Here is a 144179-nt window from a genome sequence, read left to right on the forward strand (position 1 = left end):
CTTCTTTCGTGTTCTTGCTCTTCCCTGATTCTGTTCTGGTGATACTGTAACATCTGGAGAATTTGGGACGGGGTATTAGCTTGCCATGTACTCTCGACTTTCAATACTCGATTGTTAATTTGTGGCAAAGAATTTTCAACTAGTTTAGTAACAAAAAGATGTGGATACGACTCACTACTTGTTTTCAGACCGCTATTAATAATGAAACATTTCTCAAATCTGGAATAAAAATCACTAGTGTCTTCGTCCTGTTTCTGTTTACAGGCTGAGATGGCGTCCCAGTCTTCCTTTTTCGTGGCTAGTAATCTTGGCAAGACTTGTATTAACAGTTCGGGCAATTCTTTGGCTTTATCCCCAAGACCAGTACCTGGGACTCGTGTGTTATCTTCGTTCTCTAACGCGGTCCAGTCAATCTTTTTCTCTCCCACCTCCCATTCTTTTTCTTTGAGTTTTTCATATATGCCCGCAGGCAACAGGACCTTTAACATTTTGATGATATCAGGATACGTGTATTCTCCCATACGGTGCATGTCCTTTAATTCACGGTGGAACCCTGCTGGATCTTTATCGTGACAGGGCACTAACTTTTTCATTTCTAGTAGCTCTATTTTCGTTATAGGGGTGTAAACAAATACTCGTTCGAGCTCACCCCCCGTTCCCTTAACAGGATGCACTTCTCGCAACGGATTCTGTCTATCTATGTAGAATGGGGGTGAAACAGAAACAAAATGCGGAGTCAGGAACGTTCTGTATTTGTGGCGCTGTTCTAGAATGACGTTAATTAAATCGGTACCTAGACCTTTCCATCTGTTTAGGAGTAACTCGTTCAGTACATTATATAAGGGACCTGGATCACAATGCTGACTCTCGTACACCGTAATGAGGTGTTGGATCATGTACATACCCACCAGTCGCTGCTCGGCTGGCGGTAGTTTCAGAAACATTTGAGCCACTACTTCGTCTGAAAACGTGGTAGAATCACTAGTCCATCGGACTGCTGATCGGGCGAGTTCTTGTTCATGCATGGTACTAAGTTTACTGTAACCAATTCGTAATTTCAGAACTTTATCGGTAGCCTGGAATAATTGTTCAAGAGAACACTGTTCCGGCACGGAAGGAGGAAAAGCTTTCTTGTAGTCTAGGCGAGTGTGTCTATCAGAAGGTCTCGTCCTACCTACATACGCTATTCTAGTGGGATTCTCGTTGTCTACCTCTTCGTCTGAAGAGTCATTCTCTTTCTCGGCTACTCTCATTGCTTCCTCCTTTTGGTGTATACTTATAATTTCTTTACAAATCTTCCTGTACATGGTTTCTATACTATTCTGTGTTCTGTGTTTTCCTTCTGCTATATTGTCACTCCATCTGGTCAGGACTCTCATCTCTTCTGGATTTTTATCAGGATGATCCTGTTCTCTTATTAAACAATTTATTAAAAATTGCAAAATCATGCCTTGAATCTCGACGTTTCTGTGTACCATAGCTTCGTGAATACTTTCTGGTTTCTCCCCTGTTCGGATGAAATGATATATTCTGTCTAGATGTTCTTTCATATTTGATATGGTAACCAAGAAGCATGCAACTCGTCGTAAGCGTATGGAATATATTATCATACTATCTTCACCTGGTACTGGATCATATCTACAATCAGATCCGCACTCATTGAAATACTTTCTGAGGGCTTCGTACGTAGTCACTTTCGGGGTACGTTGTAACGCTGCATCTGTCAGCGTCAGGCGTTTTGTTTGAGGCGGGGTGATAGGAATACCTCCCCCTGCCCCTCCTGAACTGGAATCGTCAATTAATACTGAGTGTGCGGCTACTGGTAACGTGACTGGCAAAGTAGGGGTACGTAATGCGGGTTGGTCCTGGGGTACTGGCACATTAACAGGACCAACGACTGGAGGCACAGTAATTACATTAACCGGAGGCGGAGGTGGAAGTTGAACTGGCGTAGGATTCGTATTAGCATATTCTGGGACAGTGTCATCTAAATAGGAAGAAAAGAAAATTTCAGCCGCGGTCGGTTTATGACGTAGCTTAGTCGGGACCAAGGGTGGCGGTAAATTACAGGATGTTTCCGGGGTTGCTTTAGGCAAGCCCTCGGCGAGAAGAGGATACATACCTTTAATAAGGGCATTTCTCTGTCTGTCTGATTGTTCTGCTCTAACTCGTTCACCTTCTTCTAGTAATTCCCTTTCTTGGGCTTTTTCGGAGGATTCCCTACTTAATTCTGCTTTTCTGAATTCTTTCTCTGTTCATTTATGCGATTCTTTACGCCATAATTCTATGGCATCTTTCTGGGATTGTCTGGCTTTCTTTTTCCATATTGCTTCTTCTACTCTCATGATGCACTCGGCATCCCATGTTCCTGAAACAGGCCATCTATATTTCTCTTCAAGATGTTTGGTGTAGTCCACCCATAAATCTAGATACAGTATGGCATCTAAGCCATGCTTATGATACATGAAATGTCCAGGACTGTCCCTGGGAGGGACAGGAACTGATTCTTCGAGTAACCCTTTTCTGGTTTTTATCTGACGTAACTTCGAAAACAGCGCATATTTGAACCGTACTTGAACTTGAACACAATACACAATGAACACAGTAATGAAATAGTAAAACAATCACTCATACCACGACATCAAAAAACACATTAATAACAGTTCCAACAGATACTACCTAATACATTGAAAACATAATACTTGAATTTCTCGAGAAACGGACTTACTAGAATTTCTGGATGCACTGCTAAAACAGTACAGAACATACCGGTCTCCTAAAGAGACACGTCATACCGTATCCACCTAAGTGAACACGTCCGACCGGATCTGTGTACCCAAACCCGTCGGACCGGGCACAAACTAATGAACCCGTCTAGATACTTTCCAGCAACGGTACTCACCGGGAAGCAAACTGAAGGCCTCGGACTGGACTGGACTGCTACGACGTCTGGTTACTGCTACGCACTACGCATGCGCCTCGGGCTTCGGAAACAGGTGGGCCTCCGGATACCTCGGACCTTGCTCTCTCGGCTTGGGCTCTGGTCGGGACGATCCGCCTTCCTCACCGCCTCGTCTGGATGCCGGACCGCAGTCTCCGTCTCCTCCGTGGGCCTGAGGGAGACTTGAAGCAGAAATATCTGCAGGTGCACAGTAGGGGTCCGTCACGGCTGTAGAAGGGTCAGGGGGCCTGCGTTACATCGCCGGCGCGTGGGGAAGGGGCTGGTCCCTGTTCGGGCGTCATTATGTGGTAAATAAATAATTAATTACCGGTACTATTTTTCTATGCATTAACTGAAACAGATAGCTCAATAAATAAGAGGCAGGATCCGTGGTATCTGAGTCGAATAGGCTTTAATCAGATGGCTCGAGCCAATGGACCATCGGGTTCCATCACCTGCAAAGGTTCAGGAAGGGACAGACACAGGACAAAGGGAAGTAAAAGCCTAATGTCATATTAACATCATACAGTATATATAGTAAAACAGTGCAATTGCATTGAATACAGTAGGCGTAACAAGTGACAAACGAAAGATAAGAACATATGGGCGTGAAAAGAAGGCGTGCACAGAGCGTGCACGAAGACATGTGATGTAAACGTCACAGAAGTGTCATAAATGGGTGGATACATGGAGGGGGCTACCTGGGCAGCTGGAACCTTTAACCTACTGGTGCGCGCAAACGGGCCATGACGTGTAACTGGGGAGAGCTGGGGCTCTGACTTCTGGCACTAGAAGAGGAGACTAAAGTCTGGGATGTCAGGACGACATGTACCTATAGCATATCTGAAATCTTGTGTTTGGAGAACATGTTGCTTGAATCTAAAAGTCATCAGGGCAAAGGCTACTTGACACTAAGGCTAGTGCATGCATATATTCTACATGTTTTGCGTGTGCTATGAATCTTCTATGGATACTAATTCAGTAATTCTCTTGCATGGAGACAGAGAGACTAGACTATAGCTGAAGATGTTTATGCGGTTCGTTAGCTTAGAAATGTGAAGCAGGGGAGCTGAACTGATAACTAGGGCATAACATATTCTTGGCAGACAGGCAGGCAGGCAGGCCAGGCCGGGCACCGCGCTGCTTGGCAGAAAGTAAGTGAAGGGTCAGGGATGCGGGAGGGGCTGCATCGCTCCTCGGAGTGATTCAGAAGACTTGAAGCTTGAATCTGGTGTCCGGGCCCTGTAAGACCTAGAAACGGGGACAACTCGATGATTTAACGTGCACAATGTAAAGACGTTGGCAACATAGGCCTAATACTCGTTGCTTTCGCGAGGATTGGATAACTGGCATACTAACATTGGACACAACTATAATTGCGTGTTTATTCGGTCAAGGGGTAAATATGCATAGCGTACATGCACATATAGCATATAATGGGGGACACGTAGGGACACATGACAGGGCAGGGCACATTGGAAGTCCACAGCGATTCTCTAAAATTAGCAGTGAACTGTCCATAGAGGCCAATTTCCGATTTTACCTCGTTGCACTTCAGTTGGGCAAGTGCAAGCCAGCTGAAGACAGATGAAAGGCAGGTCTTAACAGATGAGATATCCAGATCCGAACCCGGCCAGGTGAATAATAGCTGGGAGTCATACGCATACGATATAATTAAGGCACACAGTTCTTCATCTAAGAAAATCAGGGGTCAGGTAGATGTTAAACAACAGGGGACTTAAAGTAGACCCCTGAGGCACCCCAGGGGAGAGTACCCTGGCCGAGGACGAGTAAGGTGACATCCACACCGGCTGTGTCTGATTGTCCAGGAACGATGTTAGCCACTCTACAGCAGGACCGTGGATGCCGATGGATGACAAACGGGTAAGAAGGAGCCAAAGGGGGACAGTATCGAAGGTGGCAGAGAGGTCCAACAAAATCAGGGCCGCTCTGCCGCCTCCGTCCAGGCACTCCCTGATGGCTTCGGACATTTCAATCAGGGCTGCTTCGGTGCTGTAAGCAGCACAAAGCCCATATTGAGCAGGGTGCAATGCATCAGAAGCCTCGAAAAAGGCATCCAGCTGGTGAAATGCAACGTGCTTGCACACTTTAGCCAACACTGGCAGAAGAGAAATGGGTCAGTAATTAAATGGAACAGAAAGATATAATCCAGCCTTTTTAAGAAGTGGCAAAAGTTTGGCCTGCTTCCAACATGGAGGGACTGTGGCTGTCTGGAAGGAGATATTAATGATCTCCGTGACCTCATGACAGACCACCTCCGCCACCCCTCCTAGTACACGGGCTGGACAGGGATCAGAGGGAGACCCAGTCTTCAAAGATTTCAAAACCGCCAGGATGTCAGCTACTACTGGTGGTGAAAATTCCCTGTACAGGTTGGCAGGGAGGCTAAATGGTGGAGGAGATGCCAAGGAAGCATTCCTCTGATTGGAGAAAGCAGTGCGTAGGCTGTCCTGAATCCCAGCTATTTTATCAACAAAGAAGCCTCACTGCTCAGAGGATGGCAACGTTGATTGCTCAGCACAAGGGGAAAGAAAGTTCTTAACTATAGAAAGAAATTATTTTCTGTTATTATTGGCCATAGCTATCCTGCCAGCATAATAGCTACTTTTAGCCATCCTGATGGCAGCATAGTATTCCCTCTGTGCAGTACGCAATGCCACCTTGGCCAGTGGGTAGTAGGCACGTCTCCAGCAGCCCTCCAGTTTTTTGCAGCCCAACTTCTTTTTTCTCAGAGCATGCGAAAACCAGGGCTTTGAGGGAGAGGGGCGCTTTTTAGTACTGGCATCTGGCTTCATAGAAGAGAGAACCCCACGGTCAATCCAGGAATTAAAATGCTGTACAGCCTCTGCTAGCTCCGAACCCAATGTGGGACGGCCCTGAGAAAGAGCATCAGATAGAGCCGGGAGGCTGATCTTCTGGGGACGTACTCCAAAGGAAGGGGCAAAGGTGCAAGGAGGCTTCTCTGAAGACCAGGAGAACGTAATCAGGTGGGGATCAGACCAGGCAACATATTCAGGGTCCGATAAGGATAGGTCAAAGTTGGAACGGACTAAATACAATAGGTGGCCCCCCAAATGAGTAGGCATCCTAACCTATTGTGTAAGCTGAGCTAGATTAAGGGAGTCAAACAGACGTCTTGAGTCAGGGGCTTCATAGACGTCCATATGGACATTAAAGTCCCCTAATAGTAGGAACATAGGAAACCGTAAGGCACGTGGCACAATAACATCCTCCAAGGCATTGAGGAAAGACCCCGGAGGACCTTGGGGGCGATAGACCAACGTGCCTCCCAGCGTAAAATGGGGAGTAAGAATGAAAGAGAAATGTAAAACCTCCCCCTCGCCCAGTTCTTCCGATACCTCACTGGAGAAGGACCAGATGTTCCTAAACACCACTGCTGATCCCCTGCTTTTCCGAGTTAGACGATCAGCCCGAATGATTTTAAAGCCTCTAGGAATGGCAAGCTCCACCACTGGGGCACATATGTTATTTAACCATGTCTCGGTGATGAATAGAATATCAAGTCGTCCATCCGACAGAAGCTCAAAAATATCAGCGGCATGTTACTTTGGGAGGCGGGAGCATCAGCAGCTTGTTGGAAGCTAAATTTGTAGAAGGGGCACATTCTGGAAGAACTGTCCAAAACTTCCCACTGCAAATCACCTCTGCATTCCACGTTATTGAGTGCCATAATCTCCTCGCGTTTACACCTACTTAGACCTACCATCTGCTCGGAAGAAAAACGGGCAGCATGACTGGCGCTAGGAGTGGACGGTTGCAGACTGGCTTGCCTTTGGCGCGCCGGCGGCGCGACCGATGCGTGCTTACGCTGCACGCCGGGAAGACATGTGCAATTTATATGAGAGCCTCCCTCCCCCAGCTAGAGTGCTGCCACCGGTCCAGCCGGGGTCCAAGACTACTCCCAAGATGGCCGCCTGCCCTCCACTCAATTGGCACAACATACCGCAGTGGAACGGGGCAGGGGAGGCACACCTCAGCACCACAGAGTTAAATACCAAATGGGGTTAGCAGTCAGGAACAAATGATTTAAAAAGAGCGCGAGTGCCTTAGTGCAGGACTCGAGCCCAATGATAATGAACAGTAAAAAGCACAAAGTTTCAAATTAGAAATGATCGAAAGCGTATTCTGCCTCTGCAGAGCAAACAAGTTCGAGTTGGAGCTGCCACCACCTACCTACCCTTAGCCGCCTTTTTAATCATTGTTGCTTGGGTAATCAATTGTCGCCACTTTAGTGGCTGCTGCTATGTTTGCACCATCCTCTTTTACAATTGTTCACACAAGATGCAACATAGTGTTGTAGTGTAGTTCCTATTATCCCAATAGGCTCTGCGCATTGGAATAATACCTTCAATAGTATAGGCCTAGACCAGACGTTAACTAGGTCTACTACTGTCGATATTAGACTTAAAGTTTTGGATTTGCCAGCTAGCTCAGAGTTCACTAGAAACTTTCTCGAATAGGCAAGGAGGAGTTGAACCTCCCTGGATAGACAAGAAGGGATTTAGTTTCTGACAACCATATAACATGACAACTTTGCTCTCCCCTAATCAAGAGTGTATCTCTAGAGTCGTGTGAAAACAAAAGACGACTTATTTTACTCAGTCAGTACGTGCATTCTTAGTCTCACCAGATTGTAGAGAAAAGGAAGAGACGGGCGTGTTCAATAAAAGATGGTATTTATTGATCAGTCTCTTTTCTCATACAAGAGAAATGGATCGATATTATTGCAATACTTATGGTTAAGTAAAGTGCATACATTAAAAGCAGAAGTATAAAATAATACTGTAAAAACATTGATATGGTTTCTAAGCCATATGATGGTTTAAAATGGATAAAATAGATACATACACATATACATTTGACTAATCGTACTCAACTGGTGTTTCTAACTACGCCTACCCCAGATGTACCTGACCTAAGCCTAATACGTGGGCGGGAGTAGAAAGTAGCAGTTTAAGTTAAGTTTGTTTTGCCAAGTGACTGACTAAAGAATTCTCTGCAAGGGGTTATTCAGTTTTGTACCTGGAATCTAGGATGAATGAGGGATGGTATCTCTCGTCTCTGGTCTCGATATTCCAGGCTGCCTGCCGAGATTGACGTAAGGATGGACATAGATACGTCAATAAGGATGTCATACGACCTGGTCGTTAGCACATTCTTTTGCTGAAGTTCTCGGTGAAATCAAAACAATGGCCGCAGGGTTTTTCCCAGGTCTGTCATAGGTTTGATTTGTTTTGAGAACTCTGTATGCCTTATCAGGGGCTGGAGGAATATCGCTTGTCTAATTAGATGGCAAGCTTTATGACCTAATCAGATAACACATTCCTGTGCCGTAGTGTGGCTTAATCAGATAACGGTTTCTGCATCATGGGGGTTTTCTGCATCACGGGATGGCTGCTAGTTAACTTGTTAACCAGAATAGGGTCAGGAATAGGGGGATCGATACAGAACCTATAGGAATACATCACACCCACTCCACGCTAACTATGGACATATTTACGAATCTATGCATAGTAAAACATACTGTAGAGTATTGTGTATACCTTACCACCCCAAAATACATAAAATGCATTTTGAAATTATCAAATATACGGAAAAAACAGTCACATGTAATATATGCACTCAAGCCGTAGAATAATGCTAAAGTAATCACGCATATCTATACATTATCACTAATTTGTATATGAGAATTTACACATGAAATGGCTCTTAATACAGAAAAAAGTTTTGAGACCATTCCATCACAGAATAAAATAATTATGAACATACCAGCGGGCAGCTAATGTCTATAAAGTATCTAAAAATAGAAATTTTAGTTCTCTAAGAATAGTTCTTACTTTAAGCAGAAGATAAGTGTCCCGAAAAATATGTAGAAATATTTTGGGGCTGCTGAAAAAAATTACTGTCCGTGAACTGGAGGGAAAATTGTTCATGGTATTTTGCTATTCTAGCTGAAGGCCAAATTCAGGGAACGCCGAGTGCGAGCTTGCTCAAAAGTCTCTATTTCTGCTCTGGTGAGAACATCATATCATTTAGACTGTCGAAAAAGCTGTCAACAGCTTCCTGGGAGAGTTCCACTAACTCGGAAAAAGGTGTAACCATGCATTTGTGCGCATGATTGTCTCCATTGACGTTTTCATTAGAATTGCTGACAGAAGGTCGTACCTGATCAATGCTGCTTTCATCTTGAACTTCACTACCCCTTAATCGTAGTGGTGAAGCTTCCACGAATGCCGTCATCAGGATTGGTAGCCGTTGAGGGCAGCACAAAGCATGAGCCTTTATTGGACTCAACAATGTTTCTGCATCCATTGGCGCATCTGATTGTAGCGTCAGACAGGTGTCTAACACGCATTCTTCTCCGCATAGCAAGCACCTTAATACAGGTAAAACACATCGTTGCCACATTGGTCGAAATGAAAGAAACCAAGTCATGTTCAGGTCTCTAAGCCGGGATAGTCCCAGGATTTTTGATATCCGGTCCCGGTATCCAATGGCTAGGATTGTTTCTTCCCTTGTCGCAGGTGTTTTGTCTGTGACATGGTTTGCCATAACGAAATATGAGGACTAGGAATAGGATTCCTGCAAATAGTCCCAAAATGAGGGGAAGTCCGCCAAAAATCGAATGGATGAAATCTGGAAAAATACCCAGTATGGCTTTGAATGGTGTTAATGCCATCGAAAATACTGTCTTAAATACTTTTGAGACTCCACTGGTATCAGAAATATTTAAGATTTCATTCAGGATTTCTGCGAAATGTATGGGGGAATTAGTTGATAACAATGAGTGAATCTCTGCAGTCGTCCTTGCGACTAGGAGATCATACGTTTCTTTTGATGACCTAAGCCTGGTCGGCGTCTGAAGAAGCACTGTTTACATTCTGCTTAAAGTATCTATTCGAATAGAAGTAATTTTCAAGTTGGGCCATGCCCTTGCCTCCCTGTCTGGAAGGGAGCTGGGGAACAATAAGCGTCCACAGCACTTGACCTTCACAGTCGTAGTTACGAGATAAGGAGTCCCGGGCATAAGACTACAGCATCTGCGGTCCACAATTAGAACGTAACTCCCATTATAGAGTCTTTGAAAGAATTGTTCTATCTCTGTTGCAGGTGCGCCTAGCTGGTGACATGAAAGGTTATTTGAGTTCCCTTCACAGGCTCCATGCAAACTAATTCCGTTACACAGAAGTGTACCGCTTAGTGACATCGCACAATTATTGCCACTAAGAAACACTTTCTGTCCTTTATTACTGACACATGCATGTGAATAGGGCAAGTTCCATGTTGTTTTAATGTACCTCTTTCCCAATTTTTCGTACATGCCAGCCTGTATATATTTTTGGCAGTATTGAAACCTGAAGGTTGATATTGGAATATTAATTATCCCATGTATTATCCATTCACTGACAGGTCGTTCTGACATTGTCACTGGTAATCTCTCGAGTTTCTCAATGCTCAGGATTGTATAATCAGCACCCTTCTGTGCCATACTGATTTGTTTATCAGTAAGGTTAAAGATATTGAATAGTGACGTTGTGTTGATTAAACGCCAAGGCACATAGCCTGAACGCAGATTTTGTAACGTCCAGCCAAGCTGTACAATAGAACGCAATTGGGACTGACCGTGTTGTAACAACAGTAAGTCTTGCGATAATATGTCGATTGCTGAAGACACAATGCTGTCCAGAGAAAAAATTCTGGAGGACAGAGTCATTAACCCATTGTCCACTACAGAAAGTGATTTTTCCAAATTAATACGGTCGATTTCCCGTATTCTTTCTGCTGTCTCAATTTGAGTCACCTTCCAGGCCTCGTTGTATGCTGCATATACAGAGGCTGCTATGAAACGTTTCTGACGCTGTTTGCGCGGTCCCATAATGAAATCACGCAAGTCAGCACCATCAGTAAGTAAGGTTAGGTGTTGCTTAATTTCTGCCAGTGTGGAAGTTTGTAGCCATTGAAGGCATAATTTGCCCACACTGTAGGTGGTTATTATTCCTGGGTGTTGTCTTTGGGAATATCTAGGGTCTGGCCTGGTCATTTTGAACCCCTGTGTTTTGTTCAGGAATCTGTCTTGACAGTTATTAGTATCTGTGGGCCAGATCAACCACTTTTTCCAATCAGGATGTGTTCTGTTTTGGTTTAATACATAATTTACGTCTATCTCTTCATCTGTAGAGCTATTGCTGTTCATTGTTGTTTTTGGAATAGACGGTTTATTTAAGTCTTTGATTTTGGCTAGGCCGAGACAGGTAGTTTGTTGAACAGTGTCATTTAAAAATATAATTTGTTCTGGGATCATGCAGGCTCTAAACAAATATTCTATACCCTGTACATGCCATTCTTTTGTACCCCAAACACTCTTTACTTCAACGTTTTTGTCCCAATAATCAAAACCAAAAGTATTCATTTGTTCAAAGAATGAGTCTGAATATATCAATTTCGTGTTTGTTATCATGGTCTTTGTCCCTGTCTTATTTGACAATTTGAAATAAAATGTTTCAGCATTACTTGTGTTAAAACCTGAAAAGTATGAATATTCGTCATAAACGGTTCTTGAGCTTCCTTTTGGAGGGGTTGCACAATGTTCCCATTGATTATAATTTAAAACATTTCTAGGTTGTGCAGATCTATGTAGAAAATGGTTACCACAGTGGTTATAACAGTACATACTATCATAATTTGTCGAACCCTGCAAATAATCATGTTTGGTAAATTTAGCAGACATCACTAAGTCAGACATCATATTATTTATACTTTCAAAGTCCCAATCATCAGCAAATGAGCTTGGTTTTACAAAGTCACTCAACAAGATCTTAATTTGGTGTGGATATTTCAGGATTTCAACCGGACCATAAATTTCGTAGTCAGTGTTGTCCCATGCTACCCCACCCGGTATAGGATTGGCTGTGAAGTTGACTGAAGAAAGTTCTCTTTTCACGACGTGTGAAGATGTGTGTGGTTTGAGGATCAAGTTGATTTTCTGACTTGCCGTGTCCATTTTAGCATATTTTCCCTCAATGAAGCGTCCCAAAGTTAGTACCATGATGAGCCAAAGTATGAGGATAAATGCACCAAAACCCACCCAAAATTCAATCCATGGAGAAATCAGATATGTTTCTTTCAGTTGTTTCAAAAGTACTTTAACTTTATCTTTAAAGGTTTTTGTTGATGGCTGTGTTTTTGATTCAGTGAAGCCTTCAGAGGAATCATCGAAGTTTATGAAGTAGCCGGATGCAGTTCTGTCAATTGTTCCAATTGCTTCAGGATTACTGTTTCTTGCATAGTCGTTTGTTACTTCATTATAGATTGGTGTGTCTCTGCTAAATGTTTTTATTTGGGTTTTCAGAGGTCTAAGTTCCATTGCATTGTTGCATAGTCCTTGTTGTAGTTCTGTAGGCGTTTCGAATGTGATTAGCCTCTTAGATTGAACCTCTGTGTTTGTAGCAAATCTTGGTGTTCTACTACTTTTCGGGAGTCCACTTGGCCTACTATTTGTTATCGGCCACATGATTGTGGTTTTACCAGGTCGATGGATACAACTCGGTTCTCCTTTTTACCAGCAAGCGGCGGTAGTACAACTGATCTTGTCCCGTTGATAGACAAGACAGGAACTGCTTTTCTGTAAGAAGGCCCAAATTCCTTCTTTACCGCGATCTTTTCTCTGACTAGATCCCCGACTTTTGGAATCCAGACAGGTCTTGCTGGGACAGGTGGTGGTTCTTCAGTGGTTGTTGGCTGCTGTTTCAACTTTATGTTGCTCAGGTCTTTTCTTGTTTCGTTTAAGTCCTGCAAAATAGCCAAACGATCTTTGATATCAAAGCATTTTTCCTTCACCACTGAAGTCTGACTGTCGAGGTCTAAGACTAACATCCTAGTTCCAAATAATAATTCGTACGGACTGAATCCCTTCAGAGAATTTCTTGGCAGGTTATTTAGACTACGTTGGACACTTATTAGATGTTTGACCCACCCAGCTCCCGAACCTAATATCCTTTCTGTTATAGATAGCTTTATGCCTTGGTTTTTTCTTTACACCATCCCGTATCCCTCAGGAAGGAAGTGAGAAGAGTCCCGCTGTGCTATGCTCATTTGGCCATGTTTCCCCTCAGGCTGGAGGGCTAGAGTGAAAACAATGGTCAAACGTAGCATGCTTCTAGCGTATATGCCATTTAGACTCGCAAATCTTTGTATAACAGTTCAGACGTCAGCCGAGCGCTGGTGATCTACATTATAAGTGGAAACTAGCCGGTATATGTTAATCGGACGCTTTGCTTTTTACTGTTGATCTTTTCTTTGAATGAAACGACACGGTATTACACCGTTTCTCTCACCACTGCGATTTCTTTTACAGTTTGGGCAGTTCTTTACGAACATGGTATGATGCAGGCTCATGCCTGGCCACCAGTACCTTGATTGTAATTCTTCCAGAGAATCTTTTAGTTTGAGGTGTCTGAGACCCTCGCCCATATGTGCGTCTGCTATTAACAAGGTTCTCCTGTCCATGTTTGGAATCACTCTATCCCCCACTCCAGGGATTCGAGCAAAAGGGACAGAGTTTACATCGATTATGTATGTATAATTGAGTGGATAGTTGATCGGTAGCGCTGAGCAGTCGCCTTTTGATGACGTTTTCACCGCCAGCACTGTTTCACCGTCAATATACTTCACTGTACGCTTTTTTCGAGCTACGGAAGCTGATTTAGTTGCTACCGCTGTGGCTGTCTCAGCCAATGAATTCCCTGCAACGTGAACGCCATCACGCTGATGACTCAGTGTATGTATCACGTGAGTCTTTGGTAGTTCTTTTTGTAACAGAACTATTTGTTCCCAAAGCAGTTTTTGCTTTATTGTTGCACCTGTGTCATCTTTGTAACCGTTTTGAATCCATGTCTGCAAATCGTTGTTATATGATTTGACGCAGTAATATGAATCGGACACTATAAGTGTCTGGAATTCGCGATCCGCATTATCTAGCGCCATTTTCAATGCCATTATTTCAGTCTGTTGTTCTGAATTAGTTTCTACTGAGTGTGTTTTTGTTAATAGAGGTCTTAGTTTACCTCCGCGCCACACTTCTTTTGTAATCTCACATGTGGGGTTGTATGCTTGTTCTCCCCAAACGGAGGGTTGAGCCTGTCCGTCTGTATAGATTACACAAGCGTATTGTCGTAAGGGCAGAATGTCGATAGGCAGAGGGAATGTTCTTTCATATTCTAGATTTTTCAATTCCTTTAGTTCTGGATCAAAGTAGTAGTATACTTTGTCCGTTGTAATTGAATTCACCCATTGTATCCATTCCGGATTCAATGTTGTTGTTGGTAAATTACACGGTGTTGTTAATGCCTCAAAGGCTGATTCTGCTGTTCTGACTGTGATGTGTCTACCGTCCGCTTGATCTTTTTCTCTAGCTATTGCGGTTTGAACTGCATGAACAATGTTTTCTTTAATGCTGAATTTCTTTTCAGCTTCTGTGTACAAGTGTGATTTGAATGCAATTGGTACCTTTTCTCCCTCATTAGAGGTCAGGTATGTGAATCCGCATCTTCCTGGGATGACTCGAATCACAAGATTGCGTGTGTTATCACGTGTTTCTAATTTTGTTTTCATTAACATGTCTGTTTGTAAGGATCTCAAAATTTCTGTGTGTATTTGAGTCCAATTGGTTCTTTTAAAATCTGGTTTTATTAGATCATAAAGGGGTTTGACCCTTTCTGCGTAATTTGCAATGTATGTTCTTCCGAAATTTAGGAAGCCTAGAATTGACTGTAGGTTTTTTAGTGTTCTAGGTGCTTGGAGTACGGCACATTTCTCTAGGAAATTGTCAGCCAGGCTTTTGCCTTCACTTGATAATTCATATCCTAAGAACAGGACTGTTAGATGGGCAATTCTCAATTTTTTAAAGTTGAATTTGTAACCCTCTGCTGCGAACCCAAGTATGGTGGTGACAGAATTTCCCTTGTGTCCGTCCCCCCCGTACCCCCCCCCTCAAGCCAGTTTTGCACACCTTGGGGCTGACATTATTCTTCCTGACATGGTAGCACTTTCTTCAGTCATCCCCGCTTCCCTGGTGGGGCTTGGCCGTCCTCGGGGCTAAGTTTACCGGGTCCCGGGTGGCTGTAGTTGGCGGCCATCTTTGGTTGGGCGCTATTGGACGAGCGCTCTAGTCGCTCTACTTAAGGAGGAGCTCTCTTTTGAAACGGGAGATTACCTCACACAGACACTAAAGGCTGCTCCCGAGCGGTCGCGCTTTTTTAAACTTGTAATTCTTTTAATATTGATTGCGGTTGTGACAGAATTTCCCTTGTGTCCGTCCCCCCCCCCCTCAAGCCAGTTTTGCACACCTTGGGGCTGACATTATTCTTCCTGACACGGTAGCACTTTCTTCAGTCATCCCCGCTTCCCTGGTGGGGCTTGGCCGTCCTCGGGGCTAAGTTTACCGGGTCCCGGGTGGCTGTAGTTGGTGGCCATCTTTGGTTGGGCGCTATTGGACGAGCGCTCTAGTCGCTCTACTTAAACAGTCAATCATGCCTCCGCGCAGCGGACGCGGGCAGCGGACGCGCCGGACCTGCGCCGAAGTCGCGCCTGAGTCCAGCTCGTCTGCGCCCGTCCGTGCCCAGACGGGCACAGGGCGTGACACTCTGCCCAATCCTGTACGACACATGGATCCCAGTATCAGGTACTCTAGGGATACTCTGATGTCACTTCATTTCCCTAGATGTTCTGGTTGTAGCTATTGTTGGGTAGAGGGTACTCCCTATCAAAAATGCTCTTTCTGCAGTTCGGCCTGCATCATTAGGGATACATCACAGCTGTCTATGGCGCTGCTTAACTGCAGGTCCTTACCCTGCCATGCCACTGAAATCCACTCCCTGATCTTAGACCATAATTTGGACGTGTTGTTTCTTACAGAAACATGGCTGACCTCTAGCTCTGGCCCTGACATTGTAGAAGCCCTCCCGACGGGATACCTTATATTTCATCAAGACAGGCCAGATGGGAGGGGGGGAGGGGTAGCCATCCTGTATAGAGACAATTTCATGTGCAAGGCTGTAGATTGCGACATTACTAATTCAGAAAGTTGTCAATTTTGTGCTGCGACTATCTCCGACTCTTTCCTTATCAGGCCTCCTCCTTTACCGGCCCCCTGCTATTATGGGAAACTTTGTAGATTCTTTTATTGAAGCGGTGATACCATTAGCCGCTGCATCCTCAAACTTCGTAGTTATTGGAGACCTGAACGTGCATTTTGATGATCCTCACGATGGATTGGCGAAAGACTTACAAGGCATGCTGGCCGCACTCGAGCTTCACCTTGTTAATGTCGGCGCCACCCACGAGAGAGGCCATCAGTTGGATGTTGTTTTCACAAACACAAAAAATCTGTTTGCCCTACACCCTTTGGCTCTCCCTTGGACTGACCACTGTTTGGTTCCTTTTAAGTGGCAGTTGGTGAAGGGGAGAGACCCTGCACCTCAACGGCACACAGTGGATCGTCTTTGGTCGAGGCTGCCAGTGGAAAGTTGGGCAGCCGAGTTGGCAAGAACCTGTCCCCCCCCTGCTACTGACCCTACCATGGCGGACCAGCAGGTGGGCAACTGGCTCACTAATACTTTGGATTCGCTGATCCCGAAAAAAAGGAAGCCGCTCAGTGAAAGAAGAGTTGGCTCCGCTCCATGGTACACGCCCGAACTCAGGGTTCTTAGAACCTCATGCAAAAGATTAGAACGTGCATGGAGAAAAGAGCGGACTGATGAAAATCGGAATGATTATAAGGCAGGGATGAGGAAGTATAAAGTGGCTCTGAAAGAGGCTAAAAATAACTTTTTTAGTGATAAGATTGAGAAGGCAAGCAATTCTCCAGGGGAATCCTTTAAGATCTTTAAAGAGCTGTTGAAGGCTCCGGTTCCCCCAGTGGTTTATGACAACCCGCAGGAGAAATGTGAGGAGTTGGCCGACTTCTTTCACTTGAAAATCGAGAAAATCTTGTCCTCATTACCAGCGATGTCACCAAGCGTGGAAATGGACGTCAGCCCAACAACAAGTTCTGTTGAGCTGCTCTCGTTCGGCCCATTCTCAGAGGAGGAGGTCGAAAAAGTCCTGGAAAGGATGAAGAGTGGGTCTCCAAGTGACCCGGCGCCCATGAAAATTCTTAAACAGGTGGCAAAGGTTCTTTCCACTCCGCTTGCGGATCTTATCAATCTTTCGCTTGCCCAGGGTACAGTGCCCCTAAGGTGGAAATCCGCTGTTGTTAAAGCTTTACTGAAGAAACCGGGACTAGACCCATTAAATCTGGCTAATTTCAGGCCCATTTCACTCTTGCCCGGTTTCTCTAAAGTTGCAGAGAAGCTGGTCAATTGTCAGCTCTATCACCATCTTGAAGCCCACCATCTGCTTGGGGACTCCCAGACTGGTTTTCGCCCTGGTCAGGGGACAGATACAGCCTTACTGGCAGTGGTGGAGGAAGCAAGGAGCATTCTTGATTCAGGGGGGTCAGTGGCAGTGATCCTCCTGGACCTGAGTGCGGCATTTGACACCGTTAATCATCAGGTGCTCCTCCAACGGCTGGCAGAGGTGGGTGTCAAAGGGATGGCCCTGACATGGCTGAAATCTTTCCTCTCAGACCGGTCTTATCAAGTATGGGAAGGGGGAGAGCAATCCACCGTGTACCCTCTTCAATGTGGAGTCCCGCAGGGCTCATCTTTGAGCCCTACTTTATTTAACACCTACATGGCTCACTTGAAAGAGTGGTCTCCCCTTCAGGAGTGAAGATCATCAGTTATGCTGATGATACTCAGCTGGTTGTAGGCCTTACCCAGTTGGTAGAACAACCTGAAGTCCTTCATGACTGTCTCTCGAGCGTTCACCGCTGGATGTCCCAATCCGCCTTAAAGCTCAACGGCGCCAAGACTGAGCTGATGGTGTTGGGCAAGGCCAGTCCCTCTCTTATCACCAGCTGCTGGCCTCGTTCCCTGGGCGATCCGCCTTCCCCCAAGAAGGAAATTAAGAGCTTGGGGGTTTGGTTAGAGGAGGATTTATCCTTCAGGACACATGCTAAGAAAACCGCGGGGGTATGCTTTTGCCTGCTGCGTTCCGCTCGCAAGGTACTACCTCTGCTCCCAAATCCATCTAGGAAGCTCCTGATTCACGGTCTGATTTTGTCGCGGCTCGACTTCGGGAATGTGCTTTTTCTGGGCGCACCAGAAGCGACTTTTAAAGCTCTCCAGCAGGTGCAGAATGCGGCTGCGAGGGTTTTGATGGAAGTGCCGCGAAGACAATCAGCTGCCCCCGCCCTGAAAGCGCTGCACTGGCTCCCTGTTAGGGAGCGGGTGAAATTTAAGGCGCTAAGTACGGCCCATAAAATCTTGCACGGTAAGGGTCCTGCGATTCTGTCCTCTATGGCTCGCCCCTACAAGCCCACACGTCCATTGGGCTCGGATCAAGGACATCTGATGCAGACTACAAGAGTGAAAAGAGCCCGTTCTGGGGGCCGACGATTTACGGTGCAAGTAGCGACACACTGGAATTCTTTGCCCCTTAAGATCCGCGCTGAGCCCAACATCCTGCACTTTAGGAAACTTTTGAAAACACACTTGTTTCCGGTGTAGGACTGAGCGAGAGCCTTTCTTTTCTGTGTTCACAGCGCCGGGATGCCCCTGGGTAACTGTGCGCGTTATAAATTTTATATAATAATAATAATAATAATAATGGTGTTCACTCTCTTCAAGTGAGTATCCAAGTCATCATCTGTTAGGTATATGTCGTCGACATAAGATAATGCTTCGTCATCATATGTTTGTAGTAACTCTGTTACTCTCGCTGAGAATACCCCTGGGCTATTCTTGTACCCCTGGGCTAACCGACAGAATTGTTTTTGAGTGCCATTTATTGAGAACGCAGACAAATATCTGCTCTCTGGTGCTATGTTTTGACAAAAGAATCCATTAGAGATGTCTAATGTTGTTTTGTATTTTTTGCGCACTATGTTATTCATTAGTGCAGCACTATGCGAGTTTTGCACTGCAAAAGTTTTGCAACATGAGTTAAGGTGTCGGTAATCCAAAACTAGACGATATGAATTGTCTGGTTTGGAGACCGGAAACAAAGGGTTGTTCATTTGTGAGGTGCAAGTTTCAATCACCCCCTGGTATTCTAATTGATCTAGGATTTCTTTTACCTGTTTTTTAGCTTCTTGCTTAATTGGGTACTGTCTTTGTGCAGTAGGTTGTGATTTTAACTGGATTTTGTGAGGAGGAGAGTCCTCATCCCATCCTACATGACTTTTATATAAAGCAGGAGCTTGAGCTACTGCCCACTTTCTGGCAAGTGTGTATTTTTTATGAATTGGGATATGATTTGAGAAGGCAGGCATAATTATTTCTTCGCCATGAGGGCACTCCCTGACAAACTCTGGTGGCCAGTCTTTTTCAGCTAGAAGGATGTCATAGCCCTTGGAGAGATTATCCCAAAATAGTCCCCTTATTTTTCTAGTCTTATCCCCTTCCATACGTAAAGTTATTTCATATATTTTGTGAGGTTTGCTAACTCTGGTGTCTGCAGTTTCCACTTGAAGATATTCATTCGTGTCCACTGTCTCCAGAAGATTCATAAGGACTTTGCGAGCTATGCTCACTTCTGCTGCGCTATCTAGCATTGTCTGAGCCCATTCTCCGTTTTTCAGTTGTGTCCTCAGTATTCTCGGCATTGTTTACTACCTTGATACTGGCTACCTTCTTTTTTGGAAATTGTAGTTTCTTTTTTAGATGAGCAGATTCCTTGTCTTTGGACTTGGCGTGCTCTTCTCTTTGTTCTGATCGTCCTCTTCTTTCCGATTTCTGCGAGGAAGTCTGAAAAGATTGAGAGGGACGTGTATCAATGTCTTGATATCTATCAGGCTTCTTTATATTATCCCTATTTCTAAGGTTATATCTTTTCCCAGAGGGGTCACTTTGGGGTGACCTGTGTCTCTGGTTCGGAGATTTTTCTCTCCGCCGAGGAGACCTTCCTCTGGACTGGAATTTCTTTTCTTTAGGATTGGATTGTTTGTTTCCATCCCAGCTCTTTTTTTGTGATGTTGAATTATTATTAAAAAATATTTTTTCAGGACTTTCAATCAGTTGTGGTTTTACTGGTATTCCACCTAAACTATCTCTACCTAGTTCCTCATAGGATTTTTCTATAATTCTGGCAATTTCAGCTGGTTGATCTGCTATATCTGTCTCCTTTAACCTCTGGCGGATCGCCACGTTTGCTGCTTCTCCCTTTATGTTGGCTAATAATATAGCCGAGACCTGCTTGAAGTCTTTCAGTAATTTCATACCAAGAGTTAAAGCGGGTTCTGGACCGTATTCGTCTTGAATTTGTTTTAGCACATCTGGTATTACCGAAATGGATGGAACACCGTGCGCTTTTGTGTAGATGGAAGCAAAGACTGTACCCCAAGTGTCACAGTCCTCCACGTGTGGTGCGATTCCCATTGGAAGACAGATAGTCAGAATCCTGTGTTTTTCTAACTGGGTGGTGTCTGGAAACACCGCCTCTATTTGGGTGATTTTTTGTGCTAACCAGAATGGTATTTGTTCCCGTTTAGCTGGTACTTTACCTAGGCAGGACTGTATGTTCTGTGGTGTAATTTTATTTGTGTTCCCCTGATGAGGGGTCAGCTGTGGAATTTTAATTGCTGGTTGGATTGTTGAAGTCCGCATTACATATTGGACTAATTGTCTATGTATTTTTATTAATTGTTTTATTTGTATTAAAAGGTTTGCTGCAGACATCCCATCGATGTCTGGATGTGGTGTGTATCCGGCTAGAACCGGCCACGTTGCTCCTGGTCTACCTAATGGACCGAGCCTGGTGATGTGATTATTATGTTTTAGGGCGCCATTAAATAAGAGCAGATGCTCTTGAAATTTAAGTGGTACTTCCACCTCCTCGAAAGGAGTGTACTCATTAGGAGGTTCCTCTGTTTTGTAATAGTGGAAGACCTTTGTTACAGCATTTGCTGCTGGAAAATGTATCCATGAATAGAATACCTCTGTCTGCCGATATTCGTGTGCCTCAATTACGAATATGACTGTTCCACCTCTAGGTGTCAGTCCATTTTCTATAAGTTTTAAAGTTATAGATTTTCTTGTGTTGACCGCGATGAGTATTATCTCCGGGTCAGCGTCTTGCAGTGCATTATCAGCTGCTGCGAGTTCAGTTGCTATTCTAACTGCCTCTCTTTCTCCTTCATTGTCTGACATTGTACTGTCCAGAAGGTTATTTTGTTTGTTTGCAGATCAGGTTCTTATGGAAACAAAGATTAGATGCACAATATTTTGGAACAGTGTATCCTTCAACGTTGACTAAACCAAGGACCATACATAGGAGTTTCCTCCTGCGAGGTTTGGCGGATATTACCTTTCACCCACTCCAGACGTCTTTGGAGTATTATGGGAAAAAAGGGGTCTGAGTGAAAAAGCACGACTGAGTTACTCTAAATGTCTTACGTTAGGTTTATCGCCCATCCAAACGCGTTGGGCGCCATGTAGTGTAGTTCCTATTATCCCAATAGGCTCTGCGCATTGGAATAATACCTTCAATAGTATAGGCCTAGACCAGACGTTAACTAGGTCTACTACTGTCGATATTAGACTTAAAGTTTTGGGTTTGCCAGCTAGCTCAGAGTTCACTAGAAACTTTCTCCAATAGGCAAGGAGGAGTTGAACCTCCCTGGATAGACAAGAAGGGATTTAGTTTCTGACAACCATATAACATGACAACTTTGCTCTCCCCTAATCAAGAGTGTATCTCTTAAGTCGTGTGAAAACAAAAGACGACTTATTTTACTCAGTCAGTACGTGCATTCTTAGTCTCACCAGATTGTAGAGAAAAGGAAGAGACGGGCGTGTTCAATAAAAGATGGTATTTATTGATCAGTCTCTTTTCTCATACAAGAGAAATGGATCGATATTATTGCAATACTTATGGTTAAGTAAAGTGCATACATTAAAAGCAGAAGTATAAAATATTACTGTAAAAACATTGATATGGTTTCTAAGCCATATGATGGTTTAAAATGGATAAAATAGATACATACACATATACATTTGACTAATCGTACTCAACTGGTGTTTCTAACTACGCCTACCCCAGATGTACCTGACCTAAGCCTAATACGTGGGCGGGAGTAGAAAGTAGCAGTTTAAGTTAAGTTTGTTTTGCCAAGTGACTGACTAAAGAATTCTCTGCAAGGGGTTATTCAGTTCTGTACCTGGAATCTAGGATGAATGAGGGATGGTATCTCTCGTCTCTAGTCTCGATATTCCAGGCTGCCTGCGAGGGCTACCCGGAAGCGCCGGAGCTGGATTTCTCGGCAGGAGAAAGCAGCGTCTCGTTCTCAGCACGTCAGGAAGGCGGGGCTGCGCCAGCGGGGTCTGCTCTGCTCTGGGCTTCGGCAAGTCTGGCTGCTCCGATCTCGTCACCACCGCGTGTGTTTGCATAGGGCAATATTGGTAATATTTATACCTTTAAGGTGCCGAGATTGACGTAAGGATGGACATAGATACGTCAATAAGGATGTCATACGACCTGGTCGTTAGCACATTCTTTTGCTGAAGTTCTCGGTGAAATCAAAACAATGGCCGCAGGGTTTTTCCCAGGTCTGTCATAGGTTTGATTTGTTTTGAGAACTCCGTATGCCTTATCAGGGGCTGGAGGAATATCGCTTGTCTAATTAGATGGCAAGCGTTATGACCTAATCAGATAACACGTTCCTGTGCCGTAGTGTGGCTTAATCAGATAACGGTTTCTGCATCATGGGGGTTTTCTGCATCACGGGATGGCTGCTAGTTAACTTGTTAACCAGAATAGGGTCAGGAATAGGGGGATCGATACAGAACCTATAGGAATACATCACACCCACTCCACGCTAACTATGGACATATTTACGAATCTATGCATAGTAAAACATACTGTAGAGTATTGTGTATACCTTACCACCCCAAAATACATAAAATGCATTTTGAAATTATCAAATATACGGAAAAAACAGTCACATGTAATATATGCACTCAAGCCGTAGAATAATGCTAAAGTAATCACGCATATCTATACATTATCACTAATTTGTATATGAGAATTTACACATGAAATGGCTCTTAATACAGAAAAAAGTTTTGAGACCATTCCATCACAGAATAAAATAATTATGAACATACCAGCGGGCAGCTAATGTCTATAAAGTATCTAAAAATAGAAATGTTAGTTCTCTAAGAATAGTTCTTACTTTAAGCAGAAGATAAGTGTCCCGAAAAATATGTAGAAATATTTTGGGGCTGCTGAAAAAAATTGCTGTCCGTGAACTGGAGGGAAAATTGTTCATGGTATTTTGCTATTCTAGCTGAAGGCCAAATTCAGGGAACGCCGAGTGCGAGCTTGCTCAAAAGTCTCTATTTCTGCTCTGGTGAGAACATCATATCATTTAGACTGTCGAAAAAGCTGTCAACAGCTTCCTGGGAGAGTTCCACTAACTCGGAAAAAGGTGTAACCATGCATTCGTGCGCATGATTGTCTCCATTGACGTTTTCATTAGAATTGCTGACAGAAGGTCGTACCTGATCAATGCTGCTTTCATCTTGAACTTCACTACCCCTTAATCGTAGTGGTGAAGCTTCCACGAATGCCGTCATCAGGATTGGTAGCCGTTGAGGGCAGCACAAAGCATGAGCCTTTATTGGACTCAACAATGTTTCTGCATCCATTGGCGCATCTGATTGTAGCATCAGACAGGTGTCTAACACGCATTCTTCTCCGCATAGCAAGCACCTTAATACAGGTAAAATACATCGTTGCCACATTGGTCGAAATGAAAGAAACCAAGTCATGTTCAGGTCTCTAAGCCGGGATAGTCCCAGGATTTTTGATATCCGGTCCCGGTATCCAATGGCTAGGATTGTTTCTTCCCTTGTCGCAGGTGTTTTGTCTGTGACATGGTTTGCCATAACGAAATATGAGGACTAGGAATAGGATTCCTGCAAATAGTCCCAAAATGAGGGGAAGTCCGCCAAAAATCGAATGGACGAAATCTGGAAAAATACCCAGTATGGCTTTGAATGGTGTTAATGCCATCGAAAATACTGTCTTAAATACTTTTGAGACTCCACTGGTATCAGAAATATTTAAGATTTCATTCAGGATTTCTGCAAAATGTATGGGGGAATTAGTTGATAACAATGAGTGAATCTCTGCAGTCGTCCTTGCGACTAGGAGATCATACGTTTCTTTTGATGACGTGAGCCTGGTCGGCGTCTGAAGAAGCACTGTTTTCATTCTGCTTAAAGTATCTATTCGAATAGAAGTAATTTTCAAGTTGGGCCATGCCCTTGCCTCCCTGTCTGGAAGGGAGCTGGGGAACAATAAGCGTCCACAGCACTTGACCTTCGCAGTCGTAGTTACGAGATAAGGAGTCCCGGGCATAAGACTACAGCTTCTGCGGTCCACAATTACAACGTAACTCCCATTATAGAGTCTTTGAAAGAATGGTTCTATCTCTGTTGCAGGTGCGCCTAGCTGGTGACATGAAAGGTTATTTGAGTTCCCTTCACAGGCTCCATGCAAACTAATTCCGTTACACAGAAGTGTACCGCTTAGTGACATCGCACAATTATTGCCACTAAGAAACACTTTCTGTCCTTTATTACTGACACATGCATGTGAATAGGGCAAGTTCCATGTTGTTTTAATGTACCTCTTTCCCAATTTTTCGTACATGCCAGCCTGTATATATTTTTGGCAGTATTGAAACCTGAAGGTTGATATTGGAATATTAATTATCCCATGTATTATCCATTCACTGACAGGTCGTTCTGACATTGTCACTGGTAATCTCTCGAGTTTCTCAATGCTCAGGATTGTATAATCAGCACCCTTCTGTGCCATACTGATTTGTTTATCAGTAAGGTTAAAGATATTGAATAGTGACGTTGTGTTGATTAAACGCCAAGGCACATAGCCTGAACGCAGATTTTGTAACGTCCAGCCAAGCTGTACAATAGAACGCAATTGGGACTGACCGCGTTGTAACAACAGTAAGTCTTGCGATAATATGTCGATTGCTGAAGACACAATGCTGTCCAGAGAAAAAATTCTGGAGGACAGAGTCATTAACCCATTGTCCACTACAGAAAGTGATTTTTCCAAATTAATACGGTCAATTTCCCGTATTCTTTCTGCTGTCTCAATTTGAGTCACCTTCCAGGCCTCGTTGTATGCTGCATATACAGAGGCTGCTATGAAACGTTTCTGACGCTGTTTGCGCGGTCCCATAATGAAATCACGCAAGTCAGCACCATCAGTAAGTAAGGTTAGGTGTTGCTTAATTTCTGCCAGTGTGGAAGTTTGTAGCCATTGAAGGCATAATTTGCCCACACTGTAGGTGGTTATTATTCCTGGGTGTTGTCTTTGGGAATATCTAGGGTCTGGCCTGGTCATTTTGAACCCCTGTGTTTTGTTCAGGAATCTGTCTTGACAGTTATTAGTATCTGTGGGCCAGATCAACCACTTTTTCCAATCAGGATGTGTTCTGTTTTGGTTTAATACATAATTTACGTCTATCTCTTCATCTGTAGAGCTATTGCTGTTCATTGTTGGTTTTGGAATAGACGGTTTATTTAAGTCTTTGATTTTGGCTAGGCCGAGACAGGTAGTTTGTTGAACAGTGTCATTTAAAAATATAATTTGTTCTGGGATCATGCAGGCTCTAAACAAAGATTCTATACCCTGTACTTGCCATTCTTTTGTACCCCAAACACTCTTTACTTCAACGTTTTTGTCCCAATAATCAAAACCAAAAGTATTCATTTGTTCAAAGAATGAGTCTGAATATATCAATTTCGTTTTTGTTATCATGGTCTTTGTCCCTGTCTTATTTGACAATTTGAAATAAAATGTTTCAGCATTACTTGTGTTAAAACCTGAAAAGTATGAATATTTGTAATAAACGGTTCTTGAGCTTCCTTTTGGAGGGGTTGCACAATGTTCCCATTGATTATAATTTAAAACATTTCTAGGTTGTGCAGATCTATGTAGAAAATGGTTACCATAGTGGTTATAACAGTACACACTATCATAATTTGTCGAACCCTGCAAATAATCATGTTTGGTAAATTTAGCAGACATCACTAAGTCAGACATCATATTATTTATACTTTCAAAGTCCCAATCATCAGCAAATGAGCTTGGTTTTACAAAGTCACTCAACGAGATCTTAATTTGGTGTGGATATTTCAGGATTTCAACCGGACCATAAATTTCGTAGTCAGTGTTGTCCCATGCTACCCCACCCGGTATAGGATTGGCTGTGAAGTTGACTGAAGAAAGTTCTCTTTTCTCGACGTGTGAAGATGTCTGTGGTTTGAGGATCAAGTTGATTTTCTGACTTGCCGTGTCCATTTTAGCATATTTTCCCTCAATGAAGCGTCCCAAAGTTAGTACCATCATGAGCCAAAGTATGAGGATAAATGCACCAAAACCCACCCAAAATTCAATCCATGGAGAAATCAGATATGTTTCTTTCAGTTGTTTCAAAAGTACTTTAACTTTATCTTTAAAGGTTTTTGTTGATGGCTGTGTTTTTGATTCAGTGAAGCCTTCAGAGGAATCATCGAAGTTTATGAAGTAGCCGGATGCAGTTCTGTCAATTGTTCCAATTGCTTCAGGATTACTGTTTCTTGCATAGTCGTTTGTTACTTCATTATAGATTGGTGTGTCTCTGCTAAATGTTTTTATTTGGGTTTTCAGAGGTCTAAGTTCCATTGCATTGTTGCATAGTCCTTGTTGTAGTTCTGTAGGCGTTTCGAATGTGATTAGCCTCTTAGATTGAACCTCTGTGTTTGTAGCAAATCTTGGTGTTCTACTAATTTTCGGGAGTCCACTTGGCCTACTATTTGTTATCGGCCACATGATTGTGGTTTTACCAGGTCGATGGATACAACTCGGTTCTCCTTTTTACCAGCAAGCGGCGGTAGTACAACTGATCTTGTCCCGTTGATAGACAAGACAGGAACTGCTTTTCTGTAAGAAGGCCCAAATTCCTTCTTTACCGCGATCTTTTCTCTGACTAGATCCCCGACTTTTGGAATCCAGACAGGTCTTGCTGGGACAGGTGGTGGTTCTTCAGTGGTTGTTGGCTGCTGTTTCAACTTTATGTTGCTCAGGTCTTTTCTTGTTTCGTTTAAGTCCTGCAAAATAGCCAAACGATCTTTGATATCAAAGCATTTTTCCTTCACCACTGAAGTCTGACTGTCGAGGTCTAAGACTAACATCCTAGTTCCAAATAATAATTCGTACGGACTGAATCCCTTCAGAGAATTTCTTGGCAGGTTATTTAGACTACGTTGGACACTTATTAGATGTTTGACCCACCCAGCTCCCGAACCTAATATCCTTTCTGTTATGGATAGCTTTATGCCTTGGTTTTTTCTTTACACCATCCCGTATCCCTCAGGAAGGAATTGAGAAGAGTCCCGCTGTGCTATGCTCATTTGGCCATGTTTCCCCTCAGGCTGGAGGGCTAGAGTGAAAACAATGGTCAAACGTAGCATGCTTCTAGCGTATATGCCATTTAGACTCGCAAATCTTTGTATAACAGTCCAGACGTCAGCCGAGCGCTGGTGATCTACATTATAAGTGGAAACTAGCCTGTATATGTTAATCGGACGCTTTGCTTTTTACTGTTGATCTTTTCTTTGAATGAAACGACACAGTATTACACCGTTTCTCTCACCACTGCGATTTCTTTTACAGTTTGGGCAGTTCTTTACGAACATGGTATGATGCAGGCTCATGCCTGGCCACCAGTACCTTGATTGTAATTCTTCCAGAGAATCTTTTAGTTTGAGGTGTCTGAGACCCTCGCCCATATGTGCGTCTGCTATTAACAAGGTTCTCCTGTCCATGTTTGGAATCACTCTATCCCCCACTCCAGGGATTCGAGCAAAAGGGACGGAGTTTGCATCGATTATGTATGTATAATTGAGTGGATAGTTGATCGGTAGCGCTGAGCAGTCGCCTTTTGATGACGTTTTCACCGCCAGCACTGTTTCACCGTCAATATACTTCACTGTACGCTTTTTTCGAGCTACGGAAGCCGATTTAGTTGCTTCCGCTGTGGCTGTCTCAGCCAATGAATTCCCTGCAACGTGAACGCCATCACGCTGATGACTCAGTGTATGTATCACGTGAGTCTTTGGTAGTTCTTTTTGTAACAGAACTATTTGTTCCCAAAGCAGTTTTTGCTTTATTGTTGCACCTGTGTCATCTTTGTAACCGTTTTGAATCCATGTCTGCAAATCGTTGTTATATGATTTGACGCAGTAATATGAATCGGACACTATAAGTGTCGGGAATTCGCGATCCGCATTATCTAGCGCCATTTTCAATGCCATTATTTCAGTCTGTTGTTCTGAATTAGTTTCTACTGAGTGTGTTTTTGTTAATAGAGGTCTTAGTTTACCTCCGCGCCACACTTCTTTTGTAATCTCACATGTGGGGTTGTATGCTTGTTCTCCCCAAACGGAGGGTTGAGCCTGTCCGTCTGTATAGATTACACAAGCGTATTGTCGTAAGGGCAGAATGTCGATAGGCAGAGGGAATGTTCTTTCATATTCTAGATTTTTCAATTCCTTTAGTTCTGGATCAAAGTAGTAGTATACTTTGTCCGTTGTAATTGAATTCACCCATTGTATCCATTCCGGATTCAATGTTGTTGTTGGTAAATTACACGGTGTTGTTAATGCCTCAAAGGCTGATTCTGCTGTTCTGACTGTGATGTGTCTACAGTCCGCTTGATCTTTTTCTCTAGCTATTGCGGTTTGAACTGCATGAACAATGTTTTCTTTAATGCTGAATTTCTTTTCAGCTTCTGTGTACAAGTGTGATTTGAATGCAATTGGTACCTTTTCTCCCTCATTAGAGGTCAGGTATGTGAATCCGCATCTTCCTGGGATGACTCGAATCACAAGATTGCGTGTGTTATCACGTGTTTCTAATTTTGTTTTAATTAACCTGTCTGTTTGTAAGGATCTCAAAATTTCTGTGTGTATTTGAGTCCAATTGGTTCTTTTAAAATCTGGTTTTATTAGATCATAAAGGGGTTTGACCCTTTCTGCGTAATTTGCAATGTATGTTCTTCCGAAATTTAGGAAGCCTAGAATTGACTGTAGGTTTTTTAGTGTTCTAGGTGCTTGGAGTACGGCACATTTCTCTAGGAAATTGTCAGCCAGGCTTTTGCCTTCACTTGATAATTCATATCCTAAGAACAGGACTGTTAGATGGGCAATTCTCGATTTTTTAAAGTTGAATTTGTAACCCTCTGCTGCGAACCCAAGTATTATGGTGTTCACTCTCTTCAAGTGAGTATCCAAGTCATCATCTGTTAGGTATATGTCGTCGACATAAGATAATGCTTCGTCATCATATGTTTGTAGTAACTCTGTTACTCTCGCTGAGAATACCCCTGGGCTATTCTTGTACCCCTGGGCTAACCGACAGAATTGTTTTTGAGTGCCATTTATTGAGAACGCAGACAAATATCTGCTCTCTGGTGCTATGTTTTGACAAAAGAATCCATTAGAGATGTCTAATGTTGTTTTGTATTTTTTGTGCACTATGTTATTCATTAGTGCAGCACTATGCGAGTTTTGCACTGCAAAAGTTTTGCAACATGAGTTAAGGTGTCGGTAATCCAAAACTAGACGATATGAATTGTCTGGTTTGGAGACCGGAAACAAAGGGTTGTTCATTTGTGAGGTGCAAGTTTCAATCACCCCCTGGTATTCTAATTGATCTAGGATTTCTTTTACCTGTTTTTTAGCTTCTTGCTTAATTGGGTACTGTCTTTGTGCAGTAGGTTGTGATTTTAACTGGATTTTGTGAGGAGGAGAGTCCTCATCCCATCCTACATGATTTTTATATAAAGCAGGTGCTTGAGCTACTGCCCACTTTCTGGCAAGTGTGTATTTTTTATGAATTGGGATATGATTTGAGAAGGCAGGCATAATTATTTCTTCGCCATGAGGGCACTCCCTGACAAACTCTGGTGGCCAGTCTTTTTCAGCTAGAAGGATGTCATAGCCCTTGGAGAGATTATCCCAAAATAGTCCCCTTATTTTTCTAGTCTTATCCCCTTCCATACGTAAAGTTATTTCATATATTTTGTGAGGTTTGCTAACTCTGGTGTCTGCAGTTTCCACTTGAAGATATTCATTCGTGTCCACTGTCTCCAGAAGATTCATAAGGACTTTGAGAGCTATGCTCACTTCTGCTGCGCTGTCTAGCATTGTCTGAGCCCATTCTCCGTTTTTCAGTTGTGTCCTCAGTATTCTCGGCATTGTTTACTACCTTGATACTGGCTACCTTCTTTTTTGGAAATTGTAGTTTCTTTTTTAGATGAGCAGATTCCTTGTCTTTGGACTTGGCGTGCTCTTCTCTTTGTTCTGATCGTCCTCTTCTTTCCGATTTCTGCGAGGAAGTCTGAAAAGATTGAGAGGGACGTGTATCAATGTCTTGATATCTATCAGGCTTCTTTATATTATCCCTATTTCTAAGGTTATATCTTTTCCCAGAGGGGTCACTTTGGGGTGACCTGTGTCTCTGGTTCGGAGATTTTTCTCTCCGCCGAGGAGACCTTCCTCTGGACTGGAATTTCTTTTCTTTAGGATTGGATTGTTTGTTTCCATCCCAGCTCTTTTTTTGTGATGTTGAATTATTATTAAAAAATATTTTTTCAGGACTTTCAATCAGTTGTGGTTTTACTGGTATTCCACCTAAACTATCTCTACCTAGTTCCTCATAGGATTTTTCTATAATTCTGACAATTTCAGCTGGTTGGTCTGCTATATCTGTCTCCTTTAACCTCTGGCGGATCGCCACGTTTGCTGCTTCTCCCTTTATGTTGGCTAATAATATAGCCGAGACCTTCTTGAAGTCTTTCAGTAATTTCATACCAAGAGTTAAAGCGGGTTCTGGACCGTATTCGTCTTGAATTTGTTTTAGCACATCTGGTATTACCGAAATGGATGGAACACCGTGCGTTTTTGTGTAGATGGAAGCAAAGACTGTACCCCAAGTGTCACAGTCCTCCACGTGTGGTGCGATTCCCATTGGAAGACAGATAGTCAGAATCCTGTGTTTTTCTAACTGGGTGGTGTCTGGAAACACCGCCTCTATTTGGGTGATTTTTTGTGCTAACCAGAATGGTATTTGTTCCCGTTTAGCTGGTACTTTACCTAGGCAGGAGTGTATGTTCTGTGGTGTAATTTTATTTGTGTTCCCCTGATGAGGGGTCAGCTGTGGAATTTTAATTGCTGGTTGGATTGTTGAAGTCCGCATTACATATTGGACTAATTGTCTATGTATTTTTATTAATTGTTTTATTTGTATTAAAAGGTTTGCTGCAGACATCCCATCGATGTCTGGATGTGGTGTGTATCCGGCTAGAACCGGCCACGTTGCTCCTGGTCTACCTAATGGACCGAGCCTGGTGATGTGATTATTATGTTTTAGGGCGCCATTAAATAAGAGCAGATGCTCTTGAAATTTAAGTGGTACTTCCACCTCCTCGAAAGGAGTGTACTCATTAGGAGGTTCCTCTGTTTTGTAATAGTGGAAGACCTTTGTTACAGCATTTGCTGCTGGAAAATGTATCCATGAATAGAATACCTCTGTCTGCCGATATTCATGTGCCTCAATTACGAATATGACCGTTCCACCTCTAGGTGTCAGTCCATTTTCTATAAGTTTTAAAGTTATAGATTTTCTTGTGTTGACCGCGATGAGTATTATCTCCGGGTCAGCGTCTTGCAGTGCATTATCAGCTGCTGCGAGTTCAGTTGCTATTCTAACTGCCTCTCTTTCTCCTTCATTGTCTGACATTGTACTGTCCAGAAGGTTATTTTGTTTGTTTGCAGATCAGGTTCTTATGGAAACAAAGATTAGATGCACAATATTTTGGAACAGTGTATCCTTCAACGTTGACTAAACCAAGGACCATACATAGGAGTTTCCTCCTGCGAGGTTTGGCGGATATTACCTTTCACCCACTCCAGACGTCTTTGGAGTATTATGGGAAAAAGGGGTCTGAGTGAAAAAGCACGACTGAGTTACTCTAAATGTCTTACGTTAGGTTTATCGCCCATCCAAACGCGTTGGACGCCATGTAGTGTAGTTCCTATTATCCCAATAGGCTCTGCGCATTGGAATAATACCTTCAATAGTATAGGCCTAGACCAGACGTTAACTAGGTCTACTACTGTCGATATTAGACTTAAAGTTTTGGGTTTGCCAGCTAGCTCAGAGTTCACTAGAAACTTTCTCGAATAGGCAAGGAGGAGTTGAACCTCCCTGGATAGACAAGAAGGGATTTAGTTTCTGACAACCATATAACATGACAACTTTGCTCTCACCCAATCAAGAGTGTATCTCTAGAGTCGTGTGAAAACAAAAGACGACTTATTTTACTCAGTCAGTACGTGCATTCTTAGTCTCACCAGATTGTAGAGAAAAGGAAGAGACGGTCGTGTTCAATAAAAGATGGTATTTATTGATCAGTCTCTTTTCTCATACAAGAGAAATGGATCGATATTATTGCAATACTTATGGTTAAGTAAAGTGCATACATTAAAAGCAGAAGTATAAAATAATACTGTAAAAACATTGATATGGTTTCTAAGCCATATGATGGTTTAAAATGGATAAAATAGATACATACACATATACATTTGACTAATCGTACTCAACTGGTGTTTCTAACTACGCCTACCCCAGATGTACCTGACCTAAGCCTAATACGTGGGCGGGAGTAGAAAGTAGCAGTTTAAGTTAAGTTTGTTTTGCCAAGTGACTGACTAAAGAATTCTCTGCAAGGGGTTATTCAGTTCTGTACCTGGAATCTAGGATGAATGAGGGATGGTATCTCTCGTCTCTGGTCTCGATATTCCAGGCTGCCTGCGAGGGCTACCCGGAATCGCCGGAGCTGGATTTCTCGGCAGGAGAAAGCAGCGTCTCATTCTCAGCGTGTCAGGAAGGCGGGGCTGCGCCAGCGGGGTCTGCTCTGCTCTGGGCTTCGGCAAGTCTGGCTGCTCCGATCTCGTCACCACCGCGTGTGTTTGCATAGGGCAATATCGGTAATATTTATACCTTTAAGGTGCCGAGATTGACGTAAGGATGGACATAGATACGTCAATAAGGATGTCATACGACCTGGTCGTTAGCACATTCTTTTGCTGAAGTTCTCGGTGAAATCAAAACAATGGCCGCAGGGTTTTTCCCAGGTCTGTCATAGGTTTGATTTGTTTTGAGAACTCCGTATGCCTTATCAGGGGCTGGAGGAATATCGCTTGTCTAATTAGATGGCAAGCGTTATGACCTAATCAGATAACACGTTCCTGTGCCGTAGTGTGGCTTAATCAGATAACGGTTTCTGAATCATGGGGGTTTTCTGCATCACGGGATGGCTGCTAGTTAACTTGTTAACCAGAATAGGGTCAGGAATAGGGGGATCGATACAGAACCTATAGGAATACATCACACCCACTCCACGCTAACTATGGACATATTTACGAATCTATGCATAGTAAAACATACTGTAGAGTATTGTGTATACCTTACCACCCCAAAATACATAAAATGCATTTTGAAATTATCAAATATACGGAAAAAACAGTCACATGTAATATATGCACTCAAGCCGTAGAATAATGCTAAAGTAATCACGCATATCTATACATTATCACTAATTTGTATATGAGAATTTACACATGAAATGGCTCTTAATACAGAAAAAGGTTTTGAGACCATTCCATCACAGAATAAAATAATTATGAACATACCAGCGGGCAGCTAATGTCTATAAAGTATCTAAAAATAGAAATTTTAGTTCTCTAAGAATAGTTCTTACTTTAATCAGAAGATAAGTGTCCCGAAAAATATGTAGAAATATTTTGGGGCTGCTGAAAAAAATTGCTGTCCGTGAACTGGAGGGAAAATTGTTCATGGTATTTTGCTATTCTAGCTGAAGGCCAAATTCAGGGAACGCCGAGTGCGAGCTTGCTCAAAAGTCTCTATTTCTGCTCTGGTGAGAACATCATATCATTTAGACTGTCGAAAAAGCTGTCAACAGCTTCCTGGGAGAGTTCCACTAACTCGGAAAAAGGTGTAACCATGCATTCGTGCGCATGATTGTCTCCATTGACGTTTTCATTAGAATTGCTGACAGAAGGTCGTACCTGATCAATGCTGCTTTCATCTTGAACTTCACTACCCCTTAATCGTAGTGGTGAAGCTTCCACGAATGCCGTCATCAGGATTGGTAGCCGTTGAGGGCAGCACAAAGCATGAGCCTTTATTGGACTCAACAATGTTTCTGCATCCATTGGCGCATCTGATTGTAGCGTCAGACAGGTGTCTAACACGCATTCTTCTCCGCATAGCAAGCACCTTAATACAGGTAAAACACATCATTGCCACATTGGTCGAAATGAAAGAAACCAAGTCATGTTCAGGTCTCTAAGCCGGGATAGTCCCAGGATTTTTGATATCCGGTTCCGGTATCCAATGGCTAGGATTGTTTCTTCCCTTGTCGCAGGTGTTTTGTCTGTGACATGGTTTGCCATAACGAAATATGAGGACTAGGAATAGGATTCCTGCAAATAGTCCCAAAATGAGGGGAAGTCCGCCAAAAATCGAATGGACGAAATCTGGAAAAATACCCAGTATGGCTTTGAATGGTGTTAATGCCATCGAAAATACTGTCTTAAATACTTTTGAGACTCCACTGGTATCAGAAATATTTAAGATTTCATTCAGGATTTCTGCGAAATATATGGGGGAATTAGTTGATAACAATGAGTGAATCTCTGCAGTCGTCCTTGCGACTAGGAGATCATACGTTTCTTTTGATGACGTGAGCCTGGTCGGCGTCTGAAGAAGCACTGTTTTCATTCTGCTTAAAGTATCTATTCGAATAGAAGTAATTTTCAAGTTGGGCCATGCCCTTGCCTCCCTGTCTGGAAGGGAGCTGGGGAACAATAAGCGTCCACAGCACTTGACCTTCGCAGTCGTAGTTACGAGATAAGGAGTCCCGGGCATAAGACTACAGCATCTGCGGTCCACAATTAGAACGTAACTCCCATTATAGAGTCTTTGAAAGAATGGTTCTATCTCTGTTGCAGGTGCGCCTAGCTGGTGACATGAAAGGTTATTTGAGTTCCCTTCACAGGCTCCATGCAAACTAATTCCGTTACACAGAAGTGTACCGCTTAGTGACATCGCACAATTATTGCCACTAAGAAACACTTTCTGTCATTTATTACTGACACATGCATGTGAATAGGGCAAGTTCCATGTTGTTTTAATGTACCTCTTTCCCAATTTTTCGTACATGCCAGCCTGTATATATTTTTGGCAGTATTGAAACCTGAAGGTTGATATTGGAATATTAATTATCCCATGTATTATCCATTCACTGACAGGTCGTTCTGACATTGTCACTGGTAATCTCTCGAGTTTCTCAATGCTCAGGATTGTATAATCAGCACCCTTCTGTGCCATACTGATTTGTTTATCAGTAAGGTTAAAGATATTGAATAGTGACGTTGTGTTGATTAAACGCCAAGGCACATAGCCTGAACGCAGATTTTGTAACGTCCAGCCAAGCTGTACAATAGAACGCAATTGGGACTGACCGTGTTGTAACAACAGTAAGTCTTGCGATAATATGTCGATTGCTGAAGACACAATGCTGTCCAGAGAAAAAATTCTGGAGGACAGAGTCATTAACCCATTGTCCACTACAGAAAGTGATTTTTCCAAATTAATACGGTCAATTTCCCGTATTCTTTCTGCTGTCTCAATTTGAGTCACCTTCCAGGCCTCGTTGTATGCTGCATATACAGAGGCTGCTATGAAACGTTTCTGACGCTGTTTGCGCGGTCCCATAATGAAATCACGCAAGTCAGCACCATCAGTAAGTAAGGTTAGGTGTTGCTTAATTTCTGCCAGTGTGGAAGTTTGTAGCCATTGAAGGCATAATTTGCCCACACTGTAGGTGGTTATTATTCCTGGGTGTTGTCCTTGGGAATATCTAGGGTCTGGCCTGGTCATTTTGAACCCCTGTGTTTTGTTCAGGAATCTGTCTTGACAGTTATTAGTATCTGTGGGCCAGATCAACCACTTTTTCCAATCAGGATGTGTTCTGTTTTGGTTTAATACATAATTTACGTCTATCACTTCATCTGTAGAGCTATTGCTGTTCATTGTTGGTTTTGGAATAGACGGTTTATTTAAGTCTTTGATTTTGGCTAGGCCGAGACAGGTAGTTTGTTGAACAGTGTCATTTAAAAATATAATTTGTTCTGGGATCATGCAGGCTCTAAACAAAGATTCTATACCCTGTACTTGCCATTCTTTTGTACCCCAAACACTCTTTACTTCAACGTTTTTGTCCCAGTAATCAAAACCAAAAGTATTCATTTGTTCAAAGAATGAGTCTGAATATATCAATTTCGTGTTTGTTATCATGGTCTTTGTCCCTGTCTTATTTGACAATTTGAAATAAAATGTTTCAGCATTACTTGTGTTAAAACCTGAAAAGTATGAATATTTGTCATAAACGGTTCTTGAGCTTCCTTTTGGAGGGGTTGCACAATGTTCCCATTGATTATAATTTAAAACATTTCTAGGTTGTGCAGATCTATGTAGAAAATGGTTACCATAGTGGTTATAACAGTACATACTATCATAATTTGTCGAACCCTGCAAATAATCATGTTTGGTAAATTTAGCAGACATCACTAAGTCAGACATCATATTATTTATACTTTCAAAGTCCCAATCATCAGCAAATGAGCTTGGTTTTACAAAGTCACTCAACGAGATCTTAATTTGGTGTGGATATTTCAGGATTTAAACCGGACCATAAATTTCGTAGTCAGTGTTGTCCCATGCTACCCCACCCGGTATAGGATTGGCTGTGAAGTTGACTGAAGAAAGTTCTCTTTTCTCGACGTGTGAAGATGTGTGTGGTTTGAGGATCAAGTTGATTTTATGACTTGCCGTGTCCATTTTAGCATATTTTCCCTCAATGAAGCGTCCCAAAGTTAGTACCATGATGAGCCAAAGTATGAGGATAAATGCACCAAAACCCACCCAAAATTCAATCCATGGAGAAATCAGATATGTTTCTTTCAGTTGTTTCAAAAGTACTTTAACTTTATCTTTAAAGGTTTTTGTTGATGGCTGTGTTTTTGATTCATTGAAGCCTTCAGAGGAATCATCGAAGTTTATGAAGTAGCCGGATGCAGTTCTGTCAATTGTTCCAATTGCTTCAGGATTACTGTTTCTTGCATAGTCGTTTGTTACTTCATTATAGATTGGTGTGTCTCTCCTAAAAGTTTTTATTTGGGTTTTCAGAGGTCTAAGTTCCATTGCATTGTTGCATAGTCCTTGTTGTAGTTCTGTAGGCGTTTCGAATGTGATTAGCCTCTTAGATTGAACCTCTGTGTTTGTAGCAAATCTTGGTGTTCTACTACTTTTCGGGAGTCCACTTGGCCTACTATTTGTTATCGGCCACATGATTGTGGTTTTACCAGGTCGATGGATACAACTCGGTTCTCCTTTTTACCAGCAAGCGGCGGTAGTACAACTGATCTTGTCCCGTTGATAGACAAGACAGGAACTGCTTTTCTGTAAGAAGGCCCAAATTCCTTCTTTACCGCGATCTTTTCTCTGACTAGATCCCCGACTTTTGGAATCCAGACAGGTCTTGCTGGGACAGGTGGTGGTTCTTCAGTGGTTGTTGGCTGCTGTTTCAACTTTATGTTGCTCAGGTCTTTTCTTGTTTCGTTTAAGTCCTGCAAAATAGCCAAACGATCTTTGATATCAAAGCATTTTTCCTTCACCACTGAAGTCTGACTGTCGAGGTCTAAGACTAACATCCTAGTTCCAAATAATAATTCGTACGGACTGAATCCCTTCAGAGAATTTCTTGGCAGGTTATTTAGACTACGTTGGACACTTATTAGATGTTTGACCCACCCAGCTCCCGAACCTAATATCCTTTCTGTTATAGATAGCTTTATGCCTTGGTTTTTTCTTTACACCATCCCATATTCCTCAGGAAGGAAGTGAGAAGAGTCCCGCTGTGCTATGCTCATTTGGCCATGTTTCCCCTCAGGCTGGAGGGCTAGAGTGAAAACAATGGTCAAACGTAGCATGCTTCTAGCGTACATGCCATTTAGACTCGCAAATCTTTGTATAACAGTCCAGACGTCAGCCGAGCGCTGGTGATCTACATTATAAGTGGAAACTAGCCTGTATATGTTAATCGGACGCTTTGCTTTTTACTGTTGATCTTTTCTTTGAATGAAACGACACGGTATTACACCGTTTCTCTCACCACTGCGATTTCTTTTACAGTTTGGGCAGTTCTTTACGAACATGGTATGATGCAGGCTCATGCCTGGCCACCAGTACCTTGATTGTAATTCTTCCAGAGAATCTTTTAGTTTGAGGTGTCTGAGACCCTCGCCCATATGTGCGTCTGCTATTAACAAGGTTCTCCTGTCCATGTTTGGAATCACTCTATCCCCCACTCCAGGGATTCGAGCAAAAGGGACGGAGTTTGCATCGATTATGTATGTATAATTGAGTGGATAGTTGATCGGTAGCGCTGAGCAGTCGCCTTTTGATGACGTTTTCACCGCCAGCACTGTTTCACCGTCAATATACTTCACTGTACGCTTTTTTCGAGCTACGGAAGCCGATTTAGTTGCTACCGCTGTGGCTGTCTCAGCCAATGAATTCCCTGCAACGTGAACGCCATCACGCTGATGACTCAGTGTATGTATCACGTGAGTCTTTGGTAGTTCTTTTTGTAACAGAACTATTTGTTCCCAAAGCAGTTTTTGCTTTATTGTTGCACCTGTGTCATCTTTGTAACCGTTTTGAATCCATGTCTGCAAATCGTTGTTATATGATTTGACGCAGTAATATGAATCGGACACTATAAGTGTCGGGAATTCGCGATCCGCATTATCTAGCGCCATTTTCAATGCCATTATTTCAGTCTGTTGTTCTGAATTAGTTTCTACTGAGTGTGTTTTTGTTAATAGAGGTCTTAGTTTACCTCCGCGCCACACTTCTTTTGTAATCTCACATGTGGGGTTGTATGCTTGTTCTCCCCAAATGGAGGGTTGAGCCTGTCCGTCTGTATAGATTACACAAGCGTATTGTCGTAAGGGCAGAATGTCGATAGGCAGAGGGAATGTTCTTTCATATTCTAGATTTTTCAATTCCTTTAGTTCTGGATCAAAGTAGTAGTATACTTTGTCCGTTGTAATTGAATTCACCCATTGTATCCATTCCGGATTCAATGTTGTTGTTGGTAAATTACACGGTGTTGGTAATGCCTCAAAGGCTGATTCTGCTGTTCTGACTGTGATGTGTCTACCGTCCGCTTGATCTTTTTCTCTAGCTATTGCGGTTTGAACTGCATGAACAATGTTTTCTTTAATGCTGAATTTCTTTTCAGCTTCTGTGTACAAGTGTGATTTGAATGCAATTGGTACCTTTTCTCCCTCATTAGAGGTCAGGTATGTGAATCCGCATCTTCCTGGGATGACTCGAATCACAAGATTGCGTGTGTTATCACGTGTTTCTAATTTTGTTTTAATTAACATGTCTGTTTGTAAGGATCTCAAAATTTCTGTGTGCATTTGAGTCCAATTGGTTCTTTTAAAATCTGGTTTTATTAGATCATAAAGGGGTTTGACCCTTTCTGCGTAATTTGCAATGTATGTTCTTCCGAAATTTAGGAAGCCTAGAATTGACTGTAGGTTTTTTAGTGTTCTAGGTGCTTGGAGTACGGCACATTTCTCTAGGAAATTGTCAGCCAGGCTTTTGTCTTCACTTGATAATTCATATCCTAAGAACAGGACTGTTAGATGGGCAATTCTCGATTTTTTAAAGTTGAATTTGTAACCCTCTGCTGCGAACCCAAGTATTATGGTGTTCACTCTCTTCAAGTGAGTATCCAAGTCATCATCTGTTAGGTATATGTCGTCGACATAAGATAATGCTTCGTCATCATATGTTTGTAGTAACTCTGTTACTCTCGCTGAGAATACCCCTGGGCTATTCTTGTACCCCTGGGCTAACCGACAGAATTGTTTTTGAGTGCCATTTATTGAGAACGCAGACAAATATCTGCTCTCTGGTGCTATGTTTTGACAAAAGAATCCATTAGAGATGTCTAATGTTGTTTTGTATTTTTTGTTATTCATTAGTGCAGCACTATGCGAGTTTTGCACTGCAAAAGTTTTGCAACATGAGTTAAGGTGTCGGTAATCCAAAACTAGACGATATGAATTGTCTGGTTTGGAGACCGGAAACAAAGGGTTGTTTATTTGTGAGGTGCAAGTTTCAATCACCCCCTGGTATTCTAATTGATCTAGGATTTCTTTTACCTGTTTTTTAGCTTCTTGCTTAATTGGGTACTGTCTTTGTGCAGTAGGTTGTGATTTTAACTGGATTTTGTGAGGAGGAGAGTCCTCATCCCATCCTACATGATTTTTATATAAAGCGGGAGCTTGAGCTACTGCCCACTTTCTGGCAAGTGTGTATTTTTTATGAATTGGGATATGATTTGAGAAGGCGGGCATAATTATTTCTTCGCCATGAGGGCACTCCCTGACAAACTCTGGTGGCCAGTCTTTTTTAGCTAGAAGGATGTCATAGCCCTTGGAGAGATTATCCCAAAATAGTCCCCTTATTTTTCTAGTCTTATCCCCTTCCATACGTAAAGTTATTTCATATATTTTGTGAGGTTTGCTAACTCTGGTGTCTGCAGTTTCCACTTGAAGATATTCATTCGTGTCCACTGTCTCCAGAAGATTCATAAGGACTTTGCGAGCTATGCTCACTTCTGCTGCGCTGTCTAGCATTGTCTGAGCCCATTCTCCGTTTTTCAGTTGTGTCCTCAGTATTCTCGGCATTGTTTACTACCTTGATACTGGCTACCTTCTTTTTTGGAAATTGTAGTTTCTTTTTTAGATGAGCAGATTCCTTGTCTTTGGACTTGGCGTGCTCTTCTCTTTGTTCTGATCGTCCTTTTCTTTCCGATTTCTGCGAGGAAGTCTGAAAAGATTGAGAGGGACGTGTATCAATGTCTTGCTATCTATCAGGCTTCTTTATATTAGCCCTATTTCTAAGGTTATATCTTTTCCCAGAGGGGTCACTTTGGGGTGACCTGTGTCTCTGGTTCGGAGATTTTTCTCTCCGCCGAGGAGACCTTCCTCTGGACTGGAATTTCTTTTCTTTAGGATTGGATTGTTTGTTTCCATCCCAGCTCTTTTTTTGTGATGTTGAATTATTATTAAAAAATATTTTTTCAGGACTTTCAATCAGTTGTGGTTTTACTGGTATTCCACCTAAACTATCTCTACCTAGTTCCTCATAGGATTTTTCTATAATTCTGGCAATTTCAGCTGGTTGGTCTGCTATATCTGTCTCCTTTAACCTCTGGCGGATCGCCACGTTTGCTGCTTCTCCCTTTATGTTGGCTAATAATATAGCCGAGACCTGCTTGAAGTCTTTCAGTAATTTCATACCAAGAGTTAAAGCGGGTTCCGGACCGTATTCGTCTTGAATTTGTTTTAGCACATCTGGTATTACCGAAATGGATGGAACCCCGTGCGTTTTTGTGTAGATGGAAGCAAAGACTGTACCCCAAGTGTCACAGTCCTCCACGTGTGGTGCGATTCCCATTGGAAGACAGATAGTCAGAATCCTGTGTTTTTCTAACTGGGTGGTGTCTGGAAACACCGCCTCTATTTGGGTGATTTTTTGTGCTAACCAGAATAGTATTTGTTCCCGTTTAGCTGGTACTTTACCTAGGCAGGACTGTATGTTCTGTGGTGCAATTTTATTTGTGTTCCCCTGATGAGGGGTCAGCTGTGGAATTTTAATTGCTGGTTGGATTGTTGAAGTCCGCATTACATATTGGACTAATTGTCTATGTATTTTTATTAATTGTTTTATTTGTATTAAAAGGTTTGCTGCAGACATCCCATCGATGTCTGGATGTGGTGTGTATCCGGCTAGAACCGGCCACGTTGCTCCTGGTCTACCTAATGGACCGAGCCTGGTGATGTGATTATTATGTTTTAGGGCGCCATTAAATAAGAGCAGATGCTCTTGAAATTTAAGTGGTACTTCCACCTCCTCGAAAGGAGTGTACTCATTAGGAGGTTCCTCTGTTTTGTAATAGTGGAAGACCTTTGTTACAGCATTTGCTGCTGGAAAATGTATCCATGAATAGAATACCTCTGTCTGCCGATATTCGTGTGCCTCAATTACGAATATGACCGTTCCACCTCTAGGTGTCAGTCCATTTTCTATAAGTTTTAAAGTTATAGATTTTCTTGTGTTGACCGCGATGAGTATTATCTCCGGGTCAGCGTCTTGCAGTGCATTATCAGCTGCTGCGAGTTCAGTTGCTATTCTAACTGCCTCTCTTTCTCCTTCATTGTCTGACATTGTACTGTCCAGAAGGTTATTTTGTTTGTTTGCAGATCAGGTTCTTATGGAAACAAAGATTAGATGCACAATATTTTGGAACAGTGTATCCTTCAACGTTGACTAAACCAAGGACCATACATAGGAGTTTCCTCCTGCGAGGTTTGGCGGATATTACCTTTCACCCACTCCAGACGTCTTTGGAGTATTATGTGAAAAAAGGGGTCTGAGTGAAAAAGCACGACTGAGTTACTCTAAATGTCTTACGTTAGGTTTATCGCCCATCCAAACGCGTTGGGCGCCATGTAGTGTAGTTCCTATTATCCCAATAGGCTCTGCGCATTGGAATAATACCTTCAATAGTATAGGCCTAGACCAGACGTTAACTAGGTCTACTACTGTCGATATTAGACTTAAAGTTTGGGGTTTGCCAGCTAGCTCAGAGTTCACTAGAAACTTTCTCGAATAGGCAAGGAGGAGTTGAACCTCCCTGGATAGACAAGAAGGGATTTAGTTTCTGACAACGATATAACATGACAACTTTGCTCTCCCCTAATCAAGAGTGTATCTCTAGAGTCGTGTGAAAACAAAAGACGACTTATTTTACTCAGTCAGTACGTGCATTCTTAGTCTCACCAGATTGTAGAGAAAAGGAAGAGACGGGCGTGTTCAATAAAAGATGGTATTTATTGATCAGTCTCTTTTCTCATACAAGAGAAATGGATCGATAGTATTGCAATACTTATGGTTAAATAAAGTGCATACATTAAAAGCAGAAGTATAAAATAATACTGTAAAAACATTGATATGGTTTCTAAGCCATATGATGGTTTAAAATGGATAAAATAGATACATACACATATACATTTGACTAATCGTACTCAACTGGTGTTTCTAACTACGCCTACCCCAGATGTACCTGACCTAAGCCTAATACGTGGGCGGGAGTAGAAAGTAGCAGTTTAAGTTAAGTTTGTTTTGCCAAGTGACTGACTAAAGAATTCTCTGCAAGGGGTTATTCAGTTCTGTACCTGGAATCTAGGATGAATGAGGGATGGTATCTCTCGTCTCTGGTCTCGATATTCCAGGCTGCCTGCGAGGGCTACCCGGAAGCGCCGGAGCTGGATTTCTCGGCAGGAGAAAGCAGCGTCTCGTTCTCAGCGCGTCAGGAAGGCGGGGCTGCGCCAGCGGGGTCTGCTCTGCTCTGGGCTTCGGCAAGTCTGGCTGCTCCGATCTCGTCACCACCGCGTGTGTTTGCATAGGGCAATACCGGTAATATTTATACCTTTAAGGTGCCGAGATTGACGTAAGGATGGACATAGATACGTCAATAAGGATGTCATACGACCTGGTCGTTAGCACATTCTTTTGCTGAAGTTCTCGGTGAAATCAAAACAATGGCCGCAGGGTTTTTCCCAGGTCTGTCATAGGTTTGATTTGTTTTGAGAACTCCGTATGCCTTATCAGGGGCTGGAGGAATATCGCTTGTCTAATTAGATGGCAAGCGTTATGACCTAATCAGATAACACGTTCCTGTGCCGTAGTGTGGCTTAATCAGATAACGGTTTCTGCATCATGGGGGTTTTCTGCATCACGGGATGGCTGCTAGTTAACTTGTTAACCAGAATAGGGTCAGGAATAGGGGGATCGATACAGAACCTATAGGAATACATCACAGTGTTGTTGAGACCCAAATACATATCCATGGACCTTGATATCAAAGCGGCTAAAGACGATACCTCTATGAAAAAGCTGTGTTTGATGCTCATCTGTGTGGGTTTTAGAGTAAACAAGTCTAACTTTGATTTTGTGTATTCGCCCAATGCGCAATGTATTAAGGAATGCTTCAGTGTGGGATGCTTTAAAAAATATTTACTTTAGAGGATGTTCTCTTCTTATTCAAAGCTGTCTTCCTGCTTGGGCTTCATCTTTTGTGAGTGCCATTTGAAGAACTCCCCTTTTTTTTATAGGGGACCAGCATCGATGCTTCCTTTTAATACTTGTGTGCGGTCTGTAAACCAGCCAAGCATATTTTTGCAGCTGCTTGTTGATTCACTCAGCAACATCGGATGTGACAAACCCAATCACATCTAGGACTATGTTCGAAGCAGTAGCTTTAACATGGGGCTTTGCAATTTCATTGCCTCTTCCCAAGAATGACATTGTTCTTAAAAACAAACTATGGAAGAAATCCCTCAAGCCAGCTCCATACATAATGAGGGACTTCTGAAAGTATGATGGTCCCCAGTATTTGGCTTGATATCTGTAATATCTGTACATAAACGGATCACCATATGTTTCCACAACCACCATGATGTCTTCTTAATAGTCACTGTTGTGTCTCAGTCTTAAAACAAGCGTAGCTTTAACTTTCCCATATATAAATACCACTGGCTCAGAGTGGTCATCAAAGATCATAATTGAAATAGTGTCAAAATGGTTTTCAGAAACTGTGACGTATTCAGCCTGGTTAAATGTCCGCACTACACATGGACCCATCTTAACAACAATGATTAACTATCACCATTCCTCTGTGCCTCTACAATATCACTATACACGTAGGGCCCGATTCACAGAACTAACTTAAGACAAAATCCTAAACTTCCTACTTTTGGTATTCACAGAAGTTAGGATTTTGTCTTAAGTTAGTCTTAAGACAGACTTAATGATAGGCGACGTATGATAATTTTAGCAGCTATATTAATTGACTCTTGAAAGGGCACAACCAATGTACCCAATCTATTACACCATTTGGATTCCTGCATTCCCATATCATCCTGTTGTAAATTCACCAGATGATTGTATAGGGTCCCAATACGTGATGGTTTTTTAAGGATTTCAATAAAGTCATTATGACACAGTGGTAAAGCATTTGGATGTTTAAAAATAAAATCACGTATTTGTAGATACTTAAAAAAGTCAGGTTGGGAGAGACTATATATATCTTTTAACTCCTGAAAAGAAGCAATTGTACCATCTTTAACAATATTGCCTATAGCTAATATACCTTTTCCCTCCATGTACACATAGTATAATCCCAAAATATTGGCAGAAACAATTCTATAGAATTACATGGAGTATAGAAATTAATACGACCAAGGGAGATAAGCTTCCGTATGGACCGCCATCCTTTAAATGCAGACAATACCAATTTGAATCTGGTTCGTTTATAATAGCTGGGTTCTAAATAACGAAGCAGCGTTTGACAAGATGGTGGGCCAAGTAAAAAAGAAAAAATTATCAGGGCTCTCATATATAGGCGGAGTTCCACCAATCACAAAATACTTAATATTCTGCATAAGACACACCAAATAATATAATGCAAAGTTTGGAACTCCCCAACCCCCACGTAATATTGGTAATTTCATAAATTTAGACGCCCTACGTGCAGATTTCCAGCCCCATAAAAATCTATCAGCTATAGATTGTAATTTCCTCTGTTGTAATACAGGTATCTCCAATGGTACAGCCCGGAAATAATATAAAACTTTTGGCAAAATGGACATTTTTAAGACATTACGTCTCCCAACCAATGACAAATGTAAGCACTCAATTTTCTCGAGTTGATTTCTAACCGATTGCAATATATCTGACTAGTTCACCATGACTAACTCTTGAAGCGATAATCTAATTTTAATGCCCAGGTATTTAGCCTCTGGGGTAACCCGGTTGTCATTGGGGCAAAGTCCTGGTGAGCATATAACCTGTGTTTTCGGAATATTGAGTTTATACCCTGACACATTACCAAATTCACGAGTCAGGCTTTCGATTTCGCATAATGCAGATTCTGGATCCGATGTTATGATTGCGACATCGTCAGCGTAAGCTAAGACGCGTACATTACCCCCGGGTAGAACCATAGATTGTATATGTGTAGATGACATCAACATTTTTAAAAGTGGTTCTATGTACATGGCAAATAGTAATGGTGAGCATGGGCACCCCTGCCGTGTGCCCCTAGTGATGTTGACTGCTGTTGATTCTTGGCCTGACAAGCATATCTTGGCCCTGGGGTGTCTATATATATCTTGTAAAGCAAATATAAATCGTGGTCCAAACCCCATTTTTCTCAAGATCGCCCATAAGAATGCCCATGCAACACGATCAAACGCTTTTTAAGCATCTAAAAGCACCAAACCAACATTTGTACGACTTGCAGTAGCATAATCTAAAGTTGCAATAACACGATGTATGCGATTGATCGTTCCACGACCTGGAAGAAAGCCATGCTGTTGTTCAGAAACAAGTGCCGGCACAACTTGAATCAGCCGATTCGCAAGAATTTTGGAGTATAGTTTCGCATCGACGTTAATAAGTGAAATAGGTCGGTATGACCCAGGAAGATGCGTAGGCTTATTCTTCTTTTTGAATACGATTATACTAGCATCATCCCATGATGGGGGGGATTTCCATTTTGGGCATCTAAAAACGTCGCCAACATATCATCTTTAATCATAGGGAACAGGATATGGTATATCTCTAAAGGAAGTTTATCGGGACCAGTAGCCTTCTCCAGAGCCAATTCTTTAAGGGCACTTTCAAGTTCTTGCATTGTAATTGGCGGCTCTAAGTCTTCTTTAAGCACGGGATCTAATTGAGTTAAGTCAAGTCTATCTATATATTGATCAATTAAATCAATAGAAACATTTTCTTGAGTGTACAGATCTGTATAATAATCATGAAATACCTGAAGAATACCCTCTGGTGACTCTACAAGAATGCCTTGGCGATTTTCTATAGATGTTATACGCTGTGCTGTCTGACGCCCCCGCATTCTTTGAGCTACATTCTCACCATATTCTCACCATATTCATATCTCTCAGCACGATGGCATTTATATTGGCGTACTATGTCCAGGCTCCACACCCCATTAATCTTAGCCTTACACTTGGCAACTTTGTCTTGTACGGCACTACTATCTCGGTGTTAACTAATATCATGTGTTAAATCACGTTCTGCATTTGTTAAGTCCTGTAGAAGTTGAGTCATTTTATTTATCGCTTCCTTTTGAAGACTCCAGCCGTAACTGCAGGTTTCACCACGTAAACCTGCCTTAAAGCAGTCCCATACCATTGCGTAGGAGGTAGAGCCCCTATTAAAATCGAAAAACTGCTTAGCCCATTCTAAAACTTGTTGCAAATAGATTTCGTCAGAGAGAAGTTTCTTAAGAAATGTAAAGGACCTTTTTATACGCTGGATTTTAAGCAGGGGCATGTCTATAACAATCGGAGCATGATCAGAAGTAATACGTGGCATTACAGACCTTACTTCTGATGCTATATAACATTAGGTGAATATTTATATACATGTCAATGCTGGATATGGATTTGTTGTTGGCATCTACAATACTTGTAATGGTTGGGTAATAGCCATCTGGAAAACTGATGTGTATGCTCAAGGAATCCTCTTCAGGCTTGATGTAAATGTTGGCATCCTTTGGCGCACATGTCTTCTATGCTGTAGGGTATTGGATTTCTGTTAGGGCTACCTCTCATTCTCCTGTCATGACCAAAAGTTTAACCACTTTCACTGTGCAATTAGAAATCTGGTTGTTGGGGAACATATCCTTAGAGGTGTTGGACAACAGGGTACAATAAACAGGAGTTGTCTCCATCTTCTTGAACCCTCTAGTGAGTCCTAAAACTCACACTCTTCAGGGAGCTGGCGAACACTCCACTGTTACATTTTTACCAGCCATTCCCTCCATTTGACAAATACCCGGCTGTTAGCTCTGTTACCTTTCCTTTTAAGAACCTTCTCAACCCCCATATACCCCGTGCCGTTGATTGGGCACCCCTTGTAACTCTTCCTTTTGAAAATACATATTCACTGCTTCACAATCGTACTCCTTTAACCTGTAAACACACAGCCCCTCTTTAAGCTCCACACTTTGCACTATAAATATCTTGTAGCTAAAAGTCTGCTCGTACCCCATTGTAAAGACCCCTTTCAGCTTTGAAATCCTAACATGATCACCTTTTTTTAAAAGAGGGTTTTTTACACTTGTAGCAAAATAGCACTCATACACCATTCTTCGGACCCTTAACAAAATGCCAAGCATTACCTCTAGGCCATTGTGTTGATGGTGCAGTGATAACTGGAGTTAAAAAACATCTTTATATGCCTGTAGAACATCGACGTATCTGTAGGTGTTGTAGGCTGTGAAATATCTCAGCATCTTAGACTTTAACGTTCTGCTACACCGTTCTACATGGAAAGGTAAGGAGTGCCTTCAAGGGAATTTATTTTCACCAATAACAACTACCCGCGCCTTGGATGATGCGGTATTGACTCTGTCACGGTGAATAGGAGATCACAACTAATCTGTGGATCAACATTCAAGCTGATTTTAAGATCTAGAAATCAGACAAAAACACTGAGCATTCTTTTGCATATTAAGACACGGACGTGTCCGGCTGTTTTTAACAAAACCAACGCCGCATTTGTTGATATACACTGCAGTCACAGTTATTCTGATGATTTTACTTTATCATCTACTTACATCGTCTATGTGGGTACAACGGTCCTATGTAAATTAACGTAACTAGACTCCCAAAAGGCAAGCAACTCAGTCCTGTGTTGACGCCCCTCGTGATTTAAACATCCTTAAACTTGCGCTATTTGAATTTAACCTATAGCATCCGCCGTAAAGCATATTGCTGTATCGAGATTCATTTATTAGTTGTGTGCCTGTTTGAAGTATTCTCAACTAGTGATAGAGATTACATTAGGTTATTACAAATATGAATGTCAACAGTCCTGAAGGTGGTCTCACTGATTAACCCTTAGGAGACCGAAACGTCCACCACCTTGTCCTTCTTTATCCATCAAATTGAGAATTAGGAAAGGTGTCACCTGGACCTACAGAGTCATATATTTGTTTATGATCAATGTACCTGTAGGCCGGTTTATATTTCTATATATATTTGTATTCCAAATTGATTACTTCTTTAATTGAACGATAAATTCATTATTTTTCTATACACCCGCCTAGTGTTTGCTTTTTCATGTTTTTTTCATGTTTGTTTTTTTTGTTGTATAATAATGTGTACTCTTTATCTAATCAGTAGAAAGTTCTATTTAGGATTGATTCCATTAAAGGACCATTGAAGTGTCCTTATAATTTTTTTAAAATTACTTTCAAAAAGCTATTTGTGAAAATAAATTCCCTTGAAGGCACTCCTTACCTTTCCATATATTTACCCAAGCCCTCAAGGGTATTTTGGGTTGCTCACTGATATATATCTACACTGTTCTACAGATGCTGCTTTTACTTAAGGGTGTGTTAAAAAATGCTAAACAGTGTGCTGCTTTCCTAATTTCTGAAATGACTTAGTTAAGAATTATTTGTTCCAACGTCTGTTTGTAGTTTTCAAAGGTTCCGCCCCTTCTTGAAGATGGCTTTAAAAGCCACTATGACGCTTACCCCACTTTCATCTTTTTTTTAATTGTTTTATTTTGCTTGGGTTTATTAACAAACATAAAAACAATTACATATACCTTAACATTTGATTACATCATAGGAATGTGCATCAGTACAATACATCACGTCAATATATCAAGGCAGAAATTCCCAATCAGTGCAAATCAGGCATTTAGGGAGTGTCAGTAAAACAATTCTACCAATGAGGTGTACGGTATCCCACATGGTGCTATTAAGTCCATTTTTAAACCACCATCTCATGCAAATGCAACGGTTTGCTAGTGTAGTTCCACCACATCTCATCACCCACTTGTCTGACTAATTTACTGTTTCCTGTGACGAGGTCACCGTGTCCGTAGTGTGTGGATCTGTATTTGCATCCGCATTTCTGCTTAAAAGGTATGTTTTGTACAGTTCCCAACATTTCCTGTGGCAGCTCCGAGGAGGAAGCAGCTCCCTCTACGTATCCGACTGTGTATTACAATATATCATGTCTGCATGCCAATCTTTGAGTCATGTAGTGGGCCTCTCATCCAATGGATTGCCACCCGGCGCTTGGCCAGCATAAGTCCAATAGCCAACAGTGGACTTAATTGTTTTGTAATGGGAATATCCCAACAAATAAGTGCCATCTTGGGGCCTGGTTCCAATTCTGCGCTAATGATAGATCTCAACACCTGGAACACTTGACCCCAGTATTGGCGAATCCCTGGGCATTGCCAGGATAAATGCCAGAACCCTGCGTCCTCCTCCCAACATCTAAGGCAAAAGGAATTTTCTACTAATCCATTATCAAACTGGTGCTCAGTGGTACAATAAGCTCTGTGTAAAAACTTAAAGTGGATCAGCCTGCGCTGTGCGTTAAGTGAGACTGAGCGGGTGTGAGCATAACAATACTGGCAATCATTATCACTTAGTGGGGCACCAAGGTCACATTGCCATTCCAATCGAACTCATTGGACTTCAGACTTGCGTGTGTCCTGAAGATTAGTATACAATTTAGTAATCAGTTTAAAAGGCTCTTCAGTCTTAATAAGCGAGGTAAGCGCCCCCGTGACCTGTGGATCCAGCAAGTCATTGCCTATAAGCGTGCGGCATGTGTGCCTAGCTCTAAAAAAATGATACACTGCTGTGCCCTCCGGTTGCCTATCTTTCTTTTTTAGCTCCTCCCAAGTTGCCAGCCCACTGTCTTTGAAAAAATCTCCCATCATCATTATGCCTATGGTTTGCAGTGCTTGTCACACCCCAACCTCTTGGGTCATCAGGAATCACAAACACCACCATCTCTGGAGCATATAAAAAGGCTCCCGCCTATGCGTATACTAACTTCTGCCAAGCTTGTTTAGTAACGGCTATTGAATCAAAGACTAGCAGTCTCCGAGGGGCAGACTGTGGGAGTTTCTGAGGCAGTGATTAAGGTCCCGCTGTGCTCCTTTCCAGGTACAAAAGGGGCGTGTCTTGTGGGCCATGCACTAAATAGTGGGCAAACGTACTATTTGCCACCCTGTAATATTTCTCCAAATCCGGCGCTCCCAGCCCCCCACCTCATAAGGCAGAGTAAGTGATGACGGGGCTGCTTGCCTGCACAAGCAAGTAGTATCAGCAGCATACGCCCGCCTTTAAAGAGGAGTTTCGGTCACGGGATAGGTATGTTTGGTAACAGGAAAAGAAATTGCGGCAAGACCACCATTTTCATAAGAGAGATTCTGCCCATCAATGAAAGAGGAAGTGTAACCCACTTATCAATGTTATCAGTCATCTGCTGGGTGGCTCTTCCACAGTTTTCCTGTATCACTATCTCAGGATCTGTTTGAAATTGTATACCCAAGTACCATACCGCATCTTTGTAACGGGAACTGCATGGTGGGCTTTGTGGTGGTAGGAGTAAGAGGGAAAATGATGGACTCATCCCAATTTATCTGCAGCCCAGAATAGCCTTCAAATTATACCACCTAAAGCTATATAGGGGAAAAGTTCACATCTGGGTTGTAAACATATAATAGGGTGTCATCTGCATATGCTTATGCATTTAGCATGTACTCTGGGAACACTAGCCCTCTGTGAGCATGATATTCACGAATGGTGCAAGCCAGTGGTTCGGCAACTACTCCATATAACAGGGGAGATAATGGGCAACCCTGACGTGTTCCCTGGGTGATGACAAATGACTGGGAAACGTTGTCGCTTATCTTCACTCTAGCTGTGGGTGATGTGTATTGCATTGTCACTAGATGTAGAAATATATCCTGACTCCTATTTTTTGTAGCACCGCAAATATAAAACTCCATCTCGGCATCAAGAAACAACTGCCACTGCCTTCATGTCGGGATTCTAGTTTAGTATAGTGTCAAACAATGTTCTGAGATTTTGAGACAGGTGTCGGCTTGGGACAAATCCTGCCTGTTCCGGATGAACAATGCCCAGTAACAGGAGCGTCAGCCTATTAGCTAGTATCTTTGCATAGAGCTTGGCATCCACATTGAGGAGAGATAACAGCCTATAGGAGGAACAAGTACTAGGTGATTTGCCCGGCTTCAACAGGGTGACAATTATCGCTTCCCTCATAGAGAGCGGCATAGCCCCAGACTCAGCCATTTAATCGTATAAAATTTTAAGATGGGGGATCAGCAAATCTTGGAATTCCTTATAAAATGCTTCTGTAAGATGATCCGCTCCTGGTGCTTTCCCATTTGCAAATTCCTGCAGGGTGCCTCGTATCTTTTCGGATGTTAAGGGAACCATTAAGTGTTCCCTGTGTTCCGTCACTAGCCATGCCATTTTGATATATGATAGGTACTCTTCTATTACGGACTTGTCAGTGGAGATTCAGGAGGTGTACAATGTTTAGTAGTAGGAGAAAAAATGGGGCGCTATGTCTTCTGGGGCGCTTATCAATTCTCCGCTGTCATTTGTCTTGCCCACCATTTTATGGAGATCCCTCTGGGGATGGAATAGGCCAGCCAAATATGGCGCCGGGTCGGTCACGCTCCCCATTGCACCGGGCTGTAGCATATTTCCCCATGTGCTTGACATCGTCATTGGCTTCAGCAATGAATTGAACTAATCTCTGTTTTTTGCTGTCCCAGGTCCCGTCATACACTGTTCTAGTTGACCTATTTCCCTTTCAAGTGTTCCTAACCTGCTGCGAATGGACCGCAAAACACCTGCATGTGTGGAAATTGCCACTCCGTGGATGCAGACTTTAAGTGCTTCCCACGCCATGACAAATGATGATACCATCCCCACATTATCCAAAAATAAATTTTATATTGCCGTCATAATTCCTTCTCTGAGCACAGGGTCCAAAAAGTGAATAATGCGGAAACCGCCATATGAATGGTGGGATTCGGGGGGGGGGGGGGGTGTCCAGAATTGTAGATCCAGACGGACTGGGTAATGGTCAGAAAATGTGCACAGAAGGTGTATGCATACCACTACTCTAGAGTTATGGCCCCCTGATACTAGCTAGTAATCAATTTGAGTGTGAGTGTCATAAACAGATGAATAATGTGTGTAACCCTTCACGTGATCACGTGACCTGTGTCTACAAATGTCTATAAGTCCTTCTGAGTGCATTATAACTTGTATCGCTACTGCAGCAGCCGCTGGCTGCTTGGGCGGGCCCCGGGATCTATCCATATTAGGATCTAAAATGCAGTTGAAGTCGCCTCCCCCAGATCTGTGAGACCCATTTTCACTGAACCAGTCTGGCTGATAAAGAAGTATAAAACTGTGGATCATCATGATTGGGGCCGTATACTTGCACTAAAAGGAATTTCAAGTCTCCTCGCTTACTAAGTGCTACCACAAATCTACCCTGTGAATATTGTAGTAGGTCTGTCACCTCCAAGCCGGATTTACTATCAACCCGAATCAAAACACCTCCGGCATGGGATGTATAATTTGCGGAATACCAGATTCCCCTAAATTGTGATGTACTTCCACAGAGCGCTCTGTGGTGAGATGTGTCTCCTGTAGGATTGCAAGATTCACAGAATGATGTGTTAAATAAGCACTCACTCATCTGAATTTCCTATTCTTGTTCAATCCACGAACATTCCAGGTCATGAGTTGAAGGACTTGTGTTGACTCACCTACCGCAGCCATTGGTAATACTCGCACAGTTCAATGTACAAACTCCCATCACCTGTGATATGTACTATGTGTGACAACTGTTGTATCGTTACTTCGATGTGTACCTTCCCTCCTCTGCAATTGTCATTCCCTCCCACACCACAAGAACCCCCAACTATCGCAGCCATCAATTGTGTCCCTCCCCCCTCCCTATCCCGTAAAACAAAATAGAACCTGAACAAAGACAATATAAATGGTGTGAAACATCTGGGGGCAGATGTTGCTATCCAGCGCCGAGACGCCCATGGGCCATTGTTCGCGCTTTAGAAATGTTATTAATAAATAAATAAATAAATAAATAAATAAATATCCTGTCTTTCTCCCTCCACCACCCTTATAGTGCTTATTATCACATTTGAATTTTCACGGAATGTCACTGTGCAGGGTTGTAACCCATGCGGTATGTTAACCTAGGATTATGACTATCTGTAGCGGTCCACACTACTGCACAAGGCCATTTTTCTTGTCGCCCTCAGCTTATATGCCCAATGTAATGTGGCGTTCACAAGGACCCATTCCCATTACATTAAAGTGTACCTGTGTTACCATCATTGCCCCTTTCTAGGCAAACTGTAAACCATCAGGGGTCTGTCTTGGTAGTCACTCTTCTGAGTTGTGTTCTTCCCGTGCCCTCGGGTAGCCCTCCATATGCCCTTGAGATGAGCTTGGTGAGCCTTGGCATTTCAGGAGCTGTTCCTTGTCTTTAATGAACCGGGTCAGAGTTTTAGGATCCGTAAAGTACTGCATTTTGCCATCTGTTTTGACTCTCACCTAGCTGGGTACAGCATTCTGTACTCAAATTTTAGGTACCAGAGCTTCTATTTCACAGGGATAAAGAGTTGTCGCGCTTCTTGTACCTGCATGGTGAAATCAGGAAACAGGGATAATTCCATTCCTTCATGAAAGAGTGCACCAAACTCCTAAGCTTTTTGCATGGCTGCATCTCAGTCTCTATAATTTAGCAACCATCCTATTATGGGGCAGGGATCAGCTCCTGGTATTGTTCTGGGTGCCATAGTACGATGCACACGCTCCACCACCAGTATGTCTGAAAAGGTATTTCGGCCCATCAGGTCTCCAAGTAGCTTCTCGACAAATTGCTCCATATTTCCGGTGTTGGACGACTCTGCAACCATTAAAATTAAATTGTTGTTACGTCAAGATCTCGCTTCAAGATCTTCTGTTTTGGACTGCAGAGCTCGCAAGATTTTTCCCTCTCTTTGTCTGTTTCTGCATCTGCTTGAATTACATCTTCCATTTCTGAGATGCATTGTTCAGCAGCATCTAATCTGCCGCCATGCTTATCCAATCTCTCTGACATCCTGTCCATACGGAATGAGAGTGCATCTAGACTTTGCTGGATGGTACGGAATGCCTGCTTCATGTCTTTGTCAGCGCCCACATCTGGGTCATCCGAGGCATGTTTTATGCTCGACAGGCGTGGAATTTTTTGTTTTAGAGATTTTGTGAAGGTCTATCAGGGCGTGACTTTGGGCCAGATTATATTACGCGCAGAGGTCCAGCACTAGCTATGATTTAAGAGCAAATTGGATATCAAGGAGAGTCACATGGGCTCCTTTACGCTACTCTTTGGGTGTTCGGTATAGGTGCTATCGGGGGGGATGTGATTATGATCTGTTTTCCGTTGCAGGTGCTACAGTCACCTCGCACACCTTTCAGATTGATGGGCAGACCTGATCACCGATATTTATGTTACTCTCACTCGATTATTTGCCACAAGAATGTTCTCTGGGTAGTCTAGCATATAAAGGATCCCAAATATCAGCGCACACTTATTGAGGCCTACACCCAGCCATTTCCCCCACTGATCAGTAGTATTGATAGGTCCACTACTGCTTCCAGCCCAACAGTATATGTTGTAATCAGCTCTTGCTGATAGCGGGCGCCCGCTGGTTAGTTCACTTCTCCTCCTTTTAGCTGCGCTCACAGTGGCATCCAGCGATTCGGCTGCAGCCCCTGTCCCAGATCCTTTATCAGCCACTGCACCCTGCCAAGGTGATTGGGCCCCCGCCTATCTATTGCGTGGGATCATGTGGCGTCAAGCACATCGCTGCTGGTCGCTCAGTCGCCCGTAGTGTGTCACAGGACGTATTTTTGGAATGGCGTCAGCAATTCAAACAGCACTCAGTTTCCCGGATAGCGCAATTCCACTGCATCAATATTCCCCCATACAGCATTAGCATACCAAGGATTAAATTGAGGATTATATTGGCTAATTGGTGGTGATCGGGAGAGCTCTCATAGATAGCCGCCATCTTGACTCCATGCAAGCTCCTCCACCCAATCCCACTTTTATCTTTAGCATTTCTGCAAAGGTGTACTTGGACAACATATCTGATTGCTAAATCTTGAAGGGTGATAATGTCACCTTGCCATTGATATTCTATTTGCTTATTAAATATTGTAGGTTGTTTCTTAGGTTTATGGATTGAATATGCCTCCTCCCCTGATAACCAAGTCTTCACCAGGGCTCTGTTTACAGGTTCATTTTGACTAAAGCCCTTCTATACAGAGCTTCAGTGCTTCCAAAGCAACAAACCTCTCTTGTAACATAATAGAATGTTCTTAACCTGGCCTCAACATGTTATCATCCGCTGCAGCCCAGGAAATGAAACACACATGTTTTGTGTAAGGACATTTTATTAAAAATAAAGAACATTTTCATAACATAAACAGATCGTATTACACATTTTCTTAATATATGCCTTATTAGCTTGAAACCTTTTCCAGACTCTTGAGGCTTGAGCCGGGAGTTAGTTAGCGATTCTTTTGTATAATTTGTGCACTGTTTTCATTAATTTTATTGCATTGCTGATATCAGAATTTTTATTGCAGTCACCCAAGTTTTGCCGCTTTTAATTCTCTTTGCTGCTGCTTCTGGAGGGAAGTGCGGGAGGGGTGTGTTGAATCAGGCCGGGGGCTGGACATCTGGTTGCGGTTCTCCGGGGAGGCCGGAGTGTTCCCACCATCTTGGGAGGAGTCGCAGGGTTAGTAGGCCAGTTGTTGTGGCCTCCCTTGCCTTGTTTGCCTGAATAGCAGAAATGTGGATGCTAAGGCGTACGCGCAGAGAACACGCGCAGCGGGTGTGCCGCCGGTGCGCCAAAGGCAAGCCCGTCTGCACCCGTCTGCTCCGGCCGTTGCTAATCACCAGGACCTCTGCATCTTTGTCTAGGTACCCGCTCGGTTATTCACGGGAGGAGCTTTTGGATATGGCCTCTAATTGCCCTTCTTTACCCTGGACAATCCAGGAGCCAACTTTTTATTGCGAATTCTGTGCCTTTGAGCTGGACTCAGCAGAACAGTCTCCTCGTTTACCTTGTTTACCTAACTCCACATAATACATGTTCCTCAGCTTGAATTTCCGCTCTTTAGCGAAACACCATGCCGACGTGCTTGATCTTTTAATGGACGAGTCCCCTGATGCCCTGTTCCTAACGGAAACATGGCTTACCCAGGACTCAGTGGCGGAACCTTGGTTAACCCTCCCACAAGGTTATGTGTTAAAAAGTTTCATTAGAGAGGGGGAGGTAGGGTGGTCTGGTATTGCAGTGATGGTCAGGGAAGCCTATACTATTAGCCTGGGCTAGTAGAAGATAGCGGGCTGTGAAAGTGCTCTTTTCAAAATTGGTCTTAGTTGTAACTTTACCATGTCTGGCCTCCTAATTTACAGACCCCCCAGGCCCTCTGGTCTGTTTAGAGAAGATCTATTGAATAAAGTTGGACAATTGGCCAGTAAGGCGGCAAACGTCACTATATTGGGGGATCTCAAACTTCATCTTGAGAATGGGGGAAAGCTGAGATTGCCAGTTTTTTGTCGGACTTAGAGGCCTTTCAGTTATCGCAACATGTTCTTGAGGGTACACATGTCGCTGGCCATCTGTTAGATCAGTGATGTCATTTGAAATGTCATCAGTGATGTCATGAGTGATGTCACTGACCATGTCATGAGTGATGTAATATGTGACGTCATCAGCCGTGCATTGCGGGCGCGCAAGTTAAAGGATGAATTGTTTGCTTTATCACATTACCTTATCACAAAGCATGTATATCTTTGTCCTATTCGATGTTTTTAACATGCATAATTTGTACTAATCGACACATGTCCGTGCTTACCTGACCCATGGAAATTTGTGGATTAAGGTGAAAAATAAATGCTTGACGTCCATATTAATTGAATTCATGGTCTTTAGTGTTTAAAATTGTTTTAACAGCATTTGAATGTGACGGCAAGGACACCTCTTTTCTTTGCTAATTATACAGCCGCCTAGGGCCAAACCCCTCATTACTTTTAGATTATATAAAAGAGGCATATGCATACACCACTACATCAAATTCTTTGGGCACATGGGGTCCTAGGGATCTGGTTCGCTGGGGTCTCTAACACGCCCCCATTCCTATGTAATCCCACCCCTGGGACACATGACCATCCAACGTAATTTCCGGGGTGTTGGACCTGTCACTTTTAGGTGATGAGTAAAGGAATCCCTATTTACCACTTGTGTCTCATCATCCTTTTCCCTCACTGCCATAGATATTTTAACTGTCTCTTTTCCAATGATTAATATATTTTTGTCATTCAAGATAGAACCATGAATGCCAAGGGATCAGAATCCTGATTGTGTTTTCTTTTAAAACCCTTTTCAGTTTGTGCAAAGGTGGATTTGGTACTTCTAATATTTGTGTTTTGTGCCTGTGGTTACTAATTAGTAAAGCTAATGTCATGGCTGCCTTTTTCTGCCCTAGTCTTCTCCTAGAGTCCACAAGATTTCAATATCTGTAGCACAGTCAGAAGGACTGCTTGCAGTATTCATTATTCTTTCCAATCTTTATTTCGGCCATTTGGCCATAAAAGAAGACAATACACATATACATCACAGATAAATCAGTTCATACAAGGATAAAACCATTGGAATGTATATACAAGAATGCTTTAAAAGTTATGCATCTAAAATTTTAAGAAGGGCCCAACATCTTTAAAATACGGTTGCGCGTATGCCAAACCTTAGTAAGAAATTTTGTTAATGCAAAAACAGTTGGGCCGGAGACATCAGATTTTAAAATCCTGTACATTGGTGCATATTCCCTGCAGCCCATATTCCTTATCAATGGGAGGAGCCAGTATTTTCTAGCTACCTTGTAGGCTGGGCAAAAAAAAGCCACGTGTAGATCAGTTTCCTCCATGGCATCACAGGCCGGGCACTGCTTTGTGGTGGGGCAAGATGACCAAGTGCTTGTAAAAGACCGGAAGGGCAGCGTGCCATATCTCCATTGGAGAAACAGCTTTCTGGCGAGTACAGGGGAGATAGGATCCAATACCTTCTCAAACCTATAATGGTCCTTGCTTTGCAAAAACACAGAGGATAAAGACCCTTCTGCCTGTATAGCTCGGGCCCTAGCTAATTTTTGTTCATAGTATATATTGGCCAGGGACCTTTTGGAAATGTTTAGTGCGGCATTCGCCGGCTCCTTCCATAAGTCAGGGAGCCCTATTTCCATACAAGTGGCTTGGATGTTTTTGACCCAGGAAATGTGGAGCGCTTTTGGATGGTTCAATAATTCGACCAATTCAGCCCTGTATTCTGCGAGATCGTTACTGCTCCACAGCCTACGCCAGAAAGCTATGGGTCTCAGACTTATTTCATCGACTAGCGGTCGTAGGCCCAAATCAAGCCTCAAGGGGAGGAGCGGGGTACTGGGCGGGAGTGCGGCTATCCGTCTTATAAACTTGTTTTCCGTTAATGACAGACTCCGACAAGGTGTATGACCCCACAATTCCGCCCCATACATGATCGCTCCCCTAGCCTGGGCCTTATATATCTGGATTAGTGCCCCCAATGGGCGGTATGATGAACCGGTCATCATTCGGGCGATACCCCCAGTAGATTGTGTGAGTTTGAGGTTTGCCCTAGTCTGGTGGGATCCCCAAGACATGGTTTCGTTGAGAGTCACACCAAGATATTCAAAGGTGGATACTCTCTCGAGTCGTACAGCTCCCAGTTGCGGATTCGGCCGCAGTTTTTGGCTCGGGTTCAAAACCATGAATTTGGTTTTTGCCGCATTGATTTCTAGCCCCCTGTCGGTACAGAAGGCTACAAAGGAATCGAGGATCCTCTGTATCCCCATTGGGGTTTTGGATAGCAACAGGGTGTCATCCGCAAACATAATTGCGGGCACCCTGCTGCCATTCAATTTGGGTAATTGCAAACACAACAGTGATGGACAGAATGTGGATCAATGTCACACATTCACCCCAGTCCAAAGATCTGGGCCCAAATCCATCGTTTTTCCACTCCACACCACCCTGGGTTAGACAATGGCGATATGCAAATCAGCACTGACCCTGTGCCCCATGGGAACAGTCCAGTCCGAACTACAAAAGCCATGTCCTTCCCAGAACGGAAACAAGCATCCGAGGACCGGCCCGGTTTCGAGGTAACACCTCTCTTCAGCCCGGCTAGCTTGAATCCAGTGGTGTGGAGTGCCTGGGACTCACGTCTGAGCATCCCCAGTACACTTAGAGCGGTAATTGCAAACACAACAGTGATGGACAGAATGTGGATCAATGTCACACATTCACCCCAGTCCAAAGATCTGGGCCCAAATCCATCGTTTTTCCACTCCACACGACCCTGGGTTAGACAATGGCGATATGCAAATCAGCGCTGACCCTGTGCCCCATGGGAACAGTCCAGTCCGAACTACAAAAGCCATGTCCTTCCCAGAACGGAAACAAGCATCCGAGGACCGGCCCGGTTTCGAGGTAACACCTCTCTTCAGCCCGGCTAGCTTGAATCCAGTGGTGTGGAGTGCCTGGGACTCACGTCTGAGCATCCCCAGTACACTTAGAGCGGTAATTGCAAACACAACAGTGATGGACAGAATGTGGATCAATGACACACATTCACCCCAGTCCAAAGATCTGGGCCCAAATCCATCGTTTTTCCACTCCACACCACCCTGGGTTAGACAATGGCGATATGCAAATCAGCGCTGACCCTGTGCCCCATGGGAACAGTCCAGTCCGAACTACAAAAGCCATGTCCTTCCCAGAACGGAAACAAGCATCCGAGGACCGACCCGGTTTCGAGGTAACACCTCTCTTCAGCCCGGCTAGCTTGAATCCAGTGGTGTGGAGTGCCTGGGACTCACGTCTGAGCATCCCCAGTACACTTAGAGCGGTAATTGCAAACACAACAGTGATGGACAGAATGTGGATCAATGTCACACATTCACCCCAGTCCAAAGATCTGGGCCCAAATCCATCGTTTTTCCACTCCACACCACCCTGGGTTAGACAATGGCGATATGCAAATCAGCGCTGACCCTGTGCCCCATGGGAACAGTCCAGTCCGAACTACAAAAGCCATGTCCTTCCCAGAACGGAAACAAGCATCCGAGGACCGGCCCGGTTTCGAGGTAACACCTCTCTTCAGCCCGGCTAGCTTGAATCCAGTGGTGTGGAGTGCCTGGGACTCACGTCTGAGCATCCCCAGTACACTTAGAGCAGTAATTGCAAACACAACAGTGATGGACAGAATGTGGATCAATGTCACACATTCACCCCAGTCCAAAGATCTGGGCCCAAATCCATCGTTTTTCCACTCCACACCACCCTGGGTTAGACAATGGCGATATGCAAATCAGCACTGACCCTGTGCCCCATGGGAACAGTCCAGTCCGAACTACAAAAGCTTTGTCCTTCCCAGAACGGAAACAAGCATCCGAGGACCGGCCCGGTTTCGAGGTAACACCTCTCTTCAGCCCGGCTAGCTTGAATCCAGTGGTGTGGAGTGCCTGGGACTCACGTCTGAGCATCCCCAGTACACTTAGAGCGGTAATTGCAAACACAACAGTGATGGACAGAATGTGGATCAATGTCACACATTCACCCCAGTCCAAAGATCTGGGCCCAAATCCATCGTTTTTCCACTCCACACCACCCTGGGTTAGACAATGGCGATATGCAAATCAACGCTGACCCTGTGCCCCATGGGAACAGTCCAGTCCGAACTACAAAAGCCATGTCCTTCCCAGAACGGAAACAAGCATCCGAGGACCGGCCCGGTTTCGAGGTAATACCTCTCTTCAGCCCGGCTAGCTTGAATCCAGTGGTGTGGAGTGCCTGGGACTCACGTCTGAGCATCCCCAGTACACTTAGAGCGGTAATTGCAAACACAACAGTGATGGACAGAATGTGGATCAATGTCACACATTCACCCCAGTCCAAAGATCTGGGCCCAAATCCATCATTTTTCCACTCCACACCACCCTTGGTTAGACAATGGCGATATGCAAATCAGCGCTGACCCTGTGCCCCATGGGAACAGTCCAGTCCGAACTACAAAAGCCATGTCCTTCCCAGAACGGAAACAAGCATCCGAGGACCGGCCCGGTTTCGAGGTAACACCTCTCTTCAGCCCGGCTAGCTTGAATCCAGTGGTGTGGAGTGCCTGGGACTCACGTCTGAGCATCCCCAGTACACTTAGAGCGGTAATTGCAAACACAACAGTGATGGACAGAAGGTGGATCAATGTCACACATTCACCCCAGTCCAAAGATCTGGGCCCAAATCCATCGTTTTTCCACTCCACACCACCCTGGGTTAGACAATGGCGATATGCAAATCAGCGCTGACCCTGTGCCCCATGGGAACAGTCCAGTCCGAACTACAAAAGCCATGTCCTTCCCAGAACGGAAACAAGCATCCGAGGACCGGCCCGGTTTCGAGGTAACACCTCTCTTCAGCCCGGCTAGCTTGAATCCAGTGGTGTGGAGTGCCTGGGACTCACGTCTGAGCATCCCCAGTACACTTAGAGCGGTAATTGCAAACACAACAGTGATGGACAGAATGTGGATCAATGTCACACATTCATCCCAGTCCAAAGATCTGGGCCCAAATCCATCATTTTTCCACTCCACACCACCCTGGGTTAGACAATGGCGATATGCAAATCAGCGCTGACCCTGTGCCCCATGGGAACAGTCCAGTCCGAACTACAAAAGCCATGTCCTTCCCAGAACGGAAACAAGCATCCGAGGACCGGCCCGGTTTCGAGGTAACACCTCTCTTCAGCCCGGCTAGCTTGAATCCAGTGGTGTGGAGTGCCTGGGACTCACGTCTGAGCATCCCCAGTACACTTAGAGCGGTAATTGCAAACACAACAGTGATGGACAGAATGTGGATCAATGTCACACATTCATCCCAGTCCAAAGATCTGGGCCCAAATCCATCGTTTTTCCACTCCACACCACCCTGGGTTAGACAATGGCGATATGCAAATCAGCGCTGACCCTGTGCCCCATGGGAACAGTCCAGTCCGAACTACAAAAGCCATGTCCTTCCCAGAACGGAAACAAGCATCCGAGGACCGGCCCGATTTCGAGGTAACACCTCTCTTCAGCCCGGCTAGCTTGAATCCAGTGGTGTGGAGTGCCTGGGACTCACGTCTGAGCATCCCCAGTACACTTAGAGCGGTAATTGCAAACACAACAGTGATGGACAGAATGTGGATCAATGTCACACATTCACCCCAGTCCAAAGATCTGGGCCCAAATCCATTGTTTTTCCACTCCACACCACCCTGGGTTAGACAATGGCGATATGCAAATCAGCGCTGACCCTGTGCCCCATGGGAACAGTCCAGTCCGAACTACAAAAGCCATGTCCTTCCCAGAACGGAAACAAGCATCCGAGGACCGGCCCGGTTTCGAGGTAACACCTCTCTTCAGCCCGGCTAGCTTGAATCCAGTGGTGTGGAGTGCCTGGGACTCACGTCTGAGCATCCCCAGTACACTTAGAGCGGTAATTGCAAACACAACAGTGATGGACAGAATGTGGATCAATGTCACACATTCACCCCAGTCCAAAGATCTGGGCCCAAATCCATCGTTTTTCCACTCCACACCACCCTAGGTTAGACAATGGCGATATGCAAATCAGTGCTGACCCTGTGCCCCATGGGAACAGTCCAGTCCGAACTACAAAAGCCATGTCCTTCCCAGAACGGAAACAAGCATCCGAGGACCGGCCCGGTTTCGAGGTAACACCTCTCTTCAGCCCGGCTAGCTTGAATCCAGTGGTGTGGAGTGCCTGGGACTCACGTCTGAGCATCCCCAGTACACTTAGAGCGGTAATTGCAAACACAACAGTGATGGACAGAATGTGGATCAATGTCACACATTCACCCCAGTCCAAAGATCTGGGCCCAAATCCATCGTTTTTCCACTCCACACCACCCTGGGTTAGACAATGGCGATATGCAAATCAGCGCTGACCCTGTGCCCCATGGGAACAGTCCAGTCCGAACTACAAAAGCCATGTCCTTCCCAGAACGGAAACAAGCATCCGAGGACCGGCCCGGTTTCGAGGTAACACCTCTCTTCAGCCCGGCTAGCTTGAATCCAGTGGTGTGGAGTGCCTGGGACTCACGTCTGAGCATCCCCAGTACACTTAGAGCGGTAATTGCAAACACAACAGTGATGGACAGAATGTGGATCAATGTCACACATTCACCCCAGTCCAAAGATCTGGGCCCAAATCCATCATTTTTCCACTCCATTCAATTTGGGGGCGTCAGTATAATTGGTAGCATTTAGGTGAGCGATTACCCCGTTGACGAAGAGGCAAAACAGGGTCGGTGCCAACACACAACCCTGTCTTACCCCCCGGCCAACGGGGAATCTATCAGTCAGTTCCCCCGAGCGCCCACACCTCACTCGGGCATAATTGTTATGATGCAGCCTCTGTAAGATTAATAGGATGTCCGGGGGAACGCCCATCTCTGCCAGGACGCTCCAAAGTTTCCCCCTAGGCACCAGATCGAAGGCGGCCCGTAAGTCCACAAAAATTGTGTACAAACTACCGCCCTCGAATTTTGCTGCCCTCCAATAGATAAGGTTCAATCTGAAAACCTGGTCCACTGTGGATACCCCCCTCCTGAATCCCGCCTGGTAGGGACTAAGGGCACCCACCTCCTCCATCCAATCCTGGAGCCGATTCAGCAAAACCCTACCAAACAGTTTCTGCGCTACGTCTATTAAACTGATGGGTCTATAATTGGCTGGGAGCAGAGGCGAGCCCTTTTTGAAGATGGGGACCACCTCTGCCCCCAGCCAAGTGCTAGGGATTTCCATGCCGCCAAGGACTCCATTAAAAAGGGCAGTGAGGTAGGGCGCCCAGACAGTGGGCTCCTGCTTAAACATATCCCCAGGTAAGCCATCCAGTCCCAGCGCCTTTCCAGAAGCCAGAGCTGAGATGGCAGCAGTGACCTCACCAAGCGTTATTGGCTCCCCCTCATAGCCCGGCCAGCCCGCCTCAGTGACAGCAGGAGATTCTCCCGGCTCAGAGCTGTATAAAGACTGGAAGTGTGCCTGCCACACCCCTGGAGCAATGTTGGGCTCTAATGCCGATTGTAGGTTCCCCGTCCCCCCGCTCACTATCCTCCAAAACAGACGATGGTTTTGGATCGCTAGGGCCTTGGTAAATTCTTCCCACTGATTTTCCTCCCATTCGGCCTTAGCGTGGGCAATAAGTTTCTTGTAGGCTCGCCTAATTTGTTTTAAGCTATCCCCCCCTAGCCCCTCCTTAATTAGTCTGAGGAGTTCTGCTTTTGCCCTTCTACATGCTAGGTTGTACCATGATGTTTTGCCTTGCCGCACCTCTCTTGGCTTTCGTGGACTACAAGAGAGATGAGGGGCCGCAGCTTTTATGAGGTCCTCGTGAGCCTTGTACAATTTGGCCTGGGAATCTTTGTTGTTTGCCTCGGTATCCAAACTCCCCACAGTTTCCAAGAAGGGAGTTATCCCATCATAGAGCATGGGGAGTTTGTTCTTGCTTGTAACCAAGTGCTCCCACCTGATTCTTCTCCTGCTATTATCCAAGAGATAATATTATTTTTGCTTAATGTGTGTTTGTGTGCACCCAAATGTCTCTGAGTCCTTTAGAGTAGGAATTTGTATCTAGATCATTCTCCTTACTTTGGAAATACAAAGTCCTTCTTTTTGGCCAAGATTACTTGCTAAGTTTTAGGTTGAAATTGTAGGTTATATTACGTCTCTACATCTACATCTTAAATCATTTAAAAGATTGTGTGCAGCTTTCTGTGACGCTGCCTGATTTTTCACATTACACAATCTTGATAATTCTGTGCCTGAAAGAGGGGGTGTGAGGACAGTTGATGGTGCAGGTGGTGTGCATATGTGAATAAAGATAAACTGCATGGTAAGTGAGTGAAGGTTGGAATGTGGTAAGAGACTTGTCTTGCATTTATCATGCCTTGCTGTGATTCAGTGATAAACTCCTGAGTTTTTCATCCTTGTGAATCAATGACACATATTTATCTTGTTTACCTGTTCATTTGCATCTCCCTCATGCCCTTGTTGATAAGCATTCATATGGCGTTTTACTTTAGCCAAAATTATTTGGGTACGTGCCATCTGTGAAACTGTAAATTGATGCTTCTTGGAATATCTAAATTACTTTTTTGAAAATATTGTTGAATGTTCTCAGAATCCATTTCCTCTGGCCTTCAAGTTGCATCAGCACACTGGGAACTTGGCTGGTGAAGAGAATTTGCAGTCATGGGAGATAGCTGTAGGGGAGTGGTCATTGTGCAGTAGGACATCCCACCTTCTGCCTCCTCCAGTGGTTGCATTGCAGGCTCTTTAAAAGAAGACAGTCTGCACAAGGAGGCATGCACTGTGCAGAGGGATCCTTCGAGCACAGACTGAAGAACCTGTCCGTGGTGTGACCTCTTCAGACACTAGGTAAGGAACAAGAAATGTGCAGGAATTCAAACCAGCATCCCTGCTGTAGATACTAAAACAGGCTAATACCTGAGGCAATGGACTGGCCCTGACTGAGTTAACAAAGCAAACTGAGGGCAGGCCTCACTCTTATATTGTGGTTTATTGACCGTCCCTTCCGATTGTTGTTGATAAACATTTAATTTCAAAATAGAGAAAAAGTTTTAGCTGTGCTGTTCTTAGGGGAGCCAGGTAGCAAATCCACAAATTATAGTACTTTGAGCATGTGCATGCTAAGTTCACAGTGGCTTTAAACTAACTCACAGCATTCGGACGTGACAATTAAAATAATTAATTTCCACCTGTGCTCTTTTCTCCCATTTAGAGGTGTGGAAATGTGCACTTGAATGCACTCTTTTCTAGTGTTTATCCCCACCAAGAATAATACTTTTCCGAGTAGAGATAACGCTACGAAACAGGAAGATTTTGTCTACTCCACCAGTTCTGGGGGCATTTTCACATTTGCATGTATGTTGATTAACTGCAGTTGGACTACATATGGATTGTGACTGAGTAAATGTTAGAGTCAGTGACTAAACAAGTAATTATCTGGGCATGTATGTGGAATTTACATAGCAGGGACCTAGCCAGACAGCAGAAGAGAGTTTCATGGTGACATGCAAAGATACAAAGAGTGAATAATAGAGTGTACTGTTACTGCCTCATGATTTAGTCATCTTCAATGGAGTTGGCTGCTCGTGGTGATTGGATGCAGGGCCTGGCCCCTCCCTTGCAATGCATTGCTTTTGATCTCACACCTTACATCAGTCATAGCATGTTCTAAGACATCATTGAAAGCATCCCTGATTACCCTTCTACCCACAAATATCATACAAAAAGAGGTTCATACTCATGACATTGTGGAGAAGGGTTAGTGGAGAGGTAAGGTCATCTTCATACCCTACTCTGTACATCAAACGTTCTGGGGAAAACTGTCAGCAAAGAGGCCAGTTCCCCACACACTCTACTTACACTCGTTATCTAAGACAGAGGCATCAGCAAAGAAGTCAGTCCCTCTACATGCCCCGCTATGCACACCTGTTATCTGAGAGAGAGGTTAAAAGGAGAGTCCAGCCCCTCTGCACTTACTACTATGCACAGCAATTATCTGTGAGAGAGGTCTCAAGGTAAAGCTAGTCCTGCCCCATGAACTACTATGCACACCCTTCATCTGAGAGGCAGGTCTCTTAAAGAGAGGCTAGTCCATCCCCAAAACCTGCTACTAATATTCATAATCTGGGAGAGGGCCAGTCCTTCACTACACTCTTCTATGCACACCTGTCATCAGAGGGAGAAGAGAGGGCACTTACTCCCTACTGCCTGCTATGCACTTCTGTCATGCTAAGCAGTTCTCAGAATAAAATCCAGTCCCCACGCTTATCCTACTATGTGCTCCTGTCATCCAAGAGTGAAGTGTCAGCATGTAGAGGGTTGGCTGAAGGGCCTTTGGCTGTGTGTGTTGGGGTTGCATTTACACACAATAATTTAATATTGCTTTACTTGGAAATTCACTGGAAAAAAAAGGTTGAAGAAACATTATAATTAGCTGAATACGTCAGTGACAACATTAATGTTTTGACACAGAAATTCACCAGTTATATTTAGCAGCTCTAGCTGTAACTTGCATCCTGACAAGCACTGCTTATGACTTCCAATATTACATCACTCATAGCATATTATATGACATAATTTATGACATCATTGATATCATCTCAAATTACATAATTGATGACAACACTGATGACTTCCTCCAATGAGTTTTATAGTTTGTTTTTATAGATTATATAGTGACAAGTGAGTACCAAATGTATTTTCTGCCTATATTAGTAGAGTTTGGGAACAGTAATGGGTGTAAGTATTTACAAAACCCATCTGCTCCTAATGCATCAAAGGTGTAAAGAGGTATGGACCATGTTATATATATTTATAATCAAGAGTTACTCCATGAGCAGGTGATAGTGGACTTGTGTTCATTATGTTCCACACATGTTTTTTAGTACTGCAGAAAAAGTATGCCATAAGAGATAGATTCTATGTAGTCAAACTTACTTTTATAAGAAAACACAACAAGATGATGGAGGACGTACCGAAACCTTTTAAATACTCTCCCCCAGTCAAGCAATCTAGGTTAAATCCATTGATGTTTTTCTCAACATCCATCCCCAGTGTGACACAGCCATATTCAAATCATGATTGATCCTGCTCCCCATGGGAACAGTCCAGCCCAAACTGCAAAGTCAAGTTCTCCCTGGAACAGAAACAAGCATCCTGGGACCATTTTCGGGCTATTGCGTCAGAAATGCCAAGCCAGGTCCATCCTAGATGGGAAACAGGCATCCTGGGACTGGTCATCAGCCAGGCTAGCATGAATCAGGTGGCACAGGGAGCAAGGTACCCATGTCTGGGCATATCCTTGGCCACTTATGGTTAACATTGCAAACACAACGAGGTGATGGATGGTGTGCTTAAATGCTTTAAACACTCATCCCCAGTCAAGAGACCTGGGTAAAATTCATCATTCTGTTGCTCACCATGCTACCCCCGTTTGGACCCAGCCATAGGCAAATCAATGTTTATACTGCTCCCCTTGCAAACAGTCCATCCTGAACTACAAAGTCAGATTCCCCCTGAACCAGAAAAAAGTATCCTGCAACCAATTGTGGGCTATTGCCCCTCATCAACAAAGCTAGCTTGAATCCAGTGGCACAGCGAGCAAGGGACTTGGACTTGGGCATACCTCGGCCATGGAGGCGGAACATAGCAAACACAACAAGATGATGGATGGTGTGCTGAAACTCTTTGAACACTCATCTCCACTCAAGAGATCTGCGTTAAATGCATGGTTCTTTTGTTCACCATACCACCCCAGTTTGGACTCAGCCATATGCAATTCAGTCTTGACCATGATCCCCATGGGAACAGTCCAGCCCAAACTGACAAGTCAGCTTCTTCCTGGAACAGATACAAGCATCTTGGGACCAATTCCGGACTATTGTGCCTCATCAGCATTGCTAGCTTGAATCCAGTTGCACATCGAGCAAGGGACCCATGCCTGGGAATACCCTTGGCCATTGAGGGTGAATATAGCAAACACAAAAAGAGGATGGAAAGAGTGCTCCAAATTTGAAACCACTCACCCCAGTCAAGATATCTGGGTTAAATTCATTGTTATTTTTCTCACCATCAGTCTTTAACCTACTCCCCATGGTAATAATCTAACCCGAACTGCCAAGCCATGTCCCTCTCTGGACCAGAAACAAGCATCATGGAACGAATTATGGGGTATCAACCCTCATCAGCCAGGCTACTTTGAATACAGTGACACATCATGCCCACATCTGGGCATTACCTTGGCCACTTAGAGGGAACATAACATAACATAACATGCATGGAGTGCTGAAATGTCAAACACTCACTCCTAGTCAGGAGATCTGGGTTAAAACCATGGTTCTTTTGCTCACCATGCACCCCAGGTTGAGCCCAGTCATATGCAAATCTGCATTGACCCTGGTTTTTATTGGAACAGTACAGTCTGAACTGTTTAGCCAGGTCCTCCCTGGAACAGATACAAGCATCCTGGGACCAGTTTTGGGGTATTACCCCTTATCAGCCAGGCTAGCTAAAATCAAGTGCAAACACAAGGATATGAAGGACGGAGAACTGAAACTTTTACAAACACTCACTCTCAGTCACAGATCTGGTTTGAATCCACCATTGTTCTTTAGTTCACTTCACTACCCCAGTTCAAACCCAGTCATATGAAAATCAGTCTTGACCCTGTTCCTCATGCGAACAGTCCAGTTCGAATTGCCGAGTTAGATCTTTCCTGGCAGAAAACAAGCATTCTGGGACTGGCTTTGGGGTAACACTCTTCATCAGCCAGGCTAGTTTGAATCTGGTGGTAAAGTGAGCAAGGAACCCACATCTAGAAATACCCTGCCAACTTAGGACAAACAAAGCAAACACCGCAAAGATTACAGGGACATTATAGCTTGGAAATGGAATAAAAATACCTTCGAAATTGACAGAAAAAATAATGGTTACAGGGATGTTATAGTTAGGCTCAGGTTTCACTCCTACAAAAACAGTGAAATCAGCAGTTATAGTTAGTTAAGATAATGAAACCGTGTGCCCCCACATTGCACTGCTTATGAGCTCACATATTATATCACTCATGAGATGGTCAGTAAAATCACTATTGATATCAATCATGACATGTCAATTGAATCACTAATAATATAATCCAGTTTTTAAAAAGTTTATGAGTATTAAATATATTTAACAAGGTGTATTGGCGAATCAATGGGTGAATGAGTGCCTCCAAGGATGCTTTATTGGGTACATGACTGTGTGTATAAGTGAATGATTAGGTATCTCAGTGAATATATGAGTGAGTGACTTGTAGTGTGTGTTACTGTCAGTTTATAAATGATGTCTAAGTGGCTGTATGGTTGTGTGAGTGGGGCAATGAGTGGCTGTATAGGTGAGTGATTGGTTGTCTGTACGGGTATCTGAGTGTCTGTGTGGGTGAGAGGTTGTGTTACTGCCTATATGGAAGAGTGAGCAGGTGAGTCAGTGGCTTCATTGGTTAGTGAGTGTGTGTGAGGCGAGTATGCAGAGTTGTACAAAAAGGGGCAGTGGCCCCCTATCAACTCTGAGCAATCCTGGTGAGTGGGACTTACTGGGGTAACAGGAGGACCTGTTAGTCCCTAAGCACCCTCAGCGGCCAAGGTGACTTAATCTCCTAACATGCAGCATGCCAGGAGGTGGGATGGCAAAGTGCTGCAGAACGGGTCAAGGATTTTTAGAATGGGCATCTCAAAGCAGTTTGTCTATTTTACTGATCACTTGACAGAGGGTAGGGAAACAGACATGCGCTGCTTTCAGCAAGTAAGTACAGTCATCAGTGATGTCATCAGTGATGTCACTGACCATGTCATGAGTGATGTAATATGTGACGTAATCAGCAGTGCATTGCGGGTGCGCGAGTTAGAGTTAGATGAACTAACTATGACGGGGGAATTTCAATGGATTTGTATGAGTGAAATGTCCAGCTAACTATAACATGTGTGAAACCTATGGTTTTTTCAGTGAATTTCTAAGGTTTTTTTAAATGCTAATTCCTGACTATAACGTGGCTGATACCTATGTTTTTTTTCAGTGAATTTCTAAGGTTTTAAAATGCTAATTCCTTACTATAATGTGGCTGAAACCTATGTTTTTTTCAGTGAATTTCAAAGCTTTTGTAAATGATAATTTTTAAATGTATTAAGTGTTATATTTTTTTTTTTATTGTTATTTTCAACATTTTTATAATTATTTTAGTTATTTTATTTTTTAAGATACATTACACATTTTTAATATAAAATAATACAAAACAAAATTCAAACTTTTTTTAATATTTTTTTTTACAATATATTAAAATGAAATTCTATATATTTAATTTTTTAATTTTTTTCAGTACTCGTACTCTACGGTGATCGCACAATCCTTTGTACGGGTAATCGTACTGTGCACTCAACCGCGCATACGTTACGAATACATTTTCACGTTACGCATCGCATCACCGCTTCCATGTAACGTCATGTACGTTTGTACGGCGCACTGTACGCATACCGCAAACGTTTCTTAATGTTTAAAAAGATATATTTATGTATTTAATGTAAGTACTAAGGGAAAACATTATCTAGGATAATTATTAAAATAATATTTATTAACTTTTAGTAAGCGTATGTTACTTTTAAAAGCAATTACGCAAATGGCGGCGTACGTCATCGATTGACGCACCGTAAATGCATCCTACGCATACGCCATGTAACTTTAAAATATGAGATTTGATCGGGTCATAACACTTCCTAATCCAACTGTTGAAAGACCCCACCCATTTTAATCATTCTTCTTTGACTTTCACAGAAGAACCATCTCTTGTCGGGAGCTCCTGTCAATAGACAAAACATTTTTAATATGGTTGCATTTCTGGAATCCACTTCAGAACATTCTTCAGAGTAGGAATTTATAGCTGAGGAGTCACAGGGAAAAAGAAAAGAGGCACTAATCTGGACATTTTTCACCTTTCCAGAAGGACAGAAAAAGGTAAGTGCTGCACAGTTCACTTGCAAACCTGTGACACCATACTGTCAAGAGGAGATCCGAGCAAGAAGTACTCATTGGGGACAGCAAGCATGGTTCGCCATGTGAAACACTGTCATCCTCGCAATTATGCAAGAGCTTGCTCTGATAGGCTACGGGACAATCCATCACCTGCTGTTCCCAGCACTTAAAGCGCACCAACCACACAGCCATGGACTCCGCATCCAAATATCGAACCGGATTTTGCTGACTTAATCATCCATTGCAAATTTTGCAATGAGATGCTCTGCTACAGGGAGCAGTCAATTAATTTAATTAAACAGCGCAAACAGGAGCACCGTTCTAACGACGCTAATTTTTATTTTTTTTATTTGTTCCTGTTGGACACTGTTTTGTTTCCAATAATTTTTTTTATGTTAAAAAAAGACAAAAAACAGTTATTTTCTGAACAAACTTCACTGGTTAAAAAAAGAGCTATATTTCTATGATAGTATGTAAAACTTTCCGTTTTTTTTCTGCACCAGTGATAGCCTTGTTTCCAAGACCAGGCTTCTTTCTTTTTCTTCAAGTTCACCAAGCAAACCTCTCCTCATTTCAGGTATTAAATTGCCGCTTTCTTCTCCCGGGCCGTGTGCCTCATCCGCCGCTACACTTTTCTAATAGATTAATAATCATATTTTATCTATATTTATTTGAAACGTATTGCCTGGGGCGCCAAACCTTGATTACACACTCCGTCCTCCGTCATTTTAGTACTTTTCCTCCGTTATTTTTATTATACCTGCCACTTTCATTTTTATTTTACTCCCACCTACCTTCTCTGTGAGCCATGAGATTTCCTACCACAGACACCACGGTGTTTGTCCTTGGCCTCCGATCTTATCAGACTTGGTCACACGCATACCTAAAAACTAATTTGAAGCACGTCAGCCACAGCCATTACAATGCATGACCCTCCCCACAAATTCATTACCACACTTATGCCTTTATCATGAGTGGTAAATGCATACGTGGTAAAGGCAGGAATGATAAAGCCATATGCGTGCTAATGGCTTCATGGTGATGGTCATGCGTGGTTATGAACGCGTTGTAATGGCTGTTTCCCCCAGGACACTGCAGGAACCAGGTCTGGGCGTGGTGGACTCCAGGGCACCAGGCGGAGGGCAACGCAGCCCTCCTTACACAATATAGAAATCTCCAGGGGGTGGTTGTTTCTGTGGTTTGAAGGGCGTCATTGAGGCCCACACACTTTTCATCTTGTAGGGGGGGTGGATTTACACGCGAACGTGGTGCAAGGGGTTTGTAAATCTGATACACATTGTTTTGTTTTACTTTGATTTCATTTCTGTCTTGTAGAGCATCCAGAGTAAAAATAACTTATTGTACAGCCAGTACTTTTCAACCCTACTGTCAAACGTCTTACCATAGTACTTCAAATTATAAATATTATTTCTATTGTGGACCGTCACTCCCCAAAAAAAGACATATATAGTTTTTTTTATTAACTTTTATCAAAACACCAATAACTGTAAACGTAACTTAAAGATAACAATATAATAAACAACTAGAAACATAACTTTAATAAAACAATAATATAAACAAATTGTGCTGTGGACTCCAAAAGATGTACAATAGGTAATCTGCAAAACAAAAAAGAAAATTAGAGTTTAAAATTATGTAGATGTGACTAAATGAGGTGATTTCTTGGTATGTGACACCTCTGGAGTGTGGTGTCATCCCTGTGTTTGTGGGCACTACTTTGGTTCTTGTAAAGCAAGATTCCGTTAGGGATATCGGTGGTTTGTAATTGTTTATTTACACATCATCATTATATATCATGATAATACTCCATTGTTTCCAGTGGTTTAACAATCCTTTTTTAATTCCACATATTGGACTGTGTGTCCGATCAGCTCCAATGCATTTCGGGCGGGATGCCCTTCGTCTGGGAGCCCTATGAACAACAAAGACATAGCTCTAAAAAATGTATTCGGCTGACTTCGAGAAATCAGAACGTGAGTGTGCAACATGCAGGGCTAGTGAAACGCAAAAAATGTGGTAAAAGTGAGTATGGATAATTTGTGAAGTGTAGATTATACAAAGTGCGGGTGTGCTCAAAATATAAACGTTCTAAGGTCGCGATAACTAGTCTGGTTAAATCAGTGCTCGGTGAATTACATGATCTGTACATGCGGTATCGGTGAGATAGTTATAAAAAAGGGGGGTGCGTAAGGGTTCTTTAACGAAGATGTGTTTAGAGTATTACGTGAGGGTGCACTCGTGTTTCATGCGCGTGTGAGCGCTTTCAAAATTAACAACGGAAAACGGTGACGTTATGCATCGGTGTGGCCGTTCTCAGAAAATTAATAAATCGACTTACTTATTGGTTCATGTTTGCTGGCTTCAATCGTCGGTGGGGTAGTGTTGGGAAGTGGCGTGGGAAGTGACGTATAAGCATGTGTTAGGAAAATAACCATAGACAAAGGACTATGTGTGTCTCGAAAGCGTGTCGGCCATTTTTAAGTGTACTAGAACATAAGTTCTGATAAGGTAAATGAACCGGAAATCACAAAAAATGGATTAACATAAATCATAGCAATCGCACTTCAGGGATTATACTATACGGCATGTGGATATCGACCTGATATCCTATAGGAAACATGAAAATTCTAAGCGATCATTCAGTCCCATCGGCTTCATGGACTGCATCTTGTATATCCAAGCCATCTCTCTCTGTAACAAATGTTTGTTGTTGTCAACTCCCTCTCGTTTCTGGACTACTTCCAGAACCATGAACCTCAGTTGGGATACATTGTGTCTGTTGTTGTTAAAATGTGCTGCTACGTTGAATTTAGTGTTTTTGAGTCTGATGTTAGAGTTATGTTCGTTAATGCGAATCTTTACTTTTCTCTCAGTCTTACCAACGTAACACATTCCACAAGGACACTTGATCAGGTATACTACGTGAGATGTGTCGCATGTGGCATTCACATGCAATTTCATGGGGGTGCCTCTCATTGGATGGTTAATCACATTCCCGGTGATGACGTTGTGACAATTTCCACAATTCTTACATCCACCCCCCGCTTTTACTAAATGAGGTGAAACATTACAAGTCAAGATAACACTACGATTTTACGTGTGCAGTGTGCCCGGTACATTTCACTTCTGTTATAGTCCCTCGTGAAAGTGGTGCCTATATGGAAGTGCCTACTGCATTACTGACACAAAAGTGGCACAACGGGATTGTAAATACGCCGATTTATTTCTAATGCATTTATTTGGGGGCATTGTATATCTAGGCCGCTGTGCTCACCTTGTATAAACACTGCAGCCATCAGAGTTCACAACTTGAAATTAACTCTGCTTCTACACGTGAAAGTATATTCAATACGTTGCGGACAATTCCATTGCTGTTGCTCGATATGCCGTGATTGCTTCTGAACGATGATTGGTGAAACAAACAAAAGGACATTCGATTAATCACTGTAAACTGAGTTGCAAAACTCCTGACAAAAGTGAATTTTAATGTGAGTTCTTAATATTGCGTACCTAGACTTGAAAAGTCAGACGCAGATTTACAAGCTCCTTGCGCCACTTTTCCCATGTTAAAAGTGACAAAAAAGTGGCGCAAAAAGCTTGTAGATCTGTTCCTCAGACTGTTGTAACCTATCTGTTGTCTGTGCTCGGAGGTAATTATACATTTCTACACAGTCAAGCTGCTGCACACTACCCAAAAAATTCTTTGCTCACCTAGTGCCATTGGCGTGATTCAAAGATGGTGCTCTACGTGTTTGAAGCAGGCTTCACTGTAACCAAGAGAGTTCACTACTTCAACTCAGATAATGTTCTATACAGCAGACTGGAGACAGCAGCATCCAAAACTTAAAAAAAAAAAGAAAAACAATGTGAGAGAGCGTAAGAAAGAGAAAGAGAGAAAAAAGGACAGTAAAACGTGGGAGAGACACACATGACAGGGGAGGGGTGGTGGCTGAAGCCAGAGGTGCAACCAGAGTAAAAAATCTGGGGGGGCTGAATTTCAAGCAAAAAGCAGAGTGGAGCTGCAGGGGCTGTCAGCAGGGGGGGACATCTAAGACTCATTAAGAAGCAAGAGGTCTTTAAAAGACTTGGGAAGTACTCGGGTGTGACTGTGTGTGGTCCTAAGAGGCTATCTCATCCTAGCTGAAGCCCCGTTAACACAATGGGTGTTGCGCGCCTGCTGCATTATACACATTCTTTCCTTTCATAGATAACTTGACGTTCTTTCAGAAACAAGCTTCTTTGCACACCTTGTGTGATTGCCGTCATTCAAAGAGGGTGCACTACGTGTCGAAGCAGCCTTCTCAGTCGCTGTTACAATGGCCACGCATCATCGCAGAATACATGAATGTAGAGCTTTGTTGGGTTTTTTTGCGGGGGTTTCGTCAGTTTGTAAAACACAACCTGTAAGATAAAAAGATAGTTAACATTGTGTGTAATTTTTTTATGAAAGGAGAGAGAAAATAGGAGTGTGACTGAAAATAATATTCGCAGCTCACCTTTCTGTCACGGGTGTTTTTCACCACGTGCCAGACATAATGCACCCTGAAGCTCTACATCTAAAAGATAGTAAAAGAAAGATGTCATGATTGGTAATTGTTACCATCTTAATGTGGTGTTAGATAACATCGCGGTTTCATACACTTTCCTTCTCATATTTATATGTACTATTTGTATAGGTAATATTCCGGACATTTCAGCGATTATAAAAACGTTCCTGCTATTGGGAAAAAAATGTATACATGTAAATTTATACACTATATAGGAGGGCGCTCATCTAAATCACTGTGTCGCCTTTTTGTATCTAGTCTGCTACAACCCTTTGACTCCCTCCGATGTGTGCCTAGACCTCACTGATCACCTTTTCGTGGGAAAGACACCTTCTGCATCATGTAGTCCGGATCTGCAACAAAGAAGTCTCATATATGGTGCCGAGTCTTGATATCTCTACGGCTAATGGCATACTCGTGCTCCCATCATCATCATTGCAGGTTCTTCAACCGCTCAGTGCTTCGGGTACCAATAACTCAGTGACCAAAGCGGCCACGCATGTGGTAGTGGGCCCCCTTGTTCGGTAGTTTGGGAACAACTCTAAAATGGCGTACAACACGTGCGCTCCGTCTTTTTTATAGATAGGGTCATGTGTGTAGTGATGGATGCGCTGGAGGGGTGTGGTGTGGGAGTATACCATATAAACAAACACTGAGATTCTATCAATTATTATGTGAAAAGTGAATATTTATTACTATTTTTATTTTCATTTCTAAGTTTTTTGTTTATCACTAGTTGATAAAGATGTGTGATGTCAGTCTCAGTTGATGACTAAGACAAGCACTTATGTGTTTTTAAAATACCCCTCACACACTATGATCCCCATAGTGTCATGCTTCATCATAGGGGTCTTCCCGTCCCTCTACGGGGCTGGGCGTGCTACGACCTATGAACTACGTGGGAGCACTTTTGGTTATGAACAGACTATGTGTGGTGTAACCAAAGTGTAAGTGATATGTGGTGTAGGGAAGTGAGTGTACTAAGAAGTTATAAAAATTAAAAATTCCCTGTCTAGTAGAAAAAAAGAAAAAAATAAATTTGTTTGCTTCCCTAGCTGGAAATGTTAAAAAGGGGTTGTGGTAGGGCTATTGGATGAGCCCTACTTGGTCGACATGTTTCGTAAGCAGTCCCCTACTGCTTACTCATCAGGTCCTCTGTAAATCCCTACTTGACTCAAGTAACTAACTAGTTGTAGTATGCCTACTTTCCTGCAAAAGGGCAGCAAAAATAAGCTGTTCTATTGTGACATCAGGGCTTGAGTTGGCCCTCAGAAAAATGACCCAATCTGGTCTCTAGAAAAAAGGAAACAAAAGCGGAAAGAAAAAACACATAAGAAATACAAAAAAAAACTTTAGATTGATTTTCAATAATCCAACATGCACTTGTTGCAACCTGTGGATAAAATGGTGATATATTTTTCATATCATACTTTTGGTCTTTGATGATTTCTCATCTATAGTAAATCATGGTATATTCGCCTGATTTAGCCTAGACGTGCTATATTAATCTTGTCTATTATCGATATTTGCTGAACACAAATAACACACATACTTTTCATTAAATCATCACTTTTTATATATATACACAAGTATAAGGAACCATACTGCTGCGGATTGGCATGTAAAATCAAAACATCATACTCTCAATGGTCTTTAGCGTATAAAGTTAGCAACACTCGGTTAGTGTGTTGGTGTACCGCGCTGTTTGGCAGCCACAAACATTCTTAAGATTACGGGTTTAAGACCTGGTGGAGAGAGAAGGCAGATACATATATTGATATCAATTGTTCGTGCACCATGAGACAGCCTGGCCGGGTGATCCTTCCAGTCACTGGAAAAAATATATATTGAAGACCAAGGATTTTGGGGTCAGTCTAATGAGACAGTCGGCTGTGGCCATATTTTAAAGACTTCTGACCGTAGTCTTACTCACTTCACCGGTGTAAGGACTGCTTATTCATCCGACCTGTGCTGCTCCGTCGATGAATTTGAGTGGCTAGTCATGTGTTATTTATGCTCGAGAAAAGCCGTAGTCATTGCTTAGGATTAACCCGGAAGGAAAAACATTTGCTGCTGAGACTAGCACGTAAACAAAAATGGTGCCCTAAGCACGGCACATGCGGAAGTGGCAAACCATGTATGTCATTCAGAATGTTAAGCCTCGATATCGTTAACGCTGCTGCTAGAGCGTCAATAAAGATGGCGTATGGGCAAATGGCAAACGCGGAAGCGTTTCTGCTTGGTGGTAATTGAACAGAACAATTATTATCAAAGCTGGCTTTTCTCTTGAAGTGACGTGTTTGACAAAAATCGGCAAATTGAAGGCCGGTGCAACATAGGGGGAAGTTGGTTGCACACATTAGATGGTGTCAATGGTAATGGGTCTGGTGTATAGTATATTATAGTATATTATATATTATTCTATAGATGAACGGTGATAAGTGTCGCTCTAGAGCTGTCTAGAACCGAACGTTGGTATGTACAGTACATCAGGCTGTTAGCATACTTAGTTGATAATGGTTCATAATTGTCCCCATGGTATTTCGTCATTAAGCCCAATGATATTCGTCTGAAGGCGGAACACCCATATTTGTACTTTCTCAGAAAGGTGTCTTTCATCGTGGACTTGTTCGATTATGGTCCAGGTGATGTCTTCTCATGTCTCATGCCTTCTCATGATGTCAGCTCTGCCCACTTCATACTACGCTTTGCGAGCAGATCGGCCTTCTGGTATAGTAGGAGGAGGGGTGGCCTTGATTGTCCGTTCTGGCATTCAGTTCCAACTACTTTCTTTTCCTTCGATTTTAGATGTTGATTTTCTGGTTGCCCGCTCTGTGTCTTTCCAAATCCCTATCACCTGTGTCCTGATGTATCGCCCACCCCAACACATGTCCCATTTTCTCCCAGCTTTCCAGGAATTACTAGCCACACTTGCAGTAAGTCACTCATCGGTCCTGGTGCGTGGGGATTTTAACTTCTGGCCCTCTGATTTTGCGGAAGACGCACCTTCCAGGGATTTCACCGAACTGCTTGGCAGTTTAAATTTCATCTCACGTTCATACCCCTACTCATGTTCAGGGTCAAACCCTGGACCAAATCTGGTCCCTTAATATCCCTATCCCTGTCCCTATTGTTACTCCTTGCTTGTGGTCTGACCACTACTTGATTTCCTTCTTCCTGGATTTGAGGTTAGCTCAGAAGCCATCTTTCCCAAAGAACACCTGAGCGCGTAATTGGGGTAAAGTTGACATTCCATCTTTGTGTTCCTCTCTCTTAACCTCAAGCCCAGTCATTGATAACCTCTCCACTTCATCCCAAGTAGAGGCCATTAATAAATGGCTGTCTAGGACATGTGATCAGGTGGCCCCCCTTAGGCGTGTTAAGGTGAACCGCACTCACTATGCGAACAAGTGGTTTAGCCAGGAGCTTAAGGAGAAAAAACTGGCGCTCGCCAAACAGAGCGTGCCTGGAGACGTTCCTACAGTGAGACTTCGAAAATCTTGTATAACTCTATCCAGGCGGAGTACAAGAAAGCTATTCTTAAGGCAAAATCCTCCTATTTCTATGGCAAGATTCTCCAGGCAGAGAACAAACCGAGGGAAATTTTTGCCACAGTGTTCGAATTGTCCTCCTCGGACAGAACAACTGCCAAACCGGTTCCCTATCAACAGTTGTGCGATTCCCTGAATGATTTTTTTATCAGCAAAATCGAAGATATCAAGTCCAATATCCCCCCCCTCTTCAGCATTCCTTGACATTGTCCCGCTGCATAACACCTGTCATCTTGACCAATTAACTCTGTTATCTGAGGAGACTTTTTTTTCTATTCTCCTTAGTGTTAAATCTGGTTCACCCGCGGATGTCTGCCCGGCCTACATTATGGGTGACATCTTCCGGAGTTGCCCTCTCCCTCCCCTCACTTTCCTCAACGAGTCCCTTAAAACAGGAACCGTTCCCCTCCCTCACAAGTCAGCCACGATTGTCCCCATTTAAAAAAAGTCTGGCGCAGATCCCACAGTATTAGCAAAATATCGTCCCATTTCCCTCCTCCCCTATCTGGCTAAGGTTCTGGAGTGGCACATCACTATATTCCTTAGCACTTTTATTGAGACCAGTGGGTTTCTTGCCTCCTCTCAAGCAGGTTTCCGCCCCCTTCATTCCACCGAGAAGGTGGTGGTATCCGTTATGGACACACTCAGAGAGGGGCTTGATTCCAATCTCCCACAGGCGTTGATTCTCCTCGATTTGTCTGCCACTTTCGACACGGTTGATCATACCATCCTTCTTTCCCGTGCCGAGGCGGCAGGCATTGGGGGTTCTGCCCTGGCTTGGGTGAGTTCATTTCTTAGTGATCGCACCCAAGCCGTCCATCTGGCGGACTTCTCCTCTATGGCTCATAAAGTGCAATGTGGTGTTCCTCAGGGCTCTTCCCTTTCCTCTCTCCTCTTTAACTTGTATATTTTTCCACTTATTTTTGCTTTACAGCTGATGGAAGTCACAGTGTTTAACTACGCTGATGACCTCCAGCTTATTTTTACTTTGTCGAATTCACCCCAATCCATTCACAACTTCCAGTCAGTGATGGTATTTATCAGGGATTGGATGAATTCTAACCATCTGAAACTCAACCCTGACCTCGTCCTGACTGGTGGCAAACTTAATCCTTGGTCTTCTGCCTTTTGGCCCCCCTCTTTCGGTTCTCCCCCTTTCCCCTCTTCTTCTGTCAAAACCTTGGGGATCACTCTTAATCAACACCTTACTCTTCACTCGCACGTTAGCACGGTGGTCTCTTCTTGTTTTTTTGTGTTGCGTACTATTCGCAAGATTTCACTTTTTTTTCATTTTCAGCTCTTAAACTCATTCTTATGGCGATGGTTCTCTCTCGCCTCGACTATGGTAATGCACTGTACAACGGCATTCCCAGCTATGCCCTTCGTTGGCTCCAGCTAGTGCAGAACCAAGCTGCTCGTTTGGTCTTTAGCTTACCTAGGTCTCAGCACATTACCCCTTTTCTCTGCTCCTTACATTGGCTCCCTATTAAAGAAAGAGCCCTGTTCAAGCTTGGATGCCTGACTTTCCAGGCTCTTGCCGGGACAGCTCCGGCTTTTATTAAATCTAACATCCATCATTACATTCCTAGCAGGCAATTATGCTCCTCTTCCCTATCTCTCCTGGTGGTGCCCTGTTTTAAGAAAAGTAGGACAGGAGGCTGTAAGTTCTCTGTTCTCGCCCCGTCTTTTTGGAACTCCTTACCTCTTTCTATTCGAACATCAGTGTCTTACATGGAGTTCCGCGGGAGACTGAAAACTTTTCTGTTCTCGCAGGCCTTCTCAACTTGATCCAACTCTGCGCCTGCACTTGAAATTGAATTGACCCCACAGCGCCATGAAACCGCTAGGTAAACGTGCGCTATACAAATATCTTTAAATTCAAATTCAAATTCAAATTTGTGTTCCCTTACCAAAAAATGGGTGGACATTTGTGTGCTTGTCTTTTTACATTTTATGCTGCTTTTATGTTTACCTATTCTGGTTTTTATTGGTCTCGTGGTCATGCCGACGTATTCTAGGTGGCATGGGCATGTTATTATATATACAATGTTGTGACTGTTGCATGTTGTGAACTGTCTTTGTTCCCATAATGTCCCGTTTCTGAATTCCAGTTTTTTGCTCCTCCTTGTTAGGGTGCACACTTTACATCGACCACATGAGTGGTGACCTTGTAAGTTTGCTATTCCCATTTGGAAACAGTTCTCTGTTTGTTTGCGCGGTCGGGTGTGTACCAGCATATCTCTTATGCTCCTTCCTCTCGTGTGAAAACATGGGCTTGGGAATGTCTAGGCCACTATTATTGAGTATTTTCTAATGTCTGTTGACAATCTTGGTCACTTGGTTGGAGTTGGTGTTATAAGTGGTGATACAGATCGGTCTTCATTCTCCTTCTTCCTTTTGTGGTTTATCTTCGAGTAGGTTCTCTCTGCAATTGCTGCGTGCACGTTTATATGCTTGGTCGATTATTTTGTCAGGATATTGGCGTGCTTCCAGTTTCTTCCTTAGATCTTTTGATTGGGATTTGAAATTGTTGATTTCTGTGCAGTTCCTTCTCAACCTTAGAAATTGGCCATAGGGGAGGTTGTCTCTGAGATGTCTGGGATGGAAACTCTGATACATCAGGAGGCAGTTCTTGGATGTTGTTTTAAAATGGGTTGTTGTCATTAGTCTTCCATTCTTTGGAAAAATGTTGAGGTCCAAGAAAACCAGGTTGCTGCTGGAGTGGTTGCTTGTGGATTTGAGAAAGTCATCTTGGAGGTTCAACCAGGTGATGAACTATTTTGACGTGTTCTCATCCCCATCCCATATGATAAAAATTGGATGAAGAAGCAGTCCATACACCGGTGAAGTGAGTAAGACTACGGCCAGAAGTCTTTAAAATATGGCCACAGCCGACCGACTCACGAGACTGACTCCAAAATCCTTGGTCTTCAATATTTATTTTTTCCAGTGACCAGAAGGATCACCCGGCCCAGCTGTCTCATGGTGCACGAACAATTGATATCAATGTATGTATCTGCCTTCTCTCTCCATCAGGTCTTAAACCCGTAATCTTAAGAATGTTTGTGGCTGCCAAACAGCGCGGTACACCAACACACTAACCGAGTGTTGCTAACTTTATACGCTAAACACCATTGAGAGTATGATGTTTTGATTTTACATGCCAATCCGCAGCAGTATGGTTCCTTATACTTGTGTATATATATAAAAAGTGATGACAGAATGAAAAGTATGTGTGTTATGTGTGTTAAGCAAATATCGATAATAGACAAGATTAATATAGCACGTCTAGGCTAAATCAGGCGACTATACCATGATTTACTCTAGATGAGAAATCATCAAAGACCAAAAGTATGATATGAAAAATATATCACCATTTTATCCACAGGTTACAACAAGTGCATGTTGGATCATTGAAAATCAATCTAAAGGTTTTTTTTTGTATTTCTTATGTGTTTTTTCTTTCCCCTTTTGTTTCCTTTTTTCTAGAGACCAGATTGATCATTTTTCTGAGAGCCAACTCAAGCCCTGATGTCACAATAGAACAGCTTATTTTTGCTGCTCTATTGTAGGAAAGTAGGCATACTACAACTAGTTAGTTACTTGAGTCTAGTAGGGGAGGACCTGATGAGTAAGCAGTAGGGGACTGCTTACGAAACATGTCGACCAAGTAGGGCTCACCCAATAGTCCTACCACAACCCCTTTTTAACATTTCCAGCTAGGGAAGCAAATACATTTCTTTTTTTCTACTAGCCAGGGAATTTTTAATTTTTATAACTTCTTAGTACACTCACATCCCTACACCACATATCACTTACACTTTAGTTACACCACACATAGTCTGTTCATAACCAAAAGTGCTCCCACGTAGTTCGTAGGTCGTAGCATGCCCCGCCCCGTAGAGGGACGGGAAGACCCCTATGACGAAGCATGACACTATGGGGATCATAGTGTGTGAGGGGTATTTTAAAGACACATAAGTGCTTGACTTAGTCATCAACTGACATCACACATCTTTATCACCAGTGATAAACAAAAAACTTAGAAATTAAAATAAAAATAGTAATACATGTTCACTTTTCACATAATAATTGATAGTATTCCAGTGTTTGTTTATATAGTTCATGAGGTTGATTCTATCATTCCTACCTCTACCTCCCCCTTGTGTTTACTTGAGTGGGTGTATACCAACCATGAGGGAGTGTGTGTGTGACGATCTGACAACTAGACCTGGAACCAACAAATCACTAAATGGAAATCTGGACCCTGTAGTGTTGTTGTGTTTTCCTGGTAGCGTAAGCGGACTGGGCTGTACTAACATATTCAGTCTCGATTAATTTACCGGATGTATGACGGTACCACGCGTACTTTTACAATGTGTACCGTTACCACGCTACTTTTAACACGCAAGTCGTTACAACGACTTGCGTGAAGGGGCGCTGGATAGTAAATTATTTAATTTACTATTCCAACTCCAGTCCCCGTGGACTCTAGGGAAAGGAGTTGGATAGTAAATTAAAGTATTTACTATCCTGGAGCACCCCCAGCGCATGTCGTTGTAATGACATGCGTGGTAAAAGTAGCGTGGTAACGGTACCGCGTTGGAAAAAATGCGTTGTTACCGTTGTATACCTAATTTACCACCTCCCCCTGGGGCTTTTAAATGTTGGGAGGGGGGCCGCGCGCCTCTGGGACACTGCAGGAGCTGGTCATCGGCGTGGCAGTCTCTAGGGCCTTCGAGGGCTCTGGACATAGGGTCACGCGGTCTGCCACACACAATACACTAAAAAGAAGAGAAAGTGATGAGAGATTATTTCTGACATTAAATGGGGTCTGGCAGTGAAGTGCGTACTTATTCTGGAGGAAGCCTTTCGGGGTCTTGTGAAAGCAAGTCATCTTTAATAATTCCCTCTCACTGCGTGTACATGCAAAGATATCTGATTTACTCGTATGTTAAAAACAGAAACTTTCAACACCTTTTTTGATTGGTTGTGAAGCATTGTAAGAAAGCGTATTAGCGACCAATCCCTTTCTTTGCGCAGATTTTGAAAAAAAAACGATTGGCTGTTGTGTACTTACGTCTATCTTCCTCATGCTAATTTTGATTGGTTTCCTTTTTTCTATGTGACATTACGATACAGTCACCATGTATGCAGCCCATTTTATGACACTCTTTATTTTACTATGCATTTCAAAAACTAGTTGTGGTAGGGTGCTTTTAACTTAAACTATGTACTCTGCTTACGAGTTTGTTGACTGTAAAAGTATTTTAAAACATTATTCTATTTTCTATTCTATCATAATTGTGCTGACTTTACTCCTCGGAAGAACGCCGGAATTTTGAGATAGCTGCGATACCGGTCGGCATAGGACTCAGCGGTGATTAACTCCCGCACTGACGCCGCCATACGAGCAACTGAACTTTGCAACGCGTAACGTTTCCCCTCCATGGAAACATTGCCTGGCCCATGGAAATAACACGGCCATAACAACAAAAAAAGACTGAATAGATGACCTTCTGGAAACGGAGACTCCATATATAAACAGCATTAGTCTCTCCATTTTCCGACGTCTATTGTATAGACTCCGTAAAGTGTGATTCATCATACCGGCAGAATTAATTTCTCCACCGCCTAGGAATCACAGTTGAGAAACTTCCTTAAGGAAGCTCACGTCCTGATGATGATCTAAAATACTCTAGATCGAAACGCAGTCGACAAACACAAGGAAAACTCCCCTATTTTTTAATTGTATATAATTTTTGTGGGAATAACCTTGTGGTGACATCTTTGTATATAAATGTATATAAATGTTTTTTAATATATTCACTAAAGTCACTTTGAGCACTTTTTTGTCACATATGTGAGCACCTGATAAGGAAGTAATTATCGTTATTATTATTTTTTGTATAATATTGTAATAAAATTGACCTATATGGTATTCTGCCAAGACTTTCTCTCTGAATTAATTTTATGAATTAATTTCATAACCAAAAGTATTCTCCTTAGGACCTCGTGGAGGCCACCAAAAGCCATTGTAACTTTTGCAAAGACTTTACTCCTCTTGCATGCAGTACTATGTTCTTTTATAAAATATATAACTTTCAAACCATGTTTGAAAGAAAAATGCTCATGTTTTAAAAATATTTTATTCAGTCTTTTATATTCATCATATGGTGAAATGCAAAAATAATTTTACATTCATTGGTAACACGCGTTCGATCACATTTATTTTATTTGATCATAAGCACTCATTCCTTATGTTTACATTGCATAAGTGTTGCACCATCATCTTTTTATAAATGTTTGGGCTTCTTTTACTTTCAGATAAAGTAGAATAGTGCTACGACAAACACTCCCTCACTACTTCATCTTTCTTTTTTTATGTACATTTCATGTCAATATTACATTTAACAATCATGACAATTTAAACCACAATCATATTACTATTTTGCTTCCGAAGATAATCCTCCTATTCTTCACGAGTGAAATTTGCAAAAAGCACTACTTAATATAAATACTTTTAGCCCAAATTCACTCGAAGATAAAGAGTTTTGTTTTTAGTACATTTTTCAATCATAAAGAAATACTTGCATACTAAAAAAAGAAAATGTTGGTTGTAAGTCAATCAACTCCAGTTGAAGGATCATACAGTTTAATATAAATAAAAATATACATTAACAATATGATCCCTCTCTGGAAATGAAAGATAAATTGAATATTATGACATCGCTCCTAATCAATACTTTGCACATACTAATTCATTAAATAACCTATATTTCCATTCATATAATTTACCTCTCTTCGATATTGTTTCCATCCTCTGTTGACATAAAGTGTTATGTATTTTTAAATATACAGTAACAATATGTTCCCTCTGGGGAAAACAAATATATTCTCCTGATGCTTCCGCAGCCCCAAATCATTACCTTGCTTGTAGCTTCTTCACCCGTATTCATTCTCTAAAACAAAACTAATAATCCCATGGCTGTGGTTTATATACTTTTTGGTTATTTCTCCTCCCACTATTAAGTCACGTTTTTCAGTTGACAGGTGTTTTCATTTCCACTGTTTTATCGTGTCACATGTTAATATAAATGTGCCTCTTTCCATACTTTTTAACGTTCGTATAATTCCTGAAATGCTTTATTTAAACTCGTTTTTATTATTAAAGTATTTCTAAAGGTTACTAATTGTTTTTTAATAGGAGTATTGACATTCATTCCCCTTTTTTTTTGACTTATTATTCTAGTAAATTCCCTTTCTTAAAAACTTTTTTTTAATTCTCTTTATTACCGTATATTAATGTAATCATTCACTCAGTAAGGATGTACTCATGAAGTGAGGCAGGCTTTAGGGAATGCACTGATTCAAAGTGCTATGTATTATGCATTTTGTGGTGTAATAACGTTTACATTTTTGCTTAAGGACAACAATTCCCCACTCACTATTTATACCGGAGTCTCCAACTACTAGCTCGGGAACTACTGATAGCTCACCAGCACCTTAAAAGTAGCTCTCAGACGTGAAGCCAAACCAAACCCAACCAATCTCAGAGATTCCGTGTATATTAAAGAAGGTAGTACTGCTCACCTTTAAGAGTTACAGACAGCAATAGCAATGGCAGGGTCTGTTCATAACACTCAAACACAAACTGTGGTGGAGTTCTTTCAAGGTCATTACAGAGGACTTCAGCCAAGGCCTGGTCAGAGGAGTGGGCCCCCCTCTTGGCCACCCATTATAAATAAAAACATTCCTGTCTGGATTTGCCCCCCCCCCCCCTGGGGGCCAATTAACAATAAAGCGGGCTTCAGGTTTTTTTCTTCTTTTCCACAACATATGCGTAACTTACGCATATACCTTGACTTAAAAAAAAAAACCATGTTTTGTGCCTTGGGGGTCCTTGTGGGACCCCCTGAGCAGGCCTACGGGGTCAGGGTGTTTCTACCCTGCCCCCTGTGCGTGTTTTTTTGCATATCTTGTGCTGCTTTCTTGTGGCACAAGATGGCTGTCAACACTTCCTGTTTTAGAGTGTTGACAGTCGACAGCCAATAGGCATGCAGCTCGTGCTCATAATGGTACACACACTATCCTAGGACAGTACTCATACAGTACTTTGTCTATGGATATATCTATGATTTTACTTTAGGGGGGTCCCAAAATGTGTTTTCCCCTTGAAATTTTCCATTGGGACTTTTAGCCCGGGCTCCAGCCAGAACGGTTGAACGGAATTACACCAAATTTGGCAGAAAGGTAGAGTTTGGCTCGCAGATTGTGCTTTTTGTTAAATGGTGTAAATTTGTTCAGTAGTTTCTGAGAAAATTACAAGTAAAATCATAGCGATATCTAGAGATGGAGTACGGCACGCGTACGGAAATCGGTAAATTACGAGCACAAGCTGAATGCTGATTGGTTGTCAACTGTCTGTCAACACTCCATACCAGGAAGTGTTGGCAGCCATCTTGTTCGTGGCTAGAACCAAGTCACAAGAAAACAGTAAAACAAAGTTGAGAAATAAGGAAAAGGGGCAGGGTAGAAACATGCTGACCCTCTATGCTTGGTCAGGGGGGTGTACATGGATTTTTAGGCTCAATTTTTATTTTATTTTTAAATAAAAAATCGCGGAGTACGCGTATGGTACTCTTACGCGGTGGAAAAGGGAAAAAAAATCTAAAAGTCCGTTTTATTAATTAGGTCTCGGGGGCAACATCCAGGGCAATTTTTAGAGCTATATTTCTATGATAGTATGTAAAACTTTCCAAAATTTTTTTCAGCACCAGTTGTACTCTCTACACATGCGCAGCTTTGTTTCCAAGCGCAAGTTTTTTTTCTTTTTTTTCAGGTTCGCCAAGCAAACCTCTCCTAATTTCTGGTATTAAATTTGACGCTTTCTTTTCCCGGGTCGTGTGTGTCATCCGCTGCTATACTTTTGTAATATATTAATAAACATATTGTATCTATTTTTTTTTTAAATGTAGTGTTGAAGCAGCAAACGTTGATTACATACTCCGTCCACCGCCATTTTCGTAGTTTTCCTCCGTTATTTTTATTATACCTGTTACTTTTAATTTACCCTCCACATATTTTTTCTGTGATCGATGAGATTTCGTGCCACAGACACCACGGTGTTTGTCCTTGGCCTCCGATCTTATCAAACTGTGTCACACATATACCTAGAAACTAATGTGAAGGACGTAAGTCAAAGCCATTACAACGCAAAAACATTATTAAGAATATGCGTTTATCATGCGTGGTAAATGCATACTAGTTGTAAAAGCATGTGTGGTAAAGCCATATGCGTGCTAATGATGTCGTGGTGACGATCACGCATGCTTATGAACCGGGTCTGGGCGTGGTGGACTCCAGGGCACCAGGCGGAGGGCCACGCAGCCCCTCTCATACAATATAGAAGTAATATAGGATTTTTGAAACGTAAAAAAAATTTCATAAATATCCTAGATAATGTCTTCTGTTAGTATGTTTATTAAATACATGAATATATGTTTTTAAACAATTAAAAACATTTGGGTCTTTTGAGTACGGAGCGCCGTACATGACGTCACACAGAAGCTTTGATGCGACACGTAACATGAAAGCGCATTCGTAGCGTATGCTGAGAATGATTAGCGGTACAAACTATGGTACGATCACTCTCTCACTGTCAAATCAGAGCACAGGGCGCGCTATGAGAAGGGTTAGAAGTGGTCACTCATTGGAGATCCAATTCAGGTGTGTGGCTTATCCACGGTATAATAACATTACTTTTTAGCATGTTTAAGTTTGAGGTTTGCATGAAATACTATGCTATAGGCAGGTATGGATCTTTAGGCAGCGCTTATCTCCATGAAGCTTGGTTATTATCATTTACATATTTGTGCCTGAGGGAGGGAAAAGAAGTCTATCTGAATGGCGAGGATTGCACAATAGCACCAGATCACTCCTTAATTTGTAGACTCATACAATTGCATGGCTCTTGTAATGAAGATGCACCTAATTTGGACTGAGTTTTGAAAGGCACTCCGACACCTGCTATCATACCAACGTTCAGTTTACTGGAAACAGGAGTTATTTACATTGAAATAATGCAGATTGTTGTGCGATGTTAGCAGGCATCACTTACATGATTACGGTAAGTGAGCGTGTGGTTTGCTATACAAAAATTGTGTTTACTCCTCTGCATAGGAAGCTGGATGTTTCCATCTGGCCGTCGATTCTGACCTTGAAAGCAAAGTCAACCAAATGAGTTGTATAAGAGCGCTATTGTCTCAAAAAGAGGTCTCTCTTACATCTGCTAGAGAAACATTTGTCCTTCATATAGCAAACACCCACACAGGGTCATGATTTATTAAATACAGACGTGCTCCTGAATTTTGGGGAGTTAATTTAGAGTATCTTTAATGCGTCCTTGACTACGGGGTTACCTTACTTTTTTAAAGTTAGAAGCAGTGGCCTTGTGACTTCTTCTCAAACTATATTTGGTGTCCAGCATCTTTGGTGGATTCCTCTTAATACTCGCATTAGTTTCCGGTGTGCTTTTATTAATTTGTTTACTTAAATATGGATGCACATCCTGCAGCAGTAATGTAATATGTGATGTCATCAGCAGTGCATTGCGGGTGCATGAGTTATAGTTAGCTGAACTAACTATAACAGGGGAATTTCAAAGGTTTTGTATGAGTGAAATGTCCACCTAACTATAACATGGGTGAAATGTATGCTTTTTTCTAGTGAATTTCTAAGGTTTTGTAAATACTAATTCCTAACTATAACGTGGCTGAAACCTATGGTTGTTTCAGTGTGTATATATATGTATATGTATATATATTCACTGAAAAAAACATAGGTTTCAGGCTTTATATACTTAGGAATTAGCATTTAAAAAACCTTTAAAATTCACTGAAAAAAACAGGTTTCAGGCCTTATATAGTTAGAAATTAGCATTTAAAAAACCTTTAAAATTCACTAAAAAAACTTTTTAAGGGGTGTTATAGTTAGCTGGACATTTCACTCATACAAAACCATTGAAACCCATTGAAATTGCTCCTATATAGTTTGTTGTACTAACTATATTTCGCGCACCCGCAATCCAGTGAATTTAAAAAGTTTTCTAATGCTAATTCCTAACTTTATAAGACCTGAAAGCCCACCAGGAATCTCCAGTATGCGCCAGGGGACTGCATTGCAGAGAGGTGTAATGAAGCCACGCCCCTTTTTACACCTCTCTGCAATGCAGCCCCCGTGCAGTATGCAAGGGGAACTAATTCCCCTTGCATACTGGGGGACCCTGGCGGCCAACTAGCCCACCAGGAGCCTCCAGTATGCGCCAAGGGGCTGCATTGCAGAGAGGTGTAATGAGGCCACACCCTTTTTTACACCTCTCTGCAACGCAGCCCTGTGCATGTCTGAAGAGGGGGAACTAATTCCCCTGGCATACTGGGGGTCCCTTGGGGCCAACTAGCCCACCTGGAACCTCCAGTATGCGCCAGGGGGCTGCATTGCACAGAGGTGTAATGAGGCTATGCCTCTTTTTACACCTCTCTGCAATGCTGGCCACTGGCGCGTTTGCAGAGGGGGACTAATTCCCCTTGCATACTGGGGGTCCCTGGGTCATATCTGCCCAAACGCCGAAATTCCGAACGATTGAAAATGACTTTTCTTGAGAAACATTTGGATTTGGATTATCATGTCCTATACTGGAATTTTTGAAAGACTGACTTTGAGGATGCTATAAATTACTCAAGTCTGCCCGAATTGTGTGGGTAAAATTGATACCTAGTCACTTTGAATAAGAATGTACTTACGTCTCGTCTAACATTTGGAAGAAATATCTAGTTATATGACAAGAGGATACCGACATAACTTGAAGGAAATAAGAACGCCCTGAAGAAGTTCTGTTGTACAGAACGAAACGCGTCAGCTGGCTGTGGTACATAAACTTAAGGAAAATAAAAGTATTTGAATATACCCCAAGATTCAGCACTTCAATAAGGACTCTAAGTGATATGATTTGATTGGACTTATTGTGGAAGTGGTGCTGTGCCAAACTATGGAATATTCTCCACTACTACTTACTCTCTACTACTCCACTACTCTCTAATACTCACTCTCTACTACTCATTTTCTCTGCTACTCTACTACTCTCTACTTCTCTCTCTACTACTCACTCCCTACTACTCACTATCTACTACTCTCTACTACTCACTCTCTACTCTCTACTACTCACTCTTTACTACTCTCTCTCTACTACTCTCTCTACTACTCTCTACTACTCACTCTCTACTACTCACTCTCTACTACTCACTCTCTACTACTCACTCTACTACTCACTCTACTACTCTATACTATTCTCTCTCTCTCTGCTACTCACTCTCTACTATTTTCTACTACTCACTCTTTACTACTCTCTACTACTCATTCTTTACTGCTCTCTACTACTCACTCTACTACTTACTCTCTACTACTCCCTACTACTCACTCTCTACTACTCTCTACTACTCACTCTACTATTCACTCCACTACTCCCTACCACTCACTCTCTGCTACTCTCTCCACTGCTCTCTACTACTCTCTACTACTCACTCTCTACTCTATTACCAACTCTCTTCTCTCTACCTCTCTACCTCTCTCTACTTCTTCCTCTACTAGTCTCTACCTCTCTACCTCTACCTCTCTACCTCTCTCTACACGCACACATATACACACATTACCTACTGGCGGTCGCCAGTAGGTATATATAGTTAGGATTTTTTCCCTATGGGATTTTTGAAAATTCTATGTCTAATAACTTTGGCGTTTGTGGACGGAATTGGCTGAAATTTTCTGGAAAATGGAACATTTTGTTTCTGAGCAGCCACTGGAAATTTGGGGGGAGTTGGTCCAGGGGGGGCCGAGAAAAAAGGGGGGTCCCAAAACGTGTTTTTAACATTGAGTTTTCCATAGGGCGGTTAGCCTCACTTTTAGCCCGAACGGCTGAATGGATTTGCACGAAACTTGGCAAAATTGTAGGGACTGGTAGCCCGATGTGCCTTTTGTAGGTCTCAATATATGTGCTGCAGTGGATTTTGAGAAAATAACGTTCAAAAAAAGATATATATCTGTAAGCGCGGACCAGGCAGCGCCCCGGTACGCGTACTTGACGCGTAACGGAACTTCGCGTAGCGAAGTTGATTGGCTCTCCGGTGTCTGTCAACATTCTAAACAGTGCGGAGCGGCCGCCATCTTGTCTCTCGGTAGGATCGAGAGACAAGAGGAGGTCAAAAGCGAAGGGGCAAATGACCTTAAGGGGGCATAGTAGATACTCCCTGACCCCCTAGGTTTGATGTGGAGGCTTTAAAGGGGCCCCGCGGGGCAAAAAAAAAAAATATGTTTTTGTTTTTTTTCGTGGTTAGCGCCCGGTACGCGAACCGGGAAGCGTACTGGGGAGCGTATCACAATAAAAAATGAATGATAGACTTTTCAAATGCTGTATGTTAATTGATTGTTGGTTTTGTTGATTATTTTTTTTTTTTTTTAAACTTTTTTTATTGTGTTTCATAATTTATTAAACTTTCTAACATTTCATTGTCAGAAATTTCATAATCATGGAATATAGATTGTAGTCTCTGAGGTTGTAAAATGTCCTCATTTGCAAGGAGGTTATCTACTGCTTGCACACATTGCAGTAGTTCTTGGTCCCATGTTTCATCCATAAATTCAATCTCATTTGGATCAATGATTTCTGTGTTGGACTCTGGAAGGACAATTTCAAATGAAATGTTTTGTTCACTTTCCATTTTTCCTGAAATTTGCATAAAAAAAATATATATTAGTAGAGGTAGGGCACTGTTGGGATTAATTTTAGATAGGCAGTTTTTATCAGAGAATTTATCTTTGGGCAGTGTATAGTATCAGAGTGGAAGTAGGAATATAAAAAAGTGTATCTAAATTTATAAGTACTACAGAGGGATAGTATATAACTAACAGAAAAAGTTTGCCATATTAACTTAAAGTGCACAATATACTTCAGTTTTAAAAATAACAACTTACCTTTAAAAAGAAGTTGAAGTTATTAATGAAAATCCAAATGAAATGTACACCAGGAAGTAGTAGTCAAAATGGCTGTGTTTCCTTCTCTTCCTTTATATATATTCGGGTACATAACCAATCAAATGTCAGGTAAAAAAAGTAGAAAATGAAAGTAACATTTTAATTGGTTGTCAATTCCAACACTTCAGATGTGTTTTGTGAAGTAATTTACCTCACGGTATTTAGAGAGGACTACAGGCTAAATGGCTAAATGGAATTCCAATCAAATTTGTGAAAATGGTAGGGATTGGTATGTAGTATGAGCTATTCTATATTTGGTGAAATTGTCTCCAGTGGCTTTTCTGTGAACTACTTTCCCACCTTTTTTGATGGTGCGCTTCCCAGGAAGCGACCCGGTACGCGAACCGGTGAGCGCCCTGGTACGCGAACCTTAAGCGTAACGGGAGTCCACCATCTTTTGTTTCGGTCGAATTATGATACAAGATGGAGGGCAAATATTGTTCAGAATGGGTAGAAGGGGGCACGGTAGACTTATCTTGACCCCCTAGGTTTTGTGAGGGTGGCTGAGGAGGCCCATATGTGCGAAAAAAAACACATTTTTAAAAAAAAATTCGCGAGGTTAGCTCCCGGTACGCGTACCGGGTAGCGCTCCAGGGAGTGTACTTTGTTGAAAATTAGTGAAAAAAGTTAGAGTAAAATAATAATTGTGAGTAATTAGATGTAGGGTAGCTCTGAGAAGAGCTTTTGGGTTTATAGTACATTTTGGTACTTATAAGTAGGTACCAATGCACATTTTTAAATTCAGAGTGAAAACTCTGTTGCCCTCATCTGAGAAGTGAACTCCATCTCCTCTGTAGATATCTTGCATGTAATAACGCAAGTTATTGTTGTACAGGGAGCCCATTCCATGGTCTCTCATGTAAGCTGAAACAGATTTGTTTACATGCTTCCTCGACTTCTCAATTTGTGGACAAAATTGGTTTGACCACCTCCATTTCTGTCTTTGGCATATATTTGAATATACCAAGGCAGTCTGAGGAAAAAGTGCCATCAATTGCTCAAAGGTGTCCTTTAAAAGCATTTCCAGACCTACACCAGTCAAAGTGCCCAAGTCATTACCTCCACAGTGCACAATTAACAGGTCAGGTTTTGGCAAATGCATAAAGGTTTTCACCAATGGTATCAATTGGTGACATTTTAATCCTCTGTGGCCAAACCACTTAATTTCCACATCTTGTAAATCGAGGTTAGGTAAATTCCTGCTTTCAACGTACCTTTGAGCCCAGTGAATATAACTATGACCAACAATCCAGACAGAAAACATGGTGAGAGAAGGTTCTCCTGCAGTCAGATGAAGTGTGGCAATGAAATGGCAGTTGAAAAAATGTGAGTTTGAAATGAAAAAAACTGTGGAGTTTCTGTGTTCATGAAGTAGTAACAGTGATTGGTGGATTTTAATTGATGAAAACAGAAAGTTAGGGTGTACAGATGTGTTGTTTGAAAGATGTATTTTGAGTGGTCAATAAAAAATCATTAAATGAAAGAAAGCACTGGATATGCAGGTGCACTGAGAGTTCAGAGTTCAATTGCAACATTGTTGTGTGAATTTGCAAACACCAGAGTTTCTCCAAGAGGTGGTTGCTATGGAAAATAGGCAGAAAGGGCAGAGGGGGAAGGGTTTTCATTTGAAAAAAAGTGAGGGAAGAGTTTTGATTGGGTGACATGAGAAATATGTGTGAAGAATTACACCATTTCTGTGCTTTTGATAGCTGCAGACTCTGGAGTGCATACCTTTTGCTCTGCTGAAGACAAATTGGTGTGTTTCTTAGACTGTTTTCAAACTCAAAGTATTTGCTAAGGTGAGAAAATATTTCTTTACTTTAGATAGAGAATAGTGTGCTTCAAGGAGAAAATTATGATTTATGTGGCGCAATTTGCTAGTAAATATGCTCTCACATGTGCATGGAAATTTTTGATTTTGAATGTTTTTGTTATATAGCCATGTTAAAAGTGACGCAACCATGCTGGAAAGCCAATCAAAAAATGCTTTCATGTGTTTTAATGACATTTTAAGTCATTTTCTGATGTGCAGTGTTTAGAAATTATGATTTGAAAATCGTTTTTGTGGAAAAGGAATTGTTTTTAAATTCATGACAAGGATATAATGGTGTATGGTTATTTATAAGGCAATTGACTGTCCTTGATGTTATTTTTCTCATTTTAGTGTAAGACCTTTCTCTGTGGCGCAAATTGCTTGTAAATATGCTCTTACATGTGCATGAAAATTTTAATTATCAATGTTTGTGTTACATAGCCATGATAAAAGTGAACCAACCATGCAGGAAAGCCAATAAAAAAACGCTTTCATGTGTTTCAATGACATTTTAAGTCATTTTCTCATGTGCAGTTTTTTGAAATTATGATCTGAAAATCGTTTTTGGGAAAAAGGAATTGTTTTTAAATTCATGAGAAGGACATAATGGTGTATGGTTCTTTATAAGGCAATTGACTGTCCCTGATGTTATTTTTCCCATTTTAATGTCAGACCTTTCTTTGTGGCGCAAATTGCTTGTAAATATGCTCCCACCTGTACATTGAAAATTTTGATTTTGAATGTTTATGTTACATAGCCATGTTAAAAGTGACCCTACCATGCAGGAAAGCCAATCAAAATACGCTTTTATGTGTCTTAAGGACAATTTAAGTAATTTTCCCATGTGTAGTGTTTTGAAGTTATGATTTGAAAATCGTTTTTGAGGTAAAGGAATGTTGTTAAAATTTATGTTCGCCATATGCCCCCAAATTTCTTTTTCAGGGTTGCAGCAGGGTGTTCTTGAGACACCCCTGCACTTTTGGAATAAATTCCTAATTTGTGATGAGCAAATTGTTAATCGCAAATTGCACCTTCATTTATATGAGCCTCCTAGCCCATGGAAATGAATGGGTAATTTGCAATTAGCAATTTTCTCATCGCAAATTTGGAATGGTAAAGAATCGCTATTTATTCCTTAAAATTCGCTTTTTTGGAAATGCAAAATAGTTATATGATACATATGGCGGTTGATGTCTAACAAGATAAGAAGCTTATGGATACATTTATGATGACTGGTGCAATGAAGTAGAAATCACTTACTTCATTGGTAGGCCTTTACAATAAATTATCTCCTCTGTATTCTTCATCAAGCATAACTTTAATCTGCAATCCTGAGTAGGCCTCACCTTAAACAAACCTCTGGATAGGCCACATCTTATTGTCATCCTGATTTAATCATTTATAATTCTAGGGACAGATTTATGATAGGTGTATACCTCTTTTGTGCCACTTAGAAAACATTGTCCATGGGGAAATGACTTAAAATGTCATTAAGACACATGAATGTTTTTTTTTAAAACGTTTGCAATTTTTTTGGGTCACTTTCAACATGGCTATGTGTCTGAAACAGTCAAAATCTAAATTTGCAATGCACTGGTGGGAGCATATTTACAAGGAATGTGCTTCATGGGGAAAGGTCTTATAATGTAATATGGGAAAAATGACATTAGAGATACTGAAATGCCTTATAGAGAAGCATACACCATTATGTCCTTGTCATAAATTTGCAAACCATTACTTTTCCCCAAAAACGATTTTCAAATTATATTTAGAAAACAGTGCACATGTGGAAATTACTTAAAATGTCAATAATTCAAAATTTGTGATTCCTTAAATGCAATGTATCAAAAAAAAATATGTAAAAAATGATATTAAGGATTTGGAAACTACCACCAACTTGTAGTTTGTGGTAATTTGCGAATTCTTTTCAAAAAGCATTTTAAAAAAAAAAAAAAAAAGGTCCCATATGACGCCCATACATGCCATTAGGGCATGTAGGTGTGCCATGTGCTCCCAAATTTCTTTTTCAGGGGTGCAGCAGGGTGTTCTTGAGATACCCCTGCACGCTTGAAAAAAATCCTATTTTGTGATGAGCTAATTGCTAATCACAACTTGCAACATTAATTCCTATGAGCCTCCTAGCCTATGGAAATGAATGGGTAATTTGCAATTAGCAATTTGCTCATTGCAAATTAGGAATAGTAAAGAATCGCTATTTATTCCTTAAAATTTGCTATTTATAATATGTAAAATATTTTGATGATACATATGGCAGTTCATCTGTAACAAGATAAGAAGCTTAGGGATAGATTTATGATGAGTGGCGCATCCCCAGGGATGTGACAGTCATCCTGCGCCACTGTTCCGCCACCCATGGTGTGCTGCATTTACAATGCGGCGCAGCATGGGGCAAAAAAGGCACAGATGCGTGACGCATCTGTGCTGTAAAGGTGGCGCATTGCTGGAGTTGTATCGTAAGTGCGATGCAGCTCCAGCAAGGATCAGGGGTGCCCCATCTATACAATGCTGCGTCAAGACCTATGCCAGCTTCAAGCAGGCGCAGGGTTTTGAAGCAGCTTTCTCCTATCTGATTGTAAATGCGGCACACCATGGGTGGTAAAGCAGTGGTGCACATTAACTGGTGCATGCCTGGGGATGTGCCATTTAATATAAATCTGCACTTTAACATTTGAGTATGTGCAGGGGACACAGAGTCGTTGAGGCTTATCCAAGGTTAAGAACAGATGAGTCCTGTTCAGTGAAAAATTAGACATAGGCTTCACCTGCTCAGCATCGCTGGACATGGCTAAATAATAGCTGCAAAATGTTACTCTTGTTAAATAATTTTACTATTATAATCTGTGAGATTTGTCTCTTACTCTGCAACATCTCATTGTTGTTGTCTTTCTTTAAAGATAAAGACAACCTCAACATGAGCGACAATCTGCAATCAGTTGATTTTGACCTCATCATTGAACTTGTAATTGAAACATCAGTGGATGTTGATCCATTGGATTATTTAAATCCTGAGGATGAAGAAGAGCGTGATGAGGATGCAGATTTGTCCGAATTATATGATATAGGATGGGAAGCTGACCTGCTTGAGCCTTTGGAATTATAAACATTTATTTTTAAAATTTATAATCAATAAAAAGTAAAAAGGTAAACCGTTTAATTTAAAAATAAAGACACCTTCAAAAACAGGTTATGTGTAGTGTCTTCAATAAAATATTAAAATATGCTCATAAAATTAGATCAGATTCACATATAAAATAGCATAGGTAACATAAATATAAATCTCATTTCTTTTCTGCTATTTCTGTATTGTAAATTTGCAAGGACTAAAAAATCTTCTATTTAAAATGTCAAGTAGTGTGTTATGTTTTTGATCACTATTACTGATTTACTGTTTGATAATAATGTTTAATAACATTTTTATTATATTTTTCCTCAGATTCAACTATGCCTACAAAAATAAGAGAGATGAAGGCTGCAAAACGTCAAAGACAGCAGGAGAAAAAAAAAATGCAGCAGTCCTCTAACAAAAAGATTTCTCAAGCGATGAAGAAAGCACCGGGTAAGAGCTCTAAATATTTCATAAGAAATATTTCTAATAAAAAAAATATTAGTACAGAAAATGTTTCAATCCATAACAACACAAGTAAATCAAATGGAAAGAAAAGGACAAATGAAAATGTTACTGCTAGAGCAAGAGATAAATCTGTGCATGATAGTAGAAGGAAACAACAGTTTACGGAGATTCGTAAACGAATGTTCCGTAACAGGATAATTGGCAATTTGTTAAAAAATATTAAGAAAGGTCAACAGAAATTAGTTTTTTATAGGAGAAAAAAAAAAGTTGAGAAAGTTATTGATCAGGCTTTTGAAATTAAACGTAAGTTATTTATTTTGATAATCAATAGAATTAGGAAGCTAAACAAGGCAATTTTTGATTTCAAAAGAAATAGTAGATGGAAGAGAATAGTTAATCGTAGTAATTTTTGTGAAGTTTTTTCTGGAGAATGGATACATAGTTCAAGCTGTGAGGCATTTTTTAATGAAGAGAGTTATTTCCAGGATAATGATTTGGTGCATGCAGTTGACATCAGTGGTCGTGCTTATGAAGTGAAAGATGGTTGTCCAGTTGAAAAAGAAAAACTTGTGACAACAGAGGCAGAAGAGTTGTTAGGTAATGAGGTTTTAGGAAGACGTGCTAAGGGTCCTGTGTACACCTGGAAGTGTAGTAGTATTTGCAGTGTGCGACAGGATTCCATCAATTTGCTTTGTGATTTTGTACGGTCATTTAACAAGAAAAGTTTGAAGCAGAAAATGAGGTTGTTGCAAGAATTAGATCCTTGCAGAGTGAGAGAAGTGACAGGTTTGCATGGTCATTCACTGGCTTGTCTTTCCAGGAGAGTATGCCAGAGTGTTTTTCATCATTTCAGGATGCTAGCAGTGCATCATAACAAAGTGAGGAAGTTAGTTAGACTGTTGTATTATGCTAAGAGTCCAGCAATTATGCTGAAACAATTATGCGCTGCTCTTTTGCATGGTTCTGAAATAGATGTGAGGAATATATGTGAAGAAATTGAGTTTTGTTACTTTGGAAGTAAAGAGGAGAATGTTGAAATTGAGCAAGAAATAGAGGGTCATTTGGAAGATACTGTACATGTTTCCAGTACAGATAATTTCCAGAGGGAAATTGCGACGTTTGACATGAAATCAAGTGAGAGGCCTAATTTCACTTGTGTGTGTTGTCGACGCACTTATTATAAGAATCAGACTAAGTTAGTGGATTTATATGCAAAAAGTGAAAGGGAAAATAATAGTGAATGGAAGGATTTTGCAACATACTTGATGGTAGAAAATTGTTTTGATTTGGGATCAACGTGTGTGTACTTATTGTTGTAACAAATTAAAACAAAACCAGATGCCTGCTAGAGCAGTTCATAATAATCTGGAATTGGTTGAGATTCCTTCTGAATTGAAGGATTTAAATACTTATGAATCTATTTTGATTCAAAGTATCCATCCCTTTCAGGCTATTGTAAGAATGGAGCCAAAGACAGGGAAATTGCCTCCATCAGATTTACAGAGAGGATTAACGGGAAGAGTTGTTTATTTGCCTCTAGATTTGAAGAAAAACATTAACACAATTGGAGTAGAAAAAGTGGAAGAGGAACCTCTGGTTATCTTAGTTAATGGGGTTCCGACAAAGAATAAGAAAATATGGCAAGATTTAGTAGATGTTAGGAAAGTTAAAAAGGCAACATTGTATTTGAAAAAAAATAATAAATACTATAAGAATGTATATGTTGCAGAAGAGGAAGTAAGTGAGGAAGAGGATAGCGATTTGTGTGCTGGTCAAATTGAGAAAGTAGAACCCTCTACTAGTGAGGAAATATATGAACATTATAGTGTTCATCCTTTGCATTCAAAGGAAGTCATGGGGAATGCTATTGAGTTGTTTCAAATGAAACAAGCCAAAGGGAGTCCCATTAGTGTTTGGGAGGAAAGTTTGGAAGCTCGGTGTTTCCCACAGCTTTTTCCAACAGGTCAGGGAGGAAGATATGATGAGCGACCTCATCAAATTCCTGCTTCTGAATACCGGACTTTGCGATTGTATGCAGGAGATGCTAGGTTTCGACAATGCATTCCTTATTTGTTTCATCTCCTGTTTGAAAGCGATCTGTCTGGACTGTCATATGCAGTGAACCACATCTTGAAAAGTGGTATACACATGCAAAACATCTCGGCAAGTGATTTTATGGATAAAGTGAATGTCCAAGATAGTATTTTGGATTCTCACCTGATTAATCTCATGGCGTGTCAGCGTGGTACTAATGAGTACTGGTACCGTCGTCATGGTGATTTAAAATGTATGCTGAGGAACTTAGGTACTCCCACATGGTTCCTCACTCTGAGCTGTGCCGAGTATGGCTGGGAAGACTTACTTGAATTTCTACGAGAGGCAAATGCTAACGTAGAAAACATCGAATTCAAGACACCCGGAGAACTGTGCTCTTTGGATCCAGTCAATGTATGTAGGTACTTCAATCATAGATTTGAAGCTATGATGTCTTTCATCATGAATAAGAAGAATCCACCTCTTGGAGAGGTGTTGGATTTCTTCTGGAGAAAGGAGTACCAAGCAAGAGGTGGTCCTCATATACATATGTTGCTGTGGATCAAGGATGCACCTAAATTTGGAACGGATCCAGAAGACTCAGTGATGAGTTTCATCCAACAGTATTCTACGTGTGCTGTTCCAAACGCAAAGGAGAAGAAAAGCCTAAGAGAAAAAGTTCTGCGTTTCCAAAGCCATCGATGTGGAAAGTACTGCCGTCGTAAATTCCGAAAGAAAGACAAGTTCTACACCAAATGTCGTTTCGGCTTTCCACGACCGGTGATTTCTAAAGGAAGAGTAAACAGTTTGATGTCTTCGCTGCGACATAATGTGATGAAGAAATCACCTAAAAACACTTACAATTTGAAGAGGAACGAAGAGTCCAAGTACATCAACGACTACAACCCGGTGATTTTGTCCATGTGGAATGCTAACATGGATATACAGTTTGTGGCTGATAACTGTATGGCTGTGGCTCGGTATGTGACGTCTTACATCACCAAAAAAGAGAAGACAGAATTGAAGGATATGTGGGAGGACATTTCCCATGAAAAGAGCCTCAGCAAGAAGTTGTACAGTTTCAGTCTGAAGATGTTGTCGCATCGAGAAATCGGAGCGTACGAATGTTCTGACCGGTTGTCTTCAGCAAGTCTCTATGCCAAGTCCAGGAGTATCGTTTGGGCGAGTCTTGGTCTTGCTGCAACGCGTAATCGAGTTCTCAAACCTGTGCGGGAAATTGAGTATTTGGCGGAAAAGGAGCCAAACAGTACCGACATTTTGAAGACAAACATGTTGGATACATATTATCCAAATCGAAGCAGTCACCTAGAGAATGTTTGTCTGTATGAGGTTCTGCAAAATTACATGTTCAAGAGGAACATCAAAGAAGATACTGAGAAAGGAGTGTATGCTGTAATAGGAAGTGAGGGATGTCTGGTCAAGCAAAGAAAATGCCACTTGATAAACCATCGAAAATTGAGTGGCGAATCTCCTGAAAAAAAGGAGTTTTTCTATTTAGCACTTTTGCAACTTTTCAAGCCTTGGCGTGCAGAAGAGGAACTGCTTGGAGATTTCCTCTGTTATGAAGACTCTTTCAATGCCGCCAAGGAGACCATAGAATGTCCTGCTTTTCCCAAATATGTAGAAATGTTGAATGCGGAAATTGAGCAGGAAGCAACGATTGCAGCCGAGATTGCCAGAGACAGTTCTCAGGACAGTCAGAGTTCTGCTTCATTGAGTCAGGATCCACTAGGAGGACCTCTTATTGAAAATGAAGCTGCCACTGCTATGAATGAGGTGGAAAGAGCCATGGCACATGCTCAAGAGGATGCGGTTAACTTCGAAGAGTTGGAAAGGCAACTCAACGTTGAGCAGAGGAAAATATATGACGAAGTTACCATGCAAATTGATCATGGATTAAGTCATGATAAGAAAGAGTGCTCATGTACGTCGTTGAAGCCTGTCCGACTGTACGTGAGTGGAGAAGCGGGAACTGGAAAAAGTTTCCTCATTAAAGCAATTTCATGCTATTTGCAGGAAAGGACAGAGTCATCGCTGTCTTGTGTTGTCACTGCTCCAACTGGACTGGCAGCACATAATATTAAAGGGATTACTTTACATCGTTTACTGATGCTGCCAGTGGAGCATGACAACAAATTAGATTATCACAAGCTATCTGGAGATGCTTGTTTTGAAGTTTCAAGAATCTTGAGGAAAATGAAACTTCTTATCATTGACGAAGTAAGCATGGTTTCCAATGTCATGCTTGCCTTTGTGCATTTGAGGATGCAAGAAGTTCTCAAAACAGAGTATGATGTGTTATTTGGTGGCAAACACATCATTGTTTTCGGAGATCTTCTGCAGCTGACACCAGTGAAAGGGCAACCTGTGTTCAAAATGCTCACGCATGAAGATACCAGGAAGTGCCTAGGCAGCATTGGCAACGTCAATATATGGTTAAACTTCAATTATGCTGAACTGCATGAAAATATGCGTCAGGCAAAGGATGAAGTTTACAAGACTATTCTACAAGATGTTAGAATTGGAAAAGTGACCGAGCATGGGAAAGAAGCTTTACATGCACGATTACTGTCAAATTTATATCCAGAACAAGATGTTGTGCCTGAGAATATTTTTCAGAAAATTACTGATAAGAAATCTGGAATATGTTTGATGCCAACTCTTGCAGAATGTGCCAAATTTAACAACAAAATGTTGCATTTAGAAAAGCAAGAGATTGTGAAAGTGGAAGCTATTGATAGAGTAGAGCATATGGGATCAACAATTATTTTGTCTGAGAATCTGAAATCAAAATTGGATTCATTAGAGAAGACTATATCTAAAACTGCAGGTTTTGAAAAGACTCTGAATGTGTGCTTGAACTGCCGTATAATTTTAAGAAGGAATTTACATGTTGAAAGAGGTCTGGTAAATGGATCAATGGGTAATGTTGTTGATTTTGTGAAATACAGAAATAGAGATGGAATTGAATTTTTAAAAATTAAATTTGATGGCATTGAGGAAGTACAGCTAATTGCTCGTTGTTCTGCTAGATTTTTGCTTGTAAAAGACTTATATGTTCGCCGTAAGCAGTTCCCTGTTTGCTTGGCATATGCGGTGACAATTCATAAATCGCAAGGTTTAAGTGTAGACACTGCATTGGTGAATATTGGCAGTTCTGTGTTCAAGGAGGGTATGGCATATGTGGCATTGTCACGAGTTAGAACTTTATCGGGATTGTACTTGATTGAGTGTGATGTCAGAAACATTTGTGCAGATCTAGATTGTGTTAAGGAATACAATAGGTTAAGAAGAGAGTATGCGCCACATTTGCCTCAGTTTCCTTTGTTTGAGAAACGTCTGGTAGGCCGGAAACGAAGAAATGAGAACAATACTGGGGAGGTTGTAGCAAAAAGACAAAAAGTGAATGAACCTAAAATTACAAGCAGAAACAAAGAGGATTCTGTTGAAGATGTTGTTGGTTTTCAGTTTGAAAACAGTTCTGGTGTCAACTGCTATGCTAATGTAGTAATTAATGTTTTGTTTTCTCTAAAAAATGTAAAAGAAGAGATTGTGGTTAATTCTGATCAAAGATTTTGCAGTTTGTTGAATTCTGTGTTAGAGAAATGTAGCACAGATAGAACAAAAATAGAAAGTGTGTCTGAAATTCGAAATCTGTTAGACAGATGTTCAGGGCAAACACAATTCTCTCAAAATATTCAGCAAGATTGTCAGGAGTTTTTAATGTATATGCTTGATGTATTACATGCTGAAGGTGTAGATGTAGATCAGCTGTTTGGGCTTTCTTATCAATGGCAGCATGACTGCGAGAACTGTATGGTATCAAGTACTACTAGTGTAGACTCAGAAAGATTTATATATTTAACTTTGCCAGACAGTAAATCAGTCTCCTTTAATAAGCTAGTAAAAGCTGCTAATCACAGCATGGAGTGTAGCCAATGTAAATCTGAAATGATGTCCACATTATTTATACGAACATATGGCCAGTACGTCATTTTAATGTTCCAACGATGTAGGCCTGATGGAACAAAATTGACAACTTTAATAAAAAATTTTGTAGCTTCGCAGTTGTCAATATCAGGAAGGACTTTTGTAACTACAGCAATTATATATCATGACGGCCCTTCAATATCATCAGGACATTACACAGCTTATTTAAAGTCTAGAAATGGCTGGTCATTCTGCAATGATTCTGTTTTAATTTTCAAAAAAAAATTGCCGTATGACCTTAAAAACTCTTACCTGGTGTTTTTAAAACCAAAATTTTAGGAAAATAATCTCGGGATATGATCTGTGGAATTTCAAGAAGTTCTAATGGCTCCTACACAATTTGGCCTTGAGGATAAGTGTAGTTCAGAGACATAACTTCTAATCAAAGGATTGGACATCATGGAGATGTATGTGCACTTTAAATGAGTTCAGAAAAACTGTTTCTTTTCATAAGCTAATTGAAGCAGCCAATCAAAACATGGAGTAGAGGGAATGTAAGTCTGCAATGCTGTCTACTGTTTTACATTGCTTTGTGATTAAAAGTGATGTAGAGAATTAAATAATTGTAGTACTCATAGAGGTAGTGTAAGTCTGCTTCATATTAAGCAGTATCAGTGTCATAGGAAATGTAGAACATGACTGACCAAGAAGGGGAAGATATTACTATTCCAGGATTGTGAAAATGATCTTCAACATTTTAATTCTGAAAGTTGCGGAAATGCCAAATGATGGGATTGGCTTACAAGAAATCCAAGAGTTATAAATATCTCTGACTAGATTTGGCCTTGTGGAAAATAGTGGTAGAGAGCAAGAAGTCATTTATTGCATGTAACGTGTTTTTAAAAACGATGGAGGTTTTCTTTCAGAAAGTGGCGGGCTGAAAGTAATAACAGCACAAAAGAGTGTAAGCTGTTCATAGGACATCCTTGGACGTCATGGAAAGTAAGTTAACTTTAAGGAGTTCTGAATTTTATTTTCTGATGTTGTATGGGTTTTTTAAACACAATCATTTTGATTGTGTTTTTTTTTCCCCGCTGTTACATGATGAATACCTTCAAGTCACTGTTTTTAGTGAATTTTGATACATTCTGAGAACAGCAAAAATAAACCATTTAACATGTATAATTAATTCTGTACTGTTTGCATTTATGATGTATATGTAGAACTGTGTAGGAGGCATGGAGAAGGTGAGTTTTCTGTAAGTGTTAAATTTATTGTATGCAGTGCTGCACTTCTACGTATTCTTTCATATGCTGGACTACATCTGCACAATGAGATACCTAAGCAAAGGAAACACAAGTGATGTGATTGTGAAATGAGCAAAATAAATTGCACATATTTCAATTACATCACCTGAGTTTCCTATCATTACGAATCACATTGTGCAGATCAAGTTTAGGTCTGTCCAGGGAAACATAGGAGGTTTCTACTTTGTTGAAGAGTGCAGTGGACATGACTCACTTCATTAGTAGACTTTCACAGATATTATCTCCTCTGTACACTTCAACAAGTGTAAATCTCATCTTGAACTCTGAGTAGGCCTCACCTCAAACAAATCTCTGGATAGGAGACATGTTATTGGCATACTGAAGCGACACTTTTCTGAAACAAGAGCAATGCAAAAGATGCACCATGTTTTAAGATAGGCCTCACTTCATCTGCATCAAGATACTGTTAGTTTAAAATGTATATCTTTAGCATTGTGTAGAGGACCTGGAGAAGCAGAAGCTTCTGTCAGTGTCAAAGTTGTTGAAAAACTATTTGTCCTTCAATATTTTCCCTTGTCTTTTGTAATTTTTAAATACATATTTTAATTTTTTTCAAATGTTGGTTCTCTCTTTCACAGATTGAAAGTATAGAAATAAAATGTGATTAATTTAACGGCAATTACAAGGTAAATAGTTGTACTCTTTTCGTTACATTTCTATCACATTCACCTACTATTAGATCCACTGTTTCACTTCTTTAATCCTCAGTTTCCTGCCTTTGCTACTTTCCTCATTCCTTTCTCTATTACCTATTTACTCAACTCCTTCCACTCTTTTTCTCAGTCCCTCTGTTCTCATAGTTCCTCAGTCTTGTTCACTCACTCCATCTCTATTACTTTTAGTGTCTGTGAATTACTTTCCCAACTTTTTTTTTTTTGGGACCGCTTCCTGGGAAGTTGCCCGGTTCGCAAACCAGCAGCGTTATGGCAGTCCACCATTTTGTGTTTCGTTCGAATCAAGATACAAGATGGAGGGCAAATAATGTTCAGAATAGGTAGAAGGGGGCACGGTAGATGTATCTTGACCCCCTTGGTTTTCTGAGGGTGGCTGAGGAGGACCATAGTTCTTCACTCTTGTTCACTCTCTCTGTTTCTATTAATGTCACTGTTTATGACTGATCAAAAAAATCACTGCTGTTGATGTTACTGACCATGTCATGAATGATGTAATATGTGACATCATCAACAGTGGATTGTAGGTAACAGTATCCTTAGTTTACTCCCTAGAGCTGTCTTTCTTTTAACATAACTGTGTATTTCCTTCCCTTATAGTTACTGTTCTTTTTTAAAAAATATTTTTTTGGTTAGCTTCCGGTACGCGTACCGGGTAGCGCTCCGGGAGCGAACTAAGAGAAATACAGGTTGGCAGAGTTCCAAATATTCTACCAATTTTTTTATAATGGGGAGTTAGTTCTGAAAAGAACTTTTTTTTTTATGTTTTTGTTGTTTTATATTTTTTTTAGTATTTTTTGAACATTTTTTTACTTTTTTTGTATTTTCTGAACGTTTTTAAATTTTTTTTGGTTTTTTTGGGGGGGGGGGGAAACAAAAACGATCCATTATAAAGGGCTCAACAGGAGCAAAAAAAAAAAAAGAATTTATTTTTTGGTGCGTCTTGTGCAAACATTAATATGATTTTGAATTGCTCGCAAAATCAAAGTGATGCTACTTTCTCTGTAGCAGATGAAAGCGCCACATTCCACGCACACTTGTTTTACGTGCCCAAACAACATTTGGATGTTTGCAATCACCTCCCTCGCCTCTGGTCCCGACACCTCTGGAACCACCGATCTTCTTGCCATTTGGAGGGGATTTTGTTGTTGGTCACGTAGCTGGGCAGCACTATAATTATTTGGGTGCCACCTACTCATATGCCGATGCATAGTATGATTGCCATAACTATATTTTTTATCAGTGCCCCTTGACAATCTGTCACCGCATATGCGGCAAAACACGTAACGAGCATTCACTTTCTTTTGCCCCTCAGGAATTCTGTAGAATTGCCAGATATAATTCTCCTGTCGATTGTACCTCCTGGGCTCCTCTGGCAAAAACTCATGCTCTTCCTCCTCTTCCTCCTCTTCCTGTTCTTCCTCTTCTTGCAGAATTACTTCTGCAGGTGGTCCTCTCTTTCTTGGATTTGGTGGAGGTGGTGGGCTAGCACCAGCTGAAGCTACTAATGAAGCCATCACAAAGTCTCAATAAAGGGTCTTTCTCTCACCAAGATGAAAGTCAGAGTGATGAAAGAAGGAGGGGTTTTCATCATTTGGGAAAAACAAAAGTTCTAAACAAATGAAAAGTGTCCATTTTAGATCACATGACCTTGTATTACATCATTAGGAAACCAAAAGTGAAATGAACCAATGAAAAGTGTTATTATCGAGTCACATGACCTGCTATGTTTACATTACGCGGTCGGCGCCGCGCCGCGGATCGCTTCCGGTTCGCGTACCGCTGCGCTTCCGGGTACGCGAACGTAGCACGTAATATGACGTATTACGCGAGAACGCGAAACGTCATGCTGACGCGAAGCGTCGCGATGTTGTTTTGTAACGCGAGAGGTGCGCTAAAGGAACGTTTACCAGTTCGCGTACCGGGTCGCGCCTCCAGATTGAGCTAACGGGAAGCTAACCGGTACGCGTACTGGGAGCGAAACAAAAAAAATACAAAAAAAATTGTATAAAAAACATGTAACAAATATTTTTCTTTTTAAAGAATAATACATTGTAAAGGTTTTGATATTAGCTATTAAAAAACCAATGAAATTCACTGAAAAAACCATAGGTTATAGACCATATATAGTTAGGAATTAGCATTTACAAAACCTTAAAAATTCACTGAAAAAACCATAGGTTATAGACCATATATAGTTAGGGATTATCATTTAAAAAATCTTATTTTACTCACACAAAACCATTGAAATTCCATATATAGTTAGTTGTACTAACTATATATCACGCACCCGCAATCCACTGCTGATGATGTCACATATTACATCATTCATGACATGGTCAGTGACATCACTGATGACATCACTGATGACATCTCAAATGACATCACTGATGACATCACTGATGACATCTCAAATGACATCACTGATGACATCACTGATGACATCTCAAATGACATTACTGATGACATCACTGTTGTGATAATACGATGAACCTCTTCAGACTCTAATATAACCTTAGATACACTCAGTGTAAACACAGACTCACAGATTGTCACTCATCCATGAAGTTACACACACACCTAGACAGTCATGCAAACAATCAATCACACCTCCATTTCCTTAACTATACAGTTAAACACACCTTACTTACTTATTCAAACAAATACTAAAACATATTTACTCACTTATACGATCCTGGATACAAGTTCACAATGATCCATACAGCCACTCACACATTCACTGGCTCTTATGCACAGTTATTTATATATGTCAACTCTCACATGTACTGTATTTTACATATGTACTTAATTTGACATGTAGCACTGAGATATCTATTCACTCACCAATACAGTCATGCACACAGTCAACCGCCCATACAGCTGTTTCCAACATGCACTTTTGAACCCATACATCTATGCACAGAGTCATACACTTCCCAGCCACTCACACACACACTCAGTCTCCCATACAAATGCTTGGGCAACCAATCAATAACCTATATAGTTACTCATATAGCTACTGATCAACACATGCAGCAGTTTACAGAACAACAGACATAATGATGCACAAATTAAGACAGTTTAGTCACTAACCCATGCACTCAGTGAGACACATTTAATCACTCACTCATACAGTCAGTCACGCACCTACTAAATCCTTCATCCAGACACTTCTACATCTACTCATTCTTCAATATGTAAAACATATTTAAACTTTACAGAAACACACAGTCACTGGATGATGTCATCAGTGATGTCATCAGTGATGTCATTTGAGATGTCATCAGTGATGTCATCAGTGATGTCACTGACCATGTCATGAATGATGTAATATGTGACATCATCAGCAGTGGATTGCGGGTGCGTGATATATAGTTAGTACAACTAACTATATATGGAATTTCAATGGTTTTGTGTGAGTAAAATAAGATTTTTTAAATGATAATCCCTAACTATATATGGTCTATAACCTATGGTTTTTTCAGTGAATTTTTAAGGTTTTGTAAATGCTAATTCCTAACTATATATGGTCTATAACCTATGGTTTTTTCAGTGAATATATATATGCGTATATATGCATATGCATTTATGTATGTGTATATATATATATACATACATATATAAACATATATAATCTGCATATCTATATAAATACAAATATAAATGCATGCATACATATACATATATGCATACATATGCATGTTATTTACATGAAAGTTTTAAATACACTAATAAAAGCAAAGCTAAAAAGCCACCTCATTACAAACAGAATGGCTTTAACTTAAACGAGGGCGAGATCTATTGCATTTTCAATGCTTGTTTACTTTGGTTCCATCAAGAAGGCATTCAGATGTGTCACACATTTGGCATAAATTCTGAATGTTAGCACTATAGTTGCTCATTAGATCACTGTAGTAAAGCTACTGCTCACCAGGGAAGTCTGCTGCTAATCATACTTTCTATGACAAAATAAACCCCCTCATTTTGTTCCTTTTTAAATTACATTTTTTCAGACTTACCACTTCATTCCAATCAAGATGGCTTCTGGTGTGCCATACTTTTGTCATAAGTAAGACTGTTAGCGCTCTAGTTGTTCTTTAGAACACTCTGGGACATTCTGTCATTGGGCTATACTTGGGCTACATCTGGGTGATATTTGGGCTACATTTGGGCTCTTTTGTCTCTGGTGGCCATCTTGGGAGACTGCATGTCAGAATTTTTGAATGAAATAGAAGAGGATTTGGGAAGTCACTCAAAATGTGCCCTAATTTTTCTTTCTGCAGTACTAATCATACTTTCTATGGCAAAATATACCCCCTCATTTTGTTCCTTTTTAAATTAAATGTTTTAAGAGTTACCACTTTATTCCAATCAAGATAGCTTCAGGTGTGCCATGCCTTTGTAATAAGTAGGACTGTTAGCGCTCTAGTGGTTCTTTAGAACACTCTAGGAGGCTGCAGCAGAACACAAAGGAATCAACTGACAGTCTCTGTCCTTGTTGGATGTACATGTTTTACTGAGAATGTCAGACTTCATTCTCACATGACTGAGAAAGATAATGTGAATTTACTGAAAATATGCTTTCAGTTTAGCTTATAGATCCCCTTCCAAACCACTGTGGGAAAAGTATGAGATAATAGTTTTCTTTCAAACATGATTCATGATATCCCAGCAGAAGGCTTTTTCACATGGTAAAATCACCTTAGAACACACCACAATTCATAAAATGAGTATGGTACCATCAACAAATGATTTATAATGTAACTAAAGTCCTAAAACCCTCTATTAACTACAATGCTTTTTAATGAGTTGCTATCATGTATATTGGTCCCAAGATGGCTGCCAACACTTCTTGGATAAAGTGCTGACAGCCAATCAGATCTCACGATGAGATGTGTGGTTAGGCTCCGCCAAGATATATATGTGTTTTTTAAGTTAATTTTCATAAAAACCACTGGAGCAATTTTCACCAAATATAGCAAAGGCACTTCTGCGCACCAGTCCCTACAATTTTGCCAAGTTTGGTGTAATTCCGTTCAGCGGTTCGGGCTGTAGCCTTGTCAGAACATCCTATGGAAATTAACATGGGGAAAAGACGTTTTGGGACCCCCTTTTTTCTCAGCCCCCACTTCACGAATCTCCCCGAAACTTTCAGGGAAGGAGCGCAGCGGAGCTGGCCAAACTTTTTGAAAATTACATGCAAATTCCTCAACCGGCGCCAAAGTTATTCCCAATAGAATGTTGCGGATTTCCTATGGTAGCTAGGTCCTAACTATATATACCTACTGGCTATCGCCAGTAGGTAATATATATATATATTCACTGAAAAAACCATAGGTTATACACCATATATAGTTAGGAATTAGCATTTAAAAAACCTTATTTTACTCACACAAAACTATTGAAATTCCATATATAGTTAGTTGTACTAACTATATATCGCGCACCCGCAATCCACTGCTGATAATGTCACATAGTACATCATTCATGACATTGTCAGTGACATCACTGATGACATCACTGATGACATCTCAAATGACATCACTGATGACATCACTGATGACATCTCAAATGACATCACTGATGACATCACTGATGACATCACTGATGACATCTCAAATAACATCACTGATGACATCTCAAATGACATCACTGATGACATCACTGATGACATCTCAAATGACATCATTGATGACATCACTAATGACATCACTGATGACATCACTGATAACATCTCAAATGACATCTCAAATGACATCACTGATGACATCTCATTTGACATTACTGATCACATCACTGATGACATCATTCATGTGATAATACGATGAACCTCTTCAGACTCTAATATAACCTTAGATACACTCAGTGTAAACACAGACTCGCAGATTGTCACTCATCCATGAAGTTACACACACACCTAGTCAGTCATGCAAACAATCAATCACACCTCCATTTCCTTAACTATACAGTTAAACACACCTTACTTATTCAAACATATACTAAAACATATTTACTCACTTATACAATCCTGAATACAAGTTCACAATGATCCATACAGCCACTCACACATTCACTGGCTCTTATGCACAGTTATTTATATATGTCAACTCTCACATGTACTGTATTTTACATATGTACTTACTTTGACATGTAGCACTGAGATATCTATTCACTCACCAATACAGTCATGCACACAGTCAACCACCCATACAGCTGTTTCCACATGCACTTTTGAACCCATACATCAATGCAGAGAGTCATACACCTCCCAGCCACCCATACACACTCTCAGTCTCCCATACAAATACTTGGGCAACCAATCAATAACCCATATAGTTAATCATATAGCTACTGATCAACACATGCAGCAGTTTACAGAACAACAGACATAATGATGCACAAATTAAGACAGTTTAGTCACTAACCCATGCACTCAGTGAGACACATTTAATCACTCACTCATACAGTCAGTCATGCACCTACTAAATCCTTTGTTCAGACACTTCTACATCCACTCATTCTTCAATATGTAAGACATATTTTAACTTTACAGAAACATACAGTCACTGGATGTTGTCATCAGTGATGTCATCAGTGATGTCATTTGAGATGTCATCAGTGATGTCATCAGTGATGTCACTGACCATGTCATGAATGATGTAATATGTGACATCATCAGCAGTGGATTGCGGGTGCGCGATATATAGTTAGTGCAACTAACTATATATGGAATTTCAATGGTTTTGTGTGAGTAAAATAAGGTTTTGTAAATGCTAATTCCTAACTATATATGGTCTATAACCTATGGTTTTTTCAGTGAATTTTCAAGGTTTTGTAAATGCTAATTCCTAACTATATATGGTCTATAACCTATGGTTTTTTCAGTGAATTTCATTGGTTTTTTAACAGCTAATATCTGTAGCTGTAAAATGTATTCTTCTTTAAATCCAAAAATATATTTTATATGTTTATGAATAATTTTTTTTTAAAATATTTTTTTTTCTTCGTTCCCGCTTCGCGAATCGGGAAGCTTCCCGTTAGCTGACCTTGATGCCGCGAAATAGACCGCGAGCCGGTAAACGTTTCTTTACCGCAACTGCCGCGTTACAAAACAACATCGTGACGCCTCCCGTCCGCATGACGTTTCACGTTGTCGCGTGATACGTCATATGACGTGCTACGTTAGCGAACTGGTACGCAAACCGAGTCGCAAAGCGCAGGTTTCTGGAAGCAAACCGGGAGGCCCTGCAAAGCGCTTAACGTAAACACAGCAGGTCATGTGACTTGGTAATAACACTTTTCATTGGTTCATTTCACTTTTGGTTTCCTAATGATGTAAGACTAGGTCATATAATCTAAAATGAACACTTTTCATTGGTTGAGAACTCTTGTTTTTCCCAAATGATGAAAATCCCTCCTTCTTTCCTCACTCTGACTTTCATCATTGTGAGAGAAAGACCCTTTGTGATCACTGAGCAATGGCTTCTTTAGTAGCTTCAGCTGGTGCTTCCCCACCACCTCCACCACATCCAAGGAAGAGTGGACCACCTGCTCAAGTTATAATTCAACAAGAAGAGGAAGAAGAGGAACAGGACGACGAGCACGAAGAGAGGCAGTTTTTGCCTGAGGAGCCCAGGACGTCTCACCGGAAAGAAAACTTCATTTGGCAATTTTTTAAAATTCCCAAAGGTGAGAAAAAAGTAAATGCAAGATACGTAACTTGCCTTATATGTCAAGATAGACTGTCCAGAGGAACCGAGAAAAAATACAGTTTCGGAAACTACACAATGCATCGCCATATGACTAGGTGGCATCCTAACAACTACAGTGCTGCACAGTTTCGGAACGACCTAGATAATCTCCCTATTATGGCCAGAAGATCTGTTGTACCGGAAGTAACGGGACCAGAGGGCAGGGAGATGGTGCCAAATATACAAATGAGATTTGGTGAAGTAAAACACACCTGCGTATTTTGCGATGGATTCATTTGCTACGGAGAAAGAAGCATCACTCTGATCAACAGAGCTATTGACTATCATATGCAAGTTTGTACGAAACGCCCAAAATAATAAATACTTTTTTTTTGTTTTGTTGCTCCTGTTGAGCCCTTTACAATGAATCGTTTTCATTGCCCCCTCCAAGAAAAACCCAAAAAAATATAAAACTGTTCAGAAAAATTCAAAAAAAGTAAAAAAATGTTCCGAAAAATAATAAAAAAAATTTAAAACAACAAAAAAAATAAAAAAAAAAGTTCTTTTCAGAACTACCTCCCCGTTATTAAAAAATTGGTACAATATTTGGAACTGTGCCAACCTCTATTTCTCTTAGTTCGCTTCCCAGTTCGCTCGCCGGTACGCGAACCGGAAGCGAACCAAAAACAGTAAGTATAAGGGAAGGAAACAGACACTTATGTTAAAAGAAAGACAGCTATAGGGGAGTAAACTAGAGATACTATTACCCGTAATCCACTGCTGATGATGTCACATATTACATCATTCATGACATGCTCAGTGACATCATCAGCAGAGGATTGCGGATTTTTTGGCAACGTGCCTTATCCACGGTTTAATAACGCTGCCTTTTGCTTTATATAAGTTTTCAAATTGTATGAAATATATACCAATAGGTCGTTATGAACCTTTAGGTAGTGCTTTTCTTCATGAGGTCTGGTCGCTTCCATACACATACAGATGTTTCAAAGATGATCAAGAAGTTTATCTGAATGGAGAGGAATGCACTGAGACGCCAGATCATTCACTAATGTGTAGGCACATACAGTTACACGGTTCATGCAACAAACACCAACCAAATATGGCTTGCGTGTTGCAAGGCACGCCAGTTCCTGCTATCATCCCCACGTTCAAGTTGTTGGAAAATGGTAGTTATTTGATGCTCAATAATGAAGATTGATCTGGGTTAATTAAAAGTATTCCTTTTATCGTAACAGTAAGTGAACGGGTTATTTGCTGCAGAAATGTTCTATTTCCTCCCACACATGAACATAGGGAGTTTTCAATCTCGCCACAAATACCAACCTTGGGAGCAGATTTCAACGGCATGGCAAGAATAAGAGCTCTTTTGTCTCAGAGAGAGGTGGCCTTGAGTTCGGCCCGTGAAACTTTCGTGCTTCACATAGCGAACACCCGTACAGAGGTGCAGACCCTTTTCAATTCAGATTTGCCTTTCCATTTCAGCAAGATGGTTCGGACTATCTCTAACGCATCCTCCACAAAGGCCCTGGCGCACTTTTTTAAAGTTGTTACCAGTGGTCTCGTGACTTCATTTGAGAAAATCTTTCGAGTCATCCCTACTTTCTTTCATTGTATTTTTTCCACTCTGCTTCGTGGATTGCCATTTTTACTTGCATTACCAGCGGACGCTCTTGTGCTTTTTTACATTTTTAAATATGGATGTCCCTCCTATGCAACCTCCCGCCCTGCAGCTGCTGACACTGTTCCGCAATTGCATGCTAGAATATTATGGCACAATGCCGTTGGCGATATTAAGCACGGCATATGGATTATCTTTTCGATTCTCCTACTTCACCTGTGTCCAGCCTGTATTTCACTGCCTGACCTGTGATTTCGATTGGGCCATTGATTTGTGTCTCTGCGGACCGGTTTCTCCTGACGTCGACTTTAATCAGCTGATGACTCCTATCATTACTCACGAGTTGGTTTGTCCTGGCGAAAGGATTATGGCTGTGGCATTGATGCATGGACTAATTGGTCCCTGGAATTTACTGGCGGCAACACAGTCTTTCTTGGAACAGAGCTTTCTTGAAAACCCACCGAGCTGTCCTCTGATGGTGATAGAGGATCCGGTGCTGGGAGAGCACGTATGTTCTTTTCCGCTTTTAAATTGGATGGCTTAACTGTTTTCGGATGAAGACGGTGACTTCCTATTGGAGGCTGTTGCAGCTTATTTTGCATACACAGTTATGTCATAGACCTTTTTCATGTTTGATATGCTGAGTACTAGCATTTCATTGACAATTCATTGACTTATTTGTCAAGTTTTTATTATTTACCTTGCCTATTGGCTTAAGACTCGATAAAGTACTTGGCTGTTTTATTTTTCTTTAGCATTAAATTTTCCTAGTTTTTAATGCTTTACCTTGCGGACCGTCCACATATAAACTTGCAATCTGCTCTCATGAGATGGCACTTCTATTATCTTATTCAGTTCGTTTCCGGATCATGGGGAGGTGTCATCTACGTCCTGGATATCTTTACACCGTGTTAAGTTAGCATGGGCTCATTACCGGTTTAAACGCCATTTTTCCTTTTTTGCAACTTCTGCACACGACACTTAGTTGTTGCTTTAGCTTTCAACCTAGTAGTTCATCGTGGTTTACATGAGAATAATATGTTATTGCTCTACTATCTGCTTTGCTTGTTAAACTATATCTGTACAGCGAGTGCTAAAGTTTCAAGAACAACACGATACAGAATTGTTATGAGGTCTGATCTCCACGACTTCATACTCATAACATAAGTGCAACTTCTGCCAATTCTGGGCATGAGGCGGGTTTTATATTGCTTTGCCGAACACACATACACAACACTTGATGCGGTTCACATGAAGAGAGAGCTGGTGTATGCTGATGTGATTCCTTCAAATCTAAGACACTAAAGTATGGGCACGCCCTAAACCAACACAAAGAGACCTTCTTAGCAAATAATATAATATGTGTATTAGGGAGGGTGAGATATAAGCAGCCGCGGGCCGTGGAGGGAGTTACGGTGAGGCAGGGAGGCGGGGAGGGGGAGAAGCAGGGTGGAGCCCTCTCCACCCTGCCCCTCCCCCTCCCCGCCTCCCTGCCCCACCGTAACTCCCTCCACGGCCCGCGGCTGCTTATAAGTGTTGCTAACTCTTATTCATTTACAGCATGTTAACATACTGTCACCATTCGCTTTTTATGTACTAGTAACTATGCTGGTAATTTTGCTACTGATAATATGTGTACTTGTATTATCTAAGATACTACGCCTGAGAAGACGGCATTAGTAAATAAACATTTCAAATACACATGTGTTCTTCTTAACTCCATGTTCTGGTTTCTAAGAAATATATAACGACCGACTGTTCATGAGTTCCACGTATCCTGAGGTACTATAAGTTCATATTCTGGATTGTCTAAACATTGAGAGTTTGTTATATCCAATGTGACACTGTACCTAGCTTGCTAAGGGGTTTTTGATTACTAAGGTGAGTTTTGGGACACCCTAATTCGCCGAGGTTCCAATCCTCTGTCCACAGTTCTGTGTGAGAACAGAAACCCTGCGACAGGGGCACCCCCGACCCTTGCTGGAGCTTCATCACACTTGCGATACAACTCCAGCAATGCGCCACCTTTACGGCACAGATACATCACGCATCTGTGCTGTTTTTGCCCCATGATGCGCCGCATTGTAAATGCAGCACACAATAGGTGACGGAACAGCGGCACAGAATGACTAACACATACCTGGTGATGCGCCAGTCATCATAAATCTATCCCTATGCTTCTTATCTTGTTAGAGATGAACCGCCATATGTATCATCAAAGTTTTTTGCATTTCCTAAATAGCAAACTTTAAGGAATAAATAGCGATTCTTTACCATTCCTAGTTTGCGATGAGCTATTTGCTAATTACAAATTACCCATTCATTTCCTTCATTTCCATAGGACGGTTGGACTCACTTTTAGCTCGAACGGCTGAATGGATTTGCACGAAACTTGGCAAAATTGTAGGGACTGGTAGCCCGATGTGCCTTTGCTATGTCTCAAGATATATGCTCCAGTGGTTTTTACGAAAATTAACTTTGAAAAATATATATTGGGCTACATTGGCCTATATATATGTTGGAACCCAAATGTAGCCCAATGTAGCCCAATGAAGCCCAATGAAGCCCAATGTAGCCCAATGTAGCCCAAAGATGGCCGCCAGAGACGAAAAAAAACAAATGTAGCCCAAATATCAGCCAGATGTAGCCCAACTATAGCCCAGTGACAGAATGACCAATCAGCGTCGCAAACCTCCGTTACGCGAAGCGGAGCGCTGTTACAGATATATATCTTTTTTTGAACGTTAATTTCTCAAAATCCACTGGAGCACATATATTGAGACCTAGCAAAGGCACATCGGGCTACCAGTCCCTAATATTTTACCAAGTTTCGTGCAAATCCATTCAGCCGTTCGATTATTATTATTTTTTTTTTTTTTTGCCCCGCGGGGCCCTTTTAAAACCTCCACATCAAACCTAGGGGGTCAGCGAGGATCTACTATTCCCCCTTATGGTCATTTGCCCCTTCGCTTTCTCCTCCTCTTGTCTCTCGATCCTACCGAGAGACAAGATGGCGGCCGCTACGGACTGTTTGGAATGTTGACAGACGCCGGAGAACCAATCAGCTTCGCTTCACAAAGCTCCGTTGCGCGAAAAGTACGCGTCCTGGAGCGCTGCCCGGTCCGCTGTTACAGATATATATCTTTTTTTAAACGTTAATTTCTCAAAATCCACTGTAGCACATATATTGAGACCTACAAAAGGCACATCGGGCTACCAGTCCCTACAATTTTGCCAAGTTTCATGCAAATCCATTCAGCCGTTCGGGCTAAAAGTGAGGCCAACCGCCCTATGGAAAACTCAATGTTAAAAACACGTTTTGGGACCCCCCTTTTTTCTCTGCCCCCCCTTGACGAACCCCCCCCAAATTTTCAAGGGCTGCTCAGAAACAAAATGTGCCATTTACCTGAAAATTTCAGCCAATTCCGTCCACAAACGCCAAAGTTATTAGACATAGAATTTTCAAAAATCCCATAGAGAAAAAATCCTAACTATATATACCTACTGGCGACCGCCAGTAGGTAATATATATATTCACTGAAAAAAACATAGGTTTCACACCAGTTATAGTTAGCTGAACATTTTACTCATACAAAACCATTGAAATTCCCACGTTATAGTTAGTTGGACTCACTATAACTCGCGCGCCCGCAATCCACTTCTGATGATGTCACATATTACATCATTCATGACATGGTCAGTTACATCACTGATGACATCACTGATGACATGTCAAATGACATCACTGATGACATCTCAAATGACATCACTGATGACATCATCCAGTGCCGGTGTGTTTCTGAAAAGTCAAAATATGTTTTATATATTTAAGAATGAGTGGATGTATGAGTGTCTGGATGAAGCATTTAGTAGGTGCGTGACTGACTGTATGACTGAGTGATTAAATGTGTCTTACTGAATGCATTGGTTAGTGACTAATCTGTTTGAATGTGTGCATCAGTATGTCTGTTGTTGTGTAAGCTGCTGCATGTGTTGATCAGTAGCTATATGATTGGCTATATGGGTTATTGATTAGTTGCCCAAGTATTTGTATGTGAGGGTGAGTGTGTGTGTGGGTTGCTGGGAGGTGTGTGACTCTGTGCATAGATGTGTGAGCAGTTGATTTACTTGGTATATGGGTTCAAGAGTGCATGTGGAAAGAGCTGTATGGGTGATTGACTGTGTGCATGGGTGTTTTGGTCATTGAATGGATATCTCAGTGCTACATGTCCAAGTAAGTACATATGTAAAACACAGTGCATGTGATAGTTGGCATATATAAATGACTATACATGAGAGCCTGTGGTTGCGTAAGTGACTGTATGGATCAATGTGTACTTGTATCAGTGATTGTAAAAGAGAGTAAGTATGTGTTAGTCTATGTTTGAATAAGTAAGGTTTTGTGTGTATAACTGTATAGATGAGGAAATGGGAGTGTGATTGATTCTTTGCATGACTGACTAGGTGTGTGAGTAACTCCATGAATGAGTGGCAGTGTGTGAGTGTCTTTATAGGTGTATGAGTGCATATATATTAGTGTTGTATTGATGAGTGACTGTATGTATGAGTGATTGTATGGGTGAATGAGTGGATGTGTGTGTAGACTTAGGAATCAGTGAGTATTGGTGTGTCAATGGTTTCTGGAATGGTAGTCTGTATTTAACACTGGATGTATCAAAGGTTAGATTAGAGTGTGAGGAGGTGCATCGTATTTTCACATGAATGATTTCATCAGTGATATCATCAGTGATGTCATTTGAGATGTCATCAGTGATGTCATTTGATATGTCATCAGTGATGTCACTGACCATGTCATGAATGATGTAATATGTGACATCATCAGCAGTGGATTGCGGGCGCGCGAGTTATAGTGAGTCCAACTAACTATAACATGGGAATTTCAATGGTTTTGTATGAGTAAAATGTTCAGCTAACTATAACTGGTGTGAAACCTATAGTTTTTTCAGTGAATTTCAAAGGTTTTTTAAATGCTAATTCCTAACTATAACAAATGTGAAACCTATGGTTTTTTCAGTGAATTTCACAGGTTTTTTAAATGCTAATTCCTAACCATAACGATTGTGAAACCTCTGGTTTTTTCAGTGAATTTCAAAGGTTTTTTAAAAGCTAATTCCTTTGTATATCGAGTTTGTAACCTACGATTTTTAGTGTTTTTTTTGTATTAGCTGTTTTGTATAACTATTAATTATTGTTAATTTATTTAAAAAATAAAAAAATTTCAATGTATTTTTCTTTTTTTTAACATTTTTTCCTGGGGCGCTCAGGGTGCGCGCACCGTTAAGCTTACCCGTATCATTTTGTCTTGGAGCGCTCAGGGTGCGCGCACCGGTAAGCTCACCCGAGAGCGCAGCGAGGGCGCCATTTCTGCATTCGTAAAAAAAGATATGTATGAAAACTAAATAATGATGCAAGACATTCAGTACTATACTTATAAAAGTAGTATTTTTGATTTTCAGAATGGAAATAATTTTGCATTTCCGTAAAGCTAGCAAAACGTCATTTAGGCACGCCGCGTAAGCGCCCACGGAAGCGCCCACGTTCGTGCTGCGTAAGCGCCCCCGGAAGCTCTCCGGTGCGCGCTGCGTAAGCGCGTCAAGTCATGTGATCAAAAAATAACACTTTTCATTGGTTGCTGACAGTTTATTTTTACAAAGAATGAAAACCCCACCCATTTCCTTCACTTATTCTTTCACTTTTGTGACTGCAAGACCTGTTTTTTTCTGCTCAACGTTTTTGGGATTATAATGGCTGCTAGACCCACCAGTAGCAGTGAGGACTCGTATGAGTTCATACAGGAAGAGACTCCTCAGCCCAAGGTAAAGGAGCACTTCATTTGGAAGTTTTTTTACCATACCAGCAGGTAAAAAAAGGTGAATGCTGCAAAGGTGGAGTGCAGAATTTGCCATACTGTCCTTTCACGGGGTGACCCTACAAGGAAATACAGTTTTGGCAATTCGACCATGATTCGGCACGTTCAGAGAAGGCACCCCCAGAACTATGCCCGGGAGAATGTCAGGGCTCTGGCACGAGATGCTCCAAGGGATGGTGCTTCAACTTCGACTGGAGGACCAACTGCATCATCGGTGAGGGGGAGAGCAGAACAGCTGATTCCTAATATTCAGCCTGTTTTTGATGGCATCACTATAAAGTGTAAAGACTGTGATGAACTACTTTGTTACGGTGTACAAAGTATTATGAACATTGTTCGAACAAGGGAAAACCACCGCTGCCGTCCCCAGCCCTAATTTTGACTCTTTTTTTTATGCTCCTGTTGAGCAGTTTGACATTCCCTGTTTTTGTTTTTGTTCACTAAGAAAACCTAAAAAGAAGAAAAAAAACAGTTATTTTTAGAACTACCTCCAATTCTCCAAAAAGAGCTGTATTCTAAACAAACACAAAAGGAGTGAGTGAAGTGGAGTGCAGTGAGAAAGGAAAGGAAAATGATTGAGGGAGGAAAAAAAGGGACGAGAGGGGAAGGGAAGTGAAGTCGGGGTATTGAAAGAAGGTGAGTGTGGGAGTATGGCTGAGTTATAGGCAGTGAGCGTGATAGAAGAGGAGTGAGAGACTAAGAGGACAGAGACAATGAGGCTAACAGAGAGAGAATGAAGGAAGGGGAGTGTACAACTAAGAGGACAGAGGGAGTAAGAGAAGGAGTTAGTAAAGTGGAGTAAGGAGAGTAAGGGAATAAATAAGAATGAAGGAGTGAATGAAGGGAAGAGAGAGGAAGGAAAGTAAAGGAGAAGGTCTGAAAGAAGGTGACTGTGGGAGTATGGCTGCGTTACAAGGAGTGAGTGTAACAGAAGAGGAGTGAGAGACTAAGGGGACGGAGAGAATGGGGCTAACCGAGAGAGAATGAGGGAAAGGGAGTGTAGAACTAAGAGGACAGAGGGAGTAGGAGAAGGAGTTAGTGAAGTGGAGTAAGGAAAGTAAGGAAGGGGAAAAGAGTGAAGGAGCGAAGGAAGGGAAGAGAGTAAAAGGGAAGTAAAGGAGAAGGTTTGAAAGAAGGTGACTGTGGGAGTATGGCTGAGTTATAAGGAGTGAGCGTGACAGAAGAGGAGTGAGAGACTAAGAGGACGGAGAGAATGAGACTAACAGAGAGAGAATGAGGGAATGGGAGTGTAGAAGTAAGAGGACAGAGGGAGTAAGAGAAGGAATTAGTGAAGTGGAGTAAAGAGAGTAAGGGAAGGGAAAACAGTGAAGGAGTGAAGGAAGGGAAGAGAGAGGAAGGAAAGTAAAGGAGAAGGTCTGAAAGAAGGTGAGTGTGGGAGTATGGCTCAGTTATAGGGAGTGAGCATGATAGAAGAGGAGTGAGAGACTAAGAGGACGCAGAGAATGGGGGTAACAGAGAGAGAGTGAGAGAAGGGGAGTGCGTAAGTTAGAGGACAGAGGGATTGAGAGAAGGAGTTATTGAAGTGGAGTAAGGGGAGTAAGGGAAGGGAAAAGAGTGAAGGAGCGAAGGATGGGAAGAGAGAGGAAGGAAAGTAAAGAAGAAGGTCTGAAAGAACGTGAGTGTGGGAGTATGGCTGAGTTATAGGGAGTGAGCGTGACAGAAGAGGAGTGAGAGACTAAAGGGACGGAGAGAATGAGGATAATAGAGAGAGAATGAGGGAACAGGAGTGTAGAAGTAAGAGTACAGAGGGAGTAAGAGAAGGAATGAGTGAAGTGGAGTAAGGAGAGTAAGGAAAGGGAAAACAGTGAAGGAGTGAAGGAAGGGAAGAGAGAGGAAGGAAAGTAAAGGAGAGTCTGAAAGAAGGTGAGTGTGGGAGTGTGGCTGAGTTATAGTGTGTGAGCGTGACAGAAAAGTAGTGAGAGACTAAGGGGACAGAGAGAATGAGGCTAACAGAAAGAGATTGAGGGAAGGGGAGTGTAGAACTAAGAGGACAGAGGAAGAAAGAGAAGGAGTTGGTGAAGTGGAGTAAGGAGAGTAAGGGAAGGGAAAAGAGTAAAGCAATGAAGTAAGAGAAGAGAGAGGAAAGAAAGTAAAGGATAAGGTCTGAAAGAAGGTGAGTGTAAGAGAGGAGTTCGGAAAAGGGGAGTAAACGTGGGGATTCAGAATAAGTGAGGCAAGCACAATAAGGGAACAGAGGTGTGGGAGCATCAGAGAAGAGTAGTGAGGTTAAGGAAAAGAGTATAGGGAAAGTACATTTTGTACATCAAACTTACCTTATAAGTAATGTAAACTTAATTTCATATTTTCATTAAAATTTACATCTGTGAAAGACAAAAAAAAGTTCGAATATTATAATATATATTTTACAATACAAAAGACAAAGTAGGACATTAAAAGTCATAAAAGGTTAGTAAGAGATAAAGTAGAAGTGAAGGACTCAGAAAGAAAAACAAAGAAATGGTGAAGGTTAGAGAGAGTTTAAAACAAATAGAGAGAGAGCAAATTGCTAAAAGGATAATGACATAGATACATTCAGTGACAGTGAACAAGAGCAGGAGAGATAAATAAACTGAAGGTAAGTAAGATCCTAAAGGAATATGCATTACGAAAACTAAAGGCAGAAAGGGGAGTAAAGAAAGGGGAGTGAGTGACAGAGAAGCAGGAGTCAATAACAGTGGATTAATGAAAATGAGGCATGGAATTTGAGTGAGGGTGAATGTAGGCTTGTAAGACAGTGAGGAGACAATGGGAGTGAAGGTAACAGAGAGGGAGTGAGGGAAGACAAGTGAGAATATGAGAGAATAGAGGGAGTAAGAGAAAGAGTGAGTAAAGGACATTAAGGTGATTAAGGTGATTAAGGGAAGGAGAATGACTGAGAGAGCAAAGGAAGGGAAGAAAAAGGAAGCAAAGGGACTGGGAAAAGGTGAGTGCGTGACGAAAGAAAGAAGAAGGGTAGTTAAAGATGATGATTGAGGATAACTGAAGGAACTGAAGTAAGGGAACAAGGGTGAGGGAGGGTGAGTGAAGGAGAGTGAGGTTGATGAAAAAGGGAAAAAAAAGAGGATGAAAGCAAATGAGCTTGAGACAAAGGAAGTGAAAGAGTGAGAACATAGAGGTAGTGAAGGAAAGAGTGGCTGAAAGAAACTGAGTAAGAAAGCAAAGAAAGATAAGTAAGGGAGTGTGGGTAAGTTTTAGGGAGTAAGCATGACGGAAGAGGAGTGAGAGTGAGAGGATCGAGAGACTGAAGCTAAGAGACAGGGAGTGAGGGAAAGGGAGTGAAGAATGCGAGAGGACAGAGGAAGTGAGAGAAGGAGTGAGTGAAGTGTAATAAGGTGAGTGAGAGAAGAGGAATTATTGAGGGAACAAAGAAAGAAAACAAGGGGAAGGGGAGTGAAGTAGAGTGACTGACAGCTGGAATGTAGTGGATGGGAGAGAGGGAAAGGGCAGTGAAGGAGTGGTTAATGAGAATAAGTGAGGAAAGTGGAATAAGGGAAGGGAGGTGAGGGAGAGTGAAAAAAGGCCAGTGAGGGTGAGTTAAGAGGAGTGATAGAGGGTAGAAATAGGTAAGTGAGCATAAGAGAATGGGCAAATAATATATATATTTAATAATAGAAAATACAAAATAATTTCAACAACATGTTATATGGTTTATTTTTGCTGTTCTCAGAATATATTAAATTTCACTTAAAACAATGACTTCAATAGTACTCATCATATAACAGCGGGCAAAAAAAAACACAATCAAAATGATTGTGTTTAAAAAACCCATAAAATCTTTTCGTAAATAATGTAAAATGTTGAAAAAACATATCTAAACTCACTTTTGATCCATCCACTTTTCCACGAGGCCAAATAGTATATGGAAAGTCCTTTTCTTTGGAAATGAGTCAAGAGTATTCTTAATTTCTCATTTATCCGACTTTTTGAAAAAAAAAGCTCCAACATCTTTTACATTATGAAACAAGAGTTTTATTTCCACCTCTAGCTTACTTTTTATAAATAATTTGTATAGTACTCACAGCACACACTATTTGATATACATATACTATCTTTATGCCAACTACATGTTTTTTATTATCTTCATCACTCTCATTCAGGAAGTAATTTTGAACAGCAAACTAAGTTATATTAACTGCTGCAATCTTCATAGGCCAATTACCTTCCCAAAAATTTCGGTTGTAAGAATACTAGGTAAGAATTTAGTAAGTCAGAAGGCAAACGTTGTTTGAAAGTCAATTGAGTATCATTACAGTGTTTCCAGCCTTTTTGACATTTTCAAATAAGCTGTGTAATGTCCTGATGTTGTTGAAGGACCATCATGGTAAATAATTCCTGCAGTTGTAAAGGTTCTTCCTGAAATTGATAATTGAGAAGCCACAACATTTTTAATTAATGTTGTCAATTTAGTTCCATCAGGTCTACATCGTTGGAACATTAAAATAACATACTGTCCATATCTTCTTAAAAATAAAGTTGATAGCATTGCAGATTTACATTGAGTACAGACCATGCTTTAATTTGCTTATCTAACTAGATTATTAAAAGACACTGATTTGCAGTCTGGTAAAGTCAAATATATAAATCTTTCAGTGTCTACTGTAGTACTACTTGAAAAGGAGCAATTGTCGCAGTCATGTTGCCATTCATAAGAAAGGCCAAAAAGATGGTTTACATCTACACCTTCATCTTGCAATACAACAAGCATATACATTAGAAATTCCTGGCAATCTTGCTCAATATCCTGCGAAAATTGATTTAGACCAGAACATATGTCTAAAACATTTCGAATTTCAGAAACACTTTGTATTTTTGTTCTATCACTGCTACATTTCTCTAATACAGTATTTAATAAACAACAAAATGTTTGATCACGATTTTCAGCAATCTGTTCTTGTACAGTTTGGAGAAAGAAAACAACATTAACCACTACATTAGCATAGCAGTTGACACCAGAACTATTTTCAAACAGAAATCCAACAACATCTTTAACTGAATCCATCTCGTTTCTGCTTACAATTACTGGTTCATCTACCTTTTTTCTTTTTGCTACAACTTCACTACAATTTTTCTAATTTCTTCTTTTTCGGCCTACCACACGCTTTTCAAATAGAGGATATTGAGGTAAATTTGGAGCATACTCTCTTCTTAAACTATTATATTCTTTTACACAATTTAGATCTGCATTAATCTTTGTCTCATAAAAATCAATCAAGTACAATCCTGATAAAGTTCTGACTCAAGATAAAGCAACATATGCCATACCCTCCTTGAACACAGAATTTCCAATATTCACCAAAGCACTATCAACACTTAAACCCTGAGATTTATGAATAGTTACTGCATATGCCAAAGAAACAGGAAACTGTTTTCTGCGGACATATAAATCTTTCACAAGCAAAAAACGGGCAGAACAACGACTGATTTGTTGTACTTCTTCAATACCTTCAAATTTAATTTTTATAATTTCAATTCCATCTCTATTTCGGTAATTCACAAAATCCACAACATGACCCATTGCTCCATTTACTAAACCTCTTTCCACATTTAAATTACGTCGTAAAATTATACGACAATTTAAAGATGCATACGGAGTCTTTTCCATACCAGCAGTTTTAGATATTGTCTTCTCTAAAGAATCCAATTTTGATTTAAACTTTTCTGACAAAATAATAGTTGCTCCTTCATGTTCAATTTTATCAATAGCTTCCAGTTTCACAATCTCTTGATTTTCCAACTTTAACATTTTGTTGTTGAAGATTGAACATTCTTGCAGAGTTGGCATCAAGCATATGACAGATTTGTTTTCAGGAATTTTCTTAAAAATATTCTCTGGGAGAATATTTTCATTTGGAAACAAATTTGAAATTAATCGTCCATGTAAAGCTTCTTTGCCATGCTCAGTTAGTTTTCCAATTCTTACATCTTGTAGAATATTTTTATAATCTTCATCCTTTGCCTGTCGCATATTTTGATGCAGTTCTGCATATTTAAAATGTAACCATATTTTAACATTTCCAATACTTCCTAAGCACTTCCTGGTATCTTCATGCATAAGCATTTTAAACACTGGCTGTCCTTTCACTGGAGTTAGTTGCAGTAGATCTCCAAACACAATGATGTGTTTGCCTCCAAATAACACTTCATAGTCTGTTTTAAGAATTTCTTGCATTCTTAAATGCACAAAAGCAAGCATTACATTTGATACCATGCTTACTTCATCAATGATAAGAAGTTTCATTTTCTTTAGGACTCTTGAAACTTCACAACAAGCTTCTCCAGGTAGCTTGTGGTATTGTAATTGGTTATCATGCTCCACTGGCAGCATCAATAAGCGATGTAAAGTAATCCCTTTAATGTTGTGTGCTGCCAACCCAGTCGGAGCAGTAACAACACAAGAGAGCGATGACTCCGTTGTTTTCTGCAGATAAGTTGCAATTGCTTTAATCAGGAAACTTTTTCCAGTTCCTGCTTCTCCACTCACATATAGTCGGACAGGTACAAATGATGTACATGAGCACTCTTTTTTCTCATGAGATAAACCATGCTCAATGTGTTTTGTGACTTCTTCATATATTTGTCTCTGCTCAACGTTTAGTTCTTTTTCCAAATCTTCTAAGTGAACTCCATCCTCCTGAGCTTGTTCCATGGCTCTTTCAACTTCATCTATGGCAGTGGCAGCTTCATTTTGTATAATTGGTCCTCCTAGTGGATCCTGACTCAATGAAGCACAACTCTGACTATCTTGAGAACTGTCTCTAGCAATCTCTGCTGCAATTGTAGCTTCTTGCTGTATTTCCTCGTTCAACATTTGCAGATAATTTGAAAAAACAGGACATTCTATCGTATCCTTGGTTGCATTGAACGAATCTTCATAAGTAAGAAAATCTCCAAGTAGTTCCTCTTCTGTAAGCCAAGGCTTAAAGAGTTGCAAAAGAGCTAAGTAATAAAATTCCCTTTTGTCTGGAGAATCACAACTCAAATTTCGATGATTAACCAAATGGCCTTTTCTTTGTTTCACTAGACAGCCTTCACAACCAATTACAGCATATACACCTTTATTGATGTCTTCTGTGACGTTCTTTTTAAAAATATAGGTTTGCAGAACTTTATAAAGACAAACGTTCTCAAGATGAGTACTTCTATTTGGATAGTATGTATCCAACATGTTTGTCTTCAGAATATCTGTACTGTCTGGTTCTTTCTCCGCCAAATACTCTATTTCTTGTACAGATTTCAAAACTCGGTTTCGTGTTGCAGCAAGACCTAGACTCACCCAAATGATGGTTCTAGATTTGGCATATTGACTTGCTGATGATAACCGATCAGAACATTCATATGCTCCAATTTCTCGATGCAACAACATCTTCAAACTGTAACTGTATAATTTCTTGCTTAGACTCTTTTCATGTGAAATTTCCTCCCACATTTCCTTCAGTTCCGTCTTCAGACGTCACATATCGAGCCACAGCAATAGAGTTGTCAGCCACATATTGAATATCCATGTTAGCATTCCACAAGGACAAAATGACTGGGTTGTAGTCATTTATGAATTTGGATTCTTCATTTCTTCTTAGGTTGTATGTATTTTTGGGTGATTTTCTTGTCACAGTATGTCGCAGAGAAGACATAAAATAGTTGACTCTTCCTTTCGATGTTACTGTACGTGGAAATGCAAAACGACATTTTGTGTAGAACTTGTCTTTGGATTTGTATTTTCGACGACAGTATTTCCCACAACTATGGGTTTGAAAGCATAAAACTTGATGTCTTAAATTGTTTTCTTCTGTACTTTTCGGAACAGCACATGTAGAATACGGCTCAATTCATCAATTTCTCATCTGAATCTGTTCCAAATGTTGGTGCATCTTTAATCCATAGCAGCATATGTATATGAGGAGCACCTCTCGCTTGATACTCCTTTCTCCAAAAGAAATCCAACACCTCTCCAAGCGGAGGATTTTTTTTGTTTGTAATAAAAGACATCATAGCTTCAAACCCATGATTGAAATACCTGCATACATTAACTGGATCCAAAGAGCACAGTTCTCCAGGTGTCTTGTATTCAATATTTTCAATGTTTTTATTTGCCTCTCGTAAAAATTCAAGTAAGTCTTCCCAAGCATACTCTAAGAGTGAGGAACCATGTAGGAGTTCCTAAGTTTCCTACGTTTCTTAGCATACATTTCAATTCCCCATGACGATGGTACCAATACTCATTAGTACCACGCTGACATGCCATGAGATTAATTAGCTGAGATTCCAAAACACTGTCTTGCAGTTTCACTTTATCCTTGAAATCCCTTGCCGAAACATTTTGTAGATGTGCTCCACTTTTCAGTATATGGTTTACTGCATAAGAAAGTGCAGACAAGTCACTCTCAAACAGTAAATGGAACAAATATGGAATGCATTGACGAAACCTTGGATCTTCTGCATATAATCTTGAAGTCTAGTATTCAGATGCAGGAATTTGAACAGGTCGGTCGTCATATCGTCCACCTTTACCTGTTGGGAATAACTGTGGAAAACAACGAGCTTCCAAACTTTCTTCCCATACACTAATGGGACTTCCTTTTGCTTCTTTCATTTGAAACAAGTCAATACCATTCCCCATTACTTCTTTGGAATGCAATGGATGAACACTATAATGTTCATAAATTTCTTCACTTCTAGAGACATCAACTTTTTCAATTTGCCCAGCAGAGAAATCAGTGTCATCTTCTACAGTTGTTTCCTCTTCTTCCACCTACGCATTTTTATAGTACTGATTATTTTTTATCAGATACAACGTTGCCTTCTTGACTTTCCTAACATCCACTAATTCTTGCCAGATTTTCTTACTCTTTGTCGGAACACCATTAACTAGAATAACCAGAGGTTCCTCTTCTACTTTTTTGGCACCAATTGTATCAATATTTTTCTTAAAATTTAGAGGCAAAATAAACAACTCTTCCCTGTAATCCTCTGTATATTTGAAGGAGGCAATTTCCCTGTCTTAGGCTTCATGCGACAATAGCCTGAAAAGGATGCACACATTGAATCAGAATTGACTCATAGGTATTTAAATCCATCAATTCAGAAGGAATGTCTACCAACTCCAGATTATTATGGACAGCTCTAGCAGACATTCTATTTTCATTTAATTTATTATAACAATATTTAAAAATTTGTTGATCAGAACCCAAATCAAAACAATTTTCTACCAAAATCCTTCCACTCATTATTTATCTTTTCACTTTTTAAGTATAAATCAACTAATCTAGTTTGATGCTTATAATGAGTTTGTCGACAACACACACAAGTAAAATTAGGCCTTTCACTTGAATTCACCTTAAACTTAGTAATTTCATGTTCAAATTTTTCTGTACTTGAAATCTCTACATTCTCTTCTACATTACTTTCTATTACTGTATCAGTTTCTGCACTGACCTCTTTTTCACCAAAGTAACAAAACTCAATTTCTTCACAAATGTTTTTCACATCTAATTCAGTTCCATGAAAAAGAGCACGGTTTAACTGTTTTAGTTTAAGTGCTGGACTTTTTGCATAATACAACCGTCTCACTAATTTCCTCACTTTATTATGATGCACTGCTAACATCCTAAAATGATGAAAAACACTCTGACATACTTTTCTTGAAAGACAAGCCAGTGAATGCCCTTTCAAACCTGTTTTTTTCTCTCACTCTACAAGGATCTAACTCTTGTAAAATTTTAATTTTTTGTTTTAGACTTTTCTTAGTATATGTCTGTAAGAAACTGCGAAACAAATCAATTGAATCCTGTCGCACACTACAACTACTACTACAATTCCAAGTATAGACTGGAGCCTTAGGACATCTCCCTAAAACTTCATCAGCTAACACCTCTTCTGTATTTCTAGGCACAATCTTTTCTTTTTCAACCGGACAACCGTCCTTCACCTCATATGCTCGACCACTGGTGTCAACTGCATGCACCAAATCATTATCCTGAAAGTAACTTTCTTCATGAAAAAATGACTCACAACTTGAACTATGCTTCCATTCTCCAGAAAAAACATCACAAAAATTAGTCCGATTAATTACTCTCTTCCACTTACATTTTGATTTGAAAACATTGATTACTTTATCTAGTGTACGAATTATATTCATTACTAATCCATATAACTTATTTTTCACCTTAAATGCTTCATCTACAATCTTAATTATGCTTTTTTTATCTTGTAAAAAGCGGTCTTTTTTTGATACCTTTTAAATTTTTTGTATAAATTAGATATAATTCTTTTATAAAACATTCGCCTACGAATTTCAATAAATTGATTTCTCCGTCTATTGTCATAGACAATATCATCTCCTTCTAGAGATCTAACATTTTTGGAGAGACACACTTTCTTTTTTGTAATTAAAGGTGTCTTACTTTTCTTTGAAGTCACATTTTTTATTTTTTGACATTTCAATAAGTTCCTGAGAACATTTTTAGTTTGCTTACCAGGAGCATTATTTTTGTTGACTGAAGATTTTGTTTTAGATGAGTCTTCTATTTTTCTTTCCTCAGACCTTAAAACCTTTTTATATGTTTTTTCTCGTCTTTGTTTAGACGGCATATTATTTTTCCTTTGTAGAGATGATTATAATCTGTGGTAAAGAAAAAATAACATATTATAGACCAATACAAACATATTATTATTTTTTTTAATATTTTTATTGCATTTTTTCCCCATTTCTATAACATGTACAGGGCACAGTAAAGGTATAGTTATAAAAAAAATACATATATACAGTCAATCATTACAAATAATGCAATTATCTACATAACATTACATTCTTAAATAAATCCTTACTTGCTTGAGAACAGATTCCCCTAACTACAGTATGAGACACAGAATAGAGACATAAAAAAAAAGAACCGAGTGGCAAAACAAAAAAAAAAAAGAGGAGAAAAGAAAAGTACAAGAGTAGAAAACAAAGAAAAAGAAGGAAAAAAAAGAAAAAATGTCTATTAAGTGATATTTCCTTCTTTCCCAATTTTCTTCCCTTTTTCCCCTTCCTAGCATATATCGCTGATTCTAACTTATAGATTGACAATAATTTAGCTAGCCACTGATGGTACGTCGGGGGGGAGGAGATCAAGCCATGCCGAAGCTATACATAATCTCAGAACTGCCATTGCTAAGAATATAAAGCTTCCGCCCCGTATCTGCCCCTCTGCATCAACTCCTAGTAGTATTATTGATGGAGTTAATACAATCTCAATCCCTAATGCATTATTTAGAAAACTCTCTATATCCTTCTTAGATGTTACCAGGTGGGGGCATGATGCAAAAACATGTACTAAATAAGCCTCCAAGCTACCACATCTAAAACATCTAATGCCAGATAAGCCCCCCCATTGAGCTATTTTTGCTGGTGTATAGTATAGATGATACAAAACTTTGTAATGTTGGGCCTGTAATGAAGCTGAGCACAACAATTTCTGCCCCATTTCCAGTGACTGAGAAAACTGATCTCGGCCTATATCTAAAGCAGTTGCCCACTTATCCGTCCATTTTTCTAAGTCGTCTTTCTTCGACTTTAACAATTCTAGATGGAACCTCTTAATCGTATTGTCTGTGCCTGTTTGTATAACCTCCATTATTGGGTTCTTCGCAAAGCCCGCATCACCCCCCCTTTTTTTTACTAATAAAACTCCTTACTTGAAGATATTTAAAGAATTGTCTCGTATCTAAACCATAGCTTGTCTGTAACTCCGAAAATTGCATCATACCTTGTGGACCTAGAATATCACCAAACTTCCTAATTCCTTGCCTCCCCCACTCATTAAAAGCTGCACCAGAAAAAATCTCACTAGGGAGAGTAGAATTACCATCTATTCTTGTATAGGCATTGTACTTCCCTATACCAAACCTCTTAGCAAATGCTTTCCAAATATTATATGCTGCTAGGATAGTCTTAGATCTTGTCCTTTTGAAGTAACTTGCATCTGTAAATTACAAAAATAAATTTTCCGCCTCTGCCCCCATAACCAATCCGTAGATAGCTAATTTACCAAGCTCATCCTGCCCTTCTACTTCTGCACCTCCCAACAGGCCCGCCATATATTGTAGTGCTGCAGCCCAATAGTATAGCTTTAAATCTGGTAGCGCCCATCCTCCCCTTTCACGAGGGAGTGTCTCCTTGTTTTCCCCTTTGCCCAAATAAACCGATTAATCATATGTTCACTGATCTTAAACCACTTCTTTTCAAAAAATGGTGGAATAACTCTGAATATATAAAAAATGTTGACAAAACCATCATCTTTGTTTAGACGGCATGTTATTTTTCCTTTGTAGAGATGATTATAATCTGTGGTAAAGAAAAAATAACATATTATAGACCACTACAAACATATTACATAGCAATTACAATAAGTAAACGATATAAACAGTAGTATAGAACAAAAAGCTGATTTACATTACATGTACTTTGCTTTGTGTCAAAAATGATTTACTAGGTAAAAAGTTTTCTGGAGAAATGTCTGGCTTTAAACATTTATTGTCAATGATCACACTAAGTTTCTAGAATTACATTTTCACATTTTTCAATACTATCCCCTGTGCCTTCGAACAGTTTGTCTCTTTTAGTATAAAATGTACTCTGTGTCTGTATCTAATGTCACTATGCATGTGCATAATCTCTCTTTTTATGTGTGTCATTTCTCTCTTTGTATATCTGTCATTACATGTGCCTAAGATCACACTGTGAGTGAAGCTTGATTCACCCATCAGTGTGATCTTAGGCAGAGACACACATACTGTTGGCAGAGACAGACATGGTACATTATATCTAACATTCTAATCATGTGCCTAAGATTACACTGTGAGTGAAGCTTGATTCACCCATCAGTGTGATCTTAGGCAGAGACACACATACTGTTGGCAGAGACAGACATGGTACATTATATCTAACATTCTGATCATGTGCCTAACATCACACTGTGAGTGAAGCTTGATTCACCCATCACTGTGATCTTAGGCAGAGACACACATACTGTTGGCAGAGACAGACATGGTTCATTATATCTAACATTCTGATCATGTGCCTAAGATCACACTGTGAGTGAATCTTGATTTACCCATCACTGTGATCTTAGGCAGCAACACACATACTGTTGGCAAAGACAGACATGGTTCATTATATCTAACATTCTGATCATGTGCCTAAGATCACACTGTGAGTGAAGCTTGATTCACCCATCACTGTGATCTTAGGCAGAGACACACATACTGTTGGCAGAGACAGACATGGTACATTATATCTTACACTCTGATCATGTGCCTAAGATCACACTGTGAGTGAAGCTTGATTCACCCATCACTGTGATCTTAGGCAGAGACACACATACTGTTGGCAGAGACAGACATGGTACATTATATCTAACATTCTGATCATGTGCCTAAGATCACACTGTGAGTGAATCTTGATTTACCCATCACTGTGATCTTAGGCAGCAACACACATACTGTTGGCAGAGACAGACATGGTACATTATATCTAACATTCTGATCATGTGCCTAAGATCACACTGTGAGTGAAGCTTGATTCACCCATCACTGTGATCTTAGGCTGAGACACACATACTGTTGGCAGAGACAGACATGATACATTATATGTAACATTCTGATCATGTGCCTAAGATTATACTGTGATTGAAGCTTGATTCACCCATCACTGTGATCTTAGGCAAAGACACACATACTGTTGGCAGAGACAGACATGGTACATTATATCTAACATTCTGATCATGTGCCAAAGATCTCACTGTGAGTGAAGCTTGATTCCCCCATCAGTGTGATCTTAGGCGGAGACACAAATACTGTTGGCAGAGACAGACATGGTACATTCTATCTAACATTCTGATCATGTGCCTAAGATCACACTGTGAGTGAAGCTTGATTCTCCCATCACTGTGATCTTAGGCAGAGACACACATACTGTTGGCAGAGACACACATGGTACATTTTATCTAACATTCTGATCATTTGCCTAAGATCACACTGTGAGTGAAGCTTGATTCACCCATCACTGTGATCTTAGGCAGAGACACACATACTGTTGGCAGAGACAGACATGGTACATTATATCTAACATTCTGATCATGTGCCTAATATCACACTGTGAGTGAAGCTTGATTCACCCATCACTGTGATCTTAGGCAGAGACACACATACTGTTGACAGAGACAGACATGGTACATTATATCTAACATTCTGATGATGTGCCTAGGAGCACACTGTGAGTGAATCTTGATTTACCCATCACTGTGATCTTAGGCAGCAACACACATACTGTTGGCAGAGACAGGCATGGTACATTATATGTTACATTCTGATCATGTGCCTAAGATCACACTGTGAGTGAAGCTTGATTCACCCATCACTGTGATCTTAGGCTGAGACACACATACTGTTGGCAGAGACAGACATGGTACATTATTTCTAACATTCTGATCATGTGCCTAAGATCATACTGTGAGTGAAGCTTGATTCACCCATCAGTGTGATCTTAGGCAGAGACACACATACTGTTGGCAGAGACAGACATGGTACATTATATCTAACATTCTGATCATGTGCCTAGATCACACTGTGAGTGAAGCTTGATTCACCCATCACTGTGATCTTAGGCAGAGACACACATACTGTTGGCAGAGACAGACATGGTACATTATATCTAACATTCTGATCATGTGCATAAGATCACACTGTGAGTGAAGCTTGATTCACCCATCACTGTGATCTTAGGCAGAGACACACATACTGTTGGCAGAGACTGACATGGTACATTATATCTAACATTCTGATCATGTGCCTAAGATCACACTGTGAGTGAATCTTGATTTACCCATCACTGTGATCTTAGGCAGCAACCCACATACTGTTGGCAGAGACAGAAATGGTACATTATATCTAACATTCTGATCATGTGCCTAAGATCACACTGTGAGTGAAGCTTGATTCATCCATCACTGTGATCTTAGGCTGAGACACACATACTGTTGGCAGAGACAGACATGGTACATTATATCTAACATTCTGATCATGTGCCTAAGATCACACTGTGAGTGAAGCTTGATTCACCCATTACTGTGATCTTAGGCTGAGACACACATGCTGTTGGCAGAGACAGACATGGTACATTATATCTAACATTCTGATCATGTGCCTAAGATCACACTGTGAGTGAAGCTTGATTCACCCATCACTGTGATCTTAGGCAGAGACACACATACTGTTGTCAGAGACAGACATGGTACATTATATCTAACATTCTGATCATGTGCATAAGATCACACTGTGAGTGAAGCTTGATTCACCCATCACTGTGATCTTAGGCAGAGACACACATACTGTTGGCAGAGACTGACATGGTACATTATATCTAACATTCTGATCATGTGCCTAAGATCACACTGTGAGAGAAGGAGTGAGTGAAGTGTAATAAGGTGAGTGAGAGAAGAGGAATTATTGAGGGAACAAAGAAAGAAAACAAGGGGAAGGGGAGTGAAGTAGAGTGACTGACAGCTGGAATGTAGTGGATGGGAGAGAGGGAAATGGCAGTGAAGGAGTGGTTAATGAGAATAAGTGAGGAAAGTGGAATAAGGGAAGGGAGGTGAGGGAGAGTGAAAAAAGGCCAGTGAGGGTGAGTTAAGAGGAGTGATAGAGGGTAGAAATAGGTAAGTGAGCATAAGAGAATGGGCAAATAATATATATATTTAATAATAGAAAATACAAAATAATTTCAACAACATGTTATATGGTTTATTTTTGCTGTTCTCAGAATATATTAAATTTCACTTAAAACAATGACTTCAATAGTACTCATCATATAACAGCGGGCAAAAAAAAAACACAATCAAAATGATTGTGTTTAAAAAACCCATAAAATCTTTTCGTAAATAATGTAAAATGTTGAAAAAACATATCTAAACTCACTTTTGATCCATCCACTTTTCCACGAGGCCAAATAGTATATGGAAAGTCCTTTTCTTTGGAAATTAGTCAAGAGTATTCTTAATTTCTCATTTATCCGACTTTTTGAAAAAAAAAGCTCCAACATCTTTTACATTATGAAACAAGAGTTTTATTTCCACCTCTAGCTTACTTTTTATAAATAATTTGTATAGTACTCACAGCACACACTATTTGATATACATATACTATCTTTATGCCAACTACATGTTTTTTATTATCTTCATCACTCTCATTCAGGAAGTAATTTTGAACAGCAAACTAAGTTATATTAACTGCTGCAATCTTCATAGGCCAATTACCTTCCCAAAAATTTCGGTTGTAAGAATACTAGGTAAGAATTTAGTAAGTCAGAAGGCAAACGTTGTTTGAAAGTCAATTGAGTATCATTACAGTGTTTCCAGCCTTTTTGACATTTTCAAATAAGCTGTGTAATGTCCTGATGTTGTTGAAGGACCATCATGGTAAATAATTCCTGCAGTTGTAAAGGTTCTTCCTGAAATTGATAATTGAGAAGCCACAACATTTTTAATTAATGTTGTCAATTTAGTTCCATCAGGTCTACATCGTTGGAACATTAAAATAACATACTGTCCATATCTTCTTAAAAATAAAGTTGATAGCATTGCAGATTTACATTGAGTACAGACCATGCTTTAATTTGCTTATCTAACTAGATTATTAAAAGACACTGATTTGCAGTCTGGTAAAGTCAAATATATAAATCTTTCAGTGTCTACTGTAGTACTACTTGAAAAGGAGCAATTGTCGCAGTCATGTTGCCATTCATAAGAAAGGCCAAAAAGATGGTTTACATCTACACCTTCATCTTGCAATACAACAAGCATATACATTAGACATTCCTGGCAATCTTGCTCAATATCCTGCGAAAATTGATTTAGACCAGAACATATGTCTAAAACATTTCGAATTTCAGAAACACTTTGTATTTTTGTTCTATCACTGCTACATTTCTCTAATACAGTATTTAATAAACAACAAAATGTTTGATCACGATTTTCAGCAATCTGTTCTTGTACAGTTTGGAGAAAGAAAACAACATTAACCACTACATTAGCATAGCAGTTGACACCAGAACTATTTTCAAACAGAAATCCAACAACATCTTTAACTGAATCCATCTCGTTTCTGCTTACAATTACTGGTTCATCTACCTTTTTTCTTTTTGCTACAACTTCACTACAATTTTTCTAATTTCTTCTTTTTCGGCCTACCACACGCTTTTCAAATAGAGGATATTGAGGTAAATTTGGAGCATACTCTCTTCTTAAACTATTATATTCTTTTACACAATTTAGATCTGCATTAATCTTTGTCTCATAAAAATCAATCAAGTACAATCCTGATAAAGTTCTGACTCAAGATAAAGCAACATATGCCATACCCTCCTTGAACACAGAATTTCCAATATTCACCAAAGCACTATCAACACTTAAACCCTGAGATTTATGAATAGTTACTGCATATGCCAAAGAAACAGGAAACTGTTTTCTGCGGACATATAAATCTTTCACAAGCAAAAAACGGGCAGAACAACGACTGATTTGTTGTACTTCTTCAATACCTTCAAATTTAATTTTTATAATTTCAATTCCATCTCTATTTCGGTAATTCACAAAATCCACAACATGACCCATTGCTCCATTTACTAAACCTCTTTCCACATTTAAATTACGTCGTAAAATTATACGACAATTTAAAGATGCATACGGAGTCTTTTCCATACCAGCAGTTTTAGATATTGTCTTCTCTAAAGAATCCAATTTTGATTTAAACTTTTCTGACAAAATAATAGTTGCTCCTTCATGTTCAATTTTATCAATAGCTTCCAGTTTCACAATCTCTTGATTTTCCAACTTTAACATTTTGTTGTTGAAGATTGAACATTCTTGCAGAGTTGGCATCAAGCATATGACAGATTTGTTTTCAGGAATTTTCTTAAAAATATTCTCTGGGAGAATATTTTCATTTGGAAACAAATTTGAAATTAATCGTCCATGTAAAGCTTCTTTGCCATGCTCAGTTAGTTTTCCAATTCTTACATCTTGTAGAATATTTTTATAATCTTCATCCTTTGCCTGTCGCATATTTTGATGCAGTTCTGCATATTTAAAATGTAACCATATTTTAACATTTCCAATACTTCCTAAGCACTTCCTGGTATCTTCATGCATAAGCATTTTAAACACTGGCTGTCCTTTCACTGGAGTTAGTTGCAGTAGATCTCCAAACACAATGATGTGTTTGCCTCCAAATAACACTTCATAGTCTGTTTTAAGAATTTCTTGCATTCTTAAATGCACAAAAGCAAGCATTACATTTGATACCATGCTTACTTCATCAATGATAAGAAGTTTCATTTTCTTTAGGACTCTTGAAACTTCACAACAAGCTTCTCCAGGTAGCTTGTGGTATTGTAATTGGTTATCATGCTCCACTGGCAGCATCAATAAGCGATGTAAAGTAATCCCTTTAATGTTGTGTGCTGCCAACCCAGTCGGAGCAGTAACAACACAAGAGAGCGATGACTCCGTTGTTTTCTGCAGATAAGTTGCAATTGCTTTAATCAGGAAACTTTTTCCAGTTCCTGCTTCTCCACTCACATATAGTCGGACAGGTACAAATGATGTACATGAGCACTCTTTTTTCTCATGAGATAAACCATGCTCAATGTGTTTTGTGACTTCTTCATATATTTGTCTCTGCTCAACGTTTAGTTCTTTTTCCAAATCTTCTAAGTGAACTCCATCCTCCTGAGCTTGTTCCATGGCTCTTTCAACTTCATCTATGGCAGTGGCAGCTTCATTTTGTATAATTGGTCCTCCTAGTGGATCCTGACTCAATGAAGCACAACTCTGACTATCTTGAGAACTGTCTCTAGCAATCTCTGCTGCAATTGTAGCTTCTTGCTGTATTTCCTCGTTCAACATTTGCAGATAATTTGAAAAAACAGGACATTCTATCGTATCCTTGGTTGCATTGAACGAATCTTCATAAGTAAGAAAATCTCCAAGTAGTTCCTCTTCTGTAAGCCAAGGCTTAAAGAGTTGCAAAAGAGCTAAGTAATAAAATTCCCTTTTGTCTGGAGAATCACAACTCAAATTTCGATGATTAATCAAATGGCCTTTTCTTTGTTTCACTAGACAGCCTTCACAACCAATTACAGCATATACACCTTTATTGATGTCTTCTGTGACGTTCTTTTTAAAAATATAGGTTTGCAGAACTTTATAAAGACAAACGTTCTCAAGATGAGTACTTCTATTTGGATAGTATGTATCCAACATGTTTGTCTTCAGAATATCTGTACTGTCTGGTTCTTTCTCCGCCAAATACTCTATTTCTTGTACAGATTTCAAAACTCGGTTTCGTGTTGCAGCAAGACCTAGACTCACCCAAATGATGGTTCTAGATTTGGCATATTGACTTGCTGATGATAACCGATCAGAACATTCATATGCTCCAATTTCTCGATGCAACAACATCTTCAAACTGTAACTGTATAATTTCTTGCTTAGACTCTTTTCATGTGAAATTTCCTCCCACATTTCCTTCAGTTCCGTCTTCAGACGTCACATATCGAGCCACAGCAATAGAGTTGTCAGCCACATATTGAATATCCATGTTAGCATTCCACAAGGACAAAATGACTGGGTTGTAGTCATTTATGAATTTGGATTCTTCATTTCTTCTTAGGTTGTATGTATTTTTGGGTGATTTTCTTGTCACAGTATGTCGCAGAGAAGACATAAAATTGTTGACTCTTCCTTTCGATGTTACTGTACGTGGAAATGCAAAACGACATTTTGTGTAGAACTTGTCTTTGGATTTGTATTTTCGACGACAGTATTTCCCACAACTATGGGTTTGAAAGCATAAAACTTGATGTCTTAAATTGTTTTCTTCTGTACTTTTCGGAACAGCACATGTAGAATACGGCTCAATTCATCAATTTCTCATCTGAATCTGTTCCAAATGTTGGTGCATCTTTAATCCATAGCAGCATATGTATATGAGGAGCACCTCTCGCTTGATACTCCTTTCTCCAAAAGAAATCCAACACCTCTCCAAGCGGAGGATTTTTTTTGTTTGTAATAAAAGACATCATAGCTTCAAACCCATGATTGAAATACCTGCATACATTAACTGGATCCAAAGAGCACAGTTCTCCAGGTGTCTTGTATTCAATATTTTCAATGTTTTTATTTGCCTCTCGTAAAAATTCAAGTAAGTCTTCCCAAGCATACTCTAAGAGTGAGGAACCATGTAGGAGTTCCTAAGTTTCCTACGTTTCTTAGCATACATT

The sequence above is a fragment of the Lissotriton helveticus genome, chromosome 2_1 (genome assembly GCF_964261635.1).
Source record: "Lissotriton helveticus chromosome 2_1, aLisHel1.1, whole genome shotgun sequence".
NCBI lineage: Eukaryota > Metazoa > Chordata > Amphibia > Caudata > Salamandridae > Lissotriton > Lissotriton helveticus.